The sequence below is a fragment of the Rosa chinensis genome, chromosome 6, assembly GCF_002994745.2.
Source record: "Rosa chinensis cultivar Old Blush chromosome 6, RchiOBHm-V2, whole genome shotgun sequence".
NCBI lineage: Eukaryota > Viridiplantae > Streptophyta > Magnoliopsida > Rosales > Rosaceae > Rosa > Rosa chinensis.
Genome location: NC_037093.1, coordinates 47499486 through 47629971, shown reverse-complemented (window position 1 = coordinate 47629971; position 130486 = coordinate 47499486). Strand labels below are relative to the sequence as shown.

The window sequence follows — 130486 nt, the reverse complement described above, 5'->3', positions numbered from 1 at the left end:
CAATAAGCATAAAGAGAACATCCCGAGATAATAACGAGAGTCTCAATAAAAATATGTATTCTAACATGCACCAATTAGCGAAGAGTGCACAATTAGCTACTCTATTCACTTTACAAAGGTGGTGACATACCGGAAAGTAAATGCTTACTCGAAGCCATAATTTACTAATAAGATCAGCTTTCCCACTATGTTGCCACCGGAAAACTAATCCGATGACACTTAGTTTCATCTTGCCACTAGGAGGTTGCGACCATTTGACAAAGCAAGGAACTCGCTCCCTAACTAGGGCAGACCAGGCACACAAAAGGTGCAGTCCGAGACAGAGCCCACGTCGTCCTACCACGACAGGGTAGGGACTTATTGCCGGCATAAAGCCACGTCGAATTAAAAAAGCAAAACAATCAAAATAAAAGTTATAGAACTTAGTACTTAAACAAAATAAACATCCAGCCCACCAAGTTAGGCTTAACAGCCTAAGGCAGGCCCAGAGACCAACCAAGAGTGCGCGGGTCGGGTCTGCTTTGCCGGACCAAAAAATCAGTTTCCACCGGATAACGTCGCCGCACCGAACTGTAACCAGCAGCTGAACTCGCCGGCCAGATCGCCATGGATCTCCATTCCAAACTGAAACTGGATCCAAAACCATAGGGTCGACCCCCATGGCCTCCATCAGCCTTTTTCAACCCCAAAACAGGGGAAGCCACAACGATGATCCACCTGATCCGCCGCACACCAGAAACCAACTGCCTCCCCGCCCTTGCTTGAAACCTCCGCCGCACAGATCGAAAACGAACAAGGAGGAGCCCCTCTGCTTGTCGTACCCTCTCCGAAAGCGACCCAGGCGTTTCCAAACCCCAGCTCCGACCCCAGAGCCGCTGTCCCTCGCCGGCGGACTCACAGAACCAGTTCGCCCGTCCGACGACGACGTCCCATGGACGCGCCGCCGGACGGGGCATTGAAAATTTTGTTTCTAGGGTTTTCGCACTGCTCCGATTTTCTTGGGAGACAGATTGGTTTTGTTGATTTATATATATATATATTTTTTTTCAGTGAATGGTTTTTAATGACCAAATTTTGCAATTCAGTGACCATTGGTAACACCTTTAGTGATGAATTTGTAGGTCACTAATGCCATTATTATTTGTGACCATAAGACCATGGTCACTAAAGACATTTTGAATTAGTGACCAACTTACATTTGTTGGTCACTAAATAGGAATCAGTGAGGGACCTATAGTGACCACCTAAATTTGGTCACTAACCATATTTAGTGACCAGATTTGTTAGTTTCAGTGACCAATGTGGTGGTCATTAATACCCAGATTTGTTGTAGGTATGACCATATGATTATCAAGTTTGTCTTATCATCGAACCCTTTTTCGTCACCGGAATGCTTAGTTCTGGTAAGTTATGAGACTGCCAGTGGTTGGGGGTTTTGCAGACTAGGAGAAGATACACGGACGTACGTAGCCTGGACTCCAATACTCGATTGAATTTATCACAACGGGCAGTTTTATGCGATGGACTGTAGTGGCAGAATCTTGGTTTGTGATGTTGAAGACCCAGAGCAACCAATGACAACTATTTTGCTATCAAAGAAGATACCAATGGTACCTATGTATGGGCAGACTACTAGTCAAAGCTTGTACATGGTAGAATCAGCAGGGGCCTTGTTGGTGGTTCTGCAATCTAGGCCAAGAATTGGATCAATTGAAACCACCAGGTTTAGGGTATTTGAGGTGCCGTTTGGTAGAGACCACGGGTGGGAGTGGTCAGATTTGGAGGTAAAGAATTTGGAGAATAGAAGTCTATTCTTGGGATGTGAAAGTTCTTCATTCTCTGTTGATGGCTCAGACTACTATTCTGCAGGATACAAAGCCAATTGCATATACTTCAACACTAAATGGTGGGAGTGGCTTTCACTTCCAAATACAAACTTTGGTCCGGCTGTTTTTATCTTTAACATGGAAGATGAAAAGGTGGAGCAACTTTCAGTACCTAATATTTTAGAAGCCCCACTACATATTTCATGGATACAACCACAACCACCAAGTTCGTAGGTGAAAAAGATATAATGCGACTATAAGACATATGCTTCCTTTTGTTTTACAGCAATGTTTATTCTTCGGATTTTGATACTTTGGTTAATTATAGGTGTTATTATCTATTAATCTTTTGTTTCCTAAAACACTGAATTTATATTTTATAGACTCAGTCTTCCCCAGCCATTTGTTGTAGAAAATTGAAACAACATCACAGTCATAGTTGTTAAACCACACAAACATCTCGTAAATGATCTTAGAACAGTAAACATATGCTAGTCCTTTATTTTATGATGCTAGTAAACTAGCGATGCTCTCCATAGCAAATTAATATGGATGATCCAGAACCATATTGAGTCAGACTGAAGTGTTTCAGCTCCCCCCGCGTTCTTCTCCTTTATAGCATTCTTCTAGGCTCGAGTTTGCCTTTCCATCTGAATTGATGTTTTGTGGATGTGATCTGCAAGCCTTTGGTTTCGGACTGTCTTTGTAACCGTTAAAGACAGAGCTCACAAAGTTCAGGTAATCCTGCATCCATATATAAAGAGTTCAATAATATAATCTCTGAGTGAAAATAAGAAATACAAAGAGATTGACAGCAAATGCTTGCATCATTCAGCGGTTGTCCATTAACAACCACCCGTGGTAAGTACTCATGATCTTCTCAAAACAAAAAAAAACAAAAAAACAAAAACAAAAAATGGTAAGTACTCATGAGGCGGGACAAGGTGGTCTGTTTCTGAAATTACCCTTGATAATTAGAAGGTAATAATGGATGAATGGGATCCCATTCATCATATTCCATTGTTGCATGCATGTACGTTGTGCTTGATGATGCTGGAATAAGAGGCGATGGCCTTGGTGTCCAGCTCAAACACCTTTCAGTGGGTAAGATAACTCTGACAAGTTAAGAGTAAATAAAATTTCCTCTTATTTTGATCAACCTCTGTTTCTTTGTACCCCTAGACCAGTAGCTAGTTGGTTCTATGGTGTTCTCTTTTAACTTCCTAAACGAGTGCTAGGGAATAAATGGAATAAATTAGACAGTTGTTGAAGGAAAATCAAGTTTAGTGTGCCTTATCAAACTAGGAATAGGAATAGGAGAGAAGGTTCTAGATTTCCCAATCCTACACGGATTGGTATTCCTTGTAACATTAGATTATGCACTTTGTAATCCCTATATATAGGGCTCCTATTCTCTATAATGAAATACACTTCTCTCATCAATCTCTCTCAATACCAATATACTTAAACACGTTATCAGCACGACTCTAGCCAAAAAGAAAAAAAAACCCCACAAAACTTCCTTTGCCAAAAAAAAATCTGCCGCAAGCACTTGCCTGCAGCCTTCTGTCTACCTGCGTGCCGACTACCCCAGCAGCCCCTAGCCCGTGCTAGCCGAGCCCCCACCGCGTCTGCCCTGCGCTACGCGCCCCTGCGCTCGTCTGCCTGCGCGCCCGTGCGCCTGCAGCCCTGCTGCCTGCCTTCCCTGCGCGCCCGTGCGTCTGCAGCCCCGCGTCGCTGCCCTGCTGCTCCTGCAGCTCTGCCGCACATCTGCTGCCCCGCGCACACCTGCCCCCGCAGCCCGTACGCACACCTGCGTTCGCTGCTGCCTTGCCCGCAACAACTGCTGCCCCGCAACCGGCCTGCCTACTTCGCGCCCGTAGCCCCTGCACCCCTTGCAGCACACCTGCAACTCACTGCCACTGCAGCCCCTGCTGCCGTGCACCACTGCACACCTTTACTCGACTCGCTTCGCTCCATCACGCCTGCATCGACACGCGCGTGATCCAAATACAAGTAAGTATTCAAAAGAGTAAGTTTTAAAGTTCCTAAATTGATATTTTTTCTTTTTCTCGGGGACTTAAAAAAAACCTCCCTTCTTCTTCATCCCACCTTTCTTATAACGTGGGTTCGATCATTAAAAAGCGGAATCGTGGGGATTCACGCAATTAACGAACTAAGAGCGTTCGTAAGACTTCGGACTAAGAGCGTCCGCAAGCATCGATTTATGACCTTATAAACATCATTGTTTCGGTCTAATCCAATTTTCTTGGCAATCGATTTCTTGGTAGCATAGCTCGGAAATCTTAATATTTAGTTGTCGTGGAAGTTTTAACTCCGAAACTAATATATTTCTTCTTCTTATTTCAGGATGTCGAAACTTGACTTTCCTGCACTTACCTCAACTGGCTCGGAATATCATAGTTGGGCCACGGATGTTGAGCACCACCTCACTTCAAAAGGGATCCTACCCTTAATTCAAGCTCCTAATCCTACTCTCATATTTGAGCGTACGGCTACGAACAATGCCACCGCCCTCATCTTGATGAGGCGCCACATGGATAAATCACTCCGACTGGAGTACATGGCAATCAAGGATGCTAGAGAATTATGGGTCGCGCTAGAAGAGCGATTTGGTAATATCAAGGATACCCTCCTCCCTGACTTGAAAGTTCAATGGGGCAATCTACGATTCGCCGACTTCAAGTCTGTAGCTGAATATAATTCAGAAGTTCTACGCCTCAAAACCATGTTGGGGTTCTGTGGACAACCCGTCACAGAGCAAGAACTAATTGAGAAAACTCTCTCCACCTTCCCCGTCTCAACAATTTTGCTCTCAAAGCAATATCGAACGGAATTCGATACTAGACGGATCACGAGATTTCATCAGCTCATTACTATTATGTCTGTAGCTGAAAAGCATGATAATATCCTCGTGAAGAATTATAATTCAAGGCCTATCGGAACTAAGAGCGTTCATGAGGTGAATTATAACAATGCACCCAAAGGAGGGCGCAAGGAGCGGAACCCTAAGAATAAGGGACACAACGGACGTTCTGGTCCATATAACCGCCCTACAAAGGAAGGTACTCGTCAGAATGAAGGACGATCACGTGGCAATACATGGCAACGTGGGAGAGGAGGTCGTGGGGCTCCAGGACATGGAGGAACCACCCAGGGCCGTGGGAATGGCGCCAACTCCTATGGGGGACGCCACCCAAGTGCAAACAATGCACCTCAATTAAAGGGAGGAAATCACAATGACATGTGTCATCGATGTGGATCTAGTGAGCACTGGTTCAAACAATGCAACGCAAGCAAACAATTGGCTGCGCATTACAAGGCATTTAGAGACTTCAGAGAGCATGAAGCCAATTTTGCCGAAAATATAGAAGAAGATGGTGATGATGCTGACGTCAATCTCACCATAGCGGACTTCAAATCTGACAAAGAATTGCACAAGGATGCTGCAGATTTTGATTAGTATAGTCCTTTACTTTTCCAAGAATTATGTAATGGCAATTATGCCCTAAATCAATAAAATGACTTATTGTATTAACTTTTTCCCTCTAGGCGTACTCAAGAGTACTTGTGATGTCTAGGCAAGGTTTAATCTGAGAGAACGGTTTTAAAAGTGAGCAACGCTCCACCAAAATCTCACCTTACCTTACCTGGTCACAACAAAATTGAAATTACCGAACGGATTAAGTGACTACGATTTGTCTACTATTTGATTTTATATTGGATTAGATTTTAGTCAAGAAACTTTGATGTAATCATTGGCTATCATTAATAAAGTGTCGACTTATTCAAATGTCTTGGACATAATATTCTAAATTCGAACTTTATTTTTTTCAGTATGTTTCCCGGAGAGCTCGAATGCCTCGTGGACAGTGCCACTACACATACCATCCTTCGAAATAGACAGCTATTCCTATGGATGGCGCCTACTCGATCTTCTGTGACTATGATGGCTGGACCATCTCAATTGATTCATGGTCGAGGACTAGCTCAATTTATATTGCCTAATGGCACTACTTTGAATGTCACCGAAGCTCTTTATGCTCCTAGGGCAGGAAGAACCCTATTGAGCTTCAAAGATATAAGAGCCAATGGTTTTCATGTGGAAACACATTGTGAGAATGGACAAGAGTTCCTTTGCATCACCTCTAATGACTACGGACATAAACGAGTCTTAGAGAAACTTATGTGTCGCTCTAGTGGGTTGTATGCAACCACTATTCGAGTCATTGAATCCAACCATGTCATGAGAGATGATTTATGGGATTCCGACACATATAGGCTTTGGCACGACCGTTTGGGACACCCAGGTCGTGACATGATGATCCGTATATTAAAGACTTCACACGGACATCCCTTTTTCAGAACGAAAGGAAGTAAAACTCGAAATTTGGATCAAGGAGGAGCACCTGCGCCTCACGGCGCCTTCCCCCTTCAAGTCCGGCCACCACTAGCCGGCGCCGTCATCCCCCTGCGGCTCCAGGGTGGCTTTGACGCCACCCCTGCTCCCCTGACTCCAATTTCTGCTTCTAAAGTCAAAAGTGACTTCATGGCTCAACCAAAATCCTCATTGGTTATTTCGAAAGCCCATTATTCGTTCTGCAAAGCCTGCTCTTTAGCAAAGTTAGGATCGAGACCATCCTATGCAAAGGACACCAAAGAAAATATACCATTCTTGCAAAGAATCCAAGGTGATATTTGTGGACCTATTCAACCATCTTGCGGACCATTTCGATATTTTATGGTGTTGGTTGATGCATCGACACGCTGGTCACATGTCATGCTATTGTCCACAAGGAACGCTGCATTTGCTAAACTCCTAGCACAAATAATTAAGTTAAGGGCTCACCACCCTGATCATCCTATTAAGTCTATAAGATTAGACAATGCTGGAGAGTTTACATCAAAGACTTTTGATGATTATTGCATGTCCATTGGGATTGATGTTGAACATCCTGTTCCTCATGTTCACACCCAAAATGGTCTCGCAGAAGCCGCCATTAAACGACTACAAATGGTCGCTAGGGCATTGGTAATGCGCACCAATCTCCCTATTTCTGCTTGGGGCTATGCAATATTGCATGCAGCTGTGCTTATTCGTCTGCGGCCCACTGCCACTCAACCCTTTTCTGCGTCCCAGATGGTTACTGGGTATGAGCCTGATGTCTCACACTTACGCATATTTGGGTGTGCAGTCTATGTGCCTATTGCGCCGCCACAGCGTACCAAAATGGGTCCTCAAAGACGATTAGGCCTTTATGTTGGATATGATTCTCCAACGATTATCCGCTACATAGAACCCTTGACAGGCGATCTCTTTACCGCTAGATTTGCGGATTGTCACTTCGATGAGACAGTCTTCCCGTCGTTAGGGGGAGATAAGAACATCAATGTTCAACAGGAACGACCGGAATTGTCGTGGTCTGTCCCCACTCTGTCTCATCTTGATCCCCGAACTGCACAGTCTGAAATTGAAGTGCGGAGAATTCTCGATCTTCAGAACGTAGCAGAATCGATGCCTGATGCGTTTTCTGATATCGCTAAAGTGACGAGATCACACATACCTGCTGCAAACGTGCCTGCAAGGATTGATGTCCCTAAAACTAGAGGACATGACGCTAACTCAAGAGGATTTGAGCATGGCGCCAACGTCCCCTCTCACAGTGATGGTGACGTTGTGGCTAGGCCCATGGCTCCTGCCAGGAAGCGCGGGAGGCCTATAGGTTCGATGGATTCTCGCCCAAGAAAGAAAGCGAGTTTGGCACAGAATAATCCATTAATCATCGATATAAATAATCCATCTCATGAGAATATTCCGGATTATGGTTATGTCCAAGAGACATCATTGGGGGACGCTCCAATGTCAGAACCAACTCCAGAGAATAGAGAGATCTCCATAAATTACACTAGTGTACATGAGATGATGGATAGAAATTCTATGGCAATTGATGATGCATTTGCATATCATATTGCGAAAGGGATTATAGAATATGATGATATCGAACCTCGCTCTGTTGAAGAATGTCAACGAAGAGCAGATTGGCCTAAATGGAAAGATGCGATCCAGGTTGAATTGGATTCACTAACAAAGAGACAGGTATTTGGGCCTGTAACGCAGACACCCCCAAGTGTAAAGCCTGTTGGCCATAAATGGGTCTTTGTTAGAAAGCGTAATGAGAAAAATGAGGTAGTAAGATATAAAGCCCGCCTTGTGGCGCAAGGTTTCTCACAACGCCCTGGAATCGACTACGAGGAGACATATTCTCCCGTAATGGACGTTATAACGTTCCGCTACCTTGTCAGTTTGGTAGTTTCCGAAAAACTTGACATGCAGCTTATGGATGTGGTTACAGCATATCTCTATGGGGATCTAGATTCAGAGATATATATGAAGGTTCCAGATGGACTTCAATTACCCAAATCAAGTGGCTCTAAACCACGGAGCGCGTTTTCAATAAGATTAAAACGCTCACTATATGGATTAAAACAATCCGGACGGATGTGGTATAACCGTCTAAGTGACTACTTGATTGGGAAGGGATATATTAACAATGAAATATGCCCATGCGTGTTCATTAAAAGAACAAGTTCCGGATTTGCAATCGTAGCAGTTTATGTCGATGACATGAACCTAATTGGAACTCTAGATGAGTTGAAGGAAACTGCTAAATACTTGAAATCCGAATTTGAGATGAAAGATCTTGGGAAAACACGGTTTTGTCTCGGTTTAGAACTCGAGCACCGTAGTGATGGAATCTTGATCCATCAGTCTGCATATACTCAGAAAATCCTAAGGCGCTTTAATGAAGATAAAGCAAAGCCTACGAGTACTCCCATGATCGGCCGTAGTCTTGAGCCCGGAAAAGATCCGTTTCGTCCAAGGGATGAGGACGAAGAACCATTAGAGGCCGAGGTGCCCTATTTGAGTGCAATAGGCGCATTATTGTACTTAGCTCAATGCACAAGACCGGATATCTCATTCGCAGTGAACTTGTTAGCTCGACATAGCTCTGCGCCAACACGCCGCCATTGGATTGGTATAAAGACAATCTTTCGATACCTAAGAGGTACGATTGATATGGGCCTATTCTATCCCTACAGAGAGAAAAGGAATGACGGAAAATTGGGATCGGACCCAAAAAGGCAAAACGCCCCCGTCCATGGAATGGCCGCCGGCCATGTTGCCGGCGCCGCCGCCGCCGCCGCTCATGGTGGCCGGCGTCCTCCTATCTCCCTCCATCAAAACGACAATGATGTCTTGATGGGCTTTGCTGATGCAGGGTACCTCTCTGACCCTCACAAAGGTCGCTCCCAAACAGGTTATGTCTTTACCATGGGAAGCACTGCGATATCTTGGAGGTCTACAAAACAGACCCTTGTTGCTACTTCCTCAAATCATGCAGAGGTTATTGCTCTACATGAAGCTGTACGTGAATGTGTATGGCTAAGGTCTGTAATTCGACACATTCAAGGAAGTTGTGGTTTGAAGTCTACCACAGATGAACCTACATGCATTTATGAGGATAATGCAGCTTGTATTGAACAAATGAAGTTAGGTTTCATCAAGGGCGACAACACCAAGCATATATCGCCTAAGTTCTTTTATAATCAGCAACAACAATCACTTCTAAAGATTGAAGTGAATCAAATCCGATCAGAGGATAATGTAGCGGACTTATTCACTAAGTCGTTACCTAAATCCACCTTCGAGAAACATGTGAAGAGCATCGGATTGAGAAAGTTATCCGAACTCCCACGATTGTAGCAATCAGGGGGAGATATCGACATCAGGGGAGTTATGATGTCTACATGTTCGATCTCGAAGAGTGAAGGACGTGTTGTGCTCTTTTTGTCCTTCGACCAGGATTATTTTTGTCCCACAGGGTTTTTGTTACCTGGCAAGGTTTTTAACGAGGCAACGAATGAAGCGTCACCACCAAGTTTGAGCAGCACAAGGGGGAGTGTTGAAGGAAAATCAAGTTTAGTGTGCCTTATCAAACTAGGAATAGGAATAGGAGAGAAGGTTCTAGATTTCCCAATCCTACACGGATTGGTATTCCTTGTAACATTAGATTATGCACTTTGTAATCCCTATATATAGGGCTCCTATTCTCTATAATGAAATACACTTCTCTCATCAATCTCTCTCAATACCAATATACTTAAACAACAGTTATTTTGTGCTATATTTTGAGTCTTGACTTGTCCATCGATCTGTTGCGTTTTAGAATCGAATCATCTAACCAACTCGAACTATTGATTTTCAATGCAACTCTGAATAAGTGATATGTACGTACATGAAATAAACTCAATACTTGTCATTCCGACAGATCTTCTTTTGGTGCTTTAGGCTCTTCACCTTTATGTAAGCACCTAGCTAGTGAGGGTATAACTTTAGAAAGGCTTGGCTGATCATGCAATTCATGCATATCTCAACCAAATTAGCAACCATACAATAATGGGCTAGTGCGCCTATGTATCTCTTAGTGATGAGGGAACAGAAACCTTTCCTTTACTAAGACATTTATAATGGAGGACACTATAAATTCCATTAGTTCAGACGCAGAACTGTCCAGCTAGCTTTGATTTGCCTGGATCTATAGCTCCAACCAAATGGTCAATTCAGTCTTCTTTATCTCCCAAATATCAGGATCAGACAAATTCTCTGACCCTTTATTTGAGCTGTATAAAATACTGCTAAAAATACCTCACAAATGCACAAAATCAAGTTAAACAGAACCGATTTACATGAAATCAAGTTCTCTCGAATTTCTAATGCAAATTTTCTTGGGAGCTCCACATTAATTTGGCTAAGATGGCTAAGAAACCAGAAACTTGAGTAACTGAGCAAAATACTCACGTAGCGGTGACGCAGTCGGAATAGTAACCTAGGTTTACCAGCAATAAACCTAGCAAAAGGATTCTGGAGTCCACAAGAGATAAAAGAGAAAACCTCTATTTTATTGATTTAAAGTTGAAATATGGCGACTAACAATGAAACCCTAAACCCCATGGATAAAAACGAAAACAACCAAAAAATAACTAGGAAAACCAAAAACGGGTAAAATAGAAAAATGCAGTTTTGAGGCCCTAAACGACCCCGAAAGCCCGAAAAATGCTACAGCTCATGGAAAAACAATGAGTCTTGTTTCCGGCGCGATTCCCTTTCCGGAAAGGTAAGGTACGTCCCAATCGGACACCGAGCTGTTTCCTGTCTACTAGTCACTTTTCGTTTTCCTCCTTTAGCACGATCTAACTGTTCTTCAAATTGGGCTGTCATCCGTTCTGCATAAAGCGGAGACACATTAAAGAACGTACAAAGGGTGATTTCCATCCATCTTTTAAAGTATAGCTCATTACAGTAAACCCATAAACAACTCACCATATTGAAATAATGTCTTAGCAATAATGGTTCTACCATGTTATAAGCAGTTGATTTGACAGTAATGTAGTTTTCTAGAATCTAGATTGAAATTTAGGGAAAAGGCATGGCCGCAAAAGAAAATGTGGTGAGAAAGGTTAAGACAATTATCTAGTCTTCTTCAACTTCAAGATCATGAATGACTTCTTCAGGATCATCCCAGCTGCTTCTGCAAGGTCAGTTATCTCATCTTTTGCTTCACCGATCCAAACATTCACTTCTCCATTCCAATCTGTCTGTTGCTTGAACCAGATCACTTTGTTGATATCATTCACAGTTTGGACATCGATCAAGTAAAATCTTCTCAAGCTATTCATGTCCGCTTCAATGGCAACTTCATTGTATGTAATGCCAATTTCAACACTTCGCAGAAAAGGCCCACTAGCAACCAATCCACCAAATCTGTCCCTTAGCTCTCTGAGGGCAGTGAGAGTGAGGTCACGAGCCATGAGTGTGCGGAGACAAGTAAGGCTGTCCATTGGCTAACAGAAAAGTAAAACAGAGTAAGGTCAAAATCAAATCCCAACTCAGAGGCACAAATAAAAAAATCACACAATAATTCTCTAAATTCCCGAGGAGTCAAGTTGTCTGAACAAGTGAACTTTAGGTTCACGTTTATTGGTGCATGGACTTTAGCTACTGTCAAACACTCGAGTAAAGCAGTACCAGGGGCAAAGACATCCCATCAACCATTTGACCAGAGGAGTCTGGAGCCAGAATCTCACTCTTGCAACCCATAACAATTATTCCTTTCCTTACTCTAAGCTCCATTATGAGTCATTTAATTGCAGGTATGCAACCCTGAGGATCCCAAGTAGTAATTTTAATCACAGATTATTCACAGAATCAACCTTAATCTACAGAACCCACTAACCCCTCCTTGAAAGATAGAGAACTCATGAACTCCTAAAATAGCAGCTCCAATCCTATCAATGACTTCGATAATCCACAAACTAAGCAATCCAGCACATCTATTTCAGACCTAGCAATCCAGCTTCAATCCTTTAGATCTTTCGCTTGTTAAATATAAATTGGCAATCCACGAATTCATAGGCATGCAAAAAACAATTACTTTATAGATATGCCTAGAAAGAAAAAGAAAACCTAGATTCTTTAAATAAATAAAAAAAATGGATATCAGGTCAAAGTTTCACATGGAAACTACTATAAGGGTATCTTTCCAAATAGGATTGCCACAAAAAAAAAAAAAAAAATTAAAGAACAAGACGAGCTGTATCTTTCCCTTAAAGGAAAAGAAAGATGATATGAAAACAAACACAGAATTCACAATCAGATTTCTCAATTTCACATCAAATGCATTTATGGGTTTCTCTAAATTTCGCATCAAATGCAAATGGTTTCTCTAAATTTCATATCAAATACAAATGTATATCTCAGCAAATTCCAAATAGTACATAATATAGTGAAAGAACAAAAGATTATAACTTGGAAAATGTGACGTCCCGAACCCGAATTCACCGGTTTACTAGTCATTTGGACGGTAAACAACTTTTACTTACACTTTTACTGTCGTTTCAATACTTTTAGGGGGCCCTAAAAGTTGACTTTTTGTTCGGGTCAAAATTTGAGAAAATTTCCTTCATGAAAGTTGTAGAGGAGGTTAAACCGAGCGCGTGCATATGTGGTACGTAAAAATCGGAGTTTGTATACGAAAGTTATAAGCGAAATATGAAAATTACTGTTTATGGTAGATTGGTATAAATTTGAAAAGTTACTGTGGCCGGGTAACTTTTCTTTCTTTTCTCTCTCCTCCCCCCCCCCGGTGCTCTCTTAGTCTCTCTTCTGCAACTCTCTCTTTCTCTCTTCTGCAACCTCCTCTTTCACCACCTCTAGGCCACCAAATGGCGAGCTGTGAGCATCGATGGACTCGTCTCCTCCTCCTTATCACGCATGTGGGAGTTGTTTACGACGATTTAGCCGGAAATGTGGAGATCGAAGCCAACATTTTTACTGTAGCAATTGGTCAACGCCGAGTTCCAGCCACCTCCGGTCATAAACCCCAGTCCATTAGAAGCGCCTTGAGCCTCTCTTCATGCTCGCCAAGTTTCATAACCCAGATCGAAGCATGGAGGAAGAAAGCATAATTGGAAAATTTCACTGTACTTTGGAGTGCTTAATTGTTCGGCTACTTCAAGGTATTTTCTGACTTTGTCACAGTTGAGAAAGTTATTGGAAATGTTGAGATGATACTGTGGATGAAATTTGGTGGCCGGAGGAGGAGTTGGCCTACACATGAACAGTGTCACCGGAATAGTGCGACGGTGAATAGTGAGTGTATGAACAGTGATTTATATTCTGTTTTTTTTTTTTTTAGCTAGTTAAATCCTATAATTTTTGTAGAGGTTGAATATGTGAATTTGGTTGGAATTGGAGAAGTTTTTAATTGATTATGAATTTCTGGGAATTTAGGATTTCGATTATCGATTGACGAGAATCCGACCGTCGGATATTTCTCGGTTCTGACTTGGAACCTTTAAAATAACGAATTGGTATTAGATGTAAAATTTGGGTTGAATCAGAGAAGAAGTGGCGAGATGATTTAGGAGGATTTAATTTTGAGAATCGTATTTAATTGTTGAATAGTTATTTACGGAAAATAATTGTGTACAGGGCGACGTGCCGAGCTATTGTTCGACGAAGGAACTCGTATGCACGGTCGCCTAAATAGTACTGTGAGTGGACATTTATTTTAAATTAATTGTGCATGCAGTATATTAGCATTTTCCGATTGAGATTTAATTTATAATTTGAATTATTGAGTTTTATGGTTTTATGAGATTTAGTTTATCGAGATTTATTTATGAATTACGAGATTAGTATTGAAATTCTTCCCGAGGGCTTTTAGTAGATTTTTGAGATAGTCATTCATGAGTTATTGAGTTGAGGAATGATTTTCGGGAAGTGACTAATTCAGAAAATATTATGAGAATTTTGCATTTCGAATATCGGTTTTTATGAGGATTCACGAGTACGAATGTTTCATCGAATTTTTGAGCATGATTGAATTATCGAGATTTATTGAGCTTTGAGCTCCGTACTTATCAACCTTGAAGTTAGATTGAGTTTTCTTTCCGAAAGCATTTATTGATTTACAAAGTATTTGATTTTATGCTTTCGAGGATTTATTGAGATTTTGAGGTTATTTTCAGTTTCTTGAGGAGGCTATGCAGTTTATTAAGGAGGCCAGTTTTGGCGCATGCGTATTTTACCTAGTTGGCAGTCCCTTCTAGGTAATAGTCTAGTTGGCAGTCCCTTCCAGACTACAGCCCGGTTGGCAGTCCCTTCCAGACTACAGCCCGGTTGGCAGTCCCATCCGATGCGTCACCTGGTTGGCAGTCCCTTCCAGATGAAATAAGGTAGTTAGTCGGCAGTCCCGTCTACTACCTGTGGTTAGTCAGCAGTCTCGTCTACTACATGTGGCTAGTTGGCAGTCCCATCTATCCACCGCCTCCTATTCCGGTTGGCAGTCCCTTCCGATGCGTCATCTGGGTGGCAGTCCCTCCTAGATGGCATGAGATGACTAGACAGCAGTCCTTTCTAGTCATCAAACGAGCCTCATGAAAATGATGTTTTTATAAGGATTGAGGATGAGATTTTAAGAGATTTCAAGATGTTCTTGTTACGTGATTGAGATTTTAGTAAAGAGGATGATTAAAAGTGTTTTCAAGATTGTTACTGCATGCGAGATTTTAGAGAATAACTTGGGAAAACATTAAGTTTTACTTATACATTTGAAAGTACTTATTTTTCGTCCACTCACTCTAACGGATTTTAAATGTTTTCCCCTGGGCCCTTCGGTTTTAAATGCCCAGTTTGCAGGCTAGTTTAGCTTGAGGTCGAGCGTACTTGGGGTTGAGGCATAGCTGTCATAGCTTCCGCATTATAAAAGCATCGGTCATTTATTTTGTATTCTATCTTCTTGTACGCCTAAGAAATAGATTGCTCTGATAACTCTTGAGATGATTATTCTTAAGTTCAGAATTGTTTATGAATTGGGAGATGTTGTGATATAGGGAGCAGGGTGACTCCAGGAGAATAAGGATGGATGATTTAGAAGTGTAAATGTTTTTCTACAGGTTTTGGGTTGTCCATTTTTAGGGGAAGTTCAGTCAAATTTTTGGTAGAATTTCTTCTAAGGTGGGCCCCGCAGGGCCTCTTCGGATTTCAGGGTGAAATTAGGGGCGAGTCCTGTCAGTTGGTATCAGAGCACTAGGTTGTAAGATTCTGCAGACATGTTTCGATCTAGTTACCTTATATGCTTGATGTTACTCAGTACCTCCCGAGTGAGGGCCCTACTGCAGCGGTTCCCCATCGTTTACTCTTCGGTGCTGAAGTATTCATCAAGTGTGTAAGGTACATGGTTAGTGACTTTCATTCAGGTGCTATGCCTCTTATACGCCGACCTCGTAGGGATTTCTCTGCGTATCAGATTAATTACGTGTCTTGCACCTTTTCCTGGTGTTGGTGATGTTAGATTACTCTACAGGTTTGAGTTATGCTACAAAATGTGATCCGAGGGAATGTGGTGGTTATCTCTCCCTCGATGCCAACAAGTTTGTTGGGGCAATGTTTAAGGTGCAAGACTGGAGTTCGATTTTGTGTTTGATTGTTAGAGTTGAGTGGACATAGCTTTGAGCTGTCTCTGTTTGCTATAAATTGCTTTGGAATCAGAATTGTTGATGGAAATGGAATTAGTAATATTAGTGGTTCTGACGTTGAACCAAGTTTCAGGAGTTGTGTTACATGATGTGATATGTCATGTAAGTGACATTTGGGATATCATTGACAGTTGTTGGAGATTACTTGGAAATCATAACTGGTTATCTTGGGCCTTTGATCTAACCATGATATTTGAATTTCGTTTTGTCCGGATTGGAAGAAATTGATTCTAGATACATTGACTTATAATTGATCCTTTTGAAGTTTTGGATCGTATTGAGTAAGGAGATAGACAGAATTTAAGTTTTTGATATAGTTTTATGTTTGAAACTTGAGTATTTAGTTGGACGCATAGAACTTTACAATCGAGTTATGATCTTTGCCAGTATTTAATTGAGAAGATGAGAAACAACTTTTGTATATGAGATTGTACCGGTGCGTGTACTTAATTGGTTATCCGTTTTTGGCTGAAATGGTTGTACCTAAAATTGGAGAATAGCGGTAATGATAATGTTGGGTATTCATAATAGTGCAAGTGGAATTACTTGTGATACGGAGTATGATTCGAATTATAAATTGTGGAGCCTTGAAGATTAATTGTGATAGATTTTTGGTGAAGCTTTTGTTAGACAGTTGGATTGTGATTTTGTAAGAGTGGTTAGTAGAATAATTTTAAGGAAATAAGTTTCCCAATTGGCCCCAAAAATATTTCAGATTAAGGTTTGACCAGAATTCTTGTTATATGTGGGTCAAACGTAATGCGGTTTGTCTTTGCAGTGACGTATTTCAACGGTGATTTAATTGTGGAATTGGATCGCCATGTGGTTGGATTAATTTCATATTCTAGTACCGCTTTGTATGATAAGAGAGGTTAGACGGGTATCTGTTTTGCATCAAGGTTGATGTTCGAGGAAAGACTCTGTGAACGGTGTTTGTCATCTAGGAAAATTGGTGGTTGCTTGAGTTGCATACATATACTAACAGATTGCTTTGAAGGAATTAAGTGAATTTTACTACCTTGGTACCGTTACTGGTGGTAATGGGTTAAACAATTTGAAATTTAGTTTTCACTTTGATCGATCTTTCTACCGTATGGTGACCCTTGATTGGAGAAGTATAGAAAGCTGTTGGTACGATTGATCTTCGGTCACCATCACGGGTTTATAGGTACGATGACTTGGCAAATGTTGGAGTTGAGTTTGGAAATTGTTTGTTTGGACTTGGGTTTTATCAAGGGTTTCAACTGACACTTGAAGTACTAGATTGTTGTGGGACTCTAATTGAGTTGTGTTGTTGGATTTATGCTTAGCAAGATGAGGTTTGGGAATTTTGGTGCAATCTTAGTTAGCGCAGATTAGTTTTTGGAATTGTTGTTGTAGCTGAAATATTATTGAATAAGTGTTGTTAGAGGGCGGATCTCCAGCTACTTCATCCTCAGTTTAGCGATGACAGTATCGTTTGGGGATATCGGCTTTGAGCCATGCAAGGAGAGTTGGCTATACTCAAATACTTGCAAGTTTGACTTTGATTATTGGAATATTATGGTTTGGAAACACAGTGAAGAAAGAATGGACTACTTTGCTAGCAGTCTGGTACATAAATTTTGAACATGAACAGGTATGCGAAATGTGTCGCCTTATGGCCAGCAGGGTATGTATCAAAGAAGTTTCTCTGGTTGACTTAGATGTCATCTCAAGGCTTTGATCAATGTTTAGTTGGGTATCAAAGTAGCGCAAAGGAAGTGTAGTGATCCTATAACCTTCATGATTAAGAACTTATAGGTTGGTTCGAGGCTACTCTTTGATATGCTTGACAACTGTGGGACCTCTACGTGCACGACATTCGATCAAAAATCCAAGCACAAATAGACAAATAGGAAGTGTGGTTTTTGTGGTTGCTAAGGAAATTGGTTGTTTCAGACTTGTGGGTTATCAGTGAGCATCTTGTGGTGTTTTATTAACTGTTGGACTTTCCATAACCCGTGTACGAATTGAAATTGTTTTAAGTGTGAGTAAATGTATTATCATGTTGTTGGTGAACAAAGTGGATCTTCACTGTACGAGTTATATGAAAAAGAGTATGAATGCTACTATTCAAACTGAATAGTTTGTGATATTGATACCATGAGTCATCTGAACTATTATTTGACCTAAATTTCTTGACGTCGAAGTTGTGTATTTGTGAGTATATACTACTACATAGTTAGGTAAGACAAGGGTATCCAACTTGGAACATTGATACATTTGGGGTTCTAAGTATATGTTTTTGGTTGCTTGTGTAATCGAGATTGTCGAGATTATCAGCTACTCCAGTCGTTGACTTAAGATTGCAAAGGGAAAACTTAATCCAAAGAAGATTTGATTGTCGTTATGCAGTTTCAAGCTGTAGTTCGATCAAGTAACCGACCTTGATTTAGCCTTGAGTCTTTATTCTGAGAATTTTAGTAGGTGTTTCTACTCATATAGTTGAACCATTTACAGGTTGCTTCAAACATAATGCTTGACGATGCTCTTCCTTAGTTGTTAAGGACGGTCAGTAATGAGTGGAAGTAAATCTAGCTCCTAATACACTGAATTTAGTAAGAATGCTGTGAGAATTATTCAGATCACAATAATTGACTAGATTTCAACTAGAGGATTGTTTCTTCTAAGGGTTGATCTCCATGTTCTACTTGGTCAAGTTTTGGATCAGTTTTGAAGTAATTTCTACATGATTTGAGCAGACTTGCACATCTTTTCTGTGCCTTATCATTGCCACGGCCGTACGATTGATGTGCTACTCATCTTCGTGACTGTTTACTATGGATTGGCGTGTGCACCCATCTCTACTTCAATAGTATGGAATTTCGAGGACGAAATTTTTATAAGGTGGGGAGATTGTGACGTCCCGAACCCGAATTCACCGGTTTACTAGTCATTTGGACGGTAAACAACTTTTAATTACACTTTTACTGTCGTTTCAATGCTTTTAGGGGACCCTAAAAGTTGACTTTTTGTTCGGGTCAAAATTTGAAAAAATTTCCTTCATGAAAGTTGTAGAGGAGGTTAAACCGAGCGCGTGCATATGTGGTACGTAAAAATCGGAGTTCGTATACGAAAGTTATAAGCGAAATATGAAAATTACTGTTTATAGTAGATTGATATAAATTTGAAAAGTTACTGTGGCAGGGTAACTTTTCTTTCTTTTCTCTCTCCTTCCCCCTGTGCTCTCTCAGTCTCTCTTCTGCAACTCTCTCTTTCTCTCTTTTGCAACCTCCTCTTTCACCACCTCTAGGCCACCAAATGGCGAGCTGCGAGCATCGATGGACTCGTCTCCTCCTCCTTATCACGCATGTGGGAGTTGTTTGCGACGATTTGGCCGGAAATGTGGAGATCGAAGCCAACATTTTTACTGTAGCAAATTGGTCAACGCCGAGTTCCGACCACCTCCGGTCATAAACCCCAGTCCATTAGAAGCGCCTTGAGCCTCTCTTCATGCTCGCCAAGTTTCATAACCCAGATCGAAGCATGGAGGAAGAAAGCATAATTGGAAAATTTCACTGTACTTTGGAGTGCTTAATTGTTCGGCTACTTCAAGGTATTTTCTGACTTTGTCACAGTTGAGAAAGTTATTGGAAATGTTGAGATGATGCTGTGGATCAAATTTGGTGGCCGGAGGAGGAGTTGGCCTCCGCATGAACAGTGTCACCGGAATAGTGCGACGGTGAATAGTATGTGTGTGTATGAACAGTGATTTATATATATATTTTTTTTTAGCTAGTTAAATCCTATAATTTTTGTAGAGGTTGAATATGTGAATTTGGTTGGAATTGGAGAAGTTTTTAATTGATTATGAATTTCTGGGAATTTAGGATTTCGATTATCGATTGACGAGAATCCGACCGTCGAATATCTCTTGGTTCTGACTTGGAACCTTTAAGATAACGAATTGGTATTAGATGTAAAATTTGGGTTGAATCAGAGAAGAAGTGGCGAGATGATTTATGAGGATTTAATTTTGAGAATCGTATTTAATTGTTGAATAGTTATTCACGGAAAATAATTGTGTACAGGGCGACGTACCGAGCTATTGCTCGACGAAGGAACTCGTATGCACGGTCGCCTAAATAGTACTGTGAGTGGACATTTATTTTAAATTAATTGTGCATGAAGTATATTAGCATTTTCCGATTGAGATTTAATTTATAATTTGAATTATTGAGTTTTATGGTTTTATGAGATTTAGCTTATCGAGATTTATTTATGAATTACGAGATTAGTATTGAAATTCTTCCCGAGGGCTTTTAGTAGATTTTTGAGATAGTCATTCATGAGTTATTGAGTTGAGGAATGATATTCGGGAAGTGATTGATTCAGAAAATATTATGAGAATTTTGGATTTAGAATATCGGTTTTTATGAGGATTCACGAGTACGAATGTTTCATCAAATTTTTGAGCATGATTGAATTATCGAGATTTATTGAGCTTTGAGCTCCGTACTTATCAGTCTTGAAGTTAGATTGAGTTTTCTTTCCGAAAGCATTTATTGATTTACAGTGTCTTTGATTTTATGCTTTCGAGGATTTATTGAGATTTTGAGGTTATTTTCAGTTTCTTGAGGAGGCTATTCAGTTTATTAAGGAGGCCAGTTTTGGCGCATGCGTATTTTACCTAGTTGGCAGTCCCTTCTAGGTAATAGTCTGGTTGGCAGTCCCTTCCAGACTACAGCCCGGTTGGCAGTCTCATCCGATGCGTCACCTAGTTGGCAGTCCCTTCCAGATGACATGAGGTAGTTAGTCGGCAGTCCCGTCTACTACCTCTGGTTAGTCGGCAGTCCCGTCTACTACATGTGGCTAGTTGGCAGTCTCATCTTTCCACCGCCTCCTATTCCGGTTGGCAGTCCCTTCCGATGCTTTATCTGGGTGGCAGTCCCTCCTAGATGGCATGAGATGACTATACAGCAGTCCTTTCTAGTCATCGCTGTCTAGTCATCTAACGAGCCTCATGAAAATGATGTTTTTATAAGGATTGAGGATGAGATTTTAAGAGATTTCAAGATGTTCTTGTTACGTGATTGAGATTTTAGTAAAGAGGATGATTAAAAGTGTTTTCAAGATTGTTACTGCATGTGAGATTTTGGAGAATAACTTGGGAAAACATTAAGTTTTACTTATACATTTGAAAGTACTTATTTTTCGTCCACTCACTCTAACGGATTTTAAATGTTTTCCCCTGGGCCCTTCGGTTTTAAATGCCCAGTTTGCAGGCCAGTTTAGCTTGAGGTCGAGCGTACTTGGGGTTGAGGCATAGCTGTCATAGCTTCCGCATTATAAAAGCATCGGTCATTTATTTTGTATTCTATCTTCTTGTACGCCTAAGAAATAGATTGCTCTGATAACTCTTGAGATGATTATTCTTAAGTTCAGAATTGTTTATGAATTGGGAGATGTTGTGATATAGGGAGCAGGGTAACTCCAGGAGAATAAGGATGGATGATTTAGAAGTGTAAATGTTTTTCTACAGGTTTTGGGCTGTCCATTTTTAGGGGAAGTTCAGTCAAATTTTTGGTAGAATTTCTTCTAAGGTGGGCCCCGCAGGGCCTCTTCGGATTTCAGGGTGAAATTCTGGGCGAGTCCTGTCAGAAAATGAATTCATACCTTGTTGATTTCTTCGATTTCTTTGCCAATGTAGAAGAGAGAAAAGTTCTTGCTTGAGAGAGCCAAGAGCTACTGTGAGGGTTTATGGAGTTTTCGTTTGGGTCAAGACAAAAACAAACCCGTACAATTTAGACAACTATATAAAAGCACTTGTATAATCTACCCCTTAGTTTTAATGCTTTTCTACGAGACATGTGGTTAAGTTAGCACCATTTATCTGTACACTATTAAGTGACACTGTACGACTAAGTGACACTAGCATCATTTAGAATAAGTGTCACTGCACCATTTATTTGTACACTATTATGTATGGGCAGGCTACTAGTCAAAGCTTGTACATAGTAGAATCAGCAGGGGCCTTGTTGGTGGTTCTGCAACAATGGAATAATGATAGTTTTTCCAATTAAGAACAAGTGCGAAGACCCATTCTGAATTCTTAGTGGAGATATAATTGAAGGAATAAAGGAGCAGAAAGTGACTCAAAACCACTCCAAAACTCATCATTTTCAATTCCATTAGTGCTTAATTGGAAAACCTATCATGATTCCATTAGTGCTTAATTGGAAAACCTACCATCCATTAAACCTACCATAATTTCATTAAGTGCTCCATAATCCCATTAAGTGCTCCATTATAAATTTGTTTAAGGACAACCACTATGGCTTGGTAACCCATAACCATTATTCCCTTCCTTACTCTAAGCTCCATTATGAGTCATTTAATTGCATGTATGCAACCCTGAGGATCCCGAGTAGTAATTTTAATCACAGATTATTCACAGAACCAACCTTAATCTACAGAACCCACTAACCCCTCCTTGAAAGATAGAGAACTCATGAACTCCTAAAATAGCAGCTCCAATCCTATCAATGACTTCGATAATCCACAAACCAAGCAATCCGACACATCTATTTCAGACCTAGCAATCCAGCTTTAATCCTTTAGATCTTTCGCTTGTTAAATATAAATTGGCAATCCACGAATTCATAGGCATGCAAAAAACAATTACTTTATAGATATGCCTAGAAAGAAAAAGAAAACCTAGATTCTTTAAATAAACAAAAAAAATGGATATCAGGTCAAAGTTTCACATGGAAACTACTATAAGGGTATCTCTGGAAATAGGATTGCCACAAAAAAAAAAAAAAATCAAAGAACAAGACGAGCTGTATCTTTTCCTTAAAGGAAAAGAAAGATGATATGAAAACAAACACAGAATTCACAATCGGATTTCTCAATTTCACATCAAATGCATTTATGGGTTTCTCTAAATTTCGTATCAAATGCAAATGGTTTCTCTAAATTTCATATCAAATACAAATGTATATCTCAGCAAATTCCAAGTAGTACATAGTATAGTGAAAGAACAAAATATTAGAACTTGGAAAATGAATTCATACCATGTTGATTTCTTCGATTTCTTTGCAAATGTAGAAGAGAGAAAAGTTCTTAATTGAGAGAGCCAAGAGCTACTGTGAGGGTTTATGGAGTTTTCGTTTGGGTCAAGACAAAAACAAACCCGTACAATTTAGACAACTGTATAAAAGCACTTGTATAATCTACCCCTTAGTTTTAATGGTCTTTTCCCGTATACCCAAAAAGCTCATGTATTTTTCCCAACTGCCCAAAACTTTTGTATTACACTATTGCTGATAGAAAAAGACTAATAGGGATGGGTTTTTTTCAAAGTAATGCCTCTTGTACCCTATGTTGACCTGTGGTTTTAGCAATAATGTTTGACCAAAAAAAAACTTCGCCCTAGACGACAAAAGCAAGAACAAAACTAGCCTTCAACATGCCCAAGTTTTTCGCCTAACGGCTACTTTAACAGGCGGAATCACTGCTGCTTGTCTTGATTTTTGGTTCTAACACTGATTTTTTCCAGGTAAACAATATTATTAGAATTTTAGGTTGAGAAAACATGAATGACAACTGGATAATGAAACATGAATGACAAATATAATTATGACAACTGGATGACTATATTGGTTGAAGAAGTGGGTTAGCAACCATCTGAATTCATTTATTCAAATATACATACATGCTAAACATTCAGAGCCTCATTCTCAGGTAAACAGCAAAGTGCTGTTTAGCTCTCCATAAGAATGAGAACAGGTACTTACTTGTAATGGAAGTACACTGCTTCACACTTAAACAGGAAGGGAAGCACACTGCTACTACTACTTGAGAGAAGACTCTTCTGCTTAATTTTCTAATTCTATTTTTTGAATCTAGAATTGATATGAAAATTTTCGAATGCCTTCTAAGAGAAGCTAAAGCTCCTTATATAGGGAGCGGAACTCAAATTACAATTGAAAACATAAAAATATACAGGACAACTCCGTGACTCTTCATCTTTTCTGAGTGCTCCTGATAATGGAGGTCGGGTGGGAAAAGCAGAAAGTAGTTGGTGAAATGTCTTTTTCTTGACTTTTGGAAAAAGTAAAAGTAGCTTTTAGAAAAGTCTAAAGGTCTACAGTTGCTATTTTGGTGCTGATTCTTCACCTGTAGCTTCACATATTCTCTTCTGTTTCAAAATTGTGGCCAAGGACAAAGGAGTTGTTGTCTGCCTGGGCCATACGAGCAGTTGTTGCATTGTCTTCTACATCTGTATCAACATACATTTTATAGTGGTTGTCAGTTTCAAGTCTTTCCACCCACTATAAGCATGCCAGTGTCGAATCTATCTCTTTTTTGGTAAGAGATAGGAACAGGTCACTGCTGACTACGTTAGGATGATATTAAGCAGTGATAATGGTTTTTTCTCCTGCTGCTAGGAAGGTATTGTTGATATCTTCAGAGATGATCTTCTTGATGTATTCTAGAGCCATGGCTTTCATCCATGAGATGCTTGAGTTAGGTTGGCCATTGTAACCCACACAGGCAGGCTGCAGATATTTCCTCTGAATAATTATCACATAATGGTATGGAGAAATATACTCAACCCCACCGTTTGTCTTATGGATCCATTCTGGAGGAGTGGATCTGAACTTCAAACGAAGTATACAGTCATTTTTTCTAATGTTTTTGACTGTGTTGACAATGATAGGCGGCAAACCTTTAAGATCATCATTTGTTTTAGTCCACAAATTATGGACAAAACCATTTTCAACAAGCCAGAGCTTGTGTTCTTGAGGATGTTCACTCTGAACATTGACCAAGTATCTTCCAACATAAGGTCCAGCAATAATAAAGAGGGTTGGTGGGACTCTATCTTCAGAATTATGACTTCCTATTAGACTGTGGAATTCATGCCAGTCTGATTGATTGAGTGCCATGATAGGGACCCTAGCACTTTCTAGACTTTCGAGGAACTGAATTTTCTCTTTTCTGACAGCACTCTGTTGTGTATGAATTTCTTCAAACTGTGGTCTACCATTTTCATAGAGTTCTTCAGCTAATGCAAAGAGAGCTGCGAACATCAGACTACTGCTTCTTTCTTGAAAGGCAAATAAAAGATTATCCAGGATTGCCTTCTGGTGATAAGCTAGTCTCCTGCCAGTTCTGAACACAGGAGCATCAAAGGTTCTTAATTCATAATTAAAAACATTTATAACCCCAGTTGGAGTTGGTCTGCTTTTTGGCAAAGCAGCAGCCATCAACGGTCTTGATGAGCCTTTACCGTCTGCCGTTTGAGACGGGCTAACCAATCCTTTACCCTGGGATTGATCAGTTGAGGCCAAGCCTTTCGGACTTAGCAGAAACCTTTTGAGGATTTTTTCTTTGGGATCCTCTTCGGGTTCATGTTCTTTCCCAGTTCTTCTGCTTCTGGGATTACGACCTTCGTCGTCATCTCTTTGGCTGAACATTGCCATTTCTCTGGTCAATGCGTCTGGAAGTTAATTCTTGTTTCCTACAATTAATTCAACATTATAATCATATTGGTTAATAAATAATTGCCAGTTTGCTAATCTTCCTCTATCAGCAGCTTTATCAAGTTTGAAATTTTTGAAATTCTTTACTCTAGCACAATCGGTGCGAACAGTAAAGGGTTTTCCAAGAAAAGATGGAGAATTTAAAATTGTTTTCTTGACAGCCAAAATTTCTTTTTCCCCTGTGGGATAATTCAGTTCTGCAGGGCTGAACTTGCCACTACAAAATTTGCAGATCTTTTCAATGTTAGTTTCAGGCGTTTTTGCCAGAACCATACCGGACCAATAATTATCACTCGCATCTGTTTGGAGGATAATTTCATCATTCTCTTCTGGTTGTTGAAGAGGAGGGAGGTTTTTGCAGAGATTTTTAATCTGCTTCACAATTTTTTCATTATCTTCTGTGAAGTTCCATTTTCTTTTGGAACTTGTCTTAGGAGATAACATTGTTGTTAACCCTGAGATTTTGGGAATGAAATCTCTCCCATAATTTATGACACCAAAGAATCTCTCTAGACTCTTAGCATCAGGAATTCTATCTGGGAACTTCTAGATCTTCTCAAGGATATGAGGTTGGAGTTTTATGACTCCAATTTTGATGTTTATTCCTAGGAAATCAACTTCATCGAAGATAAAGAAGATTTTCTTTTCACTTAGGATAATTCCATGCTAAACTATCAGCTTTACTACCTCATGGAGGTGTTTCATGTGTTCTTCTCTGTTTTTGGAGAAGACTAGGATGTCATCTATGTAGACGACGCAGAACTCTGCCACATGCTTGAAGATGTTGTCTATCTTTCTTTGGAAGATTGAGGGAGCTTGCTTTAGACCAAAAGGCATTACTAACCATTTGTAATGGCCTTGTGGCGTTCTGAATGCAGTGAGAAGTACACTCTCAGGATGCATCTTGACCTGCCAGAAACCCAACTTTGCATCGAATTTCGAAAAGACTTTAGCTCCTCTGAGCTGGTTGATCAATACTCTTACTTGAGCAATTTGATAACCGTCTTTGACAGTCTTCTTGTTGACATCTCTGTAGTCAATCACCATTCTAGCTTTTCCTCTTAGATTTTCTGCATGATTTCTCACGTAGAATGCTGGAGCATGATGAGGGCTAGTGGAAGCTTGAATTAATCTCTTGTTCAGGAGATCTTCAATATCTTTTCTGAATTCTCTTTGATTTTCCTCTTTGTACTGAGGAATGGCTTTGACATGGCAGGTAGCATTCATGTCATGCAATCTAAATTCACAGACCACTGGGTCTTTTTCCCAAAACTTCTGTGGATCTACATCGATATTCTGTTCGAGTAGTTTCTTGATTTTATCAAGAGTGGGAATTTTCTGAGACTCAAGCTTATTCTGAAAGTGCTTGAGGTTATGCTCATGGATGAAACTAGCTTCTTCATCTTCACTAGTTTCTTCTTCTTCTTCTTCTTCAGAAGATTCTTCAACAAGTAATTCTTCTTGTTGCTTGATTTGGAGTATAGGCTCGAATTTGGGTTTATAGGGGTACGATCACCACTATTCTGTTGCGATCTCTGATACTGAGTAGTAAAACCAGGACCTACTACACTTTTTGCTTGTGTAAGTCGGTCTGCCCAGAACACCCGTTCTCCTTTTCTGAAGCCTATCGCTTCTTCATCCTGAATAAATCTCTGTTGGAGAATGAAATCATTTCCCAACAAGAAATCTGATCCTTGGCCTTCAGATTGCCAAACATTCTGGATGATAAATGTTCCTCCACCAATGGTGATATGAACATTTTTGGCTACTTTATTCATGGTGAGATGACTTCCATCAAATGTAACACCAGTAGCGGTTCTTTTCTTTTCTTCTTTCCAGAGTTCTTCTGGAATTGCAAATCTCTTTGCAACAGTAAATCCTGATCTATTATCTACAAAGGCATGTAGATGATATTTTTTATGATCAGGGAATTTCAGTCCAATCTCTATGTAGTTGCTGTATCTACTAGTAGAGACAACTTTCGATTGTTGAAGCTCATTTTCTTGAGCTTGTTCCTTTGGAATGAATGGTTTACATTCTTCTGGAACAATTTCTGGTGGTTCAACCAGTTCGATATCTTCATCGATTTTTTCTTCACCGATGATTTCTTCCTTTATTTTTTAGGAAGAGGGTTCCATGATTTCTTGGAACAGAGTTTCTACTTCATTCTCTTTTTGCTCAGAGAAATATTCTTCATATTCTTGTTCAACCAGTTGGCTAACAATGCCATTCTTGGTTTTCCTTCTTGCTTCAGCTATGAAGCATTCTTTGTGATAAGTCTTTTTTGACTCTTCACAAAACATAGGGAAACCATTCTTTTCGTGACATAGGCAATAGTCACAAACGAATGTACTAGGGTTTACCTGATAAGAAGACATCAGAGATTCTGTCTTGCTTTCTTCCCAGTTCTTGATTTTTAGAACATTCATCTGTCTTGATTCGAAGTACTCTACTTCAGAATCTGACTCAGATTCAGATGAATCTTCTTCTTTAGACCAGGCAGAGTAAACTGACCTGTCGTCTTCTTCATCATCAGAATAGGCTATTTCGTAGCCTTTCATATTTGCTGATTCTACTATATGCTCATATTCTTCAAAGAGAGCTTTAGTAGATCTTTTACCCTTTTCCGGGCATTCATTGGCATAATGCCCTTCAGCTTTACATAACCAACATCTGCAAGCTTTCTTGCTTGGTTGTTTATGCTGATGAGTATTCTTCTTTTTCTTGAAGAATTTCTTTTTAGGATCTTCATCCTGCTGTTTTTTGTAATTGGAACTTTTCTTGAATTTCCAATCCTTTTTCTGATTACTCTTTTTGAATTTTTTAGAGCAATATTTTTCTTTCTTTTTTCTGTGGAATTCATGACATCCCCAATTTGTAGGCATATCAAGTATTCCATAGCAGAAATTTTCAACTCCTTTGAGTTGTTTCTTGGCCATCTTAGCTCTAAGATTGGCTTTGCACTGCTCTTTTAGTAGTTGCCTGATTCTGTCGGCAATTCCTCTAACTGAAAATCTTTCAATTGATTTTTCAGCTATGCTTTCTCTCACAGCTGTTCTCCATGGTTCAGGGAGTTTTCTGTGCAACAGATTAACTAGATCAGTATTCTCTAGTTCACCAATTGTACAGTAATATTCTTGAAATTCATTCAAGTATTCTTCAAAATATCTCATGTCACAGATTTTGAGAGCATAGATATTTGATTTGGCCGTTTCTTTAGCCTTCTCACTCAGATTTGAGAGATCTCCACAGAACTGATCATACAGGCGTACTGCAAAATCATAAGGAGATTTTGAATTTTTGAATTCTTCTAGCCAGTCTCTTTCTCTGGCAGTTTCTTTGAAAGATAGGTAATACTTTTTTGCTACTCCAGTAAGAGTAGTTTCATAGTACACCTGCAAATCTGGGGCTTCGAATTTTCCAAGGGTAAGTGCAGAAGCCATCATCAGGCTATCTACCCATTGGTCAATGGTTTTTCTTTTATCTAGACTCTTGTCTAGATTTGGCCAAATGCCATAATTTGTGATTGGCACTCTAGGCAGATTGTCCTCTGGGACAAATCTTTGGGAATTTCTTTCCCCTTTTTTACCCGTGGGGGCTTTCTGAGCTGGGAGTTTTATTTTCCCTTTTTCTCCGCTAATGAAAGTTCTGGAGCTTTCTCCTTCTTCCATTTCAATATCATGATAAGGAAAGATTTTTCTCGTCTTTCTGATTTTGAATTCTTTCATTTCTTCGATTAGTTTTTCTAATCTTTCAGGATCTTCGCAAGATGCTGCTTCTTCATAGAGTTCATAGAGCTTTTCTGCTCTGAACATATTGACTGGTCTGTTTAGATCAGCTTCTAATTCTTCTTCTGATATTGGCTCTTCAATAGTGGGTTTTGTACCACTGACACTAGCTTCTCTAGTGCTGTAGCTTCTTCTGAGAAGTTTATTGTTTATCCTGAGGTTCTCAGGACAGACATCACTTTTTCTGTGATTGTCAAAATTGAGACTGATTTCTCCAGTCTTTCTACTTTCATAGATTTTTGCTTTCGCTCTTTCCGGTGACTTTTTTGGACCGGATAATTTCCATTCAAGAGGAAAAGTCACTTCATTCCAAGTAACTTTATGAATTTGTTGTGAATGGTTCTTCTGATTGGTGAGGAATCCAGTAGTAAGACCCGGAATATTTGTTATTCTGGTCTTGGGGGCTACTGTAGTGCTCATCAATTTATAGTATATTCTATATACTATTGCGAGTTCCTGCATATCTTCTTTCATTGATATGCCATCTATCTTGACTCTCAGTCGTAGACAGTGAGCTGCATCCTTTAAGCAGGTGGTGAAATTTGGGAAGCAGTTGAAATACGCCACTTGATCACATAAAAATGCTTCAAGAGTTCCCAACAGACTAGCTTGGAAGTCTGTTAATCTATTGTCTTGTAGGACACATAGAACTGAACAGTTTATGCCTTCACGAGCAAGCAGATTTATGCCTACTTGGACTGCTCCAATATGCATAAATTGATATTTTTTTGCTTGAGCTCTGGCAACTTCTGAAGGAGTGATCAGTAAAAGATCAGTCTCTCCTCCTGCTGTAGCGGGGGTTGTAATTTCCAGAAGTTTAAAATAATGGCTATCCATTAGATCAAACTTTCCTCTCTTGTAGATTTGTTTAAAATCTAATTTTGGGATTGAGGAGTTTTTTACCTCCTGTTCGATTTCGTTGAATTCGAACTCTTCAGCATTTAGGAGCTGTACTCCTTTCTTTTTTCCAAAGATGCTTAACATCTTGATATCTTTTTTTTCCGGGTTTTCATACCGGATACTAGTCTGACTAGTAGATGGTTCCAGAAAAATCATGTTTGGAACAAGATTCTTATCTAGTTTTTCTAATTGTTTGAATCCATTAGCTTTCTTTATTTTTACTGTAGGCACTTTCTTGTCCTTCAGTATATTTTTCATTGAATCCAGCGTTTTTACTGTTCATTGATTTTTCTACTGACGACTGTCAGCTTTTCTTCTTCCGTTTTTGGAAGTTCCTTGATATAATCCAGTTTGTTTTCCAATCTTTCCAATTGGTGGATTATAGCAGGTAATTTTTCTAGATGATTTTGACATCTAGATAATTCTAGTAACAGCCTCAGATATTTCTCATCAGAGGAATTTAATAGAGAATTTATTTTCTCTAATAACAATTCTGACATTGTCCCCATTTAGGAGGGGTTCTTCTTTGAGCTATTTTACAAGCTCTGATACCAGTGATTTGCGGATCTAACCAATGCTCAAATAATCAAGAGGTTTTTGTTCCTCTTCCAGAACATATAAGAGATTATCAATATCTTGTTCTACTTTATAGATTCTGGTTTGAAGTCTGTAGATGATATCCCAGTAGTTGGGAGATTCTCTATTTAGACTTTCTCTATAGGCTTTCAATTTTCTCAATTTTTCTCTTTCCTTTTGCAATTCTTTGCTAGTATTTTTGCAGATAGCAATCAACTCAAGTCTGTCAACAATCGAAATTATGAATAGTAAAACGTACTATTTACCTTTGAAAAATAGAGGATGGCTGTTAACATCTGTATATTTAAACAAAAGAAACTCTGATGGGCCCACCACGTTTTCAACAATACTATGCATATGCAGACTCTATAAAGACATCAAGCCAAACTGAAAACGACAACAAGAAGGGGTACTAATGGTAGTGGTTTCGACAAGATGTGTAGATAGGAAGAAAAGAGAGAAAGAGTTGTGTAAAGAGGAAGAAAATAAATACACTGGGGTGTATGAGAAGTATTCTTATGGATTTGGGGTGTATGAGCATTAACCCTAGTTTTAATGCTTTTCTACGAGACATGTGGTTAAGTTAGCACCATTTATCTGTACACTATTAAGTGACACTGTACGACTAAGTGACACTAGCATCATTTAGAATAAGTGTCACTGCACCATTTATTTGTACACTATTATGTATGGGCAGGCTACTAGTCAAAGCTTGTACATAGTATCATCAGCAGGGGCCTTGTTGGTGGTTCTGCAACAATGGAATAATGATAGGTTTTCCAATTAAGAACAAGTGCGAAGACCCATTCTGAATTCTTAGTGGAGATATAATTGAAGGAATAAAGGAGCAGAAAGTGACTCAAAACCACTCCAAAACTCATCATTTTCAATTCCATTAGTGCTTAATTGGAAAACCTATCATGATTCCATTAGTGCTTAATTGGAAAACCTACCATAGTTCCATTAAACCTACCATAATTTCATTAAGTGCTCCATAATCCCATTTAGTGCTCCATCATGATTTGTTTAAGGACAACCACTATGGCTTGGTGACCCATAACCATTATTCCCTTCCTTACTCTAAGCTCCATTATGAGTCATTTAATTGCATGTATGCAACCCTGAGGATCCCAAGTAGTAATTTTAATCACAGATTATTCACAGAACCAACCTTAATCTACAGAACCCACTAACCCCTCCTTGAAAGATAGAGAACTCATGAACTCCTAAAATAGCAGCTCCAATCCTATCAATGACTTCGATAATCCACAAACTAAGCAATCCAGTACATCTATTGCAGACCTAGCAATCCAGCTTCAATCCTTTATATCTTTCGCTTGTTGAATATAAATTGGCAATCCACTAATTCAGAGGCATGCAAAAAACAATTACTTTATAGATATGCCTAGAAAGAAAAAGAAAACCTAGATTCTTTAAATAAACAAAAAAATGGATATTAGGTCAAAGTTTCACATGGAAACTACTATACGGGTATCTCTGCAAATAGGATTGCCACAAAAAAAAAAAAAAAAAAATCAAAGAACAAGACGAGCTGTATCTTTCCCTTAAAGGAAAAGAAAGATGATATGAAAACAAACACAGAATTCACAATCAGATTTCTCAATTTCACATCAAATGCATTTATGGGTTTCTCTAAATTTCATATCAAATACAAATGTATATCTCAGCAAATTTCAAGTAGTACCTAATATAGTGAAAGAACAAAAGATTAGAACTTGGAAAATGAATTCATACCTTGTTAATTTCTTCGAATTCTTTGCAAATGTAGAAGAGAGAAAAGTTCTTGCTTGAGATAGCCGAGAGCTATTGTGAGGGTTTATGGAGTTTTAGTTTGGGTCAAGACAAAAACAAACCCGCACAATTTAGACAACTGTATAAAAGCACTTGTATATATATGTGTGTGTGTGTTTATATATATATAAATATATATATATATATATCTATATAAGCATATATATTTATAAACACACACACACACACATACATATATATAGGGTCCGGTTCCTGGGACACTTTATTTTACACATATTTATACACTTCTTTTTAGCCATTAAATTTAAATACTTTCAATGATCTTGATTAATTTCATGTATGATGTGGCAAATGACGTGGAAACAATAAATATTTCTAAAAGAAAATAAAATAAAAACTTAAATTAAAATAACTTTATAAAGAAAATCGAATCAAAATTAGAAGATGAATGTCATCTTCTTCTTCTCCCCGCAAATAGAAAAAAGAGGCATAGCCTCACTCTTCCTCCAACTGTATATTCTCCATGTTGATTGCAATTACAATAATTATTGTATTTGTTAAACATATTTCGATCGCAGAATCCAGAATTGCACAAATTGAGGGAAAAAAAGAACAAAAAAAACTCTAGTTCTTCATCTAGACCTAGATTGAATGATAGGCTGTGATTTTGGCCTAGAAGAAACAAGAGGGGTAATAATTAATAAAAATGATTGAAGACCAGAGGAAAAGAGAGATATAAAAACTTGTAGTGCAATTACTAATACTAACTTGATGGAAGAAAATAAGGGGATTAGGGGAGGATGAATTTTTACAACACAAACTGCAGTAAGGCAGAGTGATTTGGGTGAGAAGCTTTTTGTAGCAAATCGTGTAAAACCTAAATGAAATGAAATCAATAAGGGAGATTTGAAAAGAAAAATCAATTTTTGAAGTCAAGGAAAAGGAGAAGGTGGTGCTGAAAGAAGATTGGCAAGACCTCTCATATTTTCCAAAAGAAGAAGACGATCATCTTCTATTTTTGATTTTTGATTTTCCTTATAAAATTGATTTAATTAAAGTTTATCTAATTTTTCTGTGGAATATATACATTTTTTCCCCATGTCATTTGCCAAATCATTCTTATAATGAATCAAGACCATTGAAATCACTTAAATTTAATGGCTAAAAAGAAGTGTAAAAATTTGTGTAAAAATAAAGTGTCCCATGATCCGGACCCATATATATATATATATACATATAGTCATGTGTGTGTGTGTTTATATATATATATACTAGCCCCTTAACATATGCTCCACATATGTCAATTTGTTTTTATTTTTATTTTTTTAAATTAAAAAAATATTACAACAGTTTTTCTCCTGATTTTGAGGAAGTTTCTCCTTTTTTCATGAGAGGTATTGCAATCTTTTGAAATATGATAAAGTCAATTGACTATTTATTTATTAATATTTATATTATGTGGGGGCATATATGGTAGTTCAAAAATTTAACAATTTCTTCAAGAATTGGCTTAATTATAGATATATATAGATATATAGATATATATATATATAAACACACACACACACACACACACACACATATATATATATATATATATGTATATATATATATATATTTGTGTGTGTCATGTGTGTGTGTTTATAAATATATATATATATATATAAGCGAAAATATTCTGAAGAGGACGTCCGCAACCCAGAAAAAGTGAGGACATCGTTTCTCCGGCCTCGATCGAGCTGCGACGGCGCGGCCCGGCTTGCCTGAGGGACGCCGGGGGTCGTGCGGAGGGGTTTGCGGTCCGATGGAGTTGCCGGCGACAGTTCTGCAGTGCTGCACAGAACCTGCAACTGCAAGTGAGGTGGCTGCCCAAAAACCGGCAAGCCCGACCTCCTCCGACCTCGAACGCCGCTCAAAAGAGGTATGGGACTCCTCTGGCTACCCTCCGGCCAGCCCCGCTCTGCCGTCGTCGCCTGGAACCGCCTGGTACGTCGACGTCCGCACTTTAGCGAAAGTGCGGACGTTCGCTTCAGATCCTTCCTGTATATATAAGTATATAACACACATATATAATAGTTTACGGGCTTTTACAGGCCGGGCTAGATTTTTGCCTGCTTTTGGCGGGCCAGCCCACTACCCACCGAGGCGGACTTTTTAACAAGTCGAGCCGGGCTTTTAGCCCTCATGGCCGGCGGGCCTCCATCGGCCCACTTGATCCGCGGGCTTTTTGATGAGGCCTATTTCACCCCGAATAAACTTTTTTTTTTTTTGAGAATCACCCCGAATAAACTTGGCCCGACCCATTCTCAAATAGAGTTTCAGACACTTCGAGAAACCGTTGGAACTTGCTCCTCTTGTAGTCCTGTGTAACTCTGAGGCTACTTCTGTAGCTTCCTTCTTCCACAATCGCAACCAACCCATCACTCACACACAGGAACACAATGTCAGAAAACAAAGCCAGAACGATCAAGCTGTTCTGCCCATCGGTTCTGAGCACAGCCCGAGTACTGGTGGCACCGTTGGAGCAGAGGCTGGACTTGGGCTCCATAGCCCGGACGTTTGGGCTCGACCCATCGACGGTGAAGCTCAACGGCCACTTCATCAGCAGAGGAACCGACCTCGTCGCCTCCTCAGTCACATGGAAGTCCCTCCTCTCTTTCTTCTCCGCCAAGGGACTCTCCACCGGGGAAAACGACGCCAACCCGCTTGTTGTTGATGGCAAGCTCTGCAAAGTCGGCAACAAGCGTAGTAAGTATATGTACCAAGTTTGTTGCTAATGGGTATGATCCAATTTGGATTTTGTTTTCTGAACCAAGATTGAATCTTGATTTTTCAGGAGGACATGATGCTGTGAAGACTATTGGGTATGTGACTGAAGATGAAGATAGTAAGCATAGTAAAAAGACGAGGACAGGTGATCCAGGTAAACGAGTTTGGTCCTTGATCTAATTTTTACCTCTGTTATTTGCTGCTGAGCATGTTTTGCCGTTTTGGGTTTCTTTTAGGTATTTTATTACTTTTCAGGTAGTATCACAATCAATGAAGTTGTAGACAATTTGTTACTTTGTTTAGTGTGTCTGGTTATTGAAGATAATCTACAAATGCATAGTCTTTAATGTATGCAGCGATACATCAATGCATTGTAGATTTTGCTGCCATGTCTGCTAATTTTTAGGTTCGAATTGTTTTTGCCTGATCATATTACCAGGATCATTTGCAAATTCATGAGTAGTAAACGCAACCTTTTTTGTGTGTTTCGTTTCTTTCACCAGGATGTGGAGTGCCCAGCTACAATGGAATTTGCTCCAAGAGAAAGCAATTGCCGGAAGACTTAAACTTGCTCAAGAAGCTAAAAATTAATGAAACTAACCCCGGTACATGAACAGTTACGATCAGATTCTGGCTTTTAATCTGTTTTTTCTGGGATTGCTGCATGCTTAAAATTTTATTTTGCAGATAACAAAGGAAGAAGCAGAGACCTATGCAACAATATCTCAAACACGAAAACCCAATTTGGATGCAGCTACACAAGCGGACAAGCGAAGCGAATGAGAGAAGATGAGGCAGTCGAAGTCTCTCCCTGGAAAAAAATGAGATGAAGTTTCCTTTTTTATCTTCTATTAAGTTGTAAATGTTGAATCCCATTAATCTCTTGTTTTGCATCCCAATTCCAGCATTGACAATCTTCATATGTTTCATTCACACGACCGAAGAGTAACAAACTAGGGCAGAGAAAATTTAACAAAATGACTCCCGATTAATAGGCCCTCGAATTGAGCTAAACAAAAATGGCCTAAAATATTCAACTGTAGAACAAACTGAAGAACACAAAATTACTGGAAAGAAAAAACAAGAAGCTAAAGTTATGATATTGAACAGCTATAGACTATAGACATGGATGAAATAATGCTAATAAACACACTTTCGCTCCTTCCTTGAACATCTTCTGCTGACAACTACATATACCCTGCAAGACCATCTCGCTTTAAGTTACACAATCCTTGCAGCAGCGGGTTGTCGGAAGCGATCGCAGCTTTCCCCAGCCTTACCAAATAAGTGAGGGAGAGTTTCTGGGGTCCGCTGGGGCTGACTAGTGTGATTAGTTTTTGGTCTCGTGTCAACATCAGCAGATACAATTGGGGGGACATAAGGAATAGTACCCATGGTACTGAACCCAAGTTCTGCCCCCGCATAATTAAGGGTCTAAAAATTGGAAGAAGATATTGTACAGTAAAGGACCCAATTGGCAGCTATTGTACAGTGAAGTAGACAGATCATCCATAATAAACTTGCCAAAAGACAGCAATTCCAGCCACTAGTATAATGAATCCTAGTTTTGAACTGCTGGAGGATGATGAAGTGGAGGTTGACCCAACGGCCTCCAATGGTCTTCCAGTGATCTTGGCATATAGCCTGAATAGCAGCTGACGAAGCCAACCAGGTTGCTTCTCTGCAAGTAAATGTCACGAATGTACATTGTAAGCAAAAAACTGCATCAGCTTTTTAATTAAAGAGTAACAACCATACTTCAGTCTTAGACGGAGTATGGGTCCATTTTCTTGAGAGATCCAAGAGGACTATCACCTAGAGGAAACTATGCCTCTAACCACAAACCAAAATAACTGCCCCAAGAATCTAGTAGAAATTAAACTTAGATGATGGTCTGTGTAAAAAGGAAATAATATATGTTTCAAAAATCTGCCACCTATGTTATTGTCTTAAACATTAATACTGTGTTCTAAAACCATGAGATTACCACTACTCAATATGTCAATATTACACTACAAACCACAGTTGCAGTTGATTCTAAATGTTTCATAGTAAGATATAAAGTTACCTTTGTTCTCCAATCTTTCCTCCTCACCAACCCGTCTTCGAAGTACATTGAGCAAGGAACCAAAATACAAAGCACATACAGTACATGTAATTGTGATAACATTGTACGGCATGCTAAAATCGGGAGTTGTCAAGGGTACAAGTAATACTTCTGTGTATGCCAGAACAGCGCTATTTTCCTGCACAAAAACGGAATCGACCATAGGTATAAACATACAGAAATGGGAGAGATATGCAACCAAGAGTAGTATATAGTGGCTAGAATACCTCAAATTTTGATAAGATGGCAGACTTATCCGAAGAATCATCTTTCAAAAACTGCATACTTGTATGGAAGTTGGGAAAGCTTATTATGGCTGATGGAATATCAAATCCCTGATTGGCATCTGGAGGATATTCATCAATATGCAAAAACCCCTACAAAGACATCATAAGATAGTCATAAGAAAACCAACTAGTAAAGGGGAAACTTTAGCACATTCAATTCTGGCCTATATCCCAAGCATATAAGATGATACAGGAGTTCCCACCACCTATGCTTCAGTAACCACTGTTTTAGGCTTAAGAATTATTAAACTTTCATGCCAAAAAATGTTACAAGGCAATGGAAAAGAAAAGACCGCAGCATACCTTATCAAACTCTAAAGTTATTGCCGCTGATTTCATTCCACAAGGGAATTTCAGAAGCATCTCCATAACCCCAGGTGACAACTTGTCTACAGAGGGAGAAACACGCATCTTTTCAACAACATCTGAAACCGCTTGAGGTTCTTCATTAACAAACACTTGCAGTGTATGAAAATAAACCTTGATATACCAAGGCACAACCTGAAAAATTTTTACTTCCAATTTGCACGTGCCTTCACTTGTTTTAGTATGCAATAGCTCATCAGTCAATTCCGTAGATCTCAAGGATATTGCAATAGCACCCCTCTCATTCCCACTTCCCATCAAGAACCTACTAACATGTAATGGTGCTTTCTGACAGGACCAAGCTACAGGAACCTTCCAAGTTAGGCCTAAATCAAACGGCCCAGACTCATTGTACTTGTCAATAGAAAATTCATACAGAACAGATGGGCTCTTTTTTTCAACACCTTTCAGTTCTTTTAACACCCTATCAGGCTTAACAGATACTTCAAAGCAAGCATTGCTCCTAACACCTTCAGATACATAATTATCAGCACTAGATATCTTATTTTCTTTCTGCAAGCTATCCAGTTCAGCAACTAGACTGCCATCAAGCTGAAGGTATACAATGGAAGACTTGGCAAGAACACATCTACTACTGACCTTCCTTCCAAAAATTGAAGTCAAGGACCAGCTAGGTTGCAATTTTGTTTCATGAGAATAGCTCCTCACAGTTCTCTGACTAGAAGGCTGTACAACCACTGTGAGTGTTTGTTCCAGGACAATGCCGGAGCCTACCCCCTCTGGTTCAAATTCACTTGATGTCAAGCGCAACCGCTGTGAATGATAATATCCCTTGTAGATAGATGGTCTATGCATTAATGTAGAGAGCCCAGCTTTATCTCGACAAGGAAGGAGCTTCAGCCAGGGTGTTAGGTTCTCAGTGCAAACAGCCTCACGGGGCAATGAACCATACCTCAGGCTGCCTGAATCTGGGCGATAACCCCAGTCAGGAGCAGAATATGTTGTAGAAGATTCTAGAAAGTTGATTGAAGCACAGAAGAGACCTGAAAGAGCATGGGTTAAATTCTTCCAGGAATCATCCACCTGTTCATGAGGGACATCAAATACAGCCCACAACTCAACTCCAGGAGGTTTCGCATTGCTGCTTGATATGGGATCAAACCCACCCCACTGATCATAATTCCAGCGTCCTTGTGTGAAAGATAACTCCATTTCCTTAACATGAAATTTCTGAACCTGTCCAATGAACACTATCGCTCAAGTTATTTAGTAGCTTAAATACTACAATCATTTTCATGAACACATAGAAGAATGATAGACGGAAAATGGACAGGTGCTTTATGCTAGTAGAATATAAAGCCCTTGGATGTGAAACATTACTGGAGACAGCAGAAAACATAATGACCAACTTTTTGAATGTTGGTTTCAATGCAAATCTTCCCCTAAATAGTAGTTAAAACTGAATGGCATTTAGATTAAGTTTTATCACTATCATGCCAACGACAAAATTCAGGTTACACATACTACTACAGAACTATGATTACCAAACCTCATAGTTTCCTCTTGGTTCAATCTAGTTTCATATTACATACACACCATATATATCAACATTTGTTGTTAATCCAGAAACTACACGAAAACAGATACAATACCAAGAGTTCAGACCTAAAGTTGATGTCTTCAGTGTGCAACTAAAAACCCTAAAGTTGATTTCCAATGCTAAAGCTCAAACCTTTTCTAGGTCACTGCCTCAAGCACCTTCACTATACAAAAACCCAGAAACCAAGATCCAAAATTTATGAGCCTATTACCTCCAGGCTAATGCCCAATTTGAAAACAATGACTTACCAGCTGAGATATGGCTTTGGGGAAGAGGTGGTGGTGACGACCATCGGAGCTGGTATGAGGGGCTCGGCTTTGGAAGTGGAAGTGGGCGAGCAGTTTCCGATCCGGCAATGGTCTCAGCAGCAACTCCTCGGAGAAATCTTCACCGGCGGGGGATCCTGAGGCAGCTTGGGATTGAGAAATTGGGCCAAAATGAAAGAGGGAGAGTAGGAGGACGGGTCTGAGAAGAAGAAAGAGAAGGGCCATGAGATAGGGAGTGAGAGCTTGGAATCGGAGTGTGGGTTATGGGATTGGGGCCATGGGGGACGGAGTCAGATAGTACGCCATGGAAGCATAGAATTTGGTCAGTCAAAGACTACTGCTAATGACTGCTTCGCAATTATGTTGCCAATGAACTCAGGAAAGCCCCAATTTTGATGAAACCTTCGCTTTGTTTTTTTTCCTTTCATCTTTCATTTTTTTTTTTTTTAAATTACCATATGAATTTTTTTTTATTTAATATTGTATGTAATTTTTTTTCTTTTTAAATGAGGCGTGACAAGTAAATTTATATATCTTTTTATTTTATTGGAAAGTTGCGGGAGCAAAAAATAAAAATATGAAATTCAGGGTCTGATACTTTCTGTGTCGTTTTTGGCAGATGATGAGGTAGAAAAGCATACGTCTCCTCTACCATAGTTCAAATTTAACAACTCGTATTGCCTAGGCGAGCCATGTTATTTGGACAATGTTAGTAGTAGTGACTTTGCTAGGTGTATAGGTCCTGAGAGTGACCAAAATACTTTAACTCAGTATGGGCTGTTTAGCTATATAAGATAGGGAAAGACTCTAATGAGGACCTCTAAAATGAAGATTTTATGAGAACTTTCTAATCAATTATTGTGAGGTCTACTTTTTTATTACATTTCCTCAAATCAACCATTTGATGGTTAAGTATGCATGAGTAGATCACTTCTGAAAAATTTCTTTTAAATTGTTAATCGTTAAAATGCCAAACTAGATCAAATCAATGGACGAACCAAATATGTCAAACTTGAACTTTTTATGTTCATAAATGATAAATCACGATTAAAAATACCTTAACGATTTTCAATTTAGTTGAAAATTTGTAGAAATAATATATTCATGAATATCTAAATATCTAACGGTTGATTCACCGAAATATGATAACAAGTGGTCCCACATTAAGAAGTCCTCATTAGAAGCTCACTCATATAAAATAATCTCTTTGTGAAACCTAGTGCATCCCCAACTTTATATCTCTTGATAATGAATATATTTTTGTTTCCTTATATGGCTGAAAAGTTGAATCCTAACATATGTGTCATTGTTATTTATAATTCATTTCCTCTAAGTTTATTACAATTGAGTTTCTTACCTATCAAACTTTTGTATTGTTGGGAGAGAAGAAGACAGGCCCGAACCTGAGGCGAAGCCCAAGAGGCAGCTGACTCAAGCCCAAATGTTTTTTGACACCTTGTTAGGGTGTTTATATATATATATATATATATATATATATATATATAGGTCTTCTCTGCTAAGGATATCCTTAACTTAGCTTACGATACGAATTTCCATATTTTGACTACCTTTTGATCACATATTCACATCTTAACCATTCAATTTTTAGGTCCTAATGTATAGATCATCTCTGCAAATTTTCAGCCAAATTGATTATCGTTAAGGCATTCAAAACTACAATTTGCATGAACGGTTCAAGTTGGACAGATTCGGTTCGTTCATTGATTTAATCGAGTTCGATATCTTAACGATCATCAATTTGGCTGAAAATTTGCATGAGTAATCTATACATTAGGACCTAAAAACTGAACGGTTAAAATGTAAATATGTGATCTAAAAGTTGTCAAAAAATGGAAAACCGTACCTTAAACTAAATTAAGGATATCCTTAGCAGAGCAAGGTTATATATAAATATGTGTGTATATATATATATATAGGATAAAGAAAAGTTTATATACATTATATGCAGCAATACAATTACCCCAAGGTTAAAGAAAAGTAAATTTCTCATTTTTGTCAACCATTCCAACTTTATTAATTTTAGTGTAGAACATCTTTTGAGTATCTTCAACAATGCAAGTTATATTTTAAGTTAAAATAACCAAGAAACCAAAATATAGCTATAGGTTTAATCATTTTTCTCCAGCAATATTAGTTATTTCAAATATTTTCTCAAATCATAAATTGCCGTCCGAATAAAAAGGATATACATATAACTATGTAAACTTTGTAGTTAAATATAGCTACCCATTTACCAAAAGTTATAGCATCTTCAACAGTAGAAGTTACTTTTTAGTTGAATTTACCTAAAATTGTGAAATAAAGCTATTGATTTAAATTTAACAATGTTGCTCTAGCAATAGTAGCTATTTATAAGACTAACGATTGTCTGTGCTGAGGTTTCTGAAAGTCACCACTCTTTAGGGTTTAGGAAATGGCATGCCAAGAGCCACGGCAAATTGAAAACACAAAAGAAGCCTAAACTTAGCCTCGAATGTACAAATGGGCACCTCCATTTCAACTATTAAACTTTCAAGCTTCGGTACTGCATCTGAAAACTGTAGGAACTATAAGCATAGTACCTGTCACGCTCCAAACTCTACCCTTTTTCTAAAAAAGGCTGCCACTGTTTTGCTTCAGTTCAGGGTCAAAGTGAATATTTCCATTTACCCAAATTCAAGATCAATAAAACCTTAGGGTCAAATTTATTCACCAAATTATCCGTACATTTTGATTAATATATATTAGATTGGAAATAAAAATGACATATTTCACTTTAATGATTTGTATTAAATTTTATGAAGATTTGCATGGGCAATTATAGATAATAAAACATGCACCCTACCAACTAGATGTTATAGACACTAAATTTAGATAAACGGAAATCAAAGACACGTTTATTTGTAATTTCTTCAAACTGAGTTTATGGAAAGCTATATGGCATAGCCTTGTTTCTTTGCTTCTTCAAATTGAGAGGCCTTGTTGGCGCGCATATGCTAAACAAGACCCACTACATCACAAGCAGTCTAGTTTGTATTATTATTAACTTATATCAACCCCACAACATTCACATGAGAATAAAAAGGACACAAGTTTGAGTATGAGTGCATTGATACAATAGCGAGCTAAGATTTAAGAATAGGGTAGGCTAAAAAAATTATTTTATCTTCCCTAGCTAAAACATTTCATTTCCTCTTATTCTCTTATTTCTCTCTCATCTCTTTTCACTATTATGTACATCTAAAGTTTTTGTCTTTAAGTTTTGCAAACTAGTCTTTAATTCAATATTTTTTCTTTGTTATCTTTTGACCCTTCTAATGATCAAAGTCATAGCCATGCCATTGTTAGCAGCTATGTACACACACACATGTAGGGGGAGGATCAAGAGAGGACATCCTTACTTTAAGAAATTGAGGATTTTTATTATTTCACACAAGTATATCACCAAATCCAATAATTTCAACCCTTGATCCTTTATATTTATATGCAAGAATTGTGTCTACAAAAAATAATCAAATTCATAATTATTTGGTCTCTCAAAATGTGTAAACAAATGTAAACTGTTAGATAAAATTAAAATGAACATTGTGCTAATCAAATAGTTAAATGTTTTTCGGTTGACTAATTTTTTGCAGGATTCATATATGTGTATGTAACTAGAGAATGTATGGTTTAGATTATTAAAATACATGGTAAAAATTAAAAACATCCTCACTTTTTTAAGTTTAAGCAGGTCCTCTCTTGATCCTCCTTCTACATCTGTATATATATGGATTATTTGGTACTTTAAGTGTTCTAGTAGTAATAGATAATGTTTGCCCTGGATCTGTGGAAAATAGGGATTCCCACTTGATATAAAAACTTGTAAAATCTTGGTAACTCCATGAAACAAGATATATTCAATGAAATAGAATAACTAGAAAGAAATTTTCCGTTTGTGTTTTGCCTGATACTGATGCACAAAGTTTGTATAAGAAGATGGTTAGAGGTTACATTGAATCTGATCCTGAGTTGCGTTCGGTAGCAGAATAGATACTGAGGGAATCTGATAGGTTACCAGTTGCAATTTCGACTTTGGGAAGCGCACTATGAAATTAAAAAAAAAGTAATCTGGGAAGATGCACTTGGACTGTTAAAAAAGCCTTTTAGGGAAGATATTCAAGGAATGAAGAAGCACATGTATCAGCCAATTAGGGGTGAGTTACGACTTACTGGAAAGAGAGGAGACCAAATTCTCATTTATGTTGTGTTGTATATTTCGAGAAAGCACTGATATACCTGTTGAAGATTTGGTGATGCATGGGCTTGGGCTTGGGCTTGGGCTTGGGGTCTTTCAAGGAATTGATCTAGTTGTACGAGGAAGGGATCATGTAGAAGCCTTGATAGACACACTCAAAAGTTGCTATTTATTGTTGGACAGTGACAAAGAAGAGTTTGTATGAGCAACTCCAACAACTTTTCTATAATTTTGTATTATAGGGAAGTAAAAGTCAAATCTTTAACCTCTTTTTCTTCTCCAACTCCAATAAATTATCTATTTTACAGCAATCTCTAAAATCTCTATAATCATTCCTCAAAATTTTAGAGATTGCTGTAAATTTAGGAAATTTAGTTTTCTTTTTTCCTCACTATCCCTAAAATGAGGATAGTTATAGGGAATCTGTTTGAGCAAAAGAAACTCATTTTTCTCTAAAATAAAGTAAAATCAAAATATAGGGAAGTTGTTGGAGTTGCTCTAAGAATGCATGATGTGGTGCAAGTTGTGCGCTTACATATAGCCTCTGATGAGAGTGAAGGCCCATTTCTTATAAGAAATGGAGTGACATTGGAGAAATGGCCTCGGGGATACATTTATATTTCACTCACATCCAATAAAAGTAGTCATGAGCTTTTGTTGTTGTCACGCACAAGTTATGAAGAGAGGTACGATAGGGACACACTAGGCACATTGAATGGAATGGAAGATCTTAAGGTCTTAGATATCTCAGTTCCTAGTATTTTCAGTCTTTTCTTGAAATATATAGCGTTATTGGAATCACTTCCGATACATATGAGAAACATTCAAACACTGTGTCTAAGGAGTTTAAGACTCGGATTGGAAACAATTTCTATGATTGAGGAGCTACGAAACACTAACAATACTCCGCCTACGTGGATCTTCCATAAAGCATGTACCTGAGAAATTCAAAAACTTGTGCAATCTAAAGTTGCTGGATTTGGCCGATTGTTGGGAACTTGAAGAAATCTCACCAGGTGTCATACCAAGTTTATCCAAACTTATATATATATATATATATATATATATATATATATATATTGATTTAGATACTCGGTAAACTCGACATTTACCAAAACCAAATCAAACTTTTCTGGTAGTTCTTTATTTCAGTTTTATCGGTTTTGATTACCAAAATATAGTTTACCAAACCTAAAATATCTTTTGGTTTTCGGTCGATTCGGTTATTATCAAACCAAATGACAGCCCTAAATAATGTTAATACTATTATACAAATACTTATGTTTATAGTTCTTAATATACATGTGCGTGTATTGAAAACTAGAAGATATATAGTTAATATTTAGATACTCGATAAATTTGGCAATATGTAAAATATGTAATGGTTTGATAATAGTTCTTATTATCAAACTGTTACATATTTTACAAAGAAAAAGTTCAATTGGTTTTGGCAGATGCCAAATTTACCAAATTCATTTCTTTCATATGGGGGTGTGTGTGTGTGTATAACTAGATACAACCAAATAATCATAAAGTAAGATTATAAAAATGAGAAAATTTGAAAACAAAAGTCCTTTGAAATACATTAATTTACTTTTTAATTTGAATTCCAAAAATTCCAAATCTTCTTCTGGTAGTAATCTCTCTTTGTGTATTGAAGTAGACAGCAGCTACAAGCAGGCCAAGACCATTCCCTTGTGAAAACTGTCTTGTGTTAAAGTTGTCCCGCGATGCCAGAACTCTCACCGTCTGCCTTCCTCTAGCTTGCTTGAACAGCAAGAACACGTAATGGTGAATCCCCACCACCGGTTTCAGAGTTTCATACTCCACAACTTCTCTTCCAAAGGAGACATCAGTGGTACCAGGAATGTCTGTCACCAACTGGTGGAGATGTTCTCTCAAGTATGGATCACTGGGGCTTGGGAAATCAGGGTCTGTCATAATCAATGTATAAGCAGCGCTCATATCTTCACCTCCGATGTCGATGCGAGGCTTAGCAGTAATGATAGAAGGCATGATCTCATGGCCATTAGATACTTGTTTGTTGCAACTGTAAATTACATCCATTTTCACAGTTGGGGTGAACGTACATGTCCACAACCTCTCATACCACTCTTCCAAGAGTTAGGGTTTCCATCATCCTAAAGGACTAGCTAGAGTGAATGAATGTAAGAACCATTCCAAACTTGACACTTCCTCTCTTTCTTCTCTTTTCACTATAATGTACATCTAAAGTTTTTGTCTTTAAGTTTTGCAAACTAGTCTTTAATTCAATTTTTTTCTTTGTTATCTTTTGACCCTTTTAAGTAAAATTCCTAGATAGGCTACTATTGTAAGTGATATACTATATTTTATCGAATCATAAACTGACATGTGGATTCCAGATCAAAAAAAAAAAACTAACATGTGGACAAAAGATGAGAGAGAAATATAGCTTTTACTTTAGCTATACATGATTCATTAGCTAAATATAGCTGGTCATTTTAGCTAAAGTTTAATTTAACGTAGCTATAGCTAGTCTATTGGAGTTCAATCTTGCTTCAAAAATAGTTATATATAGCTCAAAAATTAGCTACTCTATTGAAGATGCCCTTATATTTAATTAACTCTCACCAACCTAAGTACTTTGTTAGAGATGCTCTGAGCTTATTTTTATAGTTCTAATTTGGAACATCTTTTGGTTTGTAACATCTTAGGCTTTATTATGTGAATATAAATATTTTGGATGTTATGTTTTGTTTCATACTTTATTGTTGGATTTTGAGTTTATAGATTTATTTTCTGACATTCCTCCAAAAAAAAAAAAAAATTTGAATGCATACTATGATTAGAGGGCCTAACTTTTCAGGTTCGGCCTTAGAAGCAATATATGGTGTTCGTTTCTTGAGCAAGGAAGGAAAACTGTGACATTAGGAACATAGTTAACTATGTCTCGCCTAACAAATACAATGAGACAACCAGGCAATCTAAGAATATTAAGCATTTAAGCAAAACAGGTCACAATCAACTACAAAAGCCCGATATCAACCCGACTTTTTATTTTTTATCTTTGAGAGATAATGTAGAAACTCAAACCAAACTAGGCTAACCAAAGCTATATATATTGTCGACTATGACCAAAGTATGGTGATAAAGACATCACTTGGATATATTTAAGTGAGATTAGCCGAAGAGGATAGAGTCATTAGTAACCGGCTCTACATTGCATCACATTCCAGACGGTGATTCAATAATTTTTCCCAATTAAGACCATTATTCAGGTATACTTTTCGGCTTAATTGTGTTTTGTTAAAGCTTTTTTTTTAATTTTTTTTTATTGCTTATTTCTACCTATGTTTTTAATCAGGCCTGCGTCTATAATTAATTTTTCTCTCTGATCTTCAAAGTTAAGGCTTTGATTGATGCTTTTGCATCTTCTCTTGTTTTAAATGAACATGTGTATGATGAGCAAGTATTATGTTATCTTGTTATTTGCTTATGTTTCCCCGTCAAAAAAGGTGATTGTTCTTATGGATCGGAGCAAAATGGTGGACTTTGTCTTGCTCGTGGACGTGAAAATACTAATTAACGAGGTGGGGGGCTACAAGGCGGACTACCATGGGAGACTGACTATTAGCAATAATCGTTTGGTGATACCGTCACTCGAAGACTTCCTCTTACCAAGCGATAAGGAGCTAATGAGTACATAATTTTTGGCTGTTGGCGGTTTGATTGACTCTGAAAGTCCAAATTTTTGCTGCATGAGTCTGAAGTACGATGAAATGGATATGGATACTTACTGGAAAACTATAAGAAGAATTCAACGACCTATTCTTTCAAGAATGGCTCGGCTCGGTTGTGCAACTATTGTCCTTTAGGGATGAGTTTGACTCAAGCCCAAAATATTTTTTTGACACCTTGTTACTTGTTATATATATATATATATATATATATATATATATATATATATATATATATATATATATACAGATCCTATCTAGAGCGGAGCTACGCTTTGAAAATTAACGTGTGAAGTTTGAGTTTTGAGTCACTTTTCAGTTGCACATCTACATCTCGACCGTTCAGTTTTTAGGTACTAGTATATAGATCGTCTCTGCAAATTTTCAGCCAAAATGATGATCGTTAAGGCATTGATAATTGGCTTAAAGCTAGTACGGTTCAGGTTGATAGATTCAGTCCGTCCATTGGTTTAAGCGAGTTAGATACCTTAACGATCATCAATTTGGCTGAAAATTTACAGAGATGATCTATACACTAGTACCTAAAAACTAAAAGGTCAAGATGTGGATATGCGACCGAAAAGTGACCCAAAACTTGAACTTCACACGTTAATTTCAAAGCGGAGCTCCGCTCTGGATGGGATCTGTATATATATATATATATATATATATATATATATATCCTATCCAGAGCGAGGCCTCGATCTAAAATTAAAGTGCGAGGTTGGAGTTTAGGATCATTTTTCGATCTCATATTCACATCTCAACCATTCATTTTTTAGGTACTAATATATAGATCATCTCTGCAAAATTTCAGCCAAATTAATGATCTTTAAGGTATCTAACTCGCTTAAACCAATGGACGAACTGAATCTGTCCACACACACAAACATATGCATATATTAAATGAAAGTCCATTCTTCATCGTTATTTATTTATTTTGCTAAAAATCTAGAAATTTTGGAGGCCCAGAACTTACTTTTACTTCCTATTAGGCTGTTAAAAAAATTATGATAGAAAAAAGTGTATATACACTGAATGATGATGATTGACCTTTTAATATATATATATATATATATATATATATATATATCCTAATCACCATTACGAGTAAAAGATTTGTTATATATTTTTTAATAAGATTTATTATATTTATTTATAGGATAAAGAAAAGTTTATATACATTATATGCAGCAATACAATTATCCCAAGGTCAAAAAAAAGTAAATTTCTCATTTTTGTCCACCATTCCAACTTTATTAATATAACTTTTAGTATAGAACATCTTTTGAGTATCTTCAACAACGCAAGCTATATTTTAAGTTAAAGTAACTAAAAAACTAAAATATAGCTATATGTGTAATATATATATATATATATATATATATATGCTAGTGTACTGTGACCTGTTGGTAAGTTATAGTTCCAACATTGTAAAGGTCATGTGTTCGATTCTCACTGACATATGTAAGGGTGAGGTGCGTTAAAGTTTATTTATTTATTTTTTTATTAAAGGTTTAATAATTTTATTTCAAATATTTTCTCAAATCATAAATTGCCGTCTGGATAAAGGGCAAAGAAAATAGGAGACATAAATATAACTATGTAAACTTCATAGTTAAATATAGCTACCCATAAAGTTATAGCATCTTCAACAGTAGGAGTTACTTTTTAGTTAAATTTACCTAAAATTGTGAAATATAGCTATGATTTATCAATGTTGCTCCAGCAATATTAGCTATTTGTAAGTGATATACTATGTTTTATCGAATTGTAAATTGACATGTGGACAAAAGAGGAGAGAGAAATATAACTTTTACTTTAGCTCTACATGATTCATTACCTAAATATAGCTAGCAATTTTAACTAAAGTTAAATTTAATTTGGCTATAGCTAGTCTCTTAGAATTGAATTTTGCTTCAAAAATAGTTATATATAGCTAAAAATTTAGCTATTATGTTGGAGATGCCCTTATATTTTAACTCTTCCTTAGGTACTCTGTTAGAGATGCTCTTAGCTTATTTTTCTAGTTCTAATTTGGAACATCTTTAGCTTAACCTTTTAAATTTTGGTTTGTAACATCTTCAGCTTTATTATGTGAATATAAATATTTGAATGTTACGTTTTGGTTGCTATTTTGTTGTTGGATTTTGAGTTTATAGATTTATTTTCAGAAAATTCCTCAAAAAAAAAATAAAATTGAATGCGTACTATAATTAGAGGTCCCAACTTTTAAAGTTCATCTTAGGTGATAGGAGCATTTTAATGCGACATTTCAAATGTTATTTCTTCATATTTACTTAGTTATTTCCTTAAATAAATCCTTCTTGATTAGGAAAGTTTCCATCTTTAGAAAGTTTCTATATTTAGTAATTTTAATAAAAGTTTCTATTTTCTAGGTACTTTGGAGCAAATGGAGAAGAAATAAGCTTAAAGGCACATGAGAAGTAAGGGAACTTTGGAGATGATAGAGGAAAGACACGAGAGCTGCAGAAATGAGCTGAAACGAAGAAATGAAGTTTTCCTGGTCCAACCAGGAAATCTTGATCCAGCTAGGAAATCCTGTTCCAAATATGAAACTTTATCAAAGCAAGACTCCTAAGCCAACTAGGAAGTATTGTCAGAAAAATGAAGAGAAATGACAAAAAATGAGGAGTCCTGATGATAATAGGATACCTGGGTGGACTAGGAGAGCCCAAGAACAAGCTTAAAACATCCTCTACAAAGCTGATATGGATTGAGAGTCATTTTTGGCAAGAAAAGATGGTTAAAAATCAGATTTTAGATAGATGCAAACTGATTTTGGCCGAATTTCAAGAATATATATGGATAATGACATCTCAATTAAATCCTAAATGCATGATTATGGCCAAAGGGAGATTTCGACAGATAAGGAAGGAGAATTTCAAGGGATTGCAACAAGCAGAAATGTTGAAAACAGGTCCAGATACATTCTTTGATGTCCACATTCATTCTTGGCTGAAATTGAGGAGACAAATCAGAAAATAATCATGTAATTAATGCAAATATAATCTCCCTAAATCAAGGTGTTAAATTGGAGGTTTCTCATTGGTTGGATGGCATAGCAAAGCTGACGTGGAATTATCTGATTGGCTAATGCTGTGTGGATCAATCTTGAAGACTTGGAGACTAAGTTGTCATCCTCCTATAAATAGGAGCATTCTACACAACCACTTCACACACCACTTCTCCCATAATTATTTTCTACACACCAAAAAATTCTCTCCATTCTCTAGTCTTCAGAAGCTCTGCGTCTCAATCAAGCAGGAGAAGAAGTCATGCAATACATCAAGATCCTAGCCGTCATCCATCCTTGTGTCGTCCCTAGAAGATTGCTTGCTTTCAAGGATTTTCAAGTTCTTCGTCTCAAGGCTATGTCATCCATCTTTCATGGTGTATTTCAAACTTTCTTTTCTTTTCCTTTGTTTGATTTGTAGAGTTATGAATTCTAGTTAACATGACGTTAAGGGCAAAGTTTAAAGCCCGTTTATATGTTTTGAAATAAATTTGTGATTTCTTTATGTTGATTTCTATGTTGCTTATGTGAGATTGCTTGATTGATTTTGGATTATAGAAAACTTTTATGTGTATGTGTTCTTTGGTGGCCAACTTAGGATATATGCATGTAATTGGAGCTAGATTTAGGTAAACAATTCACCTAATAGTTTTGTAAACCTATTTCATGAGTAGTAAAGGCTTTAGACAAAAGTCGAAATCAATTAAGGAGGATTGCAAATAGATGAACTTTTTCATACTAGGTTGTGCACTTTAGTTGACATCATTTCTTTGTTCTTCATGTATTGAATATGTTCTTGAGTAGCTAGCTTTCTAGACTATGATTGCGTGTTCAATAAGATTGATTTAGGTGCTTTCACTTAGATGAATTATTCAAGGAAAGTAAAAAATGGGAAATCGTTTGCTTTCTAATGTCTCACATGGTCAACTTTTTTCTCATGACATAGAAAATCAACTATAGGAATTGTAATTGGATTTCATTCATATGATTGTGGTTTTGATCTTTGTTCCTTACGTTCCACCCTTATATATATGTTTTTACATTTTCTTTATTTTATTTCTTTTAATTTTCAATTGTAATCTAAAACCCCCTCTTTATGTTTACTTGTATATATTTTTATTCTTTGTTTTATTTTTGTAAATAATATTTTATACTTATATTAATTCTTTGTTTCTTTTTGCAATTACAGTTGTACCCTCAATCCCCGGTTTGAACGATCCCTACTTATTCTATATTGACAGCTACATTTTGCAGGGTTAAATTGCACGCTTGCTTTTAAGCGTTATCATCAGGTCTGAAAATCTCAAGTTCAGGGGGGGGGGGGTTGTAGACCCCGGCAGACTTGAGAGTGATTCTGCCATTACCCAACCTTCATCCACATGGTTTTGATAAATGAGGTCGCTATGCTTCCTATTGATTTACTTTTCATAACACGATCGTAATCTTCACAAAATTCTTATCTTATGATGATGCTTTTTGATGTCTTTGAATCATGAAACTATAGTTTCATGAATTTTTGCATTGGGGAAATGATTTTGGGGTTAATTAACCCCACTTACCCAAACACTCTAAGAGATTGCCCACTTAAACAATATTTTATATATATTTTGCTCTAATACCCAATTAAGTATTTTTTTAATTACTTTTTATTTATTTTTAGGACAGTTTTGCCCTCTCATTCTTTGTCACTTGGAGAGAGAAGTCATCGGAGACCTTGCCGGACTCTGGTGACCAGCGGCCGGCCGCGGACTCCTGTGACCGGAATCCGGCAACTGGTGACCGGAATCTGGCCATCGGACCGGTGGCCAGATTCCAGCGTCCGATTTTATTGCCCTCCAATAAACATATTATTGCCCCCCAATACTCTTTTTATTGCCTCCCAATAATCATATTATTGTCTTCCAATAATCATATTATTGCCCTCTAGTGAATTGCATAAACTCCCAAAACCAAAATTAATACACTACAGACACAATTGATCAATTTATATGTTCAATTCTACATGTAAAATGAGGGCAATACTGTCAATAGATGTTAGATTGGGTAAATGGGAGTAAAAAACTCTTAGTGGAGTAAGTGGGCAATTTTTAGGCTCAAATTGGGTAAGTGGTCACGACCCCTTTTGCATTTTATTTATTTATTTATTCTAAATATTCAACAAAAATAAATACGTTTTAGGGTTTAACCTACAAAAGAAAAATGGTAACCAACTTATTAGAAGAATAAGAAGATAATAAAGGACAAAAAGGAGCTGGGAATACTCGACCTAGGGATGCAGAAGAAAAGGCCTCAGTCCCTTTACCAAATAAATTACATAAGTGCATACAGACATAGTTTTACAAAAACACATAAATAATATACTAATACATACATATAAAAGTGTTCGAAACTCGGAGTGCTTGTGCGACCGCACTGCCTAAACATCTTTAGGGTTGCCCTGGCCTGTGACTGCCAACTGAATAAACCCTAAAAACTTTTATATATAAAAAGGTACACACTTTTGCCAGTAGATACTCATTGGCAAAAATTCCAAAAAAAAAAAAAAAAGATTTCAACACAAAGTTTTTTATTATTATTTTTTTTAAAGATAAATACATTAAAGAGCATATTCCTGTGGAATCATATACAAAAACACTGGTCAAAATATAAAAGCTGACGGACAGAAGAGGGGAACTGACTACACCATATACTATTTTGAGATAATTTCTGACCTAAATGAGCAAAATGGTAGCCACCATATTTGTCTCTCGGTAAACATGAGTGAAGGAAATATCGGCAAAATGAGTAAATTCTCCCACCTTGTAGATATGTTTTGATCATCTTAATTAGTAATAAAGAGCCACCTTCAACTTGAAGATTTGGTATTTGGAGTCGACTCCCCCATAGTAATCTCGTCTTCAATCTAATAGTCTCGGCTTGAAGTACTGAAGCAAAACTAATAGGAATCGAACATGCATAAATGACAATTTCATTTTGTTCTCTAAGAACAAAACCTGCAGAAGTTAACCGCTCCGTCAAAATTTAGTTTGTAATAATTGAATAAAGGAGGTCCGCCATCCAATCATAGTTGTTTGTTTTTATTTCGACGAAAAAGTTTGTCCTCCAAAAAATTCTTTTGAAAAATAAAAAGCAACACGGGCACCCCCTTGATTCTTCTGTACAAAAAGAAAAGAACGGTGCGTTTACCCGAAACGCCCAAGTGACGAGTTGTTTTACTTTACCCTCCCTCCCAGAAGCGGCTTCTTTCTTCAATCAAAATATCTATCTATTACTCTCTCTCTCTCTCTCTCTCTCTCGAATCCAATTCCTTCTAGAAATCACAACTACTTGTTCGAAACCGAGGGTTAGGGTTTCTTCTCCCCCCCCTTCCCTTTTCCCTCTCTCTAGTTATGAATAAAATTTGAAGTAGCAGGCTTTCAAATTCGTCTTCTTCGCCCACTTGGGTTGGGGTTAGTTTTTAGGGTTGGGGATTTAGGGTTGCTACCGCTACTCGGGAATAAGGAAGATGTACGCTGATCGAGAAGAAGCTGATGCCAAGAGGTCCATTAAAGAGCGTCTCAATGGCAACAACTTCAGGGATCGTAGACAAGTAGCCGGCAAAAGGTTTCTCTTCCCTCCCTTTTCTGTATTTCAACGAAATCAATGGTTATAATTGTTTTGGATTTTGCTTGTTCCGGTTTGAATTCTGGATTTTGAGTATAGTTTTTCTATATTGCTGATAGTGTATGTGCTCAGTGATTGATAGGAGACTGAAATTTTGGATGGATTTATAGTTACACGAATGCATTTAGGAGTAGAATTTAGTGGTCAAGGTAGGTGCTGGAATCAGGAACTATCCAGTGTGTGGGTGACTTAAAACATCAAGTTGAACACTAAAGTTTCGATATTGATTAGCAAAGATTTTGTTCGGATTTGAGTACAATAATACAAGTAGGTCATAATGAGATGCCACTGGAAACCGGCCAAGTGCCATTTTCAATTCATACGATTAGAACGGTGTTCACTTCCTTGTATATCTTATCGTTGTGATTTTCAAAATAATTGGATTTGGAATTGAAATTGGATACAGTGTGACTTGTCTAACTAATGTGTTGACTGTAATATAAGCACTTTTTATGTTGCAAAAGCTTCAGAGTTGTTTCTTTTGATCTGTTGTGAATAGATGAAAATTGTGAAGTTTTATACTGATGCTTGCAACAATAATGTGAACTTCTGTTACTTTGGCAATAAAGATGGACCCTGTTATGAAATCTTGAGATTCGATATCAGCTTTGTTGTATTAGTTCAATCTTCGTAGTTAGAAAGATACTGCATGTAGTGTTGCAAGGTTTCGTTCACCAGATGATTACCCATAGGCTGCATATACTTGTCGGAAAATGCTGGCAAATGCAATCCATTTGAATAGTTTTAGCCTTTGGGGTACTGCTGGTTGTGTTCTGGTTTGAATGTGTATATGTTAATGCTTGATGGTGGTTGAGTTTTGAGTAGAAAAGCTTTGTAATTGAGATGATGGCACATCCTTTTCAGGCAGAGACAAGATGACAAGTGGGAGCATGATCTTTATGATGATAACGAACCTCAATTATCAAGTATGGACTTATACTTTCGTATTAAAAGCTGCAGCTATTTCTATTTGATTCCACTATATCATCTTTTGTGGAAGTTGACTTTCTGCTGATATCTTTTGAAGATCGCAAAGTTGGGGACCTTCGTTTGAAGCTCCAGAGGAAAAGTTTCAAACAAACATCTGGAACAAGATCTGTTTCAGGTGTAAGGGACCTACGGGAAAAGCTATCCGGTACTATGAAGCCACAACCAGTGAATGCCGATCCACCAAGGTCAAAAGTAGAGGCTGCTAAATCAGCAAGGAGAACCATTGCTGTTGCAGCACCTGCACCAGAGACTCACAAAGTTGCCAACACAACATCTAGGAAGAAGGCTTCAAAAAAGGCACGAATTGTTTGGTATTCATTAATTCCATACTGAGTATCTCATGCACAGCTCGTACTTGGTGTGTTTGAGAACTGAGATTGGTCCCTTGAGGCTACATCTGATTGCTAATATTAATAACAAAATTTTAAAACATGGTTAGAATGAAGAGGAAAACTTTAGATATGTGAAATGTTTTACCATAAGGAAATTTTCCTTAATGATCATCTTGTTTATTTATCTGTTTGACCTTTCTTCATTCCTGCTTTTGTTTGTTTATTACGACTTTTAGGGGGCACAACATGGATAGTAGTAGTATAGTAACGTAGATTCCCCTCCGCATTAGGCATGGTGTCATAAGAAATCATTTCATCAAGAGGGATATGGTTGCTATATGATTCCCTAAAGGAACAAAAGATAGCAATTTTTATATTGCTACTGCTAGATTGAAGTACCATCTATTCCAATATATCATCCTTAGACTGGCCCACATAAAAAGGGACATGCACACGCTGATTACTGTTATTGCCGCTTAATTTTAGATGTTCCGTCTGTCTTTCATGCAGGTTGGCACATCAGTGGACGAATTTTTGACATCCTTGGATCTTGAAAAGTATTCCATTACATTTCAGGCAGAGGAAGTATGTATATCATGCACATTTTTTAACCACCTATTTCTGGGAAAATATTCCTTACCTTCGACTTCATAATTCGACATGTTATGCAGGTTGATATGACGGCTCTTGTGCACATGACTGATGAGGATCTCAAGGCTCTAGGAATACCAATGGTAACCTCGAGAAACTCCTAGCTAGAATTCTTGAAACATGATTACAAACATCATATCACAACGACCTCATGCTAAACTATTGCTTTCCAACACTAAGAAATCCAAAACCATGAGTTTGCTTGAAATAAATTGTTTCTTAATCCATGGTTGTATGGTCAACTTTGTTTCAACATGCAAGAGTAATATAAAATGTTTTAGATACAATTCATCTTCTTTTTCAGAATCTGCAAGAGTGACAATATTCATCTCTAAAAGCATACCATCTTCACAGTAATCTAATGAAATTATCTTGTAGGTGGATTGAATAAAACATAGACTATACTGTTAGAGTTCAATCAGGGTGCACATCAATTAATGGTGAGGATGGTGTTCGGTCTTTTGGATCAAACACTAATTCGGTCACCTTCTGTGTAGTTTCCAACAGTTTCACTATTTGTTTTACTTGAATTAATTGAACAGAACTGTAGGCACACCATATTTGTCTCAAGTGAGAATTTCTGTTTTACTTTCGAAATATACCAGAATTAGGTTGTTGTCTGTTTTTCCATTTTCTATTGCTTGCAAAGTCATGGTAACTGTACCAGGAGTTGGTTTTGGCTTGAGTTGATGAGTTTTGTCTTTGCTTACTCTGAGCTTTAAGCTTTGAGCTTACCTTTAGTTCTGATTTTGGGGTTTCAGGGTCCAAGGAAGAAGATTCTTTTGGCATTGGAATCAAGAGTTTGACGTTTGAGGCTGGATAGTTTCTGTGCCCAATCTCATCATGTTTATTATGACTAAATCTAGCAGGTCTTCTTTTGATTGGTATTAACCTGCGTGTAATTTTTTCTTTTAACCTCCATTTTCTTTTTACTCTAGTATGCAATGCTCATTATTTATATAAACATGTTAAATTTTAGCTTGGAACATCTGGAATTTGAAGTTAAATGAATTTATTGCCGTCTTTTCTTCCAAACTCCACCACGCTTGTGTTGTGGATATTCAGATTAAAAAAAAAAATGCAGGATATCAATCTTCTAATGTTGGATATTAATCGACCATCTGGTAAGTGGGAATCTGCGGCCTTCGATAGTGATATTGTTTATTGCGTTTCAGGTGTGTGGCCAAAACTATGGTGGTGTGGCACATAGATATGGCTAACGGCTTGAGTTTTCAGACAATAAAATTGTCACAGTCAAAGCATTTGTCTGAAAATTTGTTTTACACCCAATTTAGCAATGATTTATTAGTTTACACTCGATAACTTTTTCTTTTCAATTTGCACGAAATTCAAATCATCAAACATTCCTTATTTAATAGATATTTCAATTAAAACAATTTCCATCAACTTTTTGGTTCCCATTGTACTGAGCTTGTAAAAAGTCAAATGGAATTATAAATCTATATGCCTAGATTATAACATTTCCAAAAGTAAGCGATTTATGGCTTAATTCGTACTTTAATTTCAAATTTTCATTGAAGAAAATTTTTATATATAGCACTATATTTTCAAACTTATACAAGTACTAGTTAAGTTTTCCTAGATCATAGAAAAAAAGTTCACATTGTTGTTGTGTATCGCCAATGCTGTTATGCATTTGTAACCATATTCTCTTTCTAATTTTTGTCTTTCAAAGTATGGTATCTATGAATAAGGTATATTATTCATGAGATATAGTTTTCAAATATTTTCTTTTGCCATCATTGTGCCATGAATTTCTTATGATAAAGTATCTTGTTCTATGGTTGAACTTTTCATTTTGTATATTGTCTTATTAATACAATGGTTGTTCTTTTTCAATTGCTACCTTTTTTATTTACCTAATATATATGTATATTCATATAGGTATAATACAGAGACTTTCAACCTAATAAACATGGTTAACTCGCAATGATAGAATACCTAAGAAAAAGGTTGATGTGAAAAATGATTCTAATAAATAGGTTGATACGAAAACTCTTAGAAGACAGTTTAGCTAACATAGGTATATAATCTTTAGGTTGTAATTTTTGGGTTAAAAACTTAAACCTCTACTTTAAGTTTAAGTTAGATTACTAGTAAAACAATGGAAAACATAAATCTAGAGTGGTGTTGCAAACTCCATGGCAAAGCTTACAACCTTGAGTTCTAATCCAACAACAATAACAAAAAACAACAACTACTACTAATTAGATGAGTCGCAAAACACAAAAGTTACATTTAAAATAGAAAGTTTAAATTATCTTAAAATAAATATCACATTCACTTATAAAATCTTTGAATTCAGAAAATTATATAAAGAAAAGGGGAAATGATCATTTACCCAATTTTAGACACCAAATTGCCCACTTGCTCCACTAACAGTTTTTTAACCCCATTTACCCAAAACACTCTAAGGGATTATTTCCCTAATACCCAATTAATTCTTTTGTTATTATTATTTTTTGGGGACTTTTTTGCCCTCTTCTTCTCTCTCTCTCTCTCTCTCTCTCTCTCTCTCTCTCTCTCTCTCTCTCTCTCTCTCTCTCTCTCTCTCCCTCCCTCCATCCCTCCAACAGGTCGCCCACGCGACGCCGGCTCTTGCCATTGCCGCACCGAAACTCGTCATCGTGCTCTCCGCGGCCAGGCTCGACGCTAAGCCGACGGTCCTCATCGCTGAGAAGCTCGGCGAGGCCAAGTTGGACCTTCTGAAGGAATCGACGACCGCCAGTAGAATCGGGTACGTCTTCGATTTGCTGTCTCTCTCGTCGGCAACTGATCATCACGGAAATCGCAACTTGATTGTATCTCCGGTCCCAGGCTACAACCGGAGTCGTTGCAATCGGAGTCAAATCAGTGTGAAGGCAAACAGTCAACCGGAATTGTTGCAAAACGACTAGAATTGTGGGCAAAATCGTCAACCGGAGTCGAGATTATTGGGGGGCAATAATCTTCCTATTGGGGGGCAATAATGTGTCTTAATTGTTATAAAGTCTCTATAATTGTGTTCAGTGATATTTTCCTTTGTGTTAAAGACTGCTTCTAATGTGTTTTGGTATTTCTGATATATTATTGGGCGGCAATAATATGTTTATTGCGGGGTAATAATATATTTTTTTTGTTATTTTTTGCATGAATATGGGTGATCCTTTTGTTGTTAGGTGCATTTATTCTTGTTAAGAGGCCACCCGGGAGGCCTAGGGTGAAGTGGTTCAAGTGAAGTGGAGAGTGTGAAAAAAAAGCCAATTCGTTGTGGACTTAAATTCACAAAGTATTGAATTTGAATACCTGTACTTTTGTAAACTAATTCAAAATCAAACTGAGTTATTTCTGACCATCTATAAAAAAATTATTGGGGGGCAATAAACTTTTTATGACCCCCCAATAAACCAAATTATGTTGGTTAATGAATCTAGCAGCATTTTGTTGAAATGACCTGTAATAAATGAACCACAGTTAAGACATTATTGTGGGACAATAATCTGTCTATTGCCTCCCAATAGACTACCCCAAAAATCACCAGTTTCTATCATTGACAGATTATTGTACTTTAATAAACTCAAAACAACATAAGACTCATCAAAACTCTAATTTCAGTGATTAATTAACCACAGTTAAGAAATTATTGGGGGGCAATAATCTGTCTATTGCCCCCAATAGACCACAGTTTTGACGTCGTCCGAGACCTGCAAGCAAAGCCCAGACCCGATTCCGGCGTGGAGCTTCAGAGCTTCCCAGACATCTGACAAACAAAACTGGCGAAGCCCAAACCCGATTCCGGCTTGGAGAGTTTCCCGAACATCTGACGAACAAAACCGGTGAAGCCTAGAGGGGTTGGGATCGTGGAGTTGGATAGCGTCATCCTCTGGTGGTCTGACAGTGGGACAGAGCAGCGGCAGTGGAGGCCGACATCGACGGTGGAGTGGTGGGCGTGGTGGCTTAGAGAGAGAGAGAGAGAGAAATCGATGAGGGGGGAGGAGAGAGAGTTATGAGTGTAATTTGTTAATTAAAATGAGGGCAATACTGTCAGACACTGTTAGATTGGATAAATGGGGTTAAAAAACTCTTGGTGGAGTAAGTGAGCAATTTTTGGGCTAAAATTGGGTAAGTGGTCACGCCCCTAAAGAAAAATGCATGTTTCTAGAAATTATAATGAGGTTAATGAAAACTGCGATAATAATGGGACTAATAAATAATAATGGGTATGGATTTGCTTCCCCTTCAAAGCAACATAGAGATGGCTAGTAAATTTAAGGCGGATGTCCTCATCTCTAAAACTAAGAAAGATGTCATACCTAAGGAGCCAAAATATAGAGTCTGCTAAAGATGTTCTAAGAAATAATATGAGGGTTTTCTCCATTAGAGTTTTTAACAATTCGGTGTATAATGAATTACCTCCTAATTATATTTGGTCTATATTTGAGCCACTGAAATATATTAAATGAGTTTGCGCGCTAAAGTGCGGACGTCGATCTTCTGCCTCGTTTCAAGCCGCGACGGCTGAGCGAATCGGGCCGGAAGGAGGCCAGAGGCATCCCAGACAGCTTCTGGGCAGCGATCGAGGTCGGAGGAGGTCGAGGTAGCAAGTTTCGCGGCAACGACCTCACCTGCAACTGTAAGTTTCTAGGCAGCGCTGCAACCACGTCGCCGACGACTCCACCGACTGCAGACCGGTCCGTCCGGCAAGCCCCGCCGCTCCGTGGCGCCCCAAGCCAAGCTGCAGTGTCGATGTCCACACTTTAGCGCAAATGCGGACGTCCTATTTTCCATTTATCTAACTTTAGTGTCTCTAACATCTAATTGATAGGGTGCATGTTTTATTATCTATAAATGCCCACTCTTCATAAAATCTAGAGTTAATTAGATCTAAGTCCAAAACTCATAGCCTATATTAGATACAGTCCGTATAAATTTTTTTTATTAATCGCGGTCCTATAACTCAGCTGCCACATTGGATTTATTTCTTTTTTTATCTTGCTGACTCAACACCTAAATTTTTCATTCCTAACATACCCTTATTTAATATATTTTGCATAATAAACAGTAAAAACCAATATATTAATGGGAATCCTAAATTATTGCAATCTTGTTAATGTAAAATTAGCAAATTTAATGTGTTGACTTTAATTTATATTATTAGTTTCTTGATTGAATTCAAAAGATGAATCTATATATATTAAGATATTATTCTTCCTTGATCTTGCCTATCACACATTGTCTTCTTCTTCTTCTTCTTCCTCCTCCTTTTTTCTACCGAATCATCGTTTTTTCCCTCTTCTTGTTCCATGCATATCCTATTTCCAACACATACTCCTCATTTCTCTGTTTATTTCTAGCTTTTTCTTTCACATTAGTATTTTTTTTTTTTTTTGTGGCTTCTCTCTTCTTAGATCATTTTTATGTCTTACTAACATGACATCTTCAATTCGCAGCTACCTTTATTATAAATTTGGTAAGAAGTTTTTGCTTACCTTTAATATAGAATCGATTATGGTGTTATAGGTAAGATTTGTCCTAGAATTTGATTAGACATTTTTATTTCACATTTACATGCCTTATTTATAGGTAAGATTTCACAAGTTTAAAAAAAAAAATCAAGTTTCTCTATATCTCTATATCTAAGGTTCTCTCATTATCTCACATTTTCTCTTTCATACATTTTATCTTTTAATTAGGTATAAGTTCTATATATCATATTTGTACCTTTTGATTAGATTGGGAATATATTCTTTTTTTTTTCCTGCTTCGTATGTCTAGGTAGATTAAATCTCTACGATATAACTTTAAATACCTATTAAATCTCTACGATACAACTTTGAATACCTATTATATGTCATTTTCACTTCCAATCTAATATATATCAATCAAAATGTATGGATAATTTGGTGAGTAAATTTGACCCCAAGGTTTTATTGATTTTGAATTTGGGTCAATGAAAAAACTAACTTTGACCCTGAAATGAAGCATAACCGTGGCAGCGTGAGGGATTACAAGTTACCTTATTTAGAAGAAGGGTAGAGTTTGGAGCGTGACAGGTACTATGCAGTCTATGCTTATAGTTCTCACAGTTTCTAGATGAAGTACTGAAGTGTGAAAATTTAATAGCTGAAATGGAGGTGCCCATTTGTACACTCTAGGCTAAATTTAGGCTTCTTTTGCTCTTTCAGTTTGCCATGGTTTTTGGTGTGCCATTCCCTAAACCCTAACGAGCGGGTGACTTTCAGAAATCTTAGCATAGACAGTCGTTACCAGTGGCATAACCAAAAATCTTACTTAGGAGGGTCAAATTTTATTAACTAACAAAACTAAAATCATTTCAGTAATCATTTAGGAATAACACAATCTTTTTCCAAAAAAAAAAATAATAATAATAATAATAAATAACACATCTTTCAAAACATATTAGTATAAAAATATTTAAGTGTAACAAAATACTGACTTTCACCATTTTGTGCAAATATGGCACAGTTTCACCATTTTGTTTTTTTAATTGGCCAACCGCACCGCCACGTGGTATAGCTTTATTTTGCAAGAATTTCTCAACAGGCTATTGTATATATAACAAAAATGGGGGACAAAATCAGACTTTCACCATTAACTTGTGTATAATACAGCTAAAGAGTTCATGAGCTAGCTAGGCAATTCAGCCTCAGCTCAAGCGAAATGCAAGAGCCACCGTTGTAGTCACCGCCTCCGTAGTCCTCATAGTGGGAAACAGTTGCAGGACCACTAGGCTCGTGAGAGGCAGAAAACGTTCTCGTATTCTGCCCGACGTCTTCTACTCACCATGTATTTGATTGCATAAAGAGATGACTATTGAATGAAGATGTATTAGGTTCTAAAAAAGGGGCTAGGCAGCCGCCTAGGCGCTAGGCGCCTCCACCCCTTTCCGATTTTGGCCTAGTCGATCGAGCTAGGTGTTGGGCAGAAAGTCGGCCGCCTAGGCGGTGCTGGACGGGTCTCTCTGGGCAGTCAGCGATTAGGCGTTTCAGTGTTTTTTTTCTTTTTAAACTCTTCCGCAAAACACAAAACAAAACCCGATCAGAAACCTATATACCAACCTCGCCGCACCACTCTCCCTCTATTCTCTCTCTCTCCGGCACGGTGCTTTGAATACTTTCTGGGTTTTCAAGTTTCAGTCTTCAATTCTTCAAGCAGCAAAGCAAACGTCCTCAAGGCTCAAGCAGATTTCTGGGTTCGATACTTTGATTTCAGTGAACAAGAGACAGAAGAGAGTAAAGAAAGAAGAAAGATGCAGAATGCAGACCATGAGAGAAAAAGAGAGATGTAGGAGATGAGAAAGAAGAGAGATGAAGAAGATGAGACGTACGTGTGGGGTGGGGGTGGTTTGATATGAAATTAATTTTTGAAACACTTGATCATTTATAAAATTGTTCGTTGTTTTGTGTATTTCTTAATTTGATGCACGTGTACTTTTAACTCTTGGTATACTATGTATGTACATACTATTTTTTCTTTCTTTCTTTTTTTGAGAAGAAAATAAAAATTACAACTTGAAACCCCTAAAACAACCATAACTAAATTGATCGAAATTAAAGGCATTGAGCGCAAGCATCAACAATTTCTTGATCCAGACAGTTACGTGAGTAGCATCGTGTCCTAAATTCGTGATCGCATCGTGTACATACTAACTGCGATATACATTTTTTTTCTTAATCAAATACAACAAAGTCTATTGTGAGTCAAACTCACACCTCCCACTTAAAAATGGGAGACTTATGCCACTAAACCAAATGGTATTGGTCAACCTTGATATACATTGACCATACAATTTTTCCTTAATTAATACTTTATTATTTTATTAATAAATTAATAATTATTAATTTATCAATTAAATAATAATCCCGCTAAATTAATAATTTCCTGTAGTTCCAACCTTATAAATTTATCTAATTTTAACTGTATTTTTATTTTAAAAATAATGTTAAAAAAAATCTATTGAAGCTATTGTAGAAACTGTGTTTGATACATACAACGGGTTTGATCAAATCCACAAAAGTGTTATTTTCAATATGAATTCAAGATAAATACATCTCTAGTTCTCTTTTCTTTTCTCGGAATAACATGCTCCAAGATACACCAGCTGACTTGAAAGCCTAAGAAATGAGTTAAGAACCCTCAAATGGAATACATTTTGAGGGCATGTAACTTTTGTTGCACAAATTGGGATGAATCCAACATATGATCTATCATTATCGTAACTTTGTCCCTACTTCCTTGATCACTTAGGCCAACACGAAAGGGCTAGCTGAACTGCTTTTCGGTTGTCTTCTGGCCTTCTAACCAAATAATAACCTGCTCCATGACAACTTGATATGATTACGATGCATCCTTCATTTTGGCCTTCCATACTAGGTACTTCTTATTTTCTTTCTTGTATCTTCTCCATTCTCTTAGAGCCGCCAATATAACATGCATCGAAACTGGCAGAAAGAAAGGCTGTGCATAGAGCAAAAGAGTTGCCATATGAGAACCAATAATAAATAAAATAACCCCTTAAATTTTTGGCCCTATAAACAGGTGTAGGTAACAAACCGAATAGACAGCGAAACAATGCTCGAACGAATAGTAGCTGACCGACATAATCGATGGATGAAAAAAGGCATCCTCTGCTAGAGACCTTGCTTGCCTAGAAGACACTGAATGAGAGAACTATATGATTCAGTTTTCTTGCAATATGAGATAAAAGTCAAAAAGTCCTTTTTAATGAAGCCACAAGTAAACTCAGACCAGAAAGAGAATTAGAACATACCAGCAGAAGCATCATAAACACCGAGAGAGGCATTAGTTTGAGCCAACTTTGCTGCCTCCAGAGAATACTTCACCTGTGCAGGAGACAACCCCTAAATTTTAGGTACTTTTTGTCTTATCATGAAAGAGCAAAAACATAATTAAATTTTTTTAAGAAACAAATTTTACTGATCAATAGAATGAATCAATAGAAGTGGACTAGAGATCCATACGCAACAAGAAAAAGACTAGCAGAAACTCAAAAGAAAAGCACCACAAACCTTTTTTTTTTTTTGGGGGGGGGGGAAGGGGAAACACACATACTTAAATGATTCAGATGAATCACCCAAAGAAGCCGCTAAGCCTAGACTACAGCTGCCCTCCAGTCAAGCATACTTAGAGATATGCTGTAATATCTAAATTCTGCCGATACGGAGTCCCAAAAGCTCCTCCAAACCTACAGCTCTAAAATTTTCAAAGAACCTTCTATTTCTTTCTGTCCATAGCACCCAAATAACAGCTAGCACACTGCAACCCCAGAGGACTAAACACATCTTTTCTAAAAATTTGCTGATAATCTAATCATGAAAGGAGGATTATTACTTTGATGTAATTGAACACACCTCTAAGAGGGTCACGACCTCAGTTTTATGTTCACCGGCAATAATAAATCTTCAGTAAAAAAGTGATGGCCAACATTCGACCTCTACAGAAATAATGTGCTTCTGATGTAAAATGAAACATACATTTCAAGAAGCATGCTTGAGAATTCGTTTTCAGGAATCTTTTCCGGGAAAACCTATTAAACTACCTCTCTTTTCATTTAATTTTGTTTATGTAAAATGAAGCTACATTGTGAAACATGGCAGATGTATTTTCTACAGAATTCTTTTCCGTACTCTTTTATTTTGCGTGTCAACATAATTAAATCTTTCTTTCATCGCATTTGTGCTTTACTTGTTAAGGAATGTATAATGCATATCAACAAGGATGAACACTTAAAACAGTTGTACTCATGTAATGGAGAACAAATATTCCATCACCAGTTAGTAAATTCCATTAATAAACATGTAACAGTCACCTGCTTTCCAATCTCATCCTTTATAATCATCCTCGGCAAGGATTGAACCTGCATGGAGAAACTTGTTACCCTTGGCTGAATTAGAGAAATAGGTTTTTTACTGCTTATTCTCAATAGAAGCAACTGAAAAGAGACCAACTTAAGCATACCAATCTGGAGAGAGATCCAAGGGTTGTGGCACATGAATGAAGATTGAAGCACGTATGCATACGTGACAGAACATCTAATTCCCTGCACAAAAGTAGTATTGCTGGTCAAGAACATCAATTTTGGCCCTTAAGAAGTACTATTTTGATAAGTAGCTAAGATGTACAAGAACAATTGATGGCACATCAAGGTACACCTTGTATACCAGATAAGCACTATTATGAATGCGGAAATTCGTATAGGAGTACCTAACTTTTTTTTTTTTTCCTTCTTTTTTTTTTAAGTAAAACAATATTTAGTAATTGGTGGCATTGACGTGGTTGGGTTTTAGGGACTTTCAGCTTTAAGTGATGTTTCTTTTGCAAATTTCATATGAAATATCCAATGATTGAACTACTTTATTAAGCAAGAATGCGCAAAATTATCAAGGCCACAACACATTTGAGATGAGATGACTAATTAGACTGTTCATCCCATACTGCGAAGCCTAGTACGCTAAACATGTGGCCCAAAAGAAAAAACATGGTTTTAGCTTCATACCTGTCTGATCCTTCATCTAGCAAAAAAAAAAAAAACCCCACATTCTATTTTTATAATCACGCATGCAGCAAAAATTTAAGCCAACAAGTTCCTATCTTGACTTTAATTAGACTTTCTTCTTACCATACTGTGAAGCCTCTTTCACTAGGTAAAAGGTTGTACGTGCCTGAAGCCCCAACATACAAGTTATCAGATTTAAAACTAAAAAGTTGGCGGAACTGTCCCATGAAAACCTCAAAAACCTTCTGCAGATCCTGTATCAGAAACTCCAAGCATCAATCTCAAACTAAGTAGAACACATCTATGATAATAGAATATGCACTTCTAGTAATTTCGACTTCAAAAAGAACTGATAATTCAAAAATAGTTGTTTCTTACTTAAAAACAGAAAGAGGAAAAAAAAAAAACAGAAATAATCAGCAAATCGTAAGCTGTGCAGTTAAGCCCAAAATAGTTGTTTCTTACTTGAAAACAGAAAAAACCAGAATTAATCAGAGCCCAACTATGACGGGCTCAAACAAAAACAAAAACAGTAACCAGAAAAGAAACAACACATACCAAACCCAAAGCACTTCATAAACAAAGCCGTATCTAATTTCTATTTGGAGCCTGATTGATATGTGATTTTTGTTTTGGTTCTGGTTCTGGCAACCAGAACCAACTTATTAGTGATAGTCACAAAGTTCTTCCACAAATAAAAGAAAACAAGCAGTAGAAATAAAGTTTCTAACTATACACATGTTACTTCTTTCTCTATACATTACTCGTACTAAAATCACACCCAGCTTGATGATAGGTTTTGATTAACAAGTTTGAAGGAGTTTGTGAATTTCACTGTGTCTATTCAACTCTTTGAGAGGCGTTAAAGTAGGTACAAGAAATGACCTGCTATGGGAAGAATTGTACCTAGAGCTGAATATAAGCAATTACATAGGATTAATACATTGCACCTAGACTAAGTTGACAATGGTGAAGTAATGACAGTTAACAAGAAATAAAGAAATGATTAAGGTGGTTTAACATAGTTGAAGGGGTTTTGATTGACTTTCTGACCACATTGTACATGTATCTTTCTATGTAGTTCTATATGCATAAAGTGCGCTGTGTTTATTGCTTTATATACACCAATATTCCTTTTACTCAAATCTTGATGTCGCACATATGATTTTTTGACCTATGTGCTGTGAGCATTCTTCTGGAAAATGATTTCTTTTCACATGCCTCAGAGTAATTAGGAAACTTTAAGATAAGCAATTAAGTTATAAGTTAACAGCTCCTCCAGTTGGATACTACAGAATTCTGAGATTAACTATACTTGGCCTCCGATTCGACTTGGGAGAAAGTGAAGCTAAAAATAACAACTAAAAACAAACAGGTAGGTAAGCTTTATGCACTTCCCACTTTGAAAATTTAAAGTTGTGTCATAAAAAGCATCTAACCTCATGCAAAATTGTATGCCTAGAAGGATGCTTACTTTCTGAATTCTTTCTGCATGATTGGGGATTCAACACAATAACACCTCCCCACATCTGTAAAACAATCCAAAAAAAAAAAAAATTAGCCACGTCAAAAAATTACACTACAAAAATCAGACGAAAGAAGATATAAAGAGGATGATGGCAAGACAACTAAACTGGAGATATAAAGCTATTTGTCTTGGAAATCTGCCCATCTGGAAGCTGTAGAAGAAGAGGGCACTCCTTTGCAGATGGTATATATCTAAGAACAAGTTGTGAGCAGGAAGTCAAGAAAGAGGAAAAACTCGCATTGTGAGTTGTGAATAGAATATATATCTCTGATGGAAGCATATGAAGCATATCATTAACATGAAAACTGATATAGGTTGAAGAGATTAGAGGAATGCATGTATGCATATGTTCTGTAGTTTCTCATTAAATAGGAAAATGCTAAAAGAAATTTGTAAATCACTACAGTTTCAATTCCTGTTAACCTAAAAGATAGTTCTTAAGTAAAGGATTCACCCACAATATTTGGCAACCCCTGACAATCATTCAATAGACATTCCCAAGCCCTTGAATACAATACATGCAAACACATTTGAAAGTGCACAAGTGAGATTAAGAGTGAGAAAGAGGTCAACTAAAGTGCACATTTTGCAAAATTTCTCATGATAGATACTTTATTACTGATCTAATGTGCCCTGCATTTAACTCCCATGAACAGAACCTATAATCAGAAAGTACATAAAAATGAGAATACTTAAGGAAAGAATTGAGTGAGAAATATACACCACAAAGTGCAACATCTTTGACCTCCCACCAGCTGCAATGGATGTATCCAAGTGCCATTCGTTCGAATTTACCTATCGAAATTATACAGTAATAATTCATATAAATAAGTTTAAACATGGATACATACATGAATATATAGAACAACTAAAACATATTCAAAGAAAGGCCTTATTGAAGCTTACGAAGAAAGGAAGATCCTTGGTACTGAAAATATAGCTGTCCCAGTTATCATCCCAGTAAGACAGTGAGGACTTCGGCACATGGTATAACACCTGCCCAGGGAGACAAACAACAAAAACAGATCAAAACCTATAAAAATGACAAGCCACGTGGGTGATAATACCAAAAGATTCAATGGTGTAAACATTTTCAAAAGAAACAATGGACCTATTACCTGACTTTCCACGCTTATGTTTGCTACAGGTTTCATAGCCTCAATCATTGGAGCCAACAGAGTCTCATCTACTGTCTGAAAGTCCCTGCAGTATAAGCGAATCAGCATACTGGAATACAACTTTGCGGACTCAACTTCAATAAGCGTTCAAGCACATATAAAAGCAGGAATAACTTATTAATCTACCAGACCATTCAACTTAGTTGTGAACACAATTTAGATAAAAAAAAACATGATCGCTAGATTCAGAACATAAAGCATATAACTCCAGAAACTAATCACTAATGAATATCCAACTTTTTTCATGATGGAATACAATACAACAACACAATGCTGTTAACGTAACACTATGAATAAACAAAGCTTTCATAGCAAATGTGCTCAAATGTAAATGTATGAAGCTCCATACCAATCATAAATCCAATCTCGAGGGTCTGCATTTAGCAAATTGAACGACAGAACAAGCGTTCCATCAGCACCAACAGGCATAAACTCGCCATGAATCAATCCTTCCTCCTTCCCACCATTCACAAACACTTTAACAAACACCTCCGCCGCCTCCGCCACCGCCTCCGCCTCCGAAACCCTGCCGAGAATCCAAGCATTCCTATACTTGCCAACCACGGCTCTCACCTCCTCCCCACCCCTATTCACCACCACCACCGTATACACCTCTCCGCCGGAGCCGGAGCCGGAGCCCGAACCACCCCCAAACACAGCCTGCAGAGCCTCATCCACAGCCTCATCATCGCCGTCAAAATCAACGGCACCGACGAGACCGTGGGAATCGGAGTCCAGGACTACTGAGACGCTGTGGTTGGGGCTACAGGTGCCGCATTGAGGCGTTTGGCGAGTCAATTCGATCATTTGGTGAAGAATGGAAGATTCCAGAGAGGTAATGGAGGATTTGGAGTCGAAGCCGACGAAGATTGCTTGGAAACGACATGGAAATAGAAGCGGATTGGAATCGATTTCAGCTGAGAGAGAATCGATTTCGAGGAAGGGTAATGGCGCGCGGTAAATTTCGACGGATTTGTATATTAACGGGACGCCTGTGTAGAAAATCGGAGTTAAAGAAGCAGTCAATTTTTAAGAGTAAGAGAGAGATAGTGAGAGTAAGAGTGAGGGAGAGAGAGAGATGACCTAAAATGAAGGAGAAGAGGACAGAGAGGGTTAGGATGAGGCGCTTGAGGCCTGGCTTGGTTTTCCGCATGGTTTCGGGATCGAAGTCTGGAGGCGGTTCATCTGCTGCTTCTGCTTGAGGTGTCTGATTTGGAGGGATGAGAGGTTCTGTGATTTCCGCCATTGTTGTTGAGGCACTGGAGCTCGCTCTCCGGCTTCAGCTCTTCACTCAAATCGAGCAATACAGTGTGGGGAACCACAACTGCCAAGTCTTCTTAGTCTCAGACTGTGAACACAAAAAAGATTAATTGGGAATATTAAACATAAATGCCGTCTTAGCTCAGCCGGTAGAGCGCACGGCTTTTAACCGTGTGGTCGTGGGTTCGATTCCCACAGACGGCGAGATATTACCCGTCGCGTGCACTTTTCTCTTTCACTCGTATAATCTCTCTTTCTTTTTTTCTTTTTTTCCTTTTCTTTTTTGAGTCAATAATATATTCATTTCATCACAAGCCAGAATATAATGGCTATGTTTGGGGGGGCTTTTTTGCTCCCCTGCTTATAAGCACCAGAGCAACAAGTGTTTGGTGAGTGAGCTTATGGTCAGCTTTTGGAAAAAGCTGCCCCAGCTTTCCCCAGCTTTTAGAAGCCGACTCCCCCCAGCTTTTAGAAGCCAGAAGCCCGCTGAGTACTGTAGCGGTGATTACTGTTCATTAATGAATTTTTTTAAATCCCGGTTTCTACCCTCCGTTGGCTGAAGCAATTACAATGAACTGCCATCAAACCCTCGATATCGATATCAGTCTCTCGCTCTCCCATCTCCCTCTGCTCGATCCCATCTCCCTCTGCTCGATCACAGAACGCATCCCATCCCATCAAGCAAGCCTCGATCTCCCTCTGCTCGATCTCCCTCTCACAGAACCCATCCAGTCGCCGCCACATCTCGCGCATCCCATTCGATCTCCCTCTAATCACAGAACCCATCGAGTCGCCGCCGCATCTCGATCTCCCTCTAATCACAGAACCCATCAGTCGCCGCATCTCGATCTTGGCCTCACTTGCATCTCATCAGGATTTCGGAAGTGAAATTGAAGCCTCAATCAAGCAAGTCAGTCTCTCTCCCTGCTTCGTTCTTATCTTTAATCTAATTGTTGTTATATTTGTTTTGATTTTCGTAGTTCTTGTTAAAGCTTTTGCATTGTGACTTTCGCAACCTCTTCTAAATCAAAAAACACGCTGGGGTTTGGTAGTGGGTAAGAGTGGATTGGGAAAGTTAAAACATTTTGGTGTGGTGAGTGCTAGTGATCTAGAAGTGTACTACTGATGAGCAAGGTTTGAGTGAATGTTAGTTGGATAGTTCAATTATGTTTGCTTTTCTTGTTTATCGATCCATTTAGGTGTTTCAGAATTTGTTTGTCAGATGAAGTGTATAGGCTTCACAATTATGGATCTGTACTAAGAATAGCTCCTGCAAGATGAGGTGTTTTCGATTTGGTTGGTTTTTTTATATCTATCAGGAAACTAAATGGGAATTGAATTTTTGCTATAAACTGGAGTTGTTCTTCCAGAGTTGCAGTCACTTTTTGTTTGGGGTTTTGAGTAATTAAGTTATAGTTTACTGTATCATTATCATATATGGGAACGAATTCTACAAAGGTTTTCAATCACTGAAGGAACAAGAAAATGGGGATGAATTGAGTAATGATAATAAAAAAGAAAACTAAGAACATGAAGGATGAGAAGATGCTTCTCAGTTTCTTTCCTGTCGGTCACCAACCCTTTAATTCCAATGTGCAGAAGTACTCTTTTTATTTTTTTTGAAGGATGCAGAAGTACTCCTTTAAGTTTTCTTTTTCTTATAGCTTTGTTGTTTGTTTCAGCTGTACAAATGGTTGGGGCTGTTCAAGCTACTTTATTCTTTTTCTTATAGCTGCCTTTTTTTCTTTGTCTGTTGTTGATGTTTATGTTTTCTTATCACTGCTTTAGTTTCTTGTTATTGCATCTAAAGCTTATCTTCATATCATTGATTATGCATTGGGGTTGGTACTAAAGCTTGGGCTGTAAATTTTTGGCTTTTTATCTGTGCTAGATGGCTGTTTGGAATGATGCTTTAGTAGATGTTTTTTGTGACTTATGTATCAAGGAGGTGGATAACAATAATCGTCCACATACTCATTTTAATCCGGAAGTTGGGTAATAACCGAAATTGATCGATCATGGTTAATAACCGAAAATGATCAATTATACCCCTTTTCTTATTTGTTTCTATGGTTGGGTAATAATAATGAGCTTAGTGTTTGCATTTTTCTTCTGAATACATAATCCAAGCTAGACAATTTTTCTTCTATTTGGTGCAAGTATTAATAGTAAATTGTTGATATGCATGTAGGTTTCCCAGCACAGGAAGCTAGCTAGCAGGTAGCAGAAAAAGAGATCAGATCAGAAAAGTGGTGCAGGTCTCATATTATAGCTAGTCTGGATCATGTGATTCTAGAGTTTAAATGATATATGTGATTCTAGAGTTTAAATGATATCAACTAAATTTTGTGGTGGGCATAGAGCCAGTTTGTAGTACACTTTTATTCAAGTAACTCGATGGATTATCATCAAATCTATATTTTAACAGTTTGATATTTGCTAGCATTGGATGTCAATTAGCTTTTCTGTGGGATTGTAATCCAAACTGAATTTGGTTGGATGACAAAATTTTAGCACCTGACTTCTGATGTAGCAACCAGCAACTAGCAATTCAATTAGTTGACTTTGGACAAAATGGACCACATAATAGGCAGCCTCTTAAAAGAGCTACAATCCTAAACTAGAAATTTATCTAGTATGTGCGGGATGGGAAGGGTCTGCTCTTGATGAATGCGCGTAATAACGTGAACATTTGATGTGAACTAGAAACTATGATTTATAATAATATAGTCACCATGATTTATAATCATATTGTCCAATATTAATCAAATAGTCACCATGCTTTATAAAAATTCAAAGTTAACAAAAATTAATACGGAGATAATAAAGATTAAAAATAATAACAAGATCATTTGAACAATATTGTTTTATATACAATTAATTAAGCAAAATAATCTCTCATGTCCAATTCGGTCATTCCACAAATAAAAAGCACAAGCCAGTTTGATTTACCAAACACTTTGCCACTGCTTCTGCCACTGACAGCCCTTATAAAAAGCTAGTTTACCAAACACTCAGCAGCTTTGCTTTTCAGCCACTTATTCTCAGAAATAAGCAGAAGCCAGCTTTTTCTCAAGGAACAGCTATACCAAACATAGCCAATGTTACATACCCTTCTGCAGCCATTTAAGGACATAGACAGGTAAGAAGATAGTGGTAGTACCCACAAAGTGGTACATAGAAATAGACCTACTACATAGAGGTAGTGGGGATCATTCATTAGTACTACGCCTAATAGAAGGAAAATTATTGTAATTAGACAAAAGAGCTAAAAACATATGGTTGGGCCAAAGGCCTAAACCCTAGCCCAAATTAACAATGGACTAGGGCAGAACCCTATCCTAAAACTTAAGGCTCAATAGGGTAGTCATCAAGGAGATCACCCAGGCCCATCATTCTGGCTCGGGTCAGTCCACCGGCTCCTCCCATCACCCCTGTCGTACATCACAATTCGGCCAAGTTTCATCCAACCTACATCGCCAGACCTACGTCGCCACCATTCGCACGGCCACGCCATCTCATCCCCACGATCCAAACAGTCCCGAGCCACACCGCTGCAACTTGCATCACCACGGAACACCATCCCCGATCCAGACCTGGCAGTCCCCACCACCATCTATCAAGATCCATGGCGCCGTCGATCCAAGAACCCATTATCGGGGATCGATTATTGGCATGTACCGCATGACCACTACCTTCGTCACCATCCCAGCCGAACCATCTGACAAAACCAAAGAAAATCCCCCTGACAAAGTCCCATAGGCAGTAGATCTCTCGTCTGACAGCAAACCCCAAGACGGCGACGAGGCCGGAGGCCAGTCCGGAAGTCCGGGTGCCACCTGACAAGAACAAATTTGCAAACGGAGAGCCCGGCCTAGGGTTTCTCAAGGTGAGAGAGAGAAACGTATTAAAATTATAGTTTTTGTAAGCTTTGTTCTTTTTAGATCTGATAATTTAAAAAGGGACAATTTATCGCATGCACCTCGTAATAATGATATAGAGAAATATAATTAAAATTAATGAAAGAAGATAATTAAATATTGAGATCAACAAAAGAAAATATAAGTGAAAATTGAGAATTTCAGGGTTTGAAATTAGAGATGTATAGGTTGACAACTAAGGGTTAGAGCAGATGAAGGCAATTGGAAATTTAAAGTGAGATAATAACAGTTAAAAGGGTAAGATACGTTATTTACAGAAGGAAGATATATTGGCAACACATCAAAGATCACATCGATTGAGGCTGTAATCATGGTATTTATGTGGAAAGTTGCGATTGAAAATGAAGAGGCATCTTTGACACAACGACTAGCATGCGAAAAATTAGCACCGATTCGTAAAGAGACATGTGTACATCAAATTCGTACTCAGTTGAAGTGTCTTCGTACACACTAACTAGGGGGGAGGCTATTGTGGAGGCATGGTTTACACATGCTCCATATGGAAGTGCCTTATGCTGTGAAAGGATGAATCACCCCCATGAGGTATGAGCTCCAACCCATAGCCAACAGGGTTGATTGTAGATCCAGGAATCCGGAGATTGACTACCTCCCAGCTGAGGAAAGACTAAGCCCAACTCACTCCACGCACTAGCCCGAGTACAAAGGAAATTCATGGTTCCGCTTGCTGGTTCTCTTTTTATATATGCAGAGATTGCACCGAAGTTAAAGAATTCTAGTTCCAGTCAGATCCCCCTCCAAATTGTTTCTGATTTCTAAATTTCCTTCTTTTTACATAATGTGTTGAAGAATGTTGATATTTAGTGTGCTTTGTCAAACTAGGATTAGTTCTATAGTTGTAATAGGAGAGATTTTCTACTCTGAGTTAAAATAGGAATCCTTGTACTCCAAGATTATGTACTTTGTACGTAATCTCTATATATAGGGCTCCTATTATCAATGAATACATACAATTCTCTCCTTAATTTCTTTGCATCCGAATATTCTTAAACACGTTATCAACACGACGCTCTAACCAGCTAAGATTAAAAACCCAAAACCAGAAGCCTTGCCAAGCACCTAACCCGACCAACCTCCAGACCGCACCGGCCACATCTTGACCATATTCCAGCGTCCTCCGGTCATGCTACCTAGTAGCCCCTAAATAAGTCTAGCACGCACCAAGCTTTTAAGTATTCAAGATTTCAAGCTCCGACTTTAAAACAAGTAAGTATTTTAGATTAAAGTTCCTGCTTTTTGTCCTTAATCTTCTTCTTCTTTTGCCTCGGGGACTTGCAATCTCCTTTCATCTATATCCCACCTTTCTGTAGCGTGGGTTCGATTCTTTGAAAAACAAAATCGTGGGGATTCACGCTATACGAACTAAGAGAGTTTGTGAGACTTCAGACTAAGAGCGTCCATAAGCATCAATTTATAACTATATAAATATCATTGTTTTGGTCTAGTCAAATATTCTTGGAAATCAATTTCTTGGTAGCATTAAGGCTCGGAAATCTTATATTAGTTGTCATGGTAGCATTGCCTCCGAAACTAATTCGTTCTTGTTTCACCTTTTTCAGGTTGTCAAACTCGAACAAACTCGATTTTGTTCCATTGAATTATGCAGGCAAAAGATACTTATTGTGGGCTCAGGATGTTGAGCTCCACCTTACTGTCCATGATTTATTGCACACAATCCAAGAGCTCTGTTCTAAAGGAACTGCTCTAAACCCTCATACTAAGATAGATAATTTCAGGGCACTTGCCCTGATGATGCGTCACATGGATAGGGACCTCCAGTTTGAGTTCATAAATGAGGATAGCGCTATAAATCTATGGCAAGCACTTCGCGAACGTTATGGCAATGTTCGTGACTCCATCCTTCCTAATTTAGAAGCAGAATGGAATACTCTTCACTTCTCTGACTTTGATACAGTCATGCAATTTTTTTTGGAAGCTCTCTGCAACAAAGTGATAAAGCATCTCTGTGTAAAGACGATCACAGAAGAACAATTGATTGAGAAAACCCTCAATACCTTCCCTGTCTAAGCTATGAGGTCCTCTAATTTATTCCGAACTCATGTAAATGCGAGACGGATCACATGTTTTCAACAGCTTATTGAAGCTATGGCCACTGCTGAAAGACATGGCAACGAGCTTGTGAGAAGAGAAATTCATAGGCTTTGAGATGGCCATCAAGAGCATCATCCCATGGCCAGAGAAAGTCTCCATAGACATCATGATCCATATGGTCAAAATGCTCATAAAAGTAATCGCCAAGGCGATAATCACGCAACGATTGGTTCCGTGACTTTCATGGACGAAGGGTTGGAAAACATTGAGCCAACGTTGGCCATGGTCATAATTTTCCAACACCACCAGTCCTAGAGATCATGCACATTGCGCCAATTCGCCTCAATCAAGGGAGAATCCTCTTCATGGTGTCTATTTCTTATATGGAACGTCTGATCAATGGACCTGAGTTTGCAATGTACCTAAGAAGGTAGCCGCCTCATGGTGATCAAGACATCAAGTTCAAGAAGACTTTAAATATGGTGATGAAGATAAAATGCTGCATATTTTTATTTAGAATATATAGTATTTTATTTTCCAAGAATTATGTAATGGAAATTATGCCTTAATCAATAAAATGACATTTTGTATTAACTCTTTCTCACTAGGCTCATCCAAAATTAATTGTGATGTCTAGGAAAGGTTTGAACTGAGAGAACAGTTTTACAAGTGAGCATAGCTCCACCAAAATCTCGCCTTACCTTACTTGGTCACAACCAAATTGGAGTTACCGAACGGATTGAGTGACTACATTTTGTCTAAGTTTGATTTTTATTTTGGATTAGATTTTGGTTAAGAAATTTTGATGTAATCCTTGGCTATCATTAATAAAGTGTCAATTTATTTTATTTCATGTTTTGGGCATATCTCCATTTGAACTTTATTACTTCAAAGATAAAAGAGCCAATGGTTTTCATGTGAAAACACATTTTGAGAATGGACAAGAGTTTCTTTGCATCACCTCTAATGACTACGGATATAAACGAGTATTAGAGAAACTTGTGTGTCGCTCTAGTGGTTTGTATGCAACCACTATTCAAATTATTGAATCCAACCATGTCATGAGAGATGACTTATGAGATTCCGACATTTATAGGCTTTGGCATGACCGTTTGGGACGCTCAAGTAGTGATATGATGATCCGTATATTAAAGACTTCACACTGACATCCATTCTTTTGAACGAAAAGAAATAAAACTCGAAATTTAGTCTAAGAGGAGGCACCTGGGCCTCACGGCATCATTACTATGTAGATCTAGCCATAACAGGTCGGCGTCGCCTTCCCCCTGCGGCCCAAACTTGGCATTGACGCCACAAGTGCTCCCTTGACTCCAATTTCTACTTCTAAAGTCAATTGTGACTTCATGGCTCAATCAAAATCCTCGTTGGTTGTTTCTAAAGCCCATCATTCGTTCTGTAAAGCCTGCTCTTTAGCAAAATTAGGATCGAGACCATCCTATGCAAAGGACACTAAAGAAAATATTCCATTCTTACAACGAATCCAAGGTGATATTTGTGGATTTATTCAACCACCTTGCGGACCATTTAGATATTTTATGGTGTTGGTTGATGTATCGACACGTTGGTCACATATCATGCTATTGTCCACAAGGAACGCTGCATTTACTAAACTCCTCGCTCAAATTAATAAGTTAAGAGCTCACTACACTAATCATCCTATTAAGTCCATAAAACAATGATGTGGAGTTCACATCAAAAACTTTTGATGATTATTGCATGTTCATTAGGATTGTAGTTGAACTTCTAGTTCCTCATGTTCACACCCAAAATGGTCTCACAGAAGCTATCATTAAGAGACTACAAATGGTTGCTAGAGCATTGGTTATGCGCACCAATCTCCCTATTTCTACTTAGGGCTATGCAATATTGCATGTAGCTATACTTATTCGTCTGAGATCCACTGCCACTCAATCCTTTTCTGCGTCCCAACTAGTTGTGTATGAGACTGATGTCTCACACTTACGCATAGGTCTGGCAACAGTGCGGTCACGGGCGGGTTATGGGCGGGCTTAACTGGTTGGCGGTCTTAACGGGCTTAACCCGTTAAGATAACGGGTTGAGTCCAACGGGTTCGCAGGTTACCTGTTGGAACCCGTTAAGACGGCTAAGTTTTTTTTTTTTTTCATTTTTAAATTCTTTTCTAATCAATTACCCATTTAAAAAAAAAAAAATCATTTTCCAACCCATTACCCATTGAAACTCTTTTTCATTATTGCTTTGCAAATCATTAAATCAAACTATCAAAAGTTAAATACATATTAGACTCACAATTCTCATAATAGGTTAAATCCAATATTACTTGAAACTAAAATATTACAAATTCAAAGCAAATCATTACATGAAACTAAAAAAGTCTTTAGTTGGTGTGGCCTTGTCCGTCCAATGTCAAATCCAACACATTTTCAGTAAGTTGCTCCAAATTAGTACAAAAAGAAAGAGAGGCAAAGTAAAATAAATATTCACATGATGACAGATAAGAAGCTAATACAATAACCAAGTGATATAGAATTTACCTTTTTTACCGAAAATCCAATCTCGAGTACATAGCAATGCTTGAACAGTATCAGGCAATAAATGAAACAGAACAAGCATGACTCACCATAGAACCACCCCAAAGCTGAAGATGAAGAAGTTGTAACAAGTCAAGCAACTGAGTCCATTCTCACTAGTCCTATCAACACCAAAAGGGATAAAAAAAAAAACAATTAGATCACAGCGATAAACAATGTTCAACTTTCTTTCTCAGCACCCAAACCCAGAATCAAGAAAAACCCACAACAGGGTCACGACCCAGAAACAAAACCAAAACCAAAACCAAAACAAATGGGCACCCAAAAAAGTATAACCAAAACCCAGATGAACAATTCACACCAAAAACTAGTGACGACCAGCCTTAATTGGAATTTCTATACATCCAACAGGATTCAAACAACCTCACCACAAACACAAACTCAGAACAACAATTATCTATATATACTTGCAGACAATATTCATATAAGCTTACCAACACAGCAATCTAATTCAAATGCCAAGACTTGAGAGTTTCAATAAACCATTACTTGTCTTCCTACAATCTAAGAATTCCATCTAATTCAATTAAGTTATTAGCAACATTCAGAGAACTAATTCATTCCAGCTCTTTAACTATAATTAAACATATTGAATTTGAACCCAAAGCATGATTATAATTCAACGTCATTGACAACTCCGCCTAACAGACTGCGAATTGATGGGTTTCTTGGACACAAAATTCAGAATGTAAGAGTGAGCAGAATGTAAGAGGAATTAGAGAGAGAGTTACCGGAGTTTAATGGATCTGGGGACCAAATGCTTGAATTCACTCTTTGGCAGCGCCGGCTAAGAGTGGCGGCATAGAGATGGGTAGAGGGTTCGGACCGCTAAAGTAGAGAAGAGGAGAGTGAGCTGCGACTGCGAGAGAAGCGAGGGTTAGACTACTTTTTTCTTCTAACTGGGCTCGATGGGTTCCGTCATGCAGCTCGTTTCCGCCCGTTAACTAAAAGGTTGTTAATTGGTTGGCAGCGCATTAACACGTTAAGTTATTGGGCGGAAATAAATGAGTTTTTAGCGGGTGATTAATGGGCGGTTAATGGGTCATGGGCTGAATTGCCAGGCCTACTTACGCATATTTGGGTGTGGAGTTTATGTGCCAATTGCGCCGGCACAGCGCACCAAAATGGGTCCTCAAAGACGATTAAGCATTTATGTTGGATATGACTCTCCAACTATTATCCTCTACTAAGAACCCTTGATAGGCGATCTCTTTACTGCTAGATTTGCAGATTGTCACTTTGATGAGACAGTCTTCCCATCATTAGGAGGAGATAAGAACATAAACGATCAGTAGGAACGACAGTAATTGTCGTGGTCTGTCCGCACTCCCCACTTTGTCTCATCTTGATTCTTGAACCGCACAGTCCAAAATTGAAGTGCGGAGAATTCTCGATCTTCATAATGTAGCAGATTCGATGCCTGATGCGTTTTCTGATATCGCTAAAGTGAGGAGATCACACATACCTGCTGCAAATGTGTCTGCAAGGATTGATGTCCCTAAAAATAGAGGACATGGCGTCGTCCCTAGTGTTATTGGGCAAGGTGCCGCCGTCCACATTGGTGATGGCGCAATGGCTAAGGCCAGGCTTCCTGCAAGGAAGAGAGAGAGGCCCAAAGGTTCAATGGATTCTGGCCCAAGAAAGAAAGTAAGTTTGGCAAAAAATAATCCATTAATCATCGATATAAGTAATCATTCTCATGAGAATATTCCAGATTATGGTTATGTCCAAGAGACATCATTAGGGGACGCTCCAATGTCAGAACCTATTCCAAAGAATAGAGAGATCTCCATGAATTACACTAGTGTACATGAGACGATGAATAGAAACTCTATCTATTTCTATTGATGATGCTTTTGCATTTTCTGTTACAAAAGGAATTATAGAGTACGATGATATCGAACCTGCTCAATTGAAGAATGTCAACAAAGAGCTGATTGGCCTAAATGGAAAGATGCGATCCTGGCTAAATTAGATTCACTAGCAAAGAGACAGGTATTTGGGCCTATAACGCAAACATCCCAAAATATAAAGCCTGTTGGCCATAAATGGGTCTTTGTTAGAAAGCATAATGAGAAAAATGAGGTTGTTAGATACAAAACCCGCCTTGTGGCGCAAGGTTTCTCACAACGCCCTGGAATAGACTACGAGGAGACATATTCCCCGTAATGGAAGTTATAACGTTCTGCAACCTTGTCAGTTTGATAGTTTCTAAAAAACTTGACATGGAGCTTATGGATGTGGTTATAACATATCTCTATGGGGATCTAGATTCAGAGATATACATGAAGATTCCAGATGAACTTCAATTACCCAAATCAAGTGACTCTAAACCACGAAGCGCGTTTTCAATAAGATTAAAACGTTCACTATATAGATTAAAACAATCGGACAGATGTGATATAACCGTCTAAGTGACTACTTGATTGGGAAGAGATATATTAACAATGAAATATGCTCATGCGTGTTTATTAAAAGGACAAGTTTCGGATTTGCAATTGTAGCAATTTATGTTGATGACATGAACCTAATTGGAACTCTAGATGACTTAACGGAAATTGCTAAATACTTGAAATCCAAATTTGAGATAAAAGATCTTGGAAAAACACAGTTTTTCCTCGGATTAGAACTCGAGCACCATGAAGATGGGATTTTGATCCATCAGTCTGCATATACTCAGAAAATTCTAAGGTGATTTAATGAAGATAAAGTCAAATCCTGTGAGTACTCCTATGATTGGTCATAGTCTTAAGCCTGGAAAAGATCCATTCAGACTAAAGGGTGAGGATGAAAAATTATTAAAGGCCGAAGTGCCCTATCTAAGTGTAATAGACGCATTATTGTATTTAGCTCAATGCACAATACCAGACATCTCATTCACAGTGAACTTGTTAGCTCGACATAGTTCTGCGCCAACATGCCGCCATTGGATTGATGTAAAGACAATCTTTCTCTACTTGAAACGTATGATTGATATAGGCTTGTTTTATCCTTACAGAGAGAAAAGGAAGGATGAAAGAATGGGATTGGACCCCATTAGGCCTAATGCAGCCGTGTCCGGCTAAATTGCCTGCATCGGCGCCGCCAAGGGTGGTCGGCGTCACCCTCCTCCATTACATCAAAATGATGGTGATGTTTTGATGGGTTTTGCTGATGCAGGGTATCTCTTTGACCCTCACAAATATCGCTCCCAAACGGATTATGTCTTTACCATGGGAAGCACCACGATATCTTGGATGTCTACAAAACAGACCCTTGTTGCTACTTCCTCAAATCATGCAGAGATTATTTCTCTCCATGAAGCTGTGCGTGAACGCATATGGCTAAGGTCTATAATTAGACATATTTGAGGAATTTATGGTTTGAAGTCTACCACGGATGAACCTATATGCATTTATGAGGATAATGCAGTTTGTATTGAACGAATGAAGTTAGGTTTCATCAAGGTGGACAACACCAAGCATATATCGCCTAAGTTCTTTTATAATCAGCAACAACAATCACTTCTAAGGATTAAAGTGAATCAAATCCGATCAGAGGATAATGTAGCAGACTTATTCACTAAGTCGTTACCTAAATCCCCCTTCATGAAACATGGGAAGAGCATCTGATTGAGAAAGTTATCCGAACTCCCATAATTGTAGCAATTAGGGGGAGATGTCGACATCAGGGGGAGGTATGATATCTACATGCTCAATCTCGAATAGTGAAGGACGTGTTGTACTCTTTTTCTCCTTCTCGAGGTTGTTTTTGTCCCACAGGGTTTTTATTACTTGAGCAAGGTTTTTAACGAGGCAACAATCAAAGCGTCATCACCAAGTTTGAGACGCACAAAGGGGAGTATTGAAGACTGTTGACATCTAGTGTGCCTTGTCAAACTAGGATTAGTTCTATAGTTGTAATAGGAAAGATTTCCTACTCTGAGTTAAAATAGGAATCCTTGTACTCCAAGATTATGTACTTTGTAATCCCGATATATATATATATATATATATATATATATGGGGCTCCTATTATCAATGAATACATACAATTCTCTCCTCAATTTCTTTGCATCTGAATATCCTTAAACATAATGTTCTTTTTCTTTTTTATCTCTTTTTCTATTTTTTTAGTTGAAAATAGAATATTATTCTTTCCAAGTAAAGATAGGGATGCAAGACAATTACATTGAATTTTTTTTTGAAAGGGGTTTAGAACCCAGCCTAGTTGGGAGGCTCAACCCCACCCCTGGTTTCATTTATTGAAATAATATTTTTGTTGCAATAGAAATTTATCAACCTTAATGGCTTATATATTATCTATCAGGGAACAAGCATGTCAATGAGAGATGGGTTTGGGTTCATAACGAGACCATCTCTCGTTGTTGCCTTCTATCTCCCTCCTCGATCATCTATTGTGATGTCGGATTTGGCTGTTAAGAAAATATCACTTATGGACAAATTTTGATACGTGACATTAGAATTATTTACGGTGGTGATCCAAAGTTTTCAGGCTCTCGATTGAAATTAAATAAATAAAAATAAGGGAAAATTTTGCATACAGTACACCAAGTAAAGACCACTAATAATTCTTATACATAAAGTTTCAAACCAAGCATTTCGGTACACGAAATCTGAAACTCGACCCACTATCAATACACGACGTCAATGATGCCGTTAATTTGAAGGATAATATGGTCTTTTCAGTTTTTTACTCTGAGCACCCGGTTTTCTTTCTCTGGGCACCCAGCGCTCTCTCTCTCTCTCTCTCTCTCTCTCTCTCTCTCTCTCTCTCTCTCTCTCTCTCTCTCTCTCTCACTCTCACTATGGGCACCCATCTCTCTTCTTCCCTCCCAATCTCGATCACCTCTGCAATTCCAACTTAATCAATCCACAACTTTTCATCTCTGCTGAATCAACAACCATTACCATGATCCTAATCCCGGTGTTCAACAATAGCAGCAACAACAACAACTCCGGGTTCTCACCGTCTCTTCCAGTCCTCCCCGACCAAAACTCGATATGCTTCGCCACCAAGCCACCCAAGACCTCGACTGCCACCTTGACTAGATCGTAATCCATCTTGCAGCTCATCATCCAAAACCCCAATTCCAATTCCAATTGAATCTTTCTTCTTCATCATCAAAACCAATCCATCACACCCATACCCATCTACTTAGACCCAATTTCTCTCTCCTCACCTTCATCTCTACGATTCTCTCTCCCTCTCTCTACATCTCAATTTGCTAGAAAATCCTAAGAGGTTGTGATGAGAGTGCGGGAAGAGAGCATCGAACCTTTGCTCGAAGAATAAGAGGAGAGAGTATGCTGGTCAAACGTGATGTAAAACCCGGTGTACAACCCGACCGGCCCTGGAAGTCGGAGTGAAATAATTTCCGGTGACAGAGAAGGCAAGGATGAAGGTGAGGCAAGGAGCGAGAACTGTTGGGCTGACAGAGGCAGATCCGGTGGATCCGGACTTGGGTTTGGAGATGGGCGTAGGGATGATGGAGATGATCAGTGATGGGGATGGGGCTGGGATCAGAATTAGAGTTTTGGTGGGATTAGAAGTGGGGATGAGTATGCTGGGTATGGATATGGAAGGTGGAGGAGATGTGGTGGTCGCCGGGGTTGAGGAATCTGAGTGTGGGTACCGGGGGGGGAGGGAAGAGAGAGAGGAGAAATGTTTTTTTTTAATAAAAAAATGAGTTTGAATGTGAGAGTACTAAACTACCCTTTGACAAATGAATAATGACATTAGAGTTAACGGCGTCATTGACGTCGTGTACTGATAGTGGGTCGAGTTTCAGATTTCGTGTACCGAAATGCTCGGTTTGAAACTTTATGTATAAGAATTATTAGTGGCATTTACTTGGTGTACTGTTTGCAAAATTTTCCCAAAAAATAAAGAAGAAGCGTAAAATAAGAAAAAGTTATTGGATGATTAATAATTCATGTTTTAAAAAATTATGATTTCGTACATATCAGTGACCCGTGCAAAAAGTCTTATTTAGAGTGTGATAGGATCCGGATCCTCTCCTTTGCTTGTTTCACTCCTTGGCTTCCTTGACTACTTTTGAATAAATAGATGAGTTCAATAGAAACTATGTAGTCTCAAACAGGATAAGATAGATAAGTGCGCACAAAATGTAGGAAACCAGAAGCATTTTCACATAACACGAAACCTTCGAAACAATTCTTAATTATTCACTCAATAGTATATCCAAGTATCTAACATAGCAGTCCTAACTTCATTGCCAGGCAACACAATAGCAAAGGCCTTTTCACCCAAGGTTTTTGTACTTATTTGAATTCACCCTCGGACATAGCAACCTAACAAGCACTCGTAATAGTTCAAGTGTATGTGCTTTGCTTTTATGTTGAATTGGGGCAAATAGACTGCGGATTTCTTTTTCTTGAGGATGTTTGATTGGTGCTGAAAGTTAAAAATTAAAGCTTTTCAATGGAAAAAAGTTGCTTCTGCTATATGTCTTAACTTCTATCTGTGCAATGTTTTAACTTTGGATTTGATCAGTACTGAAAGTTACACACTCTTACACACAGCAAAAATGCAACTTGAAGGCATTCTGTGAGCTGATCTGAACGAAGAAGAATAGAATCCCAAAGGAAGCACTGGAGCTGTTGAAGAAAACAGTTTTGTCTATAATGAGGACATTTTAGGTTTGAGGTTTTGGACGGCCATATAAATATTTTAGGGTTGGCGGTAGCATTATAGCTAAAAAACCATAAACTCAGATCTCAGAGAAGGAAGAGATACCAAACAGAGAAAATGGCCCGACCCAACAAGATGAAAATGGTGACCAAACCTCCCAGAGTATGATCGGAGTACCCGCGAGACTGTGGCAAAGGATCTTTGTCGCGGGCTAGGAAAGGGCCAATCTGATCGTGGCTGAGGCAGGGTTGGAAATGGAGGAGGCCGAGGCAGGGGTTGGGGCCAAGGTTTCGGACATAGTTGTGAAGTAGCTGTTCTGATCTGACCAAAGAGTTCAGGAACAAAGAAGGAAAAACAGAGACAACCAATTTGTGCAATAGCTTCCCCAAAAATGAAGCACCTGGTCCGTGATTGCCATCTTAAGGAAGGATGAGGTGATGAACCATTACTGAAAACAATATATCCTCCTGCGGAACATGACTAATTAGTATCACATATCCAGTACTAATTCATAAACAAACCAAAGAAGCGGAAAACAACACAGGCATTGAGAAGACATGAAATGAAATCTATAACAGACTAGTTATAAATGAGTCACCTTGAGTGGCTTTCCCATTCTACCGATTTCATTAAAATCTTCAAACATGAAATTTGGAACAAGCCAACATTATAACTCAGAAACGGGGGACAACAAATTGATTTCATGTAAAAGGAAAGAAAAATAGACTAAATGCAAGCAGATGTAGAGGGAAAGAGAGAGCTGGCCTTAAAAACTCAAGAGTGGTGTCTCCCATGGTGGATAAGCCAATGGTCAAAGCGAACTAAAAGGTTTTGAGCTTCTTGCAAAAAGCAAGGGGTTTCTGTTTCGGTTTCTGCCTCGTCCTGATTTTCTAACTGAGAATTTAGAGAGAACAAATTGGCAATGCTGGTGGTGATTATAATCTAGAAGGAGGAGACATTGATGTATACAAGGGAGCTAGAGGAAACCCTACAAGGTAAAACAACAAAAGTACCCCTAATTAACATATCATTGAAGATTTTCAGTCAAAGATTGATCTGTATGGCCAAAATATCTCTGGTCCTTTTCTGAACTTGTTGACTGGAGCTATCTAAATTTCTTATCTCTTTGCCTATACAAAGTACAATACTGCTGTACCGGTCCGTATCTTAGTTTTGAGTTTTTGACTGGAAATTTTGAGATTGGTTCCCTCCTTCTATACATTAGAAATCAATGTTTTCAAACGCGAAAGTGAAGGCGAAGACGACCACCTAGAGCCTCGCGAGGCGAGTGCCTCAAGGCGTTGAGGCGACCACCTTTCCCGTAATTATTATAATAATACACTACATTTATAAATAATATGAATACACTTAAATAAGGTTCCAAACAACACCCATATAGGAACATCCAAAGAAACAAGCTATATTTTAAGCATTTCAAGAGTCAAGAAATCCCTAAATTACAAGAATGTCAAGAAATAATTTCAATGGTTAAGAGCAGAGCAACTAAAACCAATTTGAGCAAAACCCCAAACCACATTCAATGCCAAGCTGATCAGCCACAAACAATCAAGAAATCCGTAATTTCAAGAATCCATATATCCCTATATTTCGATACTTCAAACCAGAAATTAAAGCCATATATATCACAAAAAAACTCACACCAAAGTCATGAAGAATCTGAGTTCTTTACCTCAATGAAGGAGTCATGGAAAAAGAGCTTAATTTTAGGGTTGGTGTCTTTGATTGGTCATCTTTAAGCTAGAAAACTTGCGCTTATTGGTTATCATATATGGCTGTGTTTCTTATATGCATAAAATTGAAACAAGTAAGATCAACTCCAACAGCTTCCCTATATTTTGATTTTTCTCCACTTTAGGGAAAAAATAGTCTCTTTTGCTCCAACAGATTCCCTATAACTTTCCCTATTTTAGAGAAAGTAAGGAAAGAGAAAACCAAATTCCCTATATTTACAGCAATCTCTAAAATTTTAAGGAAGAATATGGAGATTTTAGAGATTGTTGTAACTTGTAAAATATGGAATCTGTTTGAGTTGGAGAAGAAAAAGATGCTAAAGCTTTAACTTTTGCTTCCTTATTATACAGAAATTATAGAGAAGCTGTTGGAGTTGCTCAACAAAATAATGAAACATACCATGATGAGTTGATCCTTCTTATTAATTATAATAGCAAACATAACATTGCTTAGCTTAAACTCCATCTAGTGAAACAACATAGTTCTATTTTCTGAGCATAATAATTTTCCAATGACAATTTTCAATTGGGTGTTAAATGGTGGACAGATCAAGAATTTATTTCAACCCTACTCTATTACCTGCAACAATTTGACACAAATCAAAACATAAGTGTGTGATCCCGATTAGGGGCTGTATTTTATTTGGCTGTGATCAAGTTCGATCTTGCTCGAGAACTTAATTTGCAGACATCTATATCAAGAAGACACGAATGTTGCCCTAGACGTAGCTGTACGTGGTTGCCATTGGTGAACTTGGTTATGTTGTCTCGGACAATAGTCATTGCGTTAGCTAGGTTTAGAGGAGTACTAATTATACTTGTCTCTGTCTATCTAATGCAGTCAGCCTTGACCCTGCGGCTAATCCTATCAACTATTTTCTTGCATAAATCGCTGAGATGTTTAAGTGCTTTTGAAGAAGAAAACTTATCTCAGCAGATCACTTTCATTGCAAACTTCTCATATAGAAATTCCAGAAAACTTAGTATACAATAAGTTGACGGAGATGTACGTCCTTCATTAGCTGGTGCTTGCTCAGTTTAGAACAAGTATGAATTGCCATTTTCATTACTTAGAAGACTAAACATAATAAGGCAACTTGTGCTTTAGTTAAACTCATTTAAGAAGTACTTGTTTTTCTATCGGATCGCTGCTTATACAGTTACAGGACTCAATTGGGAAGAATTGATGCAGGAGGTCTAATAAGCATCAGTGGATTCATGTTTCTATGGCTAACTTAATTGGGCAGGGGCCAAGTTCTAGAGGTTCATTGATGCTTGTTGGTTAGCATTGAAGGAACTTGTGAGTATATATTGGCATTCCCATACCAAACGGGAAGTATCGTACAAGCTGATCCACTACTAGAAAACTTGTCTTTTACGACGCGCAAATTACGGCGTGCATGGAATGCATGCCGTAAAAGATTGTCTTTTACGGCGTTTTTTTTTGTGCGCTGTGAAAAACTTCTCTTTCTGATCTTTTACGGCGTGCATTTCGTGTGCGCCGTAAATGCTACATTTCATTTACGGCGCATATTTTATGTGCGCCGTAAAAGACTTATTTTCTGATCTTTTACGGCGTGTTTTTATTGTGCGCCGTAAAAAAAATTACATTATATTTACGACATGCTTCTATGTGTGCCGTAAAAGACCTTCCAATTTTTTCTTTTACGGCGCATTTTTCATGCGCGTCGTAAATGCCAAAAAGAGTTCGAAACCCCGCTATTATTTTAGCTCAAATTCTAATTTCCCTCCTTTTGAAGTTTGCTATCAAATACCAAGGGATTGAGCCGAGAAAAGAAATTAAAAAAAACTCTCCCAAAGCCTGTCTCTCTCGTCCTCCCTCTCTATATATCCATCATAGCAAACACTCTTTCTCTCTCTTAGAACTTGGGAAACAAAATGGGTCAGGGAACTCCAGGCGGTTTGAACTGGCAAGGCCTACCGGGCAACCGAAAGCCCAACGGCAACGACAAGAAGGAGAAGAAGTTCGAGCCGGCGGCGGAGCCCGAGTGGGCCGCAAGCAGCGGAAACAGAAGGGTCCAGAAGCGGCGGCGAGGCTTCCGACGGTGACGCCGCTGACCAAGTGCAAGCTCCGGCTACTGAAGCTGGAGCGGATTAAGGATTACCTGCTTATGGAGGAGAAGTTTGTGACGAACCAGGAGCGGCTGAAGCCTGAGGAGGAGAAGGCCAAGGAGGACAGATCTAAGGTCGACGATCTACGTGCCTCGCCCATGAGCGTCGGCAATCTGGAGGAGCTGATCGACGAGAACCACGCGATTGTTTCGTCGTCGGTGGAGCCCGAGTACTATGTGGGGTCCTCTCCTTTGTCGATAAGGACCAGTTGGAGCCTGGGTGCGCCATTTTGATGCACAATAAGGTAATTGGGGTTTTGGGCTTGGAGGGTTTTTGATTGAGTTGAGGTGATTTGGTTGGTGATGCTTTGTTTTGTGTGTTTTGGATTGTGGTGGAATTGAGATTGGTTTATGGAAATGAGTTGTGGTGCAGTCGGTGAGCGAAGATGTGAGTTGGGTTTTTGGTGGAATTGAGATTGGTTTATGGAAATGATTTGAGATTTTGATTACTGGGTTTGTTATGGTTTTTGCAGCTTAATCTTGGTGTGGATGAGAGTATACTCTGTTTGTATTGAAGAAAGATGGGAAAGCTATTGTTGGGGAGGCCACCATTGAGGTCAGTTGGTGTTTATTATAGTAATTTGTTGCTGATTTGAAGATTAACATTAAAGTGTTAGTTTTGTTGTCTTAAAGGCTTGAGCTTTTTGTAGAATGAATTAGCAATGTGTATCAAGCTAGCAACTTTTCTTTATATGAGTGTGTTAGTTTTTGAGTTCTTTGGTGTTTGATGAAACTAAATCCAGATTAGTATCTGGCTTGAGTAATGAATAATGAGGTTTATTTGTTTTCTACTTTGTGTAGGACAGGTCCAAGGTCATAATTATGGATGCTGATGGTACTCGTTCCAAAGCAATTGCAAGATCCTTGAGAAAGCTGGGGCTTAAGGCAAGTTTATGTTCTTTTCTGCAAGATAACAAATTGACTGGTCTTATGAAAATAGCTATGCCGTATTTTCAACCACATGCTCAGTGAATTCGTAGGTAGTGATACTAATAATATGGTGGTGTTTTAAATAATTGACAGATGCCTTACTTGCTTCAAGGTGGCTTTCGATCTTGGGTGAAAGATGGTCTTCGAATTAAAGAACTCAAACCTGAGACAACACTTACCATACTCAATGAGGTAGTTATCCCTTTGCGATTATATATGTTGAATGCAAAATTAATTATGAGATTGAGTTGGGTGGTTTAAAATGCAGAGCAGTCGGTTGAAATTGAGAAGGATGTGGTGAGGGAGAGATATATAGTGTTAATTAATTGGAATCACCTGAATTGAAGATGAGATGATCATGAGAGGAGAAGAGTCGAATTGTTGGATGGGTGCGTCGAGAATTGGGAGCTGAGAGCAGAGCAGAGAAATGGAGATGATGGAGAGGGAGAGCGACGTGTGCCTAAAATACGACGGAAATGGGCCAAATGGCTACTCACCATAACACCACCATATATATACCCGTCTCTCCCCTCTGTCTCTCTCCTTTCTACTCACCAGTAATTAATTCATTTTCATCTTTCTCTTCGTTTTTATTTTTTCATTTTCCTCACGTAGTCTCTCGAAAAATTGCATTTATATGCAATCATTCCAATTTTTTTTTTTTTGCTTATTTGATTGCGATACTTTACTGATATACTAACTTACGGTTGATTGACGAGCCAAATATGAATGAATAAGGGTACGATGTGATGAGGGAAACTGAGATTACTACCAAATATGCTACCTTTGATATGAATCATATCCAAGTATTCAACCTAAACACTTTTTCAATCTCTTCAGCTGAGAACAAAAGACAACAGAAAGAACCATGAGCAGAGAATCATCAATAATACTACTGCTTCAAGCATGTTTCAGTTGAACTTGATTTTGTACAGTTTACACTGCAGAGGTAAAATTACAACCAAGAACTAATTGATCCAAGCCAGCCAGGAATTTAATTCATTCTTCCAAGCTATACTTGATAAATCTGTTTGAATATCAGCTGATATATCATTTATTTTTAATTCATTCTTCCAAGCTATACTTGATAAATCTGTTTGAATATTAGCTGATATGTCATTTATTTAACTCTTCATTTCTATTTCCTCTATTTCTGTCAATTTGTTGATTACTGTTATTGGATAGAACGATTTAATTGCCCATGATATCTAATGTCCAGACTTTATTTGTAGCTGGACACTTTATTTACAGGGCATACATAGGATCTATACAAATCTTGCGATGCAAACAGCTTTATTTCCCAACAATCTGCTGCAGAAAAGTTCTCCAGGTATGGTATTCAAGTTGTAAACATTTCGTTTACACAGTTTATCTGCCATATTTCATATACAATTTTGCATCTTTAATTCTAGATTTGATGTAGTATTTCGGATTTTGATGAACTTTCGGAGCAAGGTTTGGGTTTGTTTCGGAAAAGCTTGCTGCTAGAATTTTGATCGACTTCGGGAGAAACATTTCAATTGGTATGTGTTTGATTTGGGTTCTTTTAAAATTGTCCAAAATTCTGGTCTTCAGTAAGTTTTTTGTAGTTGAATTAATTAAAATGTGAATGAAGCTGATTTCGGTTTAAGCTTTGGTTTGAATGAACAAGAAAGTGATGATGGTTTTGTTATCAAAATTGATTGAACCACAAAATGGTGCCTGCCAAGGGTAGACATTATTGAACTGTTTTTCTGAATGACTGATTTAATTTTGTTTGTATCTGGTTTCTTGAATTACATTGCCCAAACCTTTTTTTTTTTTTTTTCCTATGTTATTTTTGTTAAAAGAAAAAGTGATTGGTATATTTTTACGGTAGAATTAAGGCTTAGAATGATACAACTCTAAAAATAAGAAAGAAGCAGAAGAACGAAGCAACTTTGATATCCCTCCTGATATCGAAATGAAAATATGAATTAAGATTAATATTTACTTTGTCATTGAATACCAGTTGTTCTTTCCGCAGCAACCCGCGGGTACGTTTTCTAGTTAAGAGACTATATATGGCGTGGTCATGATCCTACCTCTGTTGCAGTCATGACTGAGGATGGCGCTGCTGTAGCTGGTCTTGCTATTGCTGCAGCATCATTGGTTGCTGTAAATGTCACAGGAAATGGAATTTACGATCCTATAGGTTCCATTGTAGTTGGCAACCTTCTTGGAATGGTGGCTATCTTTCTGATACAAAGGAATCGACATGCTTTAATTGGTAGGGCAATGGATGACTATGATGTAGAGAAGGTTCTTCAGTTCTTGAAAAATGACCTGGTTGTCGATTCTTTCCTTTTATTTGTTTTGCACGTGGTGCATTCTTGGTTTTCCTTTTGCTGTTGGCATATTAATTTACATTTTGTTATGTGATATTGCAGTTTGTTATCTCTCTTTTCATCTCAATAAATTGTATAGATTTATATAGATTTTGAAATGGTATCACAAAATTTACAGGAAAAAAAATTGGGTGCAAATATTACATGCTGTAAATATATCCTACAACCACATTTACGGCGTGTTTTTGAGATCACTTACGGCGTGTTTCTGATATCAATTACGGCGTGCTTTGCTATTTCAAAATGAAATAAAAAAATCTCTAAAACCTTTTTACGGCGTTCATTGTTGTCTTTTACGGCGTGCTTTTGAGATCAATTACGGCATGCTTTTGATATTAATTACGGCGCACATATTTGGTCATTTACGGCGCACTTTGTATTTGAAAATTGAAATTAAGAATCTCTAAAACCCTTTTACGGCGCTCTTTTATGTCTTTTACGACGTGCTGGTAGGGTCTTTTACGGCGTTTCAGAACATGCCGTAAAAGAGTTTTGTCTTTTACGGCATGTCCATTTACGGCGCATTTTTGTGTGCCGTAAAATGTCTTTTACGGCGCTCTTTGCGGGCGGTAAAAGACCATTTTTCTGGTAGTGATCCAAGAGAATCTTAAGTAAATGCATACATGCAATTTGGTGTTAATCTAGGAAGGTATCGTTGGGGTTAATGGGTTTAATATCTTTTATTTATTTGAAGATATTTTTCTTTGTGTCAAAATGGGTAATTGATTTCCTAAATATTTTAGGGTTGGTGTCTTTGATTGGTCATCTTTAAAACAAAAGATAGTTTCCTTGTAGAAGGGGTATTAGGGTAGAAATCTGTTTGTTTGTGTTGGGGGACGGCACCTATTCATATATATTGATATATATTGAAAAAGAGGGATGGTGATAGGTGGAGAAAAGGCAAGAATCAGTTTGGAGGTCTTGCATGCTTGAGATTCATTTTGTCATAAGAGTCAAAGGCACTTGTTCCATGCTTAAGTGTCTTGGTCTTGTTTTTCATATGCATAAATTCTCTTGAGATCAGTAGAGAAGCTATGAAGAAAGAAGAGCAATATTTGGCGATCGTTCAAGGGAAGGAGTTTAAGACGGAAGACAAACTTCGTATTAGATTTTGTCTAATCATTGTAGCAGTGCTAATGCTATATATTCGAGTTTGTAAACATATCCTTCATCATAAGTTAATTCTTATTTTTGGGTTCTCAAGAGTAAGAGCTCCGCAGTGTTTATAATATCATATTTGAGGTTTTCACTGCGTAACCAAAATCTGGTGTTCTATTTGTTAATTTTGGTTTCTGGTGCCCAGTAAGGATTGATACGTGGCTTGCAATCCCCATTTTCTAGAAAACACATTCTGTCCTTGTATTTTGAAGAGGATATGGAGTGCGTGTGGCTTTTGATCTTATAAGCTCTTTACAAACATGGTCGAGCACGCCCAACCATGCATCACAAATATTCTAACTTCCCAATTCTTTGCTCACTCTCAAGTCATCATCTCTTTAGCATCGATCTTATCATACTCTTCCGACAACTAGCTTTCGTTAATCACAGGTGCATGAAGTTCTTTAGACCAACTCAGTAATTTTTGTTAATTTAAAACGTGAATATGGTTAAAAACAAAAGGAGAACTGAAGAACATTTAATGAAACTTCGTACTTCTAATTAACTTGGCCTCAAAATTACATTCAGATACAATCATTGAGAAAGACAAGAATTTTAAAATCTCAGAATCTGGCAAAATAGAAATTACAGACCAAAGCTAGCTAGCAAGACACTGGCCTTAATTTGCTGGCAAGGAAATGCATATTTTGTATCCAGAACCAAGAAACAAGTAAATAGCTTAAGAATTTATCTTTGTATCCCGATTCTCTATTTGGGGTTTGTTGGACGTTCTCAGCTGGAAATTAATTAAAATGCATGGTTGGAAGGTACACTCATGGGAAATGCAAAAGCTGTGGATTTGGTTGGTACTCTCAATTTCTGTCTGGTTTCTTGACTGGTTCGGTGTCCTTGCTAGCTAGCTAGCTTGGCCAATTGTGCTTAAGCTTCTAAATAGAGAGAAGTCAGATAACTTTACTGGAGACAAATTAAAACCCCTTAAAACAGAGAGTACCGTGATCACTATTAAACTTCTGGTTCTCTCATTTACAATCATATTAGTCCATATATGTAGTATCATTCTACTCATGTAAGGGAAATTTCAATGAATTAATGTGAGGTATAAGTGAGACTAGCTAGTTGTTCTTAAAAAAAGTGAGACTAGCTAGTTAATGGACATTTCCATGCATGCAAGTGAGGCCAATGAAAATGCTCATGCAAGTACGGCTAAGCGCGTGAAAAAATGAGGTTTTACCCTAGAATGGTGTCCTAGCCCCAATAAAACTAAGTCTTGAACCTTTTGTTTTTTTTCATGTCTAAAACTACAATTTTCCACCTAAATCTGTGGACTAAATCACACGTTTTTTTAGTCAAAATTCATATTCATATTTTTTCACTAAGTCTGCCTTCCCTCAAATCATGATTTCCAAATAACTTTTCAAAGTGATGGAATATAAAAATCTTGTCCTTATTTTTTTTCATGATTTTTGAAAATAAAAAAATTGGGCAAAATTTTTTAGTTCTATCGCACGAAGCAGCTTGTAAAAATCATGTTTTATCAATGGGAAGTTTTAACAAGGTCTAAAACTGTAGGCATAAAATCACCACACCCTGCACCTCTTGCATTCCAACATAAGATATTAATCATAGGAAAAATTTTGCAAACAGTACACCAAGTAAAAACCACTAATAATTTTCATACATAAAGTTTCAAACCGAGCATTTTAGTACATGAAACTTGAAACCCGACCCACTATCTAGACACGACGTCAATGACGCCGTTAGTTTCAGTGCCACCTAGCCTAATTTAAGGGGTAGTTTGGTCTCTTCGAGTTTTTACTTTGAGCACCCGGCTTTTTCTCTCTTCCTCTGGGCACCCACCGTTCTCTCTTCTCTCTCTCACTATGGGCACCCATCTGTCTTCCCCCCTCCCAATCTCGATCACCTCTGCAATTCCAACCCATTACCATCAATCAACACCCTTCAATTCTCAAGCTTCTTCGCCGAAACCAAACTTTTTAATCTTTAATCTCTCATCCTCACCTCCCACATCTTCTCTCTATTAGGGTCATCTGTTCAAGATCTCCTCCTCGAAACTCAAACCAGAGCCAAACAATAGAGCTGAACTATGCTCAGTGAAGACAACGAAGACTTCGTGAGCCAACCGCCCTTCTCGATTTCTGTGCTCGTCTCTCGCAATGGAGCTTCCGCTCGTATCGCTAGCCGCTACTACTAGTACTTCCACGGCGTCGTTTGGCAGTAAGCTCGGGCTGTGCGATTTTCCGGTGACGAGAAAGAGGCGGACGGGTTTGTTTGACTGAGGTAGGGTTTCTGTGCGGCAGGTTAGGGCTTCGGCGGAGCAGAGGAATAGCGAGGGTATTAATGGAAGTGAGACGGAGAGTGGAGGACGGCGGTTCACGAGTCCTGCCATGGAGGTCAACACATTGAATCCGAGCTTCAATGAAGCTGAGTATCCTGTTTGGGAGAAGATTGGTGCTGTTGTTAGATTTAGTTATGGAATTGGTGAGCTACTTTTCTCTTGTTTCAATTTTTATTTATTTTTTATTCTAAGCAAAATTTTAATTTGAAGAAATGATATTTCTGCGTATTATTTCACCAAAAACAGATTTAATTTTGGTTTGCAATTTTCTTGTTTTGGTGTTTTGTTGAAATATGACCAAGTGATGTTAAGATAAAATTATATTATAATATGTGTGCTGATTTTCAATTTTTCATGAACAGGTATATATGGTGCAATGGCTTTAGCGGGTAGATTTATATGCTCAATGATGGGTATCGATATCGTGGGAGGTTTCGAGTTAAATTTAGATGCAATTGTACAAGGGCTTGGATATGCAGCTCCAAATTTCTATGATATTGGGATTGGGTTTGGTTACAAAAGAGCTTGGAGGAAAGATAACAAGAGAGTAGGTAAAGGACTGGGAAAAATTCTGGTTGTAGCCATGCTCTTCGTGTCAAAGTCAGAAAGAGGTACAAGTACTAAATTACCCTCTGACAAATGAGTAATGATATAAGATTAAACGGCGTCAGTGACAGCATGTCTACAAAGTGAGTCGGGCTCGAGAGTCCGTGTACCAAAACGATCGGTTTGAAACATTATGTATGGAAATTATTAGTGGCATTTACTTGGTGTACTGTTAGCACAATTTTCCCTTAATCATATTATCCACGAATAATGTCCTGCCAAAGCTGTGTAAACAGTATCATCGTTAGATTAAATTTGAAATTCAGTGGCAAGTGCCGTCTTAGCTCAGCCGGTAGAGCGCACGGCTTTTAACCGTGTGGTCGTGGGTTCGATTCCCACAGACGGCGTCTCTGTTTTCTTTTAATTTCCCCCCTCCTCTTTTTGCAACGGCTATAAAGAGAGAGCTTATATAGCTTCCCATGCATACATGGGGTTACTTCCATGGCCAAACCGCCTCAGACCTCTCCTTTTATCCTGCAAACACAAACCCTCCGTAGCTCAAATCCATGCCCTTATGATAGTCACTGGTGCTATCACCCATGCAAACTCCAACGCACCACTTATAGCCTCATATGCAAGCATTGGCGACACCGAAACTGCCCGCAAGGTGTTCGACGAAATGCCTCAAAGAAACATACATGCATGGAATGCCATGATAATCGCATATTCTCGTCAGCATTGCCCATCTGAAGCTTTGAGTTTGTATTCTCGGATGATATCGGAGGGAGTTAGACCAGATAGCTCGACCTTTACTGGTGCTCTCAAGGCATGTGCAGGCATGTTGGACTTGAAAATGGGTGAGGAAGTTTGGTCCAAGGCGGCGCGTTGCGGGTACGAGGGTGACGTGTTTGTGGCGTCTTCTGTTTTGAATTTGTATGCAAAGTGTGGGAAAACAGATGAAGCAGTGGCGGTTTTCGACAAGATACCTAGAAGGGATCTTGTTTGTTGTACAACAATGATTACAGGGTTTTTGCAGAGTGGGAGGCCAGTGGAAGCAGTTGAGGTGTATAGGAGGATGCAAAATGAGGGAATGGAGTTTGATGGGGTTGTGATGATGGGGTTAGTGCAGGCTTGTGCAAGTCTAGGGGACTTGAGGTTGGGTCTTTCGGTTCATGGGTATATGATTAGGAGAGGTATTCCAATGGATGTTATGGTTCAGACAAGTCTTGTGGATATGTATGCTAAGAGTGGACATTTCGAGCTAGCTTCTTGTGTATTCAATAGGATGCCTTACAGGAATGCCGTTTCTTGGGGTGCTTTGATTTCTGGCTTTGCTCAAAATGGTTTTGCAGGGCACGCGCTTGAAATGGTCGTAGAGATGCAGAGTTGTGGTTTCGAGCCAGAGTCAGCGTCTCTTGTAAGCTCACTTCTAGCATGTTCACAGGTTGGACTGTTGAAATTGGGTAAATCCGTTCATGGATATATTTTGAAAAGGCTTGAGATTGGTCAAGTGTGCGGTACTGCAGTCATTGACATGTATTCTAAATGTGGTTCCCTTTCGTATGCGCGTGCTCTCTTTGATCAGATGGTCTCCAGAGACTTGATCTCATGGAATGCTATGATTGCCAGCTATGGGATTCATGGGTGTGGAGAGGAAGCTCTAACACTCTTCCTCCAGTTGACAGAGACGAACTTAAAGCCTGATCATTCGACTTTTGCTTCTCTTCTATCGGCTTTCAGTCACTCTGGTCTCGTAGAAGAAGGCCTGCATTGGTTCGATGTCATGGTCGCTAAGTACAAGATCCCTCCAGGGGAGAAACATTATGCTTGTATGGTTGATCTGCTGGCTCGTTCTGGACGAGTTGAAGAGGCTAGCGAGCTAATAGCTTCTATGAACACCGAACCTGGGCTTGCTGTCTGGGTTGCCCTCCTGGCAGGTTGCCACAATCATCGGAAACTCTCCATCGGAGAAATTGCAGCAAAGAAGGTCCTCGAGTTCAATCCAGATGACTTGGGAGTTTATGCTTTGGTCTCAAATTTTTACGCCATGGCAAGGAGATGGGAAGGTGTAGCTGGTACAAAGAAGATCATGAAACAGACGGGAACGAAGAAAGTTCCAGGCTACAGTCTAGTGGAAGTGAATGGAGAGCTCCATGCTTTTCTTATGGAAGATAAGAGCCACCATCACCATGAAGATATTATGCTACTTCTGAATAAGTTGTATCATGACATGAGAGCTATCGGATATGTCCCAAAGTCTGAGGCTCTGTTGCATAATTTTGAAGAGGCACATTCCTCAGAGCAAAGAAAATTTATCAAATTACTTTAACAACTTTACACTTAAATTTTCATTGCTACTTTGATAACCACTACACACACACAAAAGAGGTTTAAGATCTGAACCAATTTTCTCCTTCCCCATGTTAACAAGTTCGGTAATCTTCTATTAGCATCAAGGTCATTTGGACAAAAATTTCATGCATTTGTAGGATATCATATAAATTGGGATATCTTTGGAACCTGGTATGCATTAGAAAGATATATTCAACTAAAACTGGAAACCATAGAACAAAGCAAAGATGGTCAAACTGCAAATTCCACTTCTTGAGCATCACAAAATTTTCAACAACATCCCCCATTTTCAGCCGAATAGTGACCATTTCTGGCAGGAGATGTTTGACAAACACCGCCTGAAGGCAAAATAGTTCTCAAAATTAGAACTGTCACTAGGTTTCAAAATTTCTTCATCTCCTTTGTCCTGCAAACTGAGCTTGAAGTTTTTGGTTGTCTTCTAACAAATGGTCATACTCAAGAAGTAGATCTGCAGCTTGTTTCTGGAGGGAAGTGACATGGGATTCAGCAGTTTCAACAGCTTTATCTTTCTGCGCGCACTCCAACTTCAGCTTATTCAAATCCTCTGATAGAGTTGCAATTTTTTCTTGCAGCTGCTTGATTTCCTTGGAAGATTTCTCTTCCTTTTCTGTAAGCTGCACCTTTTCTTTCTGAAGCCTGTCAACTTCTTCTTTTGTACTCGTCAATCCATCAAGCTTTGTAAGATAATCATGTGTTCGATCAATTATGAATCCAAGGAATACAGCAAAAGCTGCATGCAATATCAAGATTGAGACATCAGTGGTTAGACATAGTAGCTTAGCACAGTACAGACACCATATACACGAATCACTTCAGACTTTTTTATAACAACTTAAGCATTCCATTTTGGCAGTAATAAAAAAGACACACCTATAAGAAGCATGATAAGCATTGCTGCTATTGGTAAGTGTTCAAAACCATAGAGGGTGGAAGCATAGTGGTAAACATAGGTATTGCAGTGTGGGTTGTTGACGACTGTACTATTGCCTAAACTTACATGGAAACAGAATACGCATACATTTTACTAAATGAACTAAAGTAAACAGACAATATAAGAGAAATCTTTAACCAAGCATATATGACAGATAAGGATGAAGTTTTAATAAATGCTTATTATAGCCTCAGTTTCAGAATCATCAACTCCCATGCCTGATTTAGTTGATGGGCTCAACATTTGTGGATTTTAGGGAGTAAAACTTATCTCACAATTATGACAAACATTCAGTTTCCTACTATACTCAATAACTCATTGAGTGATACAAATTGTGATAAATAGCAATTGTAATCATTGACAGGTTTACAGAGAAAAAGGGAAACTCAAATGGAACTAATTCATATTGGATCAACAAAATGCAGAGGACATGAAACTAAAGGTTAAGTCTTTAGATCTTAAGGTGATTCATCAACACTTACAGATACAAACTGCCCGGCCCAGTTCATTATGCACACATTTAGAACTTTGTTTGGTATTGACAATTATCCACACCAGTCTTTTAACACATACCCTACCAACCCACATGATAACAGCACAGTCAAACTGTACAACCATAGCATTGAAAGCCTAGCTTGAATCCCTTAAAATTCCAAACCATACTCTTCTCAACAGAATCTAGTAATGAGGGTCTAACCAAAACTAATTGTGTTAGACAAATTCTAATGCTACTTTTCTGGGTGAGACTCATATATAACCAATATACAGATTCTACAAAATTGAAGAAAACCCTAAACAATAATCCAACTGTGATATATAGGAAGTACAGAGAGCAGAAACATACACATTAATGAAGCTTCAAGGATGTGGGTTCTGTAAAGAACCTGATCCATGGGTGACATAGTCCCAAGCTTTTCACCTTTGTTCTGCATCTTGACTATGCTAATGAATCTTGATAGGAGAATCACACCCATGGTGCCAGCAATGCCAATCAGAGTGACTGGGCCTCTGCCCACTTTGAGCTGATCCAGAATCTTCAACACAAGCTCTCTCAAAGGCCCAATCTTGAGCAACATAAGAGATGCCACAACAGCCTCAGCAATCACAACAGGGATCAACAACTCATACATTTCAGCTTCTGCTTCTGGTTTTTTCTAACAAAACTTGAACTGGGCCTCAGAAAAAGATGAGAACTTGTGAAGAGATTTGAGATGTAGAAAGCTTCTTCTATACAGCACAGACTGACTTGTTGGTTCCTTTCCTACTGGAGAAGAAATAGCTTTATAGCTTTGCTTGAACAACAAACTGCTGGGCAAAAGTCTAAGCTTTTGTTAATGGGTAGTGATTTTCCAGGCAAATTTGGCAAACCCAGTTCGCAGAAAGGGTTTCTAGGCCAAACAATGCGGGATTTGAAGATCACAGATCTATGCAATTAGGCAACTGTAGAAAGGAGGAAGCTTTTTCTGCACAGAACCCATTTCTAATGTCAGTGACTTTTCATTTAACAAGCGGTGTAATTTTAGTGTTAAATAAAACTTAAATGTTAATTACTTTAGGCGTATTTCTAAATGGGTTTGCTTTCTTCTGCTCATGAAGGGTTTGGGGAGCGAAAGAGTAAAGGTAATAATAATTACAGTCAAAGTGAAATTGACTCGAGAAAAACCAAAATCAAAAACGAGAGAACAAAATCTCTCTCTCGTCCGGTAGAAGATTTGTTCTGTTACTTACAAGCTTTGTCCGTTTCCGACCAGAGAAGAAAAGGCCGACATTTGTCTTCTTTGGTGTTGTTGAGAGGGTCTTGGGTTGAACTTGTACGTTGTACTTGCAAGTTCTTCTACACAATAAGATCACGTTCAACCCTTTCAACCAAGATATCAACAAAGTCTAGAGAAAATCTCCGAGTTTGGTCATGTTGAATTTACTTATAACAAGAGTCTTGACCGTTAGTGTTTTTTTACACGGTAGTGACCAAGTTCGTGTTTCAATTAGAAAAGCATTAATGAGATTGGAAAGTAAAACATACAAACATGAACAAAACATAAGTTAAAAATAGTAAATACAATTCATGTTAAGAATTGTTAACTTGCCAGTTGTAAGTTAAAGATTATTTACTATAATAATTTAAAAAAATTAAAAAATAAATAAGGAGATCAAAATGCCAAAAAAATTATGAGAAATTCTCAATTAATTGTGCTCCGCTAGCAATCAATTGTGAGCTCACACTGGTAGTTGATTGATCATTTAATCGGTCATATTAACATTATGTCTCAATAAATTAATTTTTCTATTTTCATGCTTCTTTTTCGGCCAAATTGAAAATTAAAACCTCGGCTTGAATCTTCTTCACAATGATTGACTTCGTTCTCGTCATATGTCTGCATTGCTAACTAGCACACTGTACCCACTCTCACGTTCAACCAGGCCGCTATTTTGTCACATATACATGATATTGAGTACCGTCAAAGCATGTGTCTGTCCTAGAAAGTTGAGACCTCGAGCTCGGAGCATTCCCATGAGAGAGCTTGACTCCTCATATTTCTTCCTTCGACATTGTTGAAATTTCGAGCCTATGGCTACTCTGTATGGCTGTGTTAGAGACCAAGAATATGCTTATTGTGACCATCCCTTTCGAACATGATGAGGATGAGCCCATATGATAAAACTGATGAGGATATTCTATGATGATATGATGCAGACTTTGTGGAACTGGAGGTGGGGAAGGATTTGTGGGTTGCACAAGAGAATTTGTTTATTACACATATAAACAATAACACATCGTTACATTAGCAGTATATCATCCAGCGTATAGTAGACGAACTTCTTATAATTGTAAATTAAATATGGTTTTTTTGTATGAATAAATGTAAGAACAATATGGTCATTAGTAAATAGAGAAGTTCTGTAATCACATTTAGGGTTATTAACCTAACAATCAAAATCCCAGGATTTAAACATATTGCATATGATAGATGATCCCAAATCTCTAATTAACGTGTCATGTGTTCTTGGTCAATTTTTTTCTTCAAGACTTCTACGTCAACCAAGTCTCTTCCCCGTAGGAATGGTTCCTTTCTCCACAACTTGTACATTTGTTTTTGACAAGTTGAATTTTCAATAAAAGCCAAACGTACTCTCTCTATTTTCCTCTTTTATTTTCTCCCTGAAACAACTCACCGCTTCATTAAACTAAACTTAGTTGGCAAACTGCCATAATATTTTTTCTGGTAAGACAAAGCGGTATCTTGTTCGTCAATGGAATATTAAAACCAACACAATGATGTAAGAACTAAGAACAAGCAAAGAAGGCCAGAAATATTATGGCCATTTTTTAAGGTGATTGAAAAGCCAAGAAATCGATGCGATATATTAATGGAAAATCATATTTGAGGCAGAGAGTTATATAATTTATAACAAATTACATATAAGTTATTGACAAAAGATGACTTAACAAATACATCATCTAAAAATTGAATTAAACATATAAGGACTAAAACTTACAAATAAGGACAATGTGCTTTCTACTTGCCACATGTCATGAGTTAATTTATTTTTTTACCCTTAACTACTTCTTTTGATTTCTAATCCTTTTATAAGGATTAAATATTACAAATAAGGACAATCTGCTCTCTACTTGTCACATGTCATGAGTTAATTTACTTTTTTACTTTTATCTACTTCTTTTGACTTCTAATCTCCTTATGTTACTTTTTTTTTTTCTGAGAATAATTCTTTATGTTATTTTTTTTTAGAATAATCCGTTTATGTTTTTTTTTTTTTTCTCTTAAGAATAATCTCTTTATGTTACTTCACAAAACCTCACTCTCCTACTACTCTAATCTCATCATCTAATCCTGCTACTGCACTCATCCAATCCTGCTACCGTACTCATACTCGTCCAATCCTGCTACTGCACTCGTCATCGCCTAATCTTGCTACTGCACTCATACTCTTCCTTTTACACGTTGCTAAGAGAGAGAATCTCAGATCTCTTTGTCAAACTTATTTTTCTTCTTTGTTACTAAATATGTTCTTGGTTCAGTAGCAGCTTCATTAGCAGTAGCAGTAGCAGTAGCAGTAGCAGGAGCACTAGCACTAGCAGTAGTAGGAGCAGGAGCAGGACCACTAGCAGTAGCAGTAGTAAGAGCAGTAGCAGGAGCAATCCACACAATTAGAAAAAAAGAACTAAAGCATTTGGGAATTAAACTCTTCATTTATCTTCTTTATTGCTAAACGTGTCCTTGGTTCAGTAACAACTTCATTTGCAGTAGCAGGAGCAGGAGCAAGAGTAGTAGTAAGAGAGGTGGCAGTAGCAGGAGCAGGAGCAATCCACACAATCAGGGAAAAAAAAAGGAAAAAAAAAAAAGAACTAAAGCATTTGGGAAATTAAACTCTTCATTTTTCACCACTGAAGGCATACATTAAATCTTTAGGCATCAGAAACAAAGATACAGTAAATTACTGATATTACATTCAAAGGAATGAGTTGGATATTAGGTGCCAAAAAGAATAAAGAATTCAATTCATCAAATAATCGATTGTGGTGTCATTGTTTACCCCTTCCTATCATGATCTCAATGAGCTGCCAACGTATAGAACTTAAGACTCACAATTCAACTCTGCACAGCAGCAGTCACCTAAAACATCAAGTTGTACCGCTGCAAGTTTTAACTTTGTGTCCTGGTGCTTTTAGACATAACTTATTTTGCTTCCGGCCTACATTGATTTCTTTCTTCTGATAGTACTCTACCTCTTCAATTGGGGATGGAAGTATGACTCTCACCACCCCTTTAGGCTACGAAAATATGGCATTCACAAAAGCCTTTGCATCAAAGGATTGTAGGTCTTCTACACTTTCACCAACTCCTACAAACTTTATACGGATGCCAAGCTCATTTACCACACTAGCCTAAAAGGAATACAATCGTAGAATTAGTAAAAGCTCTGAAAAATCCATGAGAATGCTTTCAATGAATAAAATATAAGATAATATGGCAAAGATGATGTGAACATGCCACACAGCCACCTCTTGCAGAACCATCAAGTTTTGTCAAAATCAAACCAGTTATCCCAACAATCTAGCCATCATATTTCGCACCTTCCAGTTCTTATGGAAAACCCGATCATCCCACGACAATTTTTTCGCCTCCTTCAACACCTTCTCTTCCTCCGACGACGTTTCCCAAAACAAAACAAAAATTCAAAACAAAAAAGGGAAACCTTTTTCTTTCTGTTTGCTTCGTTCTTGCCGATCTAGGCAAATGTGGATGGAGAGGCAGAGAGCAAAGAGTTTAGAGGCAGATCGGGATCCAGGAATTTTTTTTTTTCTGAAATAAACGGAATCTAGGATTTTGTATTGGATATTGGGTGGGTCAATGGAAATGTCTGTAAATTGTGATGAAACACAAGTATTTTGGTCAGTTTTCATTAAATTTGGGAGTATGGCTTGCATCATTTGACTTTTGGGCCTGGGCTCATGTCCTTATTTGTATAAATCTTTTTTAAAGTGAGTTTTCTGTGTTTACATCTTTGGTCATGTGCTACAATATAATTTTCTATATAATTTATTTGTTCATAATGAGTGCAGCGCCAGCTTCAACACTAAACCCTAAACATTCCAATTCTACGGACTCTGGTAGAAGTCTCTGTCAAATTTATTAAAATAGGAATAGGAAATGTAGCTAATTCAAGCTTAGTGCACGCCACGTTTAATGGGTTTATAAAACTTGTCAAACCAAGCCGCCTCTTGTTCTTCTTCTTCTTTGAGATTCTAGTTATGTGAAAGAGATTATTCTTAAAAAAAAAAAAAAGTTATGTGAAAGAGATCAAGAATGCAACCAATTTTCCAAATCAATTATGTGAAAAAAGCAGTTCCACAAGCAACTTGTTAGACAATTTGATAGGTGGGACTGTGGAAGGGATTGGATAGATGTTAAATTCATTTATGATTTAAATGATAAGCGGATCCACCGACGTCCGTGCATTAACTGCTATTGTCAATTATGGTATTTCCTTTCAAACATGATATATTTTCACATAATGATATTGTTTTTTTTTGTCTCAAAATGGGAGTTTATTCCATTTATGATTTAAAGATAAGCCGATTTACTAATATTAGTAATATATATGTATGTGATGTTATTATCAACTTTGGTTTTTTAAATATGATATATTTCTTCATTTAAAAAATAATATAAATTTAAAATTAGCTAAAATATAGAGCATTGATGCAGACGTATTTTTAAAGTAGCTAACTAAAATGACTTTTTAGCTACTTTAGCTAAAATTTGACTTAAAAATTGCTAGCATTGCTACAGATGCTCTAAGTGGCTCTCCATTATAACTTTTAGCTATCTCGCTCCTGAATATAGAGAGCGACTGCGAGATGAGACTTTCTATAATTTAAAACATTTCTTTTAAATTATTTTATATAATTTATAAATACATATAAAATATTTCATCTTTATTTAAAAAATAATATAAATTTAAAATTAGCTAAAATATGGAGCATTGATACATACGTATTTCTAAAATTGCTAGCCAAAATGACCTTTTAGCTACTTTAGCTAAAATTTAACTAAAAAAAATGCTAAAGATGCTCTAAGATGTTATTGACAACTATGGTATTTCTCTTCAAGCATGATATATTTCTAATTCTACATAATGGTATTTTTCTTTTCTTTTATTCTCATGCGTAATACAATTTTCATTGTTTTTTAGATTTGGACAAATAGAATCATGATTATCATGTCGAGTTAATTATCAAGACTAGTCCGACATTTTACCCAAATTAAACTAACATGCGACCTTTAACAACATGTGTAACATATATCTTATTAATGCAATATTCAAACACATACTAAATCTAATATTTTTTTTTTTATGCGACGCTGTCTCCTCCATTTCTTTCTTCTTCAATCCCATAGATCCCACCCATGCTGCCCAAAACTCATCGATCTTGCATTCTTGCCACTCCTTGACACTGTTGCCTTGTGCCTTTTTCCTTGCAAATCTATTGATTTGGTAAGGTTCAATGTCATTCATCTTTTCCCATGTTAAAATCGAATCCGCACATCTAATCATAAATCTTGATGAATCAATTTTCAATTTATAAGTTTATCTATAATTGACATGGTGTACGACTTAAGATCAATACATGAACGAACCCAATTATAGCCAACTCAAATACCTTCTCAGAGGCTCAGACCACCAATGAAAATTCACTTGCAGGAACATCAACACTCTCATCAAACCTGTCAACATCTACATCTTTCCCCATTGTTGTTACCAGTGTGAACAGAGCATAAAAGAAAATTCATATATATAAAAAAATAAAAATAAAAAATTGAAAAGGACTCTACAAAACGACAAGAAAATGTGTCACCAGCATTGTTTCCACAGAAGCCGACAAGCTAGCCCAGCCTAATTTCCTAAACGCAACTCTAACAGTCACCGTTTAAACTCAGCCGCCACCAAAATTAAACCCCCAAGAAAAAAAAAAAACCGAAAGCTTCAATCTTTCCCAACCCAAACGATCAGCGGTAACTAAAAGAGTGCAAAAAGATTTAAACTTTAAACACCAAAAATGTGGAATTTCAGAGTTTAACCAGGAAAAACACTACCTGCCAATAGAATTTCACGTAGCATTAAAGAAATGGTCTCCGAGTTGAGTTGAGTCGACCCAACTCGTGGGTTGAGAGGGATGTTTGAACACAGAAGAAACAGAGACTTTTAACATTTTTGAGAAAGGTCAAACATGATGGGTAGCGTCCGTCAATGGTTGATAAACCCCTCCACAACGCCCTCTTTCTCTCTCTAAAGCTTCTGCTTCATTATTCTCTGGTCCCCTTCTCTCTCTCTAGAATTGAATTTGGGTTTTTCTCTGGTGGGTCTTTGAAGGGTTTGCAGGAGGAGCTTTGTGTTGTGATATTTGGTGGTGGGTTTGGTGAAAGGAGCTGAATTTTGGGCTCTGACATTTTTTGGGGCTGTTCTGAATCTGGTGGAGAGGGAGAGATGGCAGTAAGTTCATAAATTTGCTTCCTTTGTTTTTTTGTATCTGTTTTTTTTTTTTTTTTTGGTTTTGTTTTTTTTTGTTTTTGATGTTTTCTTGTTGGTTGAGCTGTTGAGAATTCTAAATCGTTATGGATAGGTTGGGCCAGGGTTTGGTTCTTTTCTTGATTGCCAAAAATAGTAGTTTGTGTGATTTTGTGTTCTATTTTAGGATGGTGTCTGCTATGGGACTTTGGGAATCTATATGTCTTTGTTTACTCTCTGACAAGAAAGACTTTGTTTTTGTACGGATTGCTGATATGTAAAGTCTGTAGCAGACTTGGTTATGTTGTTGGTCTGTATTCTTTTAGTTAGGGATTTTAGGGTTCATGGTACTTGGGATGTCAAGATCTTAATCAGAGTGCCTTATTAATCGCTATGGATCTGCATTTGCAGCCTGTTGTATGCGTGCGATGTGTGATTAAGAATTTTCTTGAAAAAGTGTTCTTTCATTCTTTTCGTGTGGTTAAATTAGCATATAAAACGTGCGCCAGAAACATGGAGCCTTAGCAGTTCGGGGCAGGAGTGGTATTCCTGCTTCGAACTTTCCAGGATTACATAGTAGAATATTGTAAAGGTGTTGAGCAATCTAGTTGATGTGGTACAATGATGCATATAGCCAATGTAGTTTAATTCCCGGAATATTTATTGAAGCTCCTGCCGGAAGCTTCTGGGTGGATAAATCTTTTGATGGGGGTCATATAAGGGTTTTATTTACCATACTGGAAATCTATTTAGTATTAGGAGGTTACTATGAATGTGTAAATGTATGTGATTATTTGTCGTTATATAAATGATAATCTCTCTCTCTCTCTCTCTCTCTCTCTCCATATGACGCTGTAGAATGTAGTTTGATTTTCTTGTTTGTGTATCCACATTTGAAATATTTTGGCTTCTAAGTGGTACTGAACATATAGGTTTGTTATCATGTGGATGGAGAGATAATTTTTCATATCTTCTTTGTGTATTTTGTCTCCCAATTGATGTTGTTGAGGCAGTAGGTGAGAACTTGGATAAGATAATTTGCATTTCCGTATATGTGAAATATAGGTGGGTTGACATTGGTTTTCATTCTGTAAGAAGATAGAGATTCTGGTTTAATGCTAGGAAATGCAGTTAAGAACTTAAAAGAGGATGTTGCATTGGGTCACTTGGCCTTTGCTGAGAAATGAATAAATAGGAGTCGAAACCAAACACTTCAATGGACAGTCACGGACGTGGTAATCTTACTGATCTTTTGGTTTATTCATTTCCATGGGCAGTTAGTTATCCAGTCGTTTACTGCCCCCTCATTTTAGAGTGATCTGAGTAGACAGGGAAAATTTCCAGGAAAGAATTCTTCCATTTTCTCCGTGTGGCTGAATTGCCTTATGAAATTTCTGCTCTGGTGAATTGCAGCCTGAACTTCCTTATATTGTTCTCTGTTGTTTTATTTCGAGGATCATGTGCTAGAAGATTGTAATGTGGTTGATCAGTGTAGTTGACATGGTATTTTGTTTTATTACTGATACACTTGGCCATTCTAATTTGATTCTGAAGGTGAAATTATGCGAAATAAACCTGTTGATGGGGCCATATTAGCTTTTTTGGGGGTTTGATTGTAGTACTTTGGATAGTGCTAGTTGGGAATGGGAAGCTAAATGGTAGATATTAGATACTTCCTCTTTTAGTTAAGTAATGTCTCTCTCTCTCTCTCTCTCTCTCTCTCTCTCTCTCTATTTATACGTGTGTGTGTGTGTGTGTGTGGCTTCTTTCTTGTTTGGATATTGACATTTGAAATTCTATGGCTTTTCTGTGGAATTGAATACAAGGGGTTTTAATTATATGTGGTTGCAGAGTTTATTGTTCATTTGTTTTCTGTGCATTTTCCAGCGTCTCCAAATTAGTACTGTTGAAGCACAAGGTGAGAATGTTGGATAAGATATCCTCAACATGTTGGCATTTCCACAGAAATAGAATTAAGGGGTTTGCTTAATGAGTTGATGTATTATACTAGAAGTGTATTATCAATAGTCTGTGCAGGTGGTAGTATGTAATAGAAAAGCAGTTGGTGTTAGATAATTGATGCCCTCTCTCTAAAAACCAGACTAAGCATCATCTCCCTCGGCGATGCTGCTGTAGATTATACTTTCTAGTTGCCGTATTCATGTTGTCAAATTCTCCGGCTTCTCAGTGGAAATGAAAATTTGGAGTTTTGATATGGATGGAGAAATATTCATTAGTTTCCAATACACCTGTCTCTAAGTTGATACTGTTGAAGCACAATTTGGATGGAGATATACCTTTTATAATCTCTTAGCATATCTGAAATGTGATGTTAATTGGTTAACATTGGTTTTACAGTGTGCTAAAGAGTCTTCCAATCTTACTGAGTTTAAAGGAAGGTGATTTGATCCTAGTAACTTCTGTTAAAAAGGAACATGATGTCGTATTAATTTGTCTGTCCTTTGGTTTTAAAGTGCATAAATATGAAATCTAAACCAAACCAATTCCATTGATAGTCATGGAGGGGGTCTGAATATGACTTCTATGTGTCATCTATCAAATCTTTTGGCTCTCCTTCATATCCACAGACCAGTCATTTTCTGGTCAATTTCAGGGTGAGCAGAATAAACATTGAAATTTTTCAGGAAACATTTCTGAAGTATGTCTTTGAGCAAGTCCATAAATTCCTTGATTGACAAGAAGTAGGTACCAGTTGTTATCTCATTCTTTGGATCCAGCGAAGCTTGTTGAATAACTTCATGTTACTTTAACAAGATTCAGGGAGTTGCTAATAGATTCTGACTGTCGTTTTCTTCCCTGGATCTGGTCCAACTATTCTAAGTATAGTGAAGTGAAATCAAGTTGTAGTCATGCAGAATTATTTGTAGAACATCTTTCAAAATTTGGACCTTCATGTTATGGTCCCATCATACTAATAAACACTTCATATTTTGATGCTATGTTAGTGTATTGGAAATTTATTCTCTCATGAATAATGGATATGTTTTACATGTACTTCATATGTGACAATATTTCTTCATGTGGCAGCAACGCTCTCATGTACCAAAGTTTGGCAATTGGGAAGGTGAAGAAAATGTTCCCTACACAGCCTATTTTGATAAGGCGCGAAAGGGTCGAACTGGGCCTGGGGGAAAGATGATTAATCCAAATGACCCCCAAGAGAACCCTGATCTCCTTAACGATATGTCATCAGTCACATCATCTCCTCCCAGAGTTAAAGCTGAACCAGAAAGACAAGATCATGAACGGGGAAGAAGCAGGGAGGATATTGACCAAAGGCAATATGCCAACTCTCCAGCACACCGCGAAAATCTGAGTCGCAAAACTTCTGGTGAATCAACATATCAACCTGGTAGAGGACGTGGAACAAATTCTGGTGAAACTCATCGAAGACCTGCACGACAAAGTGGTGGCTCTGAGCAGAGCATTGAACGTTCACCTCTCCATCGCCAGGCAAGGGCCACGGGGAGAGATTCTCCTTCCTGGGAGGGAAAGCCTTCATATGAAAGTAGCCATGGTACTCCTGGAAGATCCCGTCTTAAGCCTCGCGATGAAAGTGTAAATTTTCTTTCTTATTTCCATCATGTTATTGCCGTAATAACATAACTAGTCGCATGTCTATGGTAACTGTCACTAAAATAATATGGTCTCCAAAAACTTGTTTTGACCGATGATGGAGCATTGTTCGGAGGCATGCATATCAAGAACACTTTCCTGTTGTAAGAACCACTGTTTTCAAAATGATTGGTGGTGGAGTTAATCACAATACCTAATTGACTAGTTGCATACATGGTTCTGTTACCTATGATATACTTCCTGAGCATGTTTCTGTCTATTGTGTCAGCCTGACAAAGGTGCTGCTGTCCCGAAATTTGGTGAGTGGGATGAGAACAACCCGGCATCAGCTGATGGTTTCACTCACATTTTCAACAAAGTGAGGGAGGAGAAGGCAGGAAAAGTTCCTGGCACACCACCTGAGCCATCGTACCACACTACACGGAAGCCTGCTGGCAATGAAAGTGCTAAGGTTTGTCATTATGATCCTCTGCCGGTTTTCTTATTTTCGTCGAACTTGTGGTTTATCTCATCTCATTTTGTTTTTCACTCACTTTGTACAGAGTTGCTGCTTTCCATGGAGCAGAAAATGAGATGTTGAGTCTGAGTTTGTGAGTAATTATAAGGTGTTTGGACCTGTAAATATCTTTGAAAGGCTATCTCTCACCATGCGGAGTACCTTCTATAAAGTGCTGCATTCATTTTATGGGCATGTGTGCTATCTTGTATTAATAAAGATTTCATTCCACTCATTGGAAAATCTTTTCTTTTTTACTTTTTCCCTCATTCTGGTTTTCGCTTCTCAATTCATCTTTAGCTGTGTTTACTGTGTTGTGCCATAGAAAGCTAATTTATCATCTACTCTATGTGGCTGTGAGGAACCAGATACAGATTCTTTGATTCTATTCCAATTTATATCACCGCCACAATTTGTCTTGGTTGTTGTTCTCCTCTTCTGGAACTATATGCTACATTGTTTCTGCATATTCTATCATCTGAATGAATCCTGCCTTCTAGATAGCACTGAACAATGAACTAGTGTTGGGTTGAAATTTCAGTTCCACCAAGCATGTCATTTCCCTCGTTTATCCCTTTTCGTTTGTGTTTCACTGTCCTGTCACTCCTGTGCATGATTTTACACCAGATTGATAAACATGACCACATTAGTTGAGGAGACGAAGACAATGACTAGATTGACTATAGTAAAAACCAAAGACGAAAGATTGGCTACGAAAGTAAAAAAAATGATTAGCTCTATTTAGCATGCAAAACATGATTAACTTAGGAGAGTGAAATTTGCACTCCAAATTACATTCTAAACTCCCTCCTCTTTTTTTAATAATTTATTTTGTTCTCCTTAAATTTCTTTCCCACACTACTCTTCTCGTTTCTCTCGTAAGTTGTAACACAATAATCTCTTTCATTTGGCTTCTATGATTTTTGTTGCTTGATTTGAGAATTCCATCATTTATGTGATTGTCCTTTTATTGTCAATCTTTCTTAAATCTGATTTGTCTCGTGATGTATAACTTTTCTCTCCTCTGCTCTCAAAATCTCAATTTGTTTCTCAATGAAATGGATTTGCTGTTGGTTTGACTGTGATTGAAACTCAAAGATCAAAGAGTAACAACCCAGAAAGCAAAAGAAATTTTTTTGAAAATTGAAGTCTCCAATGTGGGTACAAATCTGGACATGAATCTACATTTCTGTAACCAATTAATTTTGATTTTGAAGAATATAGGCTTGTATGATTTCATTTCCTACTTCTAATACATTGAGTAATCTAATAAGAAAGAGAACTCGTTGTTCTTGTATTCTGATGGTGCTACAACTACTGTAAATTCTTGCCCTTCCTTCTATAATAAGCCCAGGTATTATAAGCTTAAAATTATGTTTCTCATGTTATGTTGTTCCTCATCAGAAACTTTGATTGAAATTAGTTAAAAGCAAATCCCATAACTTGAAATGTAACTCATGAGAAACATTCTAAATGTCCAATCCTGCACCCAATACCCATGAAGCTAGAATAGCCAAAATTTATATATTTTTTCGCCACGACCAACATTAGAAACGAAGCAATGTTAGAGGAATTAGGTGAATCAATGTTGTGAGATTAATTGATTTGAACATTTGGTTATGAACACAGTTTCTTGGCCTTGGCGCTGATCTATTTTCGGTTCTGATCGATCGAGTTGCAGAACAAGAGAAATAAAGAAACTGAGCAGGGTATTTTTGGAAGAGAGAAAAACATCAGTAGACCAAAACTGTTAAAATATGAAGAGGGAGTGTAGTTTGTAAAAAGTGGTGTGCAAATTTCATTCCCCTTAACTTATGGGGGGCATGTTGTGATGTAATTTTGGATATTTAAATGCATTATAAAATAAATAAATAAATTATTTTTGAAGATTTTTATAACTCTTCAATCGACTTATAAATTCTTTTATCGTGCTCCAGAGCATGAGTATTTTTGCTAATGACCGAATGTTATTGTTATAATTTTGGGTGTCTAAATATATTAAAGGGATATTTCCCATTTGCCCCAGTACGAGCGAAAGTTGCCCGGTTACACAACTCTTTGCTGTGAAAAGACATCGATGTCCTTATCTTTTTGAGGAATTCCTTGCTTGTCTCAAGCTGAATGTTATTTTGGCTTTTTCTTGCCTCTTGCCTCTTGGATGGCTGCTTCGTTTCTTCTTGCCAGTTGCTGAGAAAACTATGTTGAGCTGTTCATCTTGATCTTCTTGCTTGAGAAATGAACTTCTTGAAAAGTGTAAAGCTATATCTTCATGCTTGAATCTTATCTTCTATTGATGTAGTGAGATGATCGTCAAGCTTCCATCATGTTTTCAATGTTGTGGAGTTCTTCATCATCGAGATTATCCCAATAATCAGCATCACTTTCTCGCACTTGTTGGCTCTCCTGCTCTTCTTTATACAATAAATCATACACTTCTTTAGTGGTTGTGCTCATATCAACAGTGTACAGCTCTCCTGGTCGTGGTACTCCATCCAGGTGTTCTCTGGTGTAGATATTTAAAGCATTGGCTTGGTAGATTAATTGCAGATTTGTATCATCAAAGAAATCATCTACTACAAGCTGGGCTGCACGAAATTTGTGAATATCCTCCACTGTTGGTGCCACATCAATTGTTGGTAAAGGAGGTGGCTCTATATAATTACGAAGTGATATGATGACTAGGTGTCTGGCTTTATCATGATATAGACTGGTTCTACGAGGATATGAAGGAATGCTAATTATTTCTAGTCGGATAGTACTATAACCTAACCCTATACTTCCCCATTGCTTAAGATAATGAGATATAGCATACTTAAGGTGATAGGAGAATGACTCTATATGATGTTCATTTTGGACATAAAGACTTTTTAACACTCCATGTTCCATTAGAAAACCTGGAGTAACTCTAACCCTACGATTATCATGCTCAATGTACATTTCACCAAAGTCTCTCATATTAATAGTAGCTAATAGAATATGAAATTGTGCTTTTTCTTCAGGATGAGAAAATGTATCATGACAAATGACTCCTATACCAGGTTGAGGATGAGATATAAGATTAAAGAGAAAATTCTGGATAGCTACTTGAAGGGAAAGATGCTTATCATGCTGTAACTTGAAGATTTTATCTTTACAATCATGAGGTAAATACGAAAACCGTTCTTTTGCTAGGGCTTGTAAAAAGTAGGGATTTTTTGTTTCTCTTTCTAACAGAGATGCAGGCCAACTACTTTCTTCTTCTTGCTTAATACACTCAACTGTTTTCTGATAATTTATATTCAGTGTACGAAAATGATCAACTACTGTATCATGCTCATTTTGCAAATTATAATACAATGCATTCAGATTATCATGCTGTGCTTTAAGGTGATTATATTGTGTCTGAAGTCTAGCATATTGTGCTCTTGACTTAGGATACTCTTCTTGATATCTAGCAAGATCACAATTATTGGCTGAAAATTCTTGCTCAAGTGCTCTAATTAATTTTTCTTGACCTCTTCTCATGTCCATAGCATTTATTCTAATATTCCAAAAATTATCTAATAGAACTTGTTGTCTAGTCGATAATGATGCTGTACTTTTATATCTAAAGAGTGGATTTCTAATTTCTTGCACAGTGTAGCCATTAAAGTTATAACTAATATTTTCTGATCTTGCTGTCATGCTTAGTGGATTACCACTTTGAGGTGGTACACCACTTTCTGCTCTTTGAGTACTAGAAGATGAAGGCCTGAAAAAGTCCATACCTGTCAAAGAAGAAGCCGAGATAAGATATCTGCAAGTGTATTATCAGCTCCTTTTATATGCTCAAATTGTGGCCTAAATCCATTTCCTGTAATACAATCTATAAAATTGACCCATCTTCTAGCTGCTTGTTTATTAGTAGTGATTTTATTATAATGAGAAACAATATTTTGACAATCAGTTCTAATTGTAAATATTTCATTATGTAAGAATAAAGAAAATGCTTCTAAAGAATTAATTATGCCTAATATTTCTAAATCAGTGGCTGGTAATCGAGATTGTATATCACTAAATTTACCTGATGCATATCTACAAATTTGCTCATCAGACTTTGGTAATTCTTTAAACTTTTTCTGATATAAAATTCCTGCCCAACCTAATGTTGATGCATCTGTTTCTACTATTTTGTAACTACTATCTAATGGTAGTGCTAAAGGTTTAAGTTGTGTAATTTCTTGTTTAATTTGCTGAACTAACTTAATATCTTCTGTATTAAAGTATTTCTGACCTGTTTTGCTAGTCTTACTATGTAAAACTGCTATTTTTCTTCCTAAATCTGGGATGAAACTTCTAGCATAATTTAATAATCCTAAAAATGCTTGTAACTGCTTTTTATCCTCTAATCGATCTGGAAATTCTATAACCTTCTTAGCTATATGTTCCTGCAATTGAATAGTTCCTGACTTAATATATATTCCTAAAAACTCTATATCTTGTTTTTCTAAGTCTATTTTATTTTTACTAATAATGATACCATTATCTATAAACTCTTGCAAGATTATTTCTAAGTGTTTTCTATGTTCATTTCTATTTTTGCTGTGTATAAGTATATCATCTACATATACACTACAAAAACTATCATACTTCTTCAAAAGTTGATCCATTTTTCTTTGAAAAATAGAAGGTGCATTTTTCAATCCAAATGGCATGACTAACCATTCAAAGTGTCCTTCTGGACAAGTGAAGGCTGTCCATTCTATTGATTCTTCAGCTAATCTAATTTGCCAAAAACCTGATTTACAATCAAATTTACTAAAGTATTTACTCTCTTGAATCTTATTTATTAACTCATCTTTATTAGGTAATTTATAACTATCTTCATAAGTATTGTCATTGAGTCTCCTATAATTATAAACTATTCTAGCTTTACCTCTTTTTAGTTCAGAATGCTTTCGAACTATAAAGGCTGCTGACCTATGTCTAGATTTAGAAGGTCTAATTACTTTAAGGTTTAATAACTCTTTTATTTGCTGCTCAAATTCTTGTTTATCCAATAAATTACAAGGCATATCTGCTGTTTTAATAGTTAAATCTGGGTTAATTATATCTAATTTTGCTAAAATCTTATTTTTATTCCAATGTAGTTGGGGATCTTCTCCTATGATTCGAGTATGTTCTGCTAATTGTAATAATTCTTCTAATGTTTTAGGTCTACCTATTTGTTTTAGTTCTACTAGAGCTACTTCTCCTATGTTTGGATACTCAAGTTCAAAGATTGATTCATCATATTCTATACTATTCTGCTCATCGACATTGTTATCTAGATTTTCTTCTTCTCTAAAGCTATTTTCTCTTAACTCTTCTATGCTAATGCTATTATAAGCTTCTATCAAATTACTTTGATCAGTTGTAGTTATACCTTTCTTAAAGAAAGTTATATCCGGAGGTATATACAAAAATCCTTGTAAGCTTTTAAGAAAGTTTAATCCTAAGATAAATTGATAAGATCCTACAGGTGATATAAATGTTAAAGGTAAGGTAAATAATTGTCTTTCTATCTTTATAGGTATATTAGTCATACAATGTGTTAAGTATACAGTTCTAGTATCGAATTGTGATACTCTAACTGGTTTAACTAGTTTTTGCCTAAATTGTGTTGGTACTAACTCTTCCTTTATGACACTCTTAGTGCTACCTGTATCTATCATACCTACTATTTGAATCTTATGTTCTTTAGATAGTTCTAACTCACAATTAATAGTTATTAAAGAACTAGTTTTCTGATTTTCTCCAATGTTTTGCATATTAATTTCTTCGTCCTCTATTGAATTTAGCTCTAATGTTTCATTAGTATAACAAGGTTTACAAAATATTATCTTGCTTGTATAATATTTTTCAGCTACTACTTTCTTACATTTACTACATTCTTGAGGCCAACCTAAATTAACATATTGAAATTCTTCTTGTTCTTCCTCAAACATACATATATTTTCATCTAGTTCACTATCTGAATTATTAGAGTAATCTGACTCTAATTCTGATTCGGATAACATATCTATGCTATTTATGCTATAAATGCTTTCACTATCACTTAAGTTGTCTAAGCTATATATTGACTCTAAGTCTTCATCTTCTTCTAATTTAAATTGCTCAATTAATTGTACTTTTTCTCTAGGTTGTTTTCCTAACTTAGGACATTTAGGTCTAATGTGTCCTACCTCACCACAAAAATAACATTTACAAGTACTCTTATCTTTTGGTGCTTTGTATTTTCTAATCCAAGGTTTATTGGTTCTTTTCCTAAAGTGCTTAGGAATGTATTTTCTCTTCCTAAAGGTTCTTGAAGGTTGTATGTCAAAGGTCTTATGTTGCTTATATGATCTATACTTCTTCCTATAGCTCTTTCTATATGGTCTAATTTTCTTATTATACTTATCTTTCCTATGACAACCATATTGCTTAGGTAAATCTATGTTCTTACAGCTCATGTAAAATTGTTTTCTAATTTGTCTCTTTGCTTTTAATTGTCTACATTCTTCTCTTAATATATCATACACATGTTGTGTTCTGGGTCCTATTGCTACATCATCTTTTCTAGGGTGTTTTTGCCATTCTCTCCATATTTTTTCTCCTATTGGTCCTTTAATTTTAGTCATATATGTATTTAATAAATTTATGTCATTAATCCTACCTGTTCTTCCTAAATATTTAAAGAAATCTGTAGTATATTCTCCTATGTATTGCAAATCACAAATTTGTAATTGCTCTAAATTTCTTATTGCTCTAATTTGTTCTTGTTCGTTTCTACCATCTAACCTATTATGATCTAAAAACTCATACTTAATAAGTTTAACAAAAGTATCTATATTAAAAGTTTCTTTTGCTGCTTGATGTTGTTGTGGATTTTTTACTTTCCATGCTTGAAAGAAATCAAATACCATTCCATCTAAAGTATGTTCAAAATAATCTAACATATCAGTTGTATTACTAAAATCTAACATGATTGCCGCATGTACACATCCTTTCTCCCATCTTTCTATTGTTTTTTCCCAATCTTGTGGGTCTACATGATCTATGTTTAATATATTTCCTGCTAAGTTTACATGTTCTATTCCTGAATAAGGTATTCTATTTCTTCTAGGTCTAGTTTCTTCATAATCATAAGTTCTACTATTTTCTGCATAATGTTCTCTAGTTGGTCTTATATTTTGTTGATCGGTTCTACCTACTCTTGGTTCAGTATGGATTCCTGAAGTTCCTGTTGAACTAGTTTCTTCTACAGGCATACATTCTACTTGTATTAACATATTGTTATATTCTTTTCTCCTAAAATATGTTCTAATCCTATTTTTAATATTAATTGCTTCAGTTCCTCATCATTTAGTCTATGTAATCCTAATTCATAAGTTTTATATTTTCTAAGTATTGTTCTTCACTCAAATTATCTATGTCTTCTATTAATTTATCTACTATGTTATCAAAATTATGTTCAATCATATTGATTTCTAAATTATCAAAAGCCATATTAATTTCTGCTTCACTTTCTAAGTCGTCCACATTTTCTATTTGTCTATAATTGCTAAACCTTACTGATGCTTCTCCTAAGTGATTTTCAAAATTTGTGCTTTATCAGGTTGTTTATTTTTTGATCCATGTAAATTAGGTAATAACCATTGAGTTCCTTCTAAAAAACTATTATCTACTGGTTTTGCTTCTATCATATTAACATGTTTACTTCCAAAAGTTTGTACTAAATTTTGGAATTCAACATTAAACTTATAGTTAAATTTGTCTGACACTTTTCCTACATACATTAAACTAACACTTAAGTTTTTAAAATCGCCTTTCATATTATAATTTTTTGTTCTAATGCTTACCTTAATATATTTACTAAATTCTTTAATATTCATTACATAATTTGGAATGCAACCTATAATTGCTAAGTTTGTGCTAAGGTCTACTTCAGCTGTTGCTATGGCTGCTTGTTGGTGATTATCCCATCTATCATCATATATGTATACTAATGCTTTAGTTCCTACTTGTGCTCTAGTTAATCCTGCTATTCCGATTAATATAGTTCCTATATGAATTTGTGAATAGTTTGATTTTCTAAGTTGTTCTATTGCCGAATTACTAAGTAAATTTAGTATAACTTCTTTATCTATGCAACTTATTTCATATTGACTTATGCTACTTACTATGCTATTTCTATTTTCAAATCTTCCTAATTGATATAAATTATGTCTATTTCTTTGTGATCTTAAAAATCCATTTCTAAGAAAGTCTTGTGCTTCCTCTTCACTAGGATATATATCTTCGGTTCTTACTATTTCTTTTCCTTTTCTTCTAAAGAGTTCCATTTGCTATTATCAAAAGGGTTTATTTTTCTTTTTCTTATATTGCTTGTGCCTAATGTTAAATTTTCTAATTTATTAACTAATGATGGTAGTAATGATGCTGATGTGCTATTTAAAAGTTGATTAATTTCTGCTATTTGTTCTTCTATGTGATCTATTTTTTCTGCTAAATTTATTATCAATTGGATAATAATATTATTTTGCCTTATGGGAATATTATTACTAGGAACACTTGTTGTAAAGTCTGAAAATCCTATTGGTTCTTCTTCTAACTCACTAACTTCTTTTAATGCTTTGATGTAATTATTATTATTTCTAGAATCATTCATTAAACTAATAATCTATCTATTTTACTATGCAATTTGTCTACTTGCTCTGTTAACTCTTTTTGTACTAATTTAATTTTCTGTACTTCTATTTTCAGCTGTTCTACAATTTCTAAGGACTGCAATTCTACTTGCTTCGGCTTACTGTCAATGATGTCTACAAGCTCTTTTATTTCTTTTCTACTAGGAAACCTTTGTATATTTCTATTATTATCTTCTAGTTGTGATTGTATAAAACTTAAATTTTGTCTAATTATTTGTAGGGAATTTTTTTGAAAATAATCTAATACTTGCTGTAATTTCTGATTATACTGACTATGTTCTAATTTTATACTTTCTGCTTGGCTAATTATAAGGTCTATGACACTATTAATTAGTGGATGTTCTTCACTATGCAAAATATGCTTATTATTCTTCTGTGGAAAATAACAAACTAAAGTATTCTGATCTAGAGTGATCTTACGTTTTTGATGCTCTGTAATCTCTAAATTAAGATAATCTATCATAAAACAACAACAGATTTAAATATATGTAACAAACAGTTTAGATTTCAAGATAACTGAATCGTCTATTGGCCTCCAATAGTCGCCTATTGCCCCCCAATACAGGGTCGGATTGTACTGACTCTTAATTACAGGTTCAAATTTTTCTTGTTTTCTTACTAGGTGTGTTTATGACTTCTGTCCTCAAGGTACTTTACTGATATAACTATACTATTATAATGCTAAACTAGGCTCTGATACCAAATTTAAGGGGGTCTGTCCTAACTACACATATGCCAAAACATCTATTAAAGATTGAGTCTTGAACATGGACAAGAGCTTAAAACTGCATACAAAGCCAACCTATTGGGCCAAACAAGAGCAGAAACAGAGGTTCTTAGACTCAGAGGTTCCCTGACTAATTTTATTAGTTATCTTGGCATGCATGTTAATTAAAACAGGAATCCTTAAAGATAATATGATCGTCCGTTTAGCAATATAATAGCATAATTATCTCAGTGTTTCCCTATTTTGGACTAGAAGTCTACTAAGAAAACCGGAAAATAAAAAGTAAGATGAACCTACTTGAACGTGCTAGTACAAACTGTACAGTCTTCTATGGAGTTGCAATAGAAAACACTGGTTGAATGCTAGTTTGCTTCACACGAACATGAATAAAGTGTCACCACAGCTACTGCTAATCATGAACAGCTACTGCTCCATATTACAGCTACAGATTATTGTTGTGGGTTATGTATGGATGAATGTGGTGTTAATAAGTAGAAAGTATATGAACAGATGATATTATGAACAAAGGGCTTTATTGATACTGAAAGTGTTTACAAAGGAAAGCAATGGGTACTGAGATTTTTTCTTCTCCAACGTACTCCATCTGCTATCTATTCTTCCTTCTTATACCAGCTCTAGCTGGCTTTGTACAAGATTACGGTGGTGATTGCAAAAACAGGTGGAAGAAGCATGCATAACTATACAAAACAGCATGCAGAAATAAACAAAAGCCCATGCAAAAAGGGACAATAGCTCTTACGCAAAGAGCTTGCTGACAAAACTACAAATAAAAGCTATAAAACTATATTTTATTCTTTCTAGGCTTGCAGGCTGACCCACGGGTTTTCAAACATGAAGGAGACAAACTCCATGTGATGGTAAGGACAAGTGATGGTGCAGATCCTGCTATGCTCCTCCTGTACCCCTTTTCGGTATTTTGAAAATACTTTGGGTGACTGGGAATTACCCCCCTAGAAAATGTGTAAGTGGGAATTTCCCCTATATTAAAAGAATATTTTGATTCAATTTCAAAAAATTTCACCACTGTTCAATTGGATCATAAATTTTCTATCACACGACATAACATGGATACCCTAGATTTTCACTAATGACAGAACATGTTATGATATAATTGTTCTTTTGGTTTGTGCCATCCTTTGTAAGTTTCTGTAAAATTGAATAATTATTGCTTTAATCTGCCGCGCGCCACGTGGCATGCACGATATCATTCCTTTATAATTCCCTAATAAAGAGTCCGAGCCGCCGACAAAGAACCGGGTCCAACAGTCAAACATCGCATCAATTGCAACAATCAGCCCATCCTCACCGTCGAACCAATCTACTCCTCACAATCCCCAGCGTGAGGACTCACACACCCTATCCCACCTCCAACAACGACCTAACCCAAAAATTTCAGAGCGCCAAAACTGCGCGGCGCGTTCAAAAATTTCAACCAAAACAAAAAAGCGTTAAACAGAAACCCAAACTCAAATGCTTTTCAAATTTACACTCTCAATTTCTAAAACCCCATCTCCCTCTCTCTCTCTCTCTCTCTCTTTCTCTCCCAGATTCGATTCCCAATTTGCCATAGCCGAATCGAATACACAGAACCCATCGCTGTGTCCGAGCCCATACAAATCCCAGGTACTTGACTCTCTCCGATTCAGATTTGCTGGGTCAAATCCCTTATATTTACTTTCAATCTGAGTAGTTTTCTTTGAATTTGAGTACCCAATTGTAATTTAGATTCAGGGTTGTATTGGGTTTTGGGAATTACAGTCAAAGCTTTCGTCTTTAATTTCTTTCGAAACCCTTTATCCCCCTATGCCCAATTGAGCTCGGACTCATGGTTAGAGAGCAAACAGTGGAGTCTTTCTACTCGAGGCTCCGCGAATCGGCGATAGCCTCGTCGGGTTCTCCTCTGCTCATATTCCCATCTACTTCAGATGTGGACTCGCTCTGTGCCCTCAAAATCATTTTACATGTGCTTGAATCGGATTCGGTCCGGTACTCGTGTTATCCGGTGTCTTCGTTTCAGGAGATTCACAAGTACGCAGGGCCGGACCTGTGTTCGTCGTCGGAGAATCCGATTTGTATTCTTTTGATCAATTGGGGGTGTCACCGGGACCTGAGGAGGCTGCTCAATTTGTCCCCCGTGGCGCGTGTTTTCGTGGTGGACAGTCACCGGCCGATTCATTTGCATAATCTCAGTGAGCAGAATGATCGTGTGGTTGTGCTTTATACATTGGAAGACGAGAGGCAGGCGGATTTGGCCTATGATATTGAGGATGTTTCGGCTTTGGCTAATGCGAGTGACTTGAATAGTGATGATGAGCTTGATGGGGAGTCGGATAGTGATGGTGATAGTGATAGTGAGAGTGAGGAGGATGAAGCTGGGGATGGGGATGGGTCGAGGAAGAAAAGGAGGGTGTCTGAGGAAGAAGACCCGGTTAAGCTTTTTGGGAAGTTGAAGAAGAAATACTACCATTTGGGTACTTTTCATGGTAAGCCTTCGGGGTGTTTGATGTATGATCTGTCACATTCTTTGAGGAAGAACACGAATGAGTTGCTTTGGTTGTCTTGTGTTTCTTTAACGGATCAGTTTGTACACGAGAGGTTAACAGATGAGAGGTACCAGGCTGCGGTTATGGAGCTTGAGCAGCATATTAACAGTTCAGGGAATTTGGAGGCAGTGACTTCGGTGACTCTCAAAGACGGGACGAAGATTCGGCTGCCCAGTTCGTCTAGAATTGCATATGAAGATGAGCCTAGACTAATGCTGTTGCAGGAATGGAATTTATTTGATTCCATGATTTGTTCTTCCTACATTGCAACCAAAATGAAGACATGGAGTGACAACGGAATGAAAAAGCTCCAGCTTCTTATTGCAAGGATGGGAATTGCGCTGGTGGATTGCCAACAGAAGTTTCAGTTCATGAATGTTGAAGTGAAAAAAAGGATGAGAGATCAATTTGAACAGTTTTTACCCGAGTATGGACTCACTGATTTCTACTACCGGAGCTTTCTGCGGCTCCACGGTTATGGCTCAAGGGTATCAGCAGCAGATGTGGTGTATGGAGTTACAGCTTTGCTTGAATCGTTTGTAGAGTCAGATGGTTCCTGTGCTGCTAAGCAGTTTGGGGTAGCTTATGACGCACTGTCATTGAACAATCTTGATAAGCTGAAAGCTGGAATGCAGAAAGCAATTCGGGTACAAAGGGCAATTGTTAGACAAGGAAGTAGAGCAGTAACAAAGAGTGGTTGTATAAGAAGTGGAAGGAAATTTAGGTGGGTGAAACTTGAAGATTCTGTAGATGCGAAACTGTTGGGGTACCCCCAGGCATTGACTAAATTGTGCTATTTTGTGATGGATGCTCTGAAAGAGAAGGGAGCTAGAATGAAGCCTTTGGTTTGTGCCTGCTTGGCACAAGAAGCCAAAAAGATGATCATAGTTGGGGTTTGTGGGAAGCCTCGACTGGGAGCAGTTAAAGGAAATTCATTTGGAATTGCATTTCGAACTGCAGCTCAGGAGATTTCTGCAGAGTTCTTCCATGAGATGTTTGAGTCTTCATGGATCATCCTGGATTCAGCTCAAGTGAATACCTTTATGATGAGGTTGACTGATAGATTGTGATGTAGAACTTCCCAAGGGAAAATGTCTAACCCTCCCCTTTAGTTTCTTTGAGCAAGTTTACTGTAATGCTGTGTTTTAATTGATCTGTGCCAAGTTACATAATTGGTTTTTTTTTTTTTTAATAAATTCCTCATTTCTTCAGTTGTAAGTTGTAACATGTTTCTTTTCTTCACATATAAACTGAACTTGACATTTTCTAGCAAGGAATCAAATTTTTTGGCCCCTCTATTGACCCTTCACTGAACCTATTTGGCTATTTGAATCATATGAGTTGAGGACATGCATGAGATTTACTGTGAAGCTACTGGCACCAAACTATGGGACACAGTAGTATTGGACAATAATTATGCTCCAAACTACTTTGACAGGTACTCGGCAGTTTGCTTGCAAATGTAGAACAATTAGATGATCTGTTTATTGAACACCCTGATATTGATCTACAGGTACAATCTTTGTGTCAGTGGTAAAATAAAAGATCGTAGGCTCGTAGCCATACTTACCTTTGTAAAAGATCTGAACTTTATAACTGGGGCATGAACCAACAAGCCAAACTAAAACTTAAATTCAAACTGTCGTGATAACAAAGAGCTAATCATGACTAAACTCGAATGAGCAAACACAACATTATTCAGATTGTATTGAGCAGGTTTACACCCAACAAAATAATTTGCTAATGAAAGTATTAATCAGCAGATGGTTTCCATCAACATCAGTCCAGTCAGTATCTCGTGGACATACGTATAGCTAAGAAAGAAACATTCATACTTCGATCACCCTCAAGCAAAGCAAAGTACCCCATTTCAATTCTTACCAACAATCATGTCCAACGAAGCCAGATTGTGACATTGAAGTTGTTTTAAGCCCAAGATCTGCAAAATTTCCACTCTAGTTTCCTCTACACGGTTAAATTCTGCACCTCTTCTGTATTCTTTTGGTCAATCTCCAACCCATTATATCAAGATGCTCCTGCAGCAGCACGCTTATCATGTACCCCCTCCTGTTCTTCTTTGGAAGAAGCTTCTTTGGAAAATTCTTGGATTATTTCACGTTGTCTTTGAGACAGATTTGTTGGGATGCTGACATTGAAGTGCACATATTGATCACCCAATGAATAAGAGTTCCTCGTCTTGATCCCCTTCTTCTTCAGGACTACCTTCTGACCAGGTTGCGTGGCAGGGCTGACCTTTAGGAGTACATCTCCAGTGAGAGTAGGGACCTTTATGGTTCCTCCCAATATTGCCTGCACAAAAGCATTCCATCCGGCCTCAGTAAATAAATAGGTAATTGCTTTCACTGGAAGAAAGATGCCACAAATGACGGGCAATTATTTGAAAGAAATAGAATATAAGATCGACAAGTATAAATTTGCCTAAAACATCAAAACTTCCAAGTACCAACAATCTGAGCAACATATCTTCTGATCTTCTTTATTGGGCTTCCCAGTTGCCTCAAAGTGAAAATATATATACACATATACATATAATTCATCATCTCATACACACCCTTCACAACTTTTACGTATTAATAAAAGCATATGATAGCTACTGAGCAGTGAAGTACTTAAGCATTACCTGAGAGATACTCAGAACGGCATCTACATGAATGTTGGCACCTTGTCTCCGGAAAACTGGGTCTTCCCTAACCTTAATGGTAACATAAAGATCACCAGGTTGATTTCCATCAGGATCAGCTCCACCGTTACTGAACACCCGCATGGTTTCATTGCTGTCTATTCCTGGCATTATATCTAACTTGACTGACTTCGTTCCATTTAAGACACGCTTTCCATTGCAAGAGTTGCAGAGTATCGGGAAAGTTTTGCCAGTCCCTCTACACTGAGTACAAGGCATATGCATCCTACCAAGGGCGGTTTGCATGGAAGTCATACCTAACCCCCCACAGCCCTTACATGATTCACGTTTGGTGCCAGGAGGAGCACCAGTTCCACTACAAGCTTCACAGGAAACTGCAGCTCGAAATTGCACAGTTTTAGCACATCCCTTAACAGCTTCCATAAAGGATATCTCCAAAATTACATTAACATCCTGTCCACCACCCTGTCGGCCAAAAAAGTCTTCAAATGGACTGCCGAAACCACCGGGAAAGCCGTTGCCGTTGCCATTGCCTCTCTCTTCAAATGCATCATGGCCGTACTCGTCATACTCTCTACGCTTCTCCTCATCCTTCAAAACTTCATAAGCCTTTTGAACTTCTTGAAACTTCTTTTCGGCATCAGGATCATCTTTATTTGTGTCTGGATGGAGCTTCTTTGCCAGGCCATAATAGGCTTTCTTTATTTCCGACGCATTTGCAGTCTTGCTCACACCAAGTGCATCATAGTAATCTCTCGCAGCCACTGATGCTGGTACAGAAAAGGCAGCACAAGCCCCGTAAATAAATAAAATCCACACTCTTCTTTAAATATCAAAGTGACAGCAGATAATAGAATCATTATACAAGAAACAACCCTTCTTTCCCAATAAAACCCATCCCAAATCTTCCTACAAAAAACATGGTTTTTCAACTAGTAATACAAAGAACACCGAAAAGAGCCCAGATTTCAAAGAGTGAATGATAAACTGAAATGTGCATAAATACATAAGCAAACAAACCAAAATGAATCATAGAAGCAAGTGTCCAATACCAGTTCCATGAATCGACCTCACTGTAGTCGAATTAGCATGCGCAGCTCCAAGAAACCAATTCTTACTACAAACTGCAAAAGAATTGAGCGCAAAGACTATTTCTCAGATTGATTCCAATTCACCAAATACTCTACGACTACAAAAACGATTAAAGGGCCTCACTTTAATTCGCCCTGGACTAAAATAGAGCAACCCAACAGAGAACTGAGAACCCATTACTTGAAAATTAAGAAAGAAAGAGAAAAGATGGGTTTTTGACATACCATTATGATTTCCTAAAACCCTATGATTGTTGCAAAGCCCAGTGTTGAAGGTCCTGTAAGCACCACCTCCAAGGAGCCTACTGTATATGGAGGAGGAGGGTGTAGGGTTTAGGAGGGTTTTGGAGGAGAGAGAGCGACGGGCGAGCCAGTGGACGATCCTGACGCCATTGAAGCCAGCCATTTGGGACGCTCTGCGAATTACAACAACTCTGTTTTAGACTTTTACTTTACCCCTTGCCCAAAACAAAGAAAAAGACCCTTACAGTGAGACTTTCTTTTTGGTCTGATTTCTTTTCTATTTACTTTTTACTTTTTAATCAAAATTTTTTTTTTTTTTTTTTGAGAATAAAGTGATACTGACTTTTTATTTATTTTTAATTAATGTTATGATTAGAAATTTAGAAGAAAAGAGGTTAAGAAAAGAATTTTTAATAAATTATTAAAAAAACTCACTTTGTCGGTTACTATTTCAATCAAAATAAGAGACTTTGATAGCGAGCATATGACAATTCATTTTACGAAATTGTATTTGTGTGTTTGGTTTCCTATGTGAATTTTCCAATTGGTGTTTGTTTTGATTTGTCAGTGTTTGCTGGTAGTGGCGCGCACGGCTATTGTATCTTTTTTTTTGGTTGCACAGCTATTGTATCTTTGCTATTGCTTTCTGTATATTACATTATTTCCATATCATTTAGTGATATGGAATGTAGCTCAATCTTTGCTATGAGCATTGCCGAATGTAGCTCAATCTAAAGGCTAGCAAAAAGTGAAAAAAATTATGTCAAAGTATGCATTCCTTAACTTAGAAAAGTTTTATTATACATCAATATACCAATACATTAATAGACAAGTATGAAACCAGTTCGATACGATTAGATCTTAATTCAATTTATAGACAAACTAGTGTAGTCTCATACTAATTTACCAATAAAGGAAATCAATTTATCTCTAAATAAATTAATTTATTTATGGATCATTGACCCAAAGTACCAAAATCAGCTAAAATTATCCCACTTACCTCATCCAAAGATTTTTATTCCCACTAACTCAAATTAAACTAAAATAACTATTATGCCCTCAATCTGATTAAATAACTACTATCAGGCCACTCTCTCTCTCTCTCTCTCTCTCTCATCCCTCCAATCTTCACTCTCTCTCTCTCTGACGCCAGCTTCAGTGATGACGTGGCGAAGGAGGAGGAGGCTACGATAGGGTAGTCAGAGGTTGGAAGGAACGATTTGGCTACATCAAAAGTTGGGGATCCTTAAGCTCATTGATATTCCATTTTCTCTAAGGGCGTGTAATATGGGCTTGTGGATACAGATATGGCATATCATCTTCTTTGTGTTCGCAATAGAAAGGCTAGGAGTGTAATTGAGGTCGAAGACGATGAGAGTAGGTAAGTTCTGGTGTTGTGTGAATATCTTGAAATGAATGCATAAAGTTATTAACTCTTTAAACAGTTGTTGTACCACTAAAGAATTAAAGTTATTAGCTTGACTTTGAATTCCAACTCCATATCCAAATCATTCCAGACAGTCTCAATCTTCAAACCAACCAAAAGTATCCAAGAATTAAATATCAATTTGTAAATTGTAATGGGACCCCAAAATTAAAGTTAGTAGCTATATGCCTATATCCCAGAATTAAAGTTAGTAG

The 130486-nt window shown here is 37.5% G+C and overlaps 12 protein-coding genes, 2 long non-coding RNA genes and 2 other non-coding genes across 25 annotated transcripts; 10 read left to right on the top strand and 6 right to left on the bottom strand.

The window, feature by feature from the left end:
- Window positions 1-34822: 34822 nt before the first annotated feature.
- LOC112172128 lies at window positions 34823-36198 on the top strand. The gene is made up of 4 exons (XM_024309320.2): window positions 34823-35244; window positions 35333-35419; window positions 35769-35870; window positions 35953-36198. Exons 1-4 carry the CDS (start codon window positions 34938-34940, stop codon window positions 36093-36095), a joined length of 639 nt encoding a protein of 212 aa, XP_024165088.1. The 5' UTR covers window positions 34823-34937; the 3' UTR covers window positions 36096-36198.
- Window positions 36199-36259: 61 nt separating this feature from the next.
- On the bottom strand, window positions 36260-40258 carry LOC112172127 (GPI transamidase component PIG-T). Its single transcript, XM_024309319.2, has 5 exons — window positions 39835-40258; window positions 37963-39222; window positions 37600-37749; window positions 37334-37511; window positions 36260-36946 (listed from the first exon to the last, which is right to left on the bottom strand). The coding sequence occupies exons 1-5, from the start codon at window positions 40075-40077 to the stop codon at window positions 36771-36773; spliced, it is 2007 nt and encodes a 668-aa protein (XP_024165087.1). The 5' UTR covers window positions 40078-40258; the 3' UTR covers window positions 36260-36770.
- Window positions 40259-45679: 5421 nt separating this feature from the next.
- Window positions 45680-46226, bottom strand: LOC112171450 (CEN-like protein 1). Its single transcript, XM_024308632.1, is given in 2 exon segments — window positions 45680-46177; window positions 46179-46226. Coding segments are annotated over 2 exon segments (546 nt in total).
- A 7825-nt stretch (window positions 46227-54051) lies between these two features.
- LOC112174668 (ankyrin repeat and SAM domain-containing protein 6) lies at window positions 54052-57516 on the top strand. Its single transcript, XM_024312465.2, has 6 exons — window positions 54052-54448; window positions 55373-55434; window positions 55536-55795; window positions 56341-56415; window positions 56502-56564; window positions 57243-57516. The coding sequence occupies exons 1-6, from the start codon at window positions 54351-54353 to the stop codon at window positions 57285-57287; spliced, it is 603 nt and encodes a 200-aa protein (XP_024168233.1). The 5' UTR covers window positions 54052-54350; the 3' UTR covers window positions 57288-57516.
- Window positions 57517-64499: 6983 nt separating this feature from the next.
- LOC112172577 (GPI transamidase component PIG-S) lies at window positions 64500-71065 on the bottom strand. Its single transcript, XM_024309979.2, has 13 exons — window positions 70808-71065; window positions 70074-70716; window positions 69665-69749; window positions 69453-69542; window positions 69268-69341; window positions 68653-68737; window positions 68458-68547; window positions 67142-67272; window positions 66481-66562; window positions 66332-66379; window positions 65273-65345; window positions 65056-65159; window positions 64500-64959 (listed from the first exon to the last, which is right to left on the bottom strand). The coding sequence occupies exons 1-13, from the start codon at window positions 70968-70970 to the stop codon at window positions 64840-64842; spliced, it is 1788 nt and encodes a 595-aa protein (XP_024165747.1). The 5' UTR covers window positions 70971-71065; the 3' UTR covers window positions 64500-64839.
- A 50-nt stretch (window positions 71066-71115) lies between these two features.
- Window positions 71116-71188, top strand: TRNAK-UUU. The gene has a single exon. It is a non-coding gene; the product is annotated as a tRNA-Lys (tRNA).
- A 129-nt stretch (window positions 71189-71317) lies between these two features.
- LOC112173687 lies at window positions 71318-73429 on the top strand. The gene is made up of 2 exons (XR_002925659.2): window positions 71318-71894; window positions 73176-73429. It is a non-coding gene; the product is annotated as an uncharacterized LOC112173687 (long non-coding RNA).
- Window positions 73430-89351: 15922 nt separating this feature from the next.
- On the top strand, window positions 89352-93480 carry LOC112169340 (26S proteasome regulatory subunit 4 homolog B-like). 10 transcript variants are annotated; one of them, XM_040507672.1, is made up of 6 exons: window positions 89352-90679; window positions 90930-91008; window positions 91147-91245; window positions 92273-92383; window positions 92509-92576; window positions 93059-93480. In XM_040507672.1, exons 1-5 carry the CDS (start codon window positions 90645-90647, stop codon window positions 92539-92541), a joined length of 357 nt encoding a protein of 118 aa, XP_040363606.1. In that variant the 5' UTR covers window positions 89352-90644; the 3' UTR covers window positions 92542-92576; window positions 93059-93480. The 10 variants fall into 10 exon arrangements, with proteins under 10 accessions (XP_040363606.1, XP_040363604.1, XP_040363605.1 ...); XM_040507670.1 differs by having other exon boundaries at window positions 92485-92576; XM_040507671.1 differs by having other exon boundaries at window positions 92485-92576; window positions 93044-93480.
- Window positions 93481-96677: 3197 nt separating this feature from the next.
- On the top strand, window positions 96678-97643 carry LOC112169339. Its single transcript, XM_040509528.1, has 2 exons — window positions 96678-97037; window positions 97257-97643. The coding sequence occupies exons 1-2, from the start codon at window positions 96944-96946 to the stop codon at window positions 97535-97537; spliced, it is 375 nt and encodes a 124-aa protein (XP_040365462.1). The 5' UTR covers window positions 96678-96943; the 3' UTR covers window positions 97538-97643.
- Window positions 97644-97774: 131 nt separating this feature from the next.
- On the top strand, window positions 97775-97847 carry TRNAK-UUU. The gene has a single exon. It is a non-coding gene; the product is annotated as a tRNA-Lys (tRNA).
- On the top strand, window positions 97802-99806 carry LOC112169335 (putative pentatricopeptide repeat-containing protein At3g25060, mitochondrial). The gene has a single exon (XM_024306352.2). The coding sequence runs from the start codon at window positions 97928-97930 to the stop codon at window positions 99767-99769; it is 1842 nt and encodes a 613-aa protein (XP_024162120.1). The 5' UTR covers window positions 97802-97927; the 3' UTR covers window positions 99770-99806.
- A 48-nt stretch (window positions 99807-99854) lies between these two features.
- Window positions 99855-102600, bottom strand: LOC112169338. The gene is made up of 3 exons (XM_024306354.2): window positions 102473-102600; window positions 101589-102207; window positions 99855-100543 (listed from the first exon to the last, which is right to left on the bottom strand). Exons 2-3 carry the CDS (start codon window positions 101872-101874, stop codon window positions 100185-100187), a joined length of 645 nt encoding a protein of 214 aa, XP_024162122.1. The 5' UTR covers window positions 101875-102207; window positions 102473-102600; the 3' UTR covers window positions 99855-100184.
- A 2518-nt stretch (window positions 102601-105118) lies between these two features.
- Window positions 105119-105951, bottom strand: LOC121049719. Its single transcript, XR_005801141.1, has 2 exons — window positions 105840-105951; window positions 105119-105650 (listed from the first exon to the last, which is right to left on the bottom strand). It is a non-coding gene; the product is annotated as an uncharacterized LOC121049719 (long non-coding RNA).
- A 2449-nt stretch (window positions 105952-108400) lies between these two features.
- Window positions 108401-113137, top strand: LOC112169336 (RPM1-interacting protein 4). The gene is made up of 4 exons (XM_024306353.2): window positions 108401-108760; window positions 111824-112354; window positions 112641-112823; window positions 112915-113137. Exons 1-4 carry the CDS (start codon window positions 108755-108757, stop codon window positions 112942-112944), a joined length of 750 nt encoding a protein of 249 aa, XP_024162121.1. The 5' UTR covers window positions 108401-108754; the 3' UTR covers window positions 112945-113137.
- A 10622-nt stretch (window positions 113138-123759) lies between these two features.
- LOC112173365 (cell division control protein 45 homolog) lies at window positions 123760-126128 on the top strand. The gene has a single exon (XM_024310974.2). The coding sequence runs from the start codon at window positions 124132-124134 to the stop codon at window positions 125917-125919; it is 1788 nt and encodes a 595-aa protein (XP_024166742.1). The 5' UTR covers window positions 123760-124131; the 3' UTR covers window positions 125920-126128.
- Window positions 126129-126528: 400 nt separating this feature from the next.
- On the bottom strand, window positions 126529-129065 carry LOC112174194 (chaperone protein dnaJ GFA2, mitochondrial). Its single transcript, XM_024311934.2, has 4 exons — window positions 128828-129065; window positions 128564-128635; window positions 127491-128281; window positions 126529-127159 (listed from the first exon to the last, which is right to left on the bottom strand). The coding sequence occupies exons 1-4, from the start codon at window positions 129006-129008 to the stop codon at window positions 126875-126877; spliced, it is 1329 nt and encodes a 442-aa protein (XP_024167702.1). The 5' UTR covers window positions 129009-129065; the 3' UTR covers window positions 126529-126874.
- Window positions 129066-130486: the final 1421 nt, after the last annotated feature.

Coding starts and splice junctions, on each gene's coding strand:
- LOC112172577 (XM_024309979.2), bottom strand. CDS start 70,970: ATGGCGGAAATCACAGAACCTCTCATCCCTCCAAATCAGACACCTCAA. Junction 70,717..70,807: donor CCTCTTCTCCTTCATTTTAG/GTCATCTCTCTC, acceptor TTTTCTACACAG/GCGTCCCGTTAATATACAAA. Junction 66,380..66,480: donor TTGGATCTCTCTCCAGATTG/GTATGCTTAAGT, acceptor TTCTCCATGCAG/GTTCAATCCTTGCCGAGGAT.
- LOC112169338 (XM_024306354.2), bottom strand. CDS start 101,874: ATGTATGAGTTGTTGATCCCTGTTGTGATTGCTGAGGCTGTTGTGGCA. Junction 100,544..101,588: donor CCTTGAAGCTTCATTAATGT/GTATGTTTCTGC, acceptor TATTGCATGCAG/CTTTTGCTGTATTCCTTGGA.
- LOC112173365 (XM_024310974.2), top strand. CDS start 124,132: ATGGTTAGAGAGCAAACAGTGGAGTCTTTCTACTCGAGGCTCCGCGAA.
- LOC112169340 (XM_040507669.1), top strand. CDS start 89,686: ATGCCAAAAAGAGTTCGAAACCCCGCTATTATTTTAGCTCAAATTCTA.
- LOC112172128 (XM_024309320.2), top strand. CDS start 34,938: ATGTCAGAAAACAAAGCCAGAACGATCAAGCTGTTCTGCCCATCGGTT. Junction 35,420..35,768: donor GACGAGGACAGGTGATCCAG/GTAAACGAGTTT, acceptor TTCTTTCACCAG/GATGTGGAGTGCCCAGCTAC. Junction 35,871..35,952: donor AATTAATGAAACTAACCCCG/GTACATGAACAG, acceptor TTTATTTTGCAG/ATAACAAAGGAAGAAGCAGA.
- LOC112174194 (XM_024311934.2), bottom strand. CDS start 129,008: ATGGCTGGCTTCAATGGCGTCAGGATCGTCCACTGGCTCGCCCGTCGC. Junction 128,636..128,827: donor GGTTTTAGGAAATCATAATG/GTATGTCAAAAA, acceptor ATTCTTTTGCAG/TTTGTAGTAAGAATTGGTTT. Junction 127,160..127,490: donor CCGTTCTGAGTATCTCTCAG/GTAATGCTTAAG, acceptor GCTTTTGTGCAG/GCAATATTGGGAGGAACCAT.
- LOC112169336 (XM_024306353.2), top strand. Junction 112,355..112,640: donor TTAAGCCTCGCGATGAAAGT/GTAAATTTTCTT, acceptor CTATTGTGTCAG/CCTGACAAAGGTGCTGCTGT. Junction 112,824..112,914: donor CTGGCAATGAAAGTGCTAAG/GTTTGTCATTAT, acceptor CACTTTGTACAG/AGTTGCTGCTTTCCATGGAG.
- LOC112174668 (XM_024312465.2), top strand. CDS start 54,351: ATGTACGCTGATCGAGAAGAAGCTGATGCCAAGAGGTCCATTAAAGAG. Junction 55,796..56,340: donor GGAAGAAGGCTTCAAAAAAG/GCACGAATTGTT, acceptor TCTTTCATGCAG/GTTGGCACATCAGTGGACGA. Junction 56,565..57,242: donor AGGCTCTAGGAATACCAATG/GTAACCTCGAGA, acceptor TTGGGGTTTCAG/GGTCCAAGGAAGAAGATTCT.
- LOC112169335 (XM_024306352.2), top strand. CDS start 97,928: ATGGGGTTACTTCCATGGCCAAACCGCCTCAGACCTCTCCTTTTATCC.
- LOC112172127 (XM_024309319.2), bottom strand. CDS start 40,077: ATGGCCCTTCTCTTTCTTCTTCTCAGACCCGTCCTCCTACTCTCCCTC. Junction 37,512..37,599: donor CCATCTTATCAAAATTTGAG/GTATTCTAGCCA, acceptor GTTTTTGTGCAG/GAAAATAGCGCTGTTCTGGC. Junction 36,947..37,333: donor GGAAAGATTGGAGAACAAAG/GTAACTTTATAT, acceptor ATTTACTTGCAG/AGAAGCAACCTGGTTGGCTT.
- LOC112169339 (XM_040509528.1), top strand. CDS start 96,944: ATGGAGGTCAACACATTGAATCCGAGCTTCAATGAAGCTGAGTATCCT. Junction 97,038..97,256: donor TAGATTTAGTTATGGAATTG/GTGAGCTACTTT, acceptor TTTCATGAACAG/GTATATATGGTGCAATGGCT.